Raw genomic sequence first — 110,879 nt, forward strand, 5'->3', positions numbered from 1 at the left:
TTTTTTTTTTTTTTTTGTAATGAGATCACTGTGAGGTCATCTAAAGGATATTACTTATAGTGACCTCCAGAGGGGCAGGATGCTTCTTCACTCTTGTGATACAGCAGCTTGTCAAAACCCATCATGGTGATCACTCAGCTTATGAGCACTTATTGATGCCCTGGTGACTGTCTGACACTTAAGTTGTAAAAATGAACTATTAAAGAATTCTAATTAAGGGGAAAATGCTGCTGGTTCTGTCACTACACGTATTCTAACATTTCTCTCTGTGCATACGCACTGAGAGAAAACTATTTACTGACTTACTGGGAAAGAAAAAGATAATCTAACAGCAGTGAACATAACAGGCTTGATTTCCCATTCCTGATTGCTGTGGCAGCTTACTCCACTCCACCTTCCCCAACAGCAATGCAGCTTTTAATGAGACTGCAAATTGATTCCCATATTTATTCTGTGCTTTAAGCTCATCATTCTGTGCAATAAAACTGTCAGTGAACCAAAATGAACAGCGAAGCAGACAAAGACAAGACACTGCTATATAATCCTGAGGATTTATTACCACATAAACATATTACCATGTAGAAAGCCACAACCACAACATTATTGCTGTTAAAGGGATCTCAGCAAAATACCTCTCCAGTATTTTCCTACAAGCAGCAGTGGAACTCCTCAGGATATACTATTTAGTGCAGACACTAAAATGCCAGCTCTACAGAGTCTATGCTATTTGTAGGGAGACCAACGTACCTTCTCTTTGGAGATGGTGACCGGGACTTTGATCGGCTGTCAAAACAGAACATTGTTAATGCAGGTTAAATGTCAAATGCAGCTTTTATATTAAAAAAAAAATCCTATCAGAAAGCAATGGAATTATAGGAATTGAGCCAGAAGGTCTTTGCAATTATAAGTTTTCATTTCAACTTTTACTCTGACAGGGATTCTCCATTCCTTTAACATGGAGATGAATTTTAAGCAACCTTTTCAGCAAACAGAAGAACAAGGGGTGGTACTGAGAGAGGTGAGGCTTTGAGGAAAGCAACATCACCAGATTCCTGCTGTTTTATGAAAAGCATTAACAAAGCTCAAGCTCTTTTATGTGATGGCTAGAAATATTTAACAGAACTGAGCACAAAGGCACAAAAAATTAGTACTATGTTGGAAACTACAAGGAGTTAATGAAAACAATCAGACAGGTAAGGAACACATTCCAAAGAGCTGCAGAGGAAATGTCATAATTTCTGTCACATCACAGATTGGCTGGGGATCCACGTTTGGGGATATTTTTCTAAAGGACCAGGCTCTGTTAATCACACAAATCTAAATCTACTGCAGGCTTTATGTGTGTGTGCTCACCTCTTAGCCGGCGAGCCAGACTTTGATCTGCCATGAGACCTAGACCTGCAACAAGAAAAAACAGCTCAAGCAGGGAAACTGAGAGCCAGCAGGTTCCCACATTTGGGACTGCAGGATTCACTCTCAGTAGATGAGAGCTGTGATGCTGAATACACAGAACCCTGCAAGCTTCCAGGGCTGTGCTGGTTAAGTTTCAAAAGAGATCTTTTTAACTGGATGCTGCACATCCTGCTCTGCACTTTGGTCCCTGGCTGATGACCAGTGTTTGCTGATGCAGGTGGCATGAACACAAGAACAACCCAGATCCTGACCAGTATTTTTACAGAGCTAATAACCTTGCAGGTTTTACTAGGCTTCAGTGACACCTGCCACTACAGCAGCAGACAGCAGACTCCTACAAGTATTTTCTCTGCGAAGTTCATCATAAATATCTCTACTCGCTTGAAGTATTTTTTTTAATGTTTGAACTTCATCCTTATGAAAAAGATGTGAATAGTGTCAGTCGTTGTGAGACTGCTACACCAAAACAACACTAACACTGCCTGAAAGCCTCACTGAAATTTTCAGGTCCCCCAAGGAAGTGTTCTACATTCCACATCCAAGGCTTTCCACAACAACTTCCAGATGCGTGTTGTGACACTGTCAGACCAGCAAATATTACACAGTCTTTATTCAGTCTGTATTCCTCATGAATCCAGAGCCTGTCTCTGGCTGCAATGCATTTCTTGGACTTTTCTGTTAAGATACCATCTTCCAATTGCTTAAGCACTGTTATTTTGCCATTTCTGTCTAGTTGTACATCTTTTAACTTCTACGTCTCAGTCAATCCCAATTTACATTGGAAAGTGTCACACAATAGTCTAGAAATTTCACTGCAAGTATCCTTTACCCCTCAGAAAACCACCCAAATACTAAAAAGAGAAAACAATGGTGGGAAAATCAAAATGTTTTTCTCTTTAAGTCTGCTGACTGTAGCTGTTTCCTGCCCATCACTGACAGTGAGCAGTGATCAGCCACGATTAAGTCATGTTGGAACAACCAGCACCAAGAATCAATGTGGTTTAACCACATATAGGGAAGTGTACCCAGTCAGTGAAAGCCACTGCTCTACTGCCTTGGGGAACCTGCTTCTCTCTTTACTAGCTTCTGGACAATTTGTGTTAGTTTCTGTTCTTGTCTTCATTGCTCCTTTCCTTAAAATTCCCATCACTGCTTGCTGTTCCATCCTCAGCAAACGCCACCTGCGGCTGTGGCTTTTCCACCTGCTCCCTTCAGCTAAAGCTACCCTGTGTTTCTGTTTCTTCACAGCTGTTATGTTACTTGTTTCAAAGAAAAGCCATTAAAACCAGCACAGCAGGCACAGGGCCATAAGCAGCTCCACTTCCAGAGCAGAACTTCATTTACTCTTGTTCTTACCAGGACATCCAGTCAGCCCTGCTGCCAGGACAATGAATTAGACAGGCTCAAAGAACCACAGGCTGCACTTACTATCAAATAAAGTTTAAGACAACAAAGGACATCCTGTGTTCCTTTAAAATTTGATTATTACTCTTGTGACACATTTATAGGCACAAAATAATTCTGACAGGTGTTTATCTCAAATTAAAATCAGTTCCTGCAGACTGATGCTGATATTCAACAGAGCTGGAATTGCAGCTGTAATGCTCAGAGAACCAGCAAGCCCTTCAGGACCCGTCTGGCTGCAGACATTGAGGCATTAAAACCACTGGAAGGGCATCCTGCTTTCACTGTGGGAAGGATCCACAATCGTGTGTGTGCTACACAAAGAAAATGGAACTCTTCAGATTAATTCTACATTTGCTAGCTGTTAACACAACCTGATCAGACCAGGATTTCTGATGACTACAGGGACCCAGATGTTAGTGGTGTGCAAAAGAATAAAAAGAGGAAGAACAATCTTCTGCACTGCTTTTTAAAACTACAGGCCCCTAAGTAAGTGGACAAAAAACCACATTTTTCTGAAAAAAAAAAAAAAAAAACAAACCATTTACGGTTGCTAGAGAGCCTAGAAAGACTTTAAAGCAATTTTTACCAGCTATCTACATACCTGCTTCTGGGCCATGTAACAGATCTGGATCTAGATCTGGATCTTGATCTAGACCTAAAATTAAAAAATTAAGATAAATTAAACTGAAGTCAACTCAAGCAGCAGTGATGACAATTACAACACTATATGAATTAATGTCTAAATGCTCACTTAAAACCTACATAGTTATTAGACATTTTAGAAAGAAATTAATCACAGGAAATGCCACTRTCTCAAAGTAATGTCTCAAAATTCATGCCTGTGAATTTAACTAAGATTATCAAAAACTTTTTAAACCATACTGAGTTTTAAAGAATTGCACCACTTAAAGTCTGCTATCCAATACCTTTTGGAATTTCCTAATTAAAACAAGAAAAAAAACAATAAAAAAAAAGCAAACAGCCTTTTAAAAATTAGTATTAATTACCTCGATCTCTTCAAGGAACCCGACCGGGACCGGCGGGGAGACACGGACCTAGACCTACGAGGAGACACGGACCTGGACCTACGATAGGAAGCTGACCTGGATCTGCAAAGAAATCAATTCAAGAGTTGTTCAACTGAAGCTTTTACTGAACACAAGAAGCCAACAAAGATAAAAAGCAAACTTAAACACACCTCCTACCACGGCTGCGACTGCGTGAKCGGGAATACCTTCTTCCTCGGGACCTCGAGCGGGATCTAGACCGGGACCTGGGTTTAGGTTAGAGAAAACAGGTATCAGCACACTGCTGCAGCAACCAGCGCGTCTGAGGCCCTGCTGAAGTCAAAACTTTTTTCAGACAACTAAAGAACTAGCATCTGTCAGTTGGAAAAATGTCTGGGCCTACTTGTCTTGAGCATTTTTACTACCTAGAAAAATGTTAAAAGCTGAATTACATTGCAGAATTACATTAGAATAGAAAACACTGTAATGCGTATTTAAAATAAACCTTGCAAGTTTGCAGGTCGACCCTCTTTGGCCCAAGGTCTAGCAGATCTAGACGATCTAGAAGTATCTATAGGCGAGCGCTGCATCTAGGTAGGTGTTCTCTTCAATCTAACGACGATCAAACTGACAGCCCAATGAGCCAGGGTGAGGCTTGATTGACGCAAGAAGATTTTTCTAGGTGGGAATGTGGTCAATCTGGTGTTCCTCTTTCTAAACCGGAGGGGGGCCCCAATTGAAAGCCAAATTTACTGTTACGGCGGTCACCGTCTCAAATTTTCTGCCCTTAAAGAATAAGGTGAAGCTACGTGTAGATGGCTCGAGGGGATCTGGCCTCTTATGCTGATCACCTCAAGGTCTAGGAGGATCTTAAGTGTCGGATTTGCAAGGCGCCTCAGCATGAAATCTTAAGGCTCGTGACATTCTGAATCAAGGCGACTGACTCAAACGAAGAAACCTGAAAGGTTTTGACCAGGTTGATTATTAAGATATTAACATTTTATATGTATTAGCAAAAAAAAAAAAACTTGTGATATACACCTGTTGACTTACGACATTAAGAGTTAAAACTGGTGTAACATTCTGTTCTTTGCTAACAAGAACTACACAAAAGCGAGCTGGCGGAGCAACGCGGCCGCCCCGGCCCCGCACGTACCTGCTCCTCCTTCGGCGGCTATAGCGGTGACAGTCATAGGCATAGTGGCCTTTCTCACCACACTCGTAGCATCTGTCGTTGGGGTCGAAAGGGCGCCGGGCAGGGGGCCGGTCATAGCGGGAGCGGCGCGGCATCCCTGTGGATACTTCCACTCTGACCCTGGAGCCGCAGATCACCCTGCAACAAGTGCATGAAACTCTGTGTTAAACCTTACAGTCTATGTCAGAACTACAGAAACACAAGAACGAAAGAGAAACTCCCGATTCTCTCTCAGCAGCCTCAGCGAACACGAGAAATGAGTACGTACTTCCCGTCAAGTCCACGGACGGCATCTTCAGCATCCCGGGGGTCTTCGAACTCCACGAAGGCGAACCCCGGCGGGTTCCTGGCGATCCACACGGTTCTCAGCGGTCCGTAGTAGCTGAAGGCTCTCTCGAGCTCGCCTTTGCCGGCGCCCGTGCCCAGGTTCCCCACGTACACCTTGGTCTCTGMGGCGGGAGCGGAGCGGGTATCAGCACCGGGCCGGGAGCGGGGTCGGGCTCAGCCTCAKCCTCATCCCCCGCCCCGCCCTCCGCTGGCTGCCGCCATCTTGTCCGCGCGGGCCCTTCCCGCCTTCACCGCGAGCGCCGCGCGCCCGGCCGCGCGCCCTCCCCCACGGCCGCTGACGCAAAATGGCGGCGGCGGCAACGGCAGCGACCGCGGCCGCATCGCCTTCCCGCGTTTTTCCCTTCCCGACCGGCTCCCGCCGGCCGCCCAGCACCCCGCGGCAATCGCCTCTCTCCCAGACCCGCCTGGGCTCCCACCCCGCGCAGCCGCCCCGCCGCCCGCGGCCCCCGGGAGCTCTCACCGCCTCCATAGCGGCCGTAACGCGACATCCCGACGGCTCCGCCGCCCGCGCGCACGCGCCGCCGCACGCGCCTGCCCCCTGCCCCGCGCCCCCGCCTCCCCCGCGCCTCGCGGAGGCGCGCATGCGCACGGGGCGGTGGCGCGCGCCGGGGGGCGGGGCGGGGCGGGAGCGCTCCTGAAGGGGAATTGGGGCCTGGAGAGGAATTGAAGGGCTGAGCGCATCGGGAGAACCTTTCCTTGAGAAAGCGAACCTCTAGGCTGACTGCTCGTGCTGCAAGTGGTCACCTGTGCAATGGAAATAAAGCCAGTAAGGCCTTTCTGTCCTGGCACCTCTTTTGTGGGAGCAATCCTTGGACGCRTCCAGTATTGGAGGTGAGGYCCCYATCAGCTTGTGTGAAGGCTGGCACAGGCCAGTGCTTGTTCTTAGAGTGAAAACAATTAGATTTGCATYCCCTCTTTTCTAATAATAAAACTATAACTAAAAGAAAACATGTAAGACATTCCTACTGAATCCCTGTAGTGCTGTAGAGACTGAAYTGAAACTTCCAAGAAGAAAAAAAGGAGAACACCTCTTTAAGCCTGCAAAACCTTGATTTCATAYCCTTTYTAATTCTTCTGTTAAAACTCACAAAATCATTGCATGCTGGCTTTCACAGATTATTGACAAAACACTGAATTAACGACTAGCAGCTTGTTTGGTTCATCCATAGGAAGTTTTCCATGAGTACTGCTGAAATAGAGCAGTTTGGGGCGGAGGGGTGGTGTTGGAATCAAGTTTCTCGCCTTCACTGCGGCACAAGAAAGCTTGTTAAAAGCAACCGGGGAGCAAAAATGTTTTATTTTTATGTACCAGGTGCACAGAGCATGCATGTAGCCCTGTTAATGCCCACGGATGAGGCACGGCTTGGCATGTGGAAGCTGCAGTCAGTGTCCCAGCAGCAAATCCAGCGCCAGAGGGGCAGAAGGCAGCGGGGTTGAAGTGCCACACGCCCTGGCCTCATCCGTGTAAACCTCTATGTCAATTTATTTGTAMCCCCATAGCTGTAAAACTCCGTAAAGGAGCTTTTAGTGCTTTACCCGTGCCGGGGGAAGGCGCTCAGAGCGGCTCCAGGAAGCGGCGCTGCCGCCCGGGGGCAGCTCCCAGGGGCGCTCGGCGGGAACGCGAACGGGAACCGGGGCCGGTGAGAGGGAAAGCGGGATGGGGACCGGGACCGGGACCGGGAGGGGCTCCTGCCCCCGCTGAGCCGGGCTGTGCAGGCTATCCCTGCCGGGAAGGCATTCCCGGAGAGCCTGCGGGGAACAAAGCGGCCTCCAGCCGTTTGTGCTGTGACCGGACCGCGCTGCATCCATCGCTCCGCGGCCCCGCTCGCGGTGAAAAGAATGGAACAGCGATTGCTGCTGCTCCACCGGAGGGGAGGAGAGCCGGGAGCTGCGTGGATAAAGCTTGTCCGCAGGCGGTGGGATGGTTCGGGCACCAGTGATGCGCCAGTGCGCCAAAGAAGGCGGTGAACTTTTACCTCCAAGGTTTTGTAAGAAGGCAGAGCAATAGATGGAGTGTTGATTGCCACGGGAAAGCGTAATGCTATCACAACAGTGGGTTTTGAGGCTTTGCTGTGTGCCTTTGAAAACAAGCGAGTTCTGTGGGGAATTGCAGAACTGCAGCTCTATGCAAACCACTTGTGTGAATGTCTGCTTGGAAAGAAAAGGCAAATTTTGGTTAAGACAAATCTTTACCTGGAGGCAAACCCAGTTCTGATGTGAAGAGCAGAGGAAAAAGATGGATTGCATTTGCTGATTGCTCTGGTTGTTTTCTAGGTCCTGGATAYAGGAAATATGAATGACTGGCAGAAGAAAAGCCCTCTAGACTGGGAAACGTATGTGAACAAATTGGTGAAAGTCATCGCAGTTGAGAAACTTCAATATGAAGGATGGGTTTTAACAGTTGACCCAGTTTCTGCCAGGTAAGTACCAAAGCTTTTACTTCTAATAGAATAAAACTAATAGAAATAAGATTTTTAGGAGGAGAAAATATCCCAAGGCTGAAACAAACTTATTTGGAGCAAAAATGGCATGTTATCTTGTCAAATTGCAGCTTCTGCTGATGGCTGCAGCCTCCTTATCTTCTGGTTTGTACTTCCTGTGCACCTCATCGCTGGCTGAGTYTGTGAAATGAAAAAGTCCTTGATTTAGAGYAAGCACTGCTTAGCAACAACCAAAATAYCACTGTGCTATCAGTGTGTTATTCTTAYAATAAATTCCACACTCAGCACTGTRCCAGCWTCTAGGAAAATTGCTAAGAAAACCAAYTCTATTGCAGCTGAATATCTTCAAGGTAAAAGTTCACAGCTTGCAGCCAAGGCTTCAGCAAATRATATTCCAAACCTTGCTTTACAAAGAACAGGAATGCAGGGGTGTTTTTAATGCTTTAGGTATTGAAATCCTTTACCCTCTGTCCAGAGTTCTTTCCATGATGCCCTGCTTTCCACTCCAGCCAGACATCTGTGAAGGTGTAAAGSCTTCTTTGGAGAGCAAGCAGGTAAAATCAGGCATTGGACACAAAGTGGTAGCACACATCTCTGGTATCTTGAAAATAGGGTTTGAAAGGCAGAATGCACCAGGCAATGGGCAGAAATTTGTCTCCTTGCTGCCAGARCTCTTTGACATCTTTTTGGTTGCAAGCTTGTCCCACATGAACACAGGATGGAGGCTGAAAATTAAAACATTCCAGAAAGCCATGACTTGCAATAATGGTGGCAAATAATAGATTAGTGAAGTGCTGGCATTGAGTTCGGGAATTTTGCTTCCCACAAGAACATGRAAATGGTTTCTGATGCTCTTTGTTCATATATGAGGGAGAGATCCTAGAAATAAAACAATCTGCCTTCCTGCATTTTAGGACTTCTGGGATGCAAGTGCCCTTGGGAAAAGACCAGCAGGGCCTGAACCTGCTGTAGTGTGTTCCTGTTGTATTTTCATTTCAYAAASTGGCAACAGTAATTTTTAAWWWTWTTTTTTTAGCAAKGATCAATAAATAYTAATATKTTTTCATTARAAGGTTTTGGTGTTGTTAGCTGCCTTCAACGTTCAAGGTGCTGAATGTATGAAGGTATCACTGTTCCTGAATATTCAAAGACCTAGATTCTTTAGCAGTGTTGGGAAAGCTGCACAAAAATATTTAGGTTCCCAGCCTCAACTTTATTATGAACACTTTGTTTTTTTTAAACTAGCCTTATGCTTTATAGTATCTAGAGTAGTTTCAAATTCAATACCAGCAGTTGCCTGCAAAGCCCCACGTTTTTAGTATTTTAAGGCATTGCAGAATGCTTTTCAGAGCAAAATGCTGGGTACTCGATATTGCCTGAGTGCCTGGGTTCAGCTAATGCTAATGAACTCTCATCTCCAAAATCTTGCAGACTGCTTCTCAGTCTTCTGCTAAGAACAGGAACTTACACAATCTTCTTTCCTTGACAGCATTGTCCTTGCAACATTCCCAGAGAACGAAAAGGCATCTATATCGTTCATCATGGGCCACGCTGTCCAAGAGGTGGAAATCCTGCRAGAAGGGGACAGCCACATGAAGCAGCGCCTCGCTCGCATCTTCGCGCCCGAGGAAAGCCAAGCCTACAGCTCAGAGGAGCTGGACAAGAGGAAGAACGCCTTGAAGACCTGGCTGGAGACAAACCACATCCCCGTGGCCGAGCAGGGGGAGCTGGGCAGGACGCTGTGCGTGGCSGGGGTGCTGACCATCGACCCCCCGTACGGGCCCGAGCAGTGCAGCAGCTCCAACGAGATCATCCTGGCCCGCGTGCAGGGCTTGCTGCAGGGCTACCTGGAGAAACAGCACTGAGTCCTGCTGCTAAAAGCCTTTGGCTCTAGGAACTCACCTGTTTTTGGAGCTCTCACAGGTATCAATAGTCACTATTTGCAGAAATAGGTACTTTTATCTGATATTTTGTAKGTCAGGGAAGGGATAAAACACAAAGTATAAACTGAAAGCACAAGCATTTTCAATGCACTGTTTTTATTAAAGCAGTCTGTTGGATAACGCTGAATTATTAAACTGATTTATCAGTTTAATTTGTCAGTTTAGTATTTTTGTACTTTCACAGTGTTGTGAAACATGATATATGATAAATTTAAGCTGTTTCCCTCTACCTTTAAAATTAGCTTACCTTGTGCTGAAGATGTGTTTATTTGAACTGCTTACCAGATTATTTTTCCTTTTTTTTTTTTAGAAAGAGAATTATTACTTGGACTTCCCAAACCAAATTAAAAATCTGTTTAGAAAGGTGTTTGTTTTGTTGATTTCGTGGTTGGTTGGTTGTTGGCTTGTTTTCCCCATAACTGYTCTCTGGTTTAGAACATGAATTACGTTACAGTGTATGTCCAAGTTTATAAAATTATTAGGGAAGGTTAGCAAATAGGTTTTAAAAACATTCTCTCTCTCTCTATTTGTTATTTTAGAGCAGCAGTGTTTGGCAAAYCAGTGTTCTGTAAAAGGAAAATTTGTTGCAATTCTGTAAGTTTTGTGTTTCTTAATGCTTTGTTTCTAGTTTATGCCAACAAACACTAGAGGAATCATGTGATTATTCCTGAGATTATTAATGCAGTGAGGAACATTTAGAGCCCTCATTTATCTCAGTGTATTTGTTCTGCCTTATTAGGAGATAAGAACCAAAACACATTGGTGTGCTGAAATGTAGCTGGAAAGTCTGGCTAGCCCTTTTTGTAAAAGGTGCTCCTCATTCCTTCTGGGACTTATTAAAATTACTTCAAATCTGTCAGGTTTGTGCTGATTTTTCTTTAAAAACGTCTACTGCACATCCACTTCTGTGTGTGTCYCCCTGAAAAGGCTGGGAGATGGAAAGATGCAAAAGCTCTTGCTGTGTTGTCAGAGTTGAGGGAATAAACCAGTGCCTGAGCTCTGAAGGTTGGTTGGGATGTATCCGAGGTGAGCCAGCACAAGAGATTTGGAGCAGTTTGGGAATTCCTTGTTCCAAGGAATAAGAAGCACGGTCTCAGCTGCTCCACCCTCAGTGCGGGCAGAAGCCGCCATGGGTCACGCTTGAGGGGTGCAAAACGGAACAAGTGGCTCCCTTCTCTTTTCCGACAGGGGGGAAAAGAGTTGGGGGCGAGGCTGTGTCCCGGAGGAGCCCGAGGGCGGCCCGTGCCTCACATCCCCACACGGCTCCGGGACATCCCCACACGGCTCCGGGGCCGCTGGGCCGCCATGGCCGCCTCCCGCCCGAGCGCCGCGCGGGAAGCAGATCTCGCGAGAGCCGCGCGCGCCGGAGGCGTCCGGCCCCGCCCCCCGCGCGGCGCGCAGGCGCAGCGGCTGCTCCTCTATATAAGGGTCGCGCCTGCCCGCGCTCGCGCTGCCGTCGGGAGGATGTCGCGATACGGGCGATATGGTACGGTCGGCGGGGAGCTCGGGGCGCTGAGAACAGCGTGTGGGCTTCTAATGGGGGCAGGGAGGCGAGGGGAATGGGGATGGAACAGCGGCGTTCGTGCCGCTGTGGCTGTGGGAGAATATGGCCGTTCCCTCAGGCGGCCGCTGAGGGGGACGGCGGCGGCGGGAAGAGGGGCGCTAGGGATCCCCGCCGTGGCCGCGGGGTCTGTGGAGGGCGGGCGGGGCCCGGCGGGAGCGCTCTAAAATGGACGCGGTGTCAAAGATGGCGGCGGGGAGGGGGAGGGGAGGCCGGGCCGCGTGCGGCTCTGACATGGCGGCCGCGTGTCCCCGCAGAGACCAAGGTGTACGTGGGGAACCTGGGCACGGGCGCCGGCAAAGGCGAGCTCGAGAGAGCCTTCAGCTACTACGGACCGCTGAGAACCGTGTGGATCGCCAGGAAYCCGCCGGGGTTCGCCTTCGTGGAGTTCGAAGACCCCCGGGATGCTGAAGATGCAGTGCTTGGCCTCGATGGGAAGTACGTGCATGCAGGGAATTTCCTGAGCGCCGCAGTCCCCGATCTCCCCACCCCACCCCAGTCATGGATTTCTCGTGTTCGTTGCTTGAGCAGATCAAAGAATACTCCTTTGGCTACTATCTGSTGTGTCTTTCAGGATTATATGCGGCTCCAGGGTCAGAGTGGAAGTATCCACAGGGATGCCGCGCCGCTCCCGCTATGACCGGCCCCCTGCCCGGCGCCCTTTCGACCCCAACGACAGATGCTACGAGTGTGGTGAGAAAGGCCACTATGCCTATGACTGTCACCGCTATAGCCGCCGAAGGAGGAGCAGGTACGTGCGGGGCCGGGGCGGCCGCGTTGCTTCGCCAGCTCGCTTTTGTGTAGTTCTTGTTAGCAAAGAACAGAATGTTACACCAGTTTTAACTCTTAATGTCGTAAGTCAACAGGTGTATATCACAAGTTTTTTTTTTTTTTGCTAATACATATAAAATGTTAATATCTTAATAATCAACCTGGTCAAAACCTTTCAGGTTTCTTCGTTTGAGTCAGTCGCCTTGATTCAGAATGTCACGAGCCTTAAGATTTCATGCTGAGGCGCCTTGCAAATCCGACACTTAAGATCCTCCTAGACCTTGAGGTGATCAGCATAAGAGGCCAGATCCCCTCGAGCCATCTACACGTAGCTTCACCTTATTCTTTAAGGGCAGAAAATTTGAGACGGTGACCGCCGTAACAGTAAATTTGGCTTTCAATTGGGGCCCCCCTCCGGTTTAGAAAGAGGAACACCAGATTGACCACATTCCCACCTAGAAAAATCTTCTTGCGTCAATCAAGCCTCACCCTGGCTCATTGGGCTGTCAGTTTGATCGTCGTTAGATTGAAGAGAACACCTACCTAGATGCAGCGCTCGCCTATAGATACTTCTAGATCGTCTAGATCTGCTAGACCTTGGGCCAAAGAGGGTCGACCTGCAAACTTGCAAGGTTTATTTTAAATACGCATTACAGTGTTTTCTATTCTAATGTAATTCTGCAATGTAATTCAGCTTTTAACATTTTTCTAGGTAGTAAAAATGCTCAAGACAAGTAGGCCCAGACATTTTTCCAACTGACAGATGCTAGTGGTGTGTTTTTGTTGTTTTGTTTGGTTTGATTTTTTGGTTTTTCTTTTTTTTTTTGTTTTATTTTTAAATTCTCTTTTTAGTTGTCTGAAAAAAGTTTTGACTTCAGCAGGGCCTCACACGTGCTGGTTGCTGCAGCAGTGTGCTGATACCTGTTTTCTCTAACCTAAACCCAGGTCCCGGTCTAGATCCCGCTCGAGGTCCCGAGGAAGAAGGTATTCCCGGTCACGCAGTCGCAGCCGTGGTAGGAGGTGAGGCTCTGCCTTCCGTATTTTTATTATTTTTCTTACTCCTCCCTCTGGGTCCCCTGCCCCTTCTTTTATTGTAGTTGCTGTTAGAAGTTCCTTGTAGTGAATGGGTTGTTTTTCACTTTGTTTTGCAGATCCAGGTCAGCTTCCTACCGTAGGTCCAGGTCGATCTCGCCTCGTAGATACAGATCATTCTCACCCCGCAGGTCCCGCTCTGGTTCTCTAAGAAGGTCAAGGTATGTGTTTGCTGTTCAACCCACAGCATTGTTGAAGGGCACARAACTTGAAATATCAAGTACCTATATATGGCATATATAATGTAAACAATAATTTTATGTTTTGTAACCCATGTGTTTGTGCTGTTACATGCCTAGGAGCTACTCTGAATGCTTTCTTGATATTAAAAATCTAAGCATATAATTTTATATGCTGTTCCTAAGTTTTCTTTTCCCCCTAACATTGTGCCAAAGTTTATGGCCCWGCTGTGTGGTTAAAATTTCTAAATTCAGCTTCAAGTGTACGGGGTGTAATTTCTTAGTCATATAAGACACTGGGATTTTTTTTATATGCATGGCAGTACTGACCAATGGTGTTACAGCCTTTTACTAATAAAAGTTACTTCTGCAAAATTAACAGTCCAACAAAATTCTTAGTCTTCTGGGACATGTACAATGATTTCTATCTCAGTTGTATAAAGCTTGTGATAGTAGAGCTTTAATTGCTTTTTCCTAGATCTAGATCCAGATCACGCTCCAGGTCTCGATCTGTTGTATGGCCTCGAAGCAGGTGAGACATTTGTTTTAACATTTGTTTTAATTCAAAGTAGTAATAGTTTTTGTGTGATGTTTGATTGTGGGTTTTGTTTYGTTGGTTTGTTTGGTTTTTTGGTTGTGTGGTGTTTGTTTTTTTGGGGTGTTTTTTTTTTTGAGGTCTTTTTTGTTGGTTTGGTTGGTTTGATTTTTTGTTCTTTTCTGGGGAATTTGTCTGGAAGGATTTAGAAGGCTGTCCTGCATAGCAGTATTTGCACTTWATAATTTATGCCTTTTCACAGACAAAAGTAGTGATTTACAATTTAAGGTTTGTAGAGAGCGTTCTTAAAAACAAAGTTAATTCTTAGGTATAATAAATTGAGGATGGTCTTGTGTGCTGCCCTTTATTTAGCCATGGTATAAAGCACCAGTTCTGGGTGGTTGTGAGCAATCCCATCTTCTGTAACTGAGATCCAGTAAAAAGTTACTTGTTTTGGGGAGGAACTGGGACAGGCAGTGGCTCAGGATAGTGACCAGAAAGGTTTCAAAGTAGTGGCACATAACATTTTGTTTAACATGTGCCAACAGTGGCCATGTAGTATTTCCCTGAGTTAATAGGCYGGGTAAAGGTGAATCTTGATTACCCTTCACAAATAGTTCTGAGCAGAAATAGAGCAATAGTATCTCACTTTTTTTGGCAAAGTTTATTGAACTGAGTATTCTGATGTTGAGTGATAGCCTGAAATCTAACACTCTGAGAAGACAAATATTTRTTAAGTAACAGCAAATACTAGATTTGGTAAAGTAACATAATAAATGTAGGAGGAAAGTGTCACTGTTTAGGTAGATTTTAATTTCTAAGATAAACTGGCAATGGTTTACTCATAAGCAGCCAGGTACTGATACAAAGTCTTTATTATACTTGAATAAAATTGGCATTAGGAACCTGAGCTGAAGAAGGCACCAGCTCTTCAGCACAAATGATTACTTGTGGCTGATTCCAGGCTCTTAATGTGCTGTTAAAATACTTTCTAAGATGACACTTGAAACTATTTTTCCCTTTAGAGAAGGGATACTTGCAGGTAGGAAGTGTGGGGATCTGGTCTGGTGTTTTGTGAAACTGGTAGCTGAAGCTTTGCTGGGGAGCTTCCTTGTGCTTGCAYTCGTGTCTTCCAATAAGTGGGGTCTGTGCAATAAGAGCTGAAGGATTCTCTGGAAATGTCTTAAGGAAAGCCTGCAGCACCGGAGCCTTCCCTCTGTGGTTGGTACTGCTGCTTGGTGTGAATTTGCTGTTGCTGGTGTAGCTAACTCTCATTGTATTTGCATGCCCACTGGCTGCTTTGCTGAGCTTTATTTTTCTCCTGTTGTAGGTCTGAGTCTCATGGTAGATCTAAATCTGGCTTACCTGCTAAAAGGTGAGCGTTCAAATACAARTACCACTCAGTTGGATTTTGTTTTGGTTGGTGGGGCTTTTTTGTGGGATTCTTTGATTTTTTCCTCAGGACTCAAAATCTCTTTGGACCAGTATTTCAGTTGCATGTGGTGGAAGGTTTTCTGTTGCGGGATTTTTTTTTTTTTTTTTTTTTTTTTTTTTTTTTTTTTATTTGTTTTGGGAAACATTTTTCATACATTATGGATTTTTTTTAACAGCTGATTTTTTTTGTGAGACAGTAGGCAGTTCATCCAGGATTTTGTATACATGTTTTTCACTCATCACARAAATGTTTTTGACAGGATTTGGGACACATTTTTTCCTACCTTTGTTCTCAAATGTCTGTAGGTCTCCCTCTCCCTAACTCTGCTTGATTCACTGCTCCTGCTTTGCAGGGTTACTGTGATTTACAGCAGCTTCGAAGCTGTGTGTTGCTCTTTTTCCCAAGGGCTCCAGCTCCCAGCATTTTTCCTTCTCACCTGCAGCTTCTTGCTTTAAAGTAACTGGGTACCCTTGCTACCAGTAGTGTTAAAGCATTTAACAGCATCAGATTGTTCTGGTTTTATAAATGGTCAGAAGTGGCTTCTGAGTGTACCAACCACATTGATTGTTTTGTTTTTTGAACAGCCGCTCAAAGTCCAGATCACCATCTCCAAAGAGAAGGTAGGAATGCCTTAAGACTGCAGTCTGTCCTATGGTTAAACAGCATTAGAGCTGGAGCTGTTCCTATAGAAGTTAACTTGGGCAAGGATAAAGCTCAGGTTTTTTACTCTGAATTACAAAAAGAGGAGTAAATCTCTGAATTACAAAAAGAGGAGTTGTTGGTGGGCATTTCCTGCTGCTGGTAGTCAGAATGTTATGATAATAACTCAAGGAAACCTACTTTAATGAAGTGTTCCTCAGGAATTTAGAATCTGGGGAAGAAGTGAGTAATGWGAGGCGTGGAGCAGACCATGAGTATGTTGGAGGATTAAATTCCTGCTGGTGACTCCCGCAGGCTCAGGAGTTGCACAGCTGCCAGGCTGCGCTAGGCACCATGAACCATGAAGGTTTCCTATGTTAGCAGAGAAGTACATGCTGGAATTGAGATTTCTGAGCAGGCCTGATGTCTCAGCTCAGCTTTCTGTCTTCAGCTTTCACACTTAAAGTAGTTTTTAACTTTATAAAGTACAAAATATGACACTTCTTTCATTATTTGAGACCTGTAAATGAAAAGGGGGGTGGTACTCCTGAGCACAGGAAGACYAGGGTAGAATTCAGTTTCTGTTGGTATTGCTGTAGGGAGTTGTTCTTAATGTTTTGTTTTTTGGTTTTTTTTTTCCCTTTCAGTCACTCACCATCAGGAAGCCCTTAAAGGAATGAAACTCCTAAAAGAATGCGTTCAAATTTAAGAAGTTTAGTAAAAAAATATTTTGTTTACATTATAAGGGATTTTGTGATGTAAGGGCTTAGTCCAACAAGGCTGTTTSTATTGACTATATTGACTAGCAATTGGCATGAATCTCTATCTTCTAAAAGTCTTWCTAGCAGACTAATACAAAACTCTTCTGTTGTGTTCATGTACTGTGATCTGAAGATGTTGGGCTTTTTTTTTTTATTGGTGCATTGAAATAAACTGCATTTCTAACTAAGWAGTAAATTGTGATAACCCTGCTGTTCATATTTGGGAAGGTGAGGCAGCCATGTGTGTCTTCAGGCCTACACAGCACCAGTTAGAGAGAAAAGGTACCAGTGCCAAGTGTCATTYGGGCTGGAATGTTACAGTGATCGATGCCTTGTGTTACTCTTTCCTGTTTAAAGCATGGGGAGGCAGAAAACCTCTCTGCAGGTCCTGGTACACCCAGTGTTTGACTTTCAAAAATGTCTACAATGAACATAAACTGTTTTTTCAAATATATGTGTGAGCGCTGTCCTGTTATGACCATTAAAGGACCAGGGAGCTTCTCATCTGAAGGTATTGGAATTACTTCTGGAATGTAAACTATTGAAGTAAATGTTTTTAGAAATCTTGTTTTATATCATGGTTGTCCAAATACTATTTGTGATACTCAGATAAAAGTGGCAGTTCTGGTGCAAAAGGTAATATATTTGCATGCTATTTTTAGGAGATTTGAGGGGTTTTGTGGAGATGACAGGTCCTAAGCACAACCTGCAGATCATGTTTAAGGAGCAGGATCARTGGGGAAGTGAGAACTCAAGTTCCTCTCCTGTCTGACCCAGTCTGCCTGGTCCCATCTTACCAGTGGAGTGTACTCTGGGGAAGGCCTTGCTGTGGTTGTCATCATCTGTGGTTGCTTTGGGAAATCAGACTGGCCCCATCTCRTCATGGACAGGTTATCAAAAGATTTAATAAAATACTGCAGGATAATTGGCATTTTGATTTATCTTTGCAGCTGATAATGGCTGTTACAGAGTAGAAAGTCAATGGGAGTGCCAGATAATTTTGACTTAAAAGACTTCTGCCTTCTGCAGTTGTGCTGGTTGTGTCTGGGACAACCAAGTTCTTTTTCTTCACAGCAGCTAACAGAAGGCTTGGTGCCTGAAATTGGGTACTTCAGGGCTGTTTTCATTGCTGAGCAGTACTCATACAGTCAAGGCCATTCTGCTGCTCAAGCCATGTGCCAGARAGGAGGCTGAGGGTGCACAAGGAGCTGGGAGGGAACASAGCTGGGAAAGCTGATCCCAGTGGACCAAAGGACATCATGATCAGCATCTACAGCTGGGGCAAAGGGTGGGGCACAGTAAGGGAGAGAGTGCTTGTCTTCCCAAGTSATGAAKTTCCTGGAGTGGCTGGACACCTGCCTGCCCTTGAGCACTTGTAGAATGCTTTCTTTGCTGTGCCTGTGTGCACGACTTCTGCTTTTTTTTATTAAACTGGCTCTATCTCAGCCCCTGCATTTTCTCACATCCCAGGTCGTGGACGTGGGATGGAGGAGGGGGTGATGCTTAGGAGGCAGYTGGGGCTAATCCATCCCAGCAGAGCTGCGGAGCCCATTTGATGCACAGGGATGGTGGTCTTGGTAGTCCCCTCATCTTCCTCACATGAGGTATGAAACTCCTACAAACATTCATGTGTATTTTTTTTTTTAAAGTCCCTTCGTCCACTCATTCCTGAGGCTGAAGGGTGCTAGATCAGACTGGGGCTAAAGCCAATGTTCAGTCTGGTTTAACTATGAAAGGTGACAGCCCGGTCCTGCCCCTTAAGGCACTTGATGTTAATGGAGCACCTTGGCTGCAGCAGTGCTCAGCACTGCAATTAAGCAATGCCAAAGGGAGGAAATAGTAAGTCATTGCTACAGCATTTTGCCACACTGGAGCAATCCAGTCCCCAGAGGAGGAGTTTGGCTAAAAGTTTCCRGAAGTGGGACTTGATTCCAGCTGTGCAGGGTGACAGGAGGATTATCCCATACCAGAGCAGGTTAACAACTAGCAATGCCAATAACTCATTTTTAATGTACTGCAGCAGTCCTGTTTTAGCTGTTTTACTTCTGCTCCGTGGAGGAAGGGCTGGAACAGCCTCTCTTTCAGGGAAAATGTCCACACCCTCCTGCAGTTTGACCCTGTCACCAAAAGAACCTGCACTGATCCAACACTGCACTGTCATTGATACAGGACAGTCTCCTCACCCCAGGACAGTCTCTGAATTTCAGAACCTCTTGACACACATCAAAAAGGTGCCCACTTAGATAATGGCTTTGGGTTGAGTTGTAAGCAAAGCATCTCTGGTCAGCCAAACCTGACTGCCTCAGTAAAGGCTTGGTCAAAATGTAGGAGTGAGTTTAAACCAATTTGAGAGCAGATCCCTATGTCACATGCTGCCTCCAGACAAGAAACAGCTGGCTAGCACATACTTGTGTGCCCAGAAAACATTACTGTCAGGTTACAGTCCCATGGAAAAACACTTACTTGAAGGTTTCTATTCTTTCTGGAAGCTTTGCTGTTTTCCCATTTCCCAGAGTGCACTGTAAGACACCTTTCTACAAGCGAGCATACAAAAAAAAAAAAAAAAACCAAAACTGTAAACAGTACAGTTGCCAACTTGTTCTTCCAGCGGTCAGTGCCATGTTTTAGATAAATAAATACATCAAGACACTGATGTCAGCTGGTCTGTCAGGCAGTGGCGCTGACTGAATCTTTACAGAAAGCTGTTCTGATGTCACTGTGTGGTCACAAGCTTGACAATCATCCCGATGATCCGAGATCCACGGGGRCACATGCATAAATCCATGCTGGGATTCTTGATTTTATCCTGAAGCAGCTGGTCCAGCTCACAGCGCAGCTCCTTCACCAGCTCAGCCACCTAACACACGTGGTAAAACACAGGGGGAATCATAAGGCTGGGCTCCAGCCCAGCTCTGCAGCTCTCCCAGGATGATCCCTTCTCCTCACCTGGTGAGAGGCAGCCACAAAGCGTATCCAGCCGTCATCCAGGGAGATGACAAAGTCACCCTTGAGCAGCTGCATGTGCACCTGGCCACCCCCGAGCAGCACCAGCGGGTACACGGACACCATGCTGCAGTCACGGATGAACACGCGGCTCGTCTTGATCTTCTCGTGGTACACCAGGTACGGGCTCTCAAAGTGCCTGATCTGTGACAGGAACACAACAGAGTTAGAGTGACACAGCTCTTCCTGCTCCTCTGCCTCTCCTACAGCTGCAACAAGCAGCAAATATACCTGAAGGGCACCTGCATCACTAACATCTTTGACCCTAAGAGCTGCCAACAGCTTTGCCAGTTATGCCTTGGTCCTTCCCACCTTGCCATGTGAGAAATCAGCTAATTCACCAGTGCCAACTCAAACAAACCAGAGTAAGTCCCTGAATTATCTGCCAATAGATAATCATTACTGAGAGAAACCAGGGGAGCATTACAACTGAAACTTWACTTTGCAGGAGTAGCTTAAGAAAACACAAAAGTAGGGGTTATTGAACCCACAAGTTCCATTCCAGGCTGGAGTTTTAACTCTGACCATGTGGACATTCCTAACTCAGGAATGCACCATTATTTACAATCCTAACACAGAACTGTTCATTAATATTTTTTATTTTAAACATCAACAGGAACCCTTACTGCAATATTAAATACTCAAGCAAAGGTGATTCCTYTCATTAAAAAAGTGCATGCTTTGCAGAAAAAAAGAATCCTCACCTGATAATTCACAGATGAAGGATGAATATGAACATAACCATCATTTTTAGTCACAAACTTCAGCTCTTCTGCTTTTGGTTGCATTTTGACTGCTCCTGTACTGGTCTTCTGGTATTTACCCTCTGGCTTTTTCACCTGCAATGGTAAGAAAAAAGGTTATAAAAGTCTGCTGCACCAGAAAATCTTTTAACCTTATGTCTTAAATTTTTCAAAAATGGGAATTCTGTTCTAGTAACAGGTCATTAGAGACAGGTATTACACTCCAKCTGCTGACCAACCCTGACCTCATTTGTCACCTCAGCCCTCTAAAAAGCTGTAATTTAAAGCAGTTTCTCAGCATTTGCTGCTGGCTTTGGTGTGACACTGCCATCAGGCTGCAGGAGCAGCAGCAGTCTCAAGCAATACAAACTGGAGCTCTGCTCCAGTGTCTGACACAAAAACAGCAAACTYTGGCAACCTAAGCCAGGCTCAAGTCTGCCACACAACCCAAATCAATGCAGGCAGTGTGGATATGCTGAAGAAGGGAAAATAAAAAAGCATTCTTTTACCTGGACAACATTGGGATACAGTGCAGCACACAACATGGCTGAGATCAGCTTGATGTTATCTGCATTTGAATTTGCCTGTGAAATCAATAGGAGACAATTAAGGATCCTACAGTTTGGTGTGTAAAGGTGAAGTCCTGCCCCAGGAATTACAGAATTTCTGAAACTGGTTCACTCTTATAGCTGCTCTCCTGTGCTTTATGGAGGAGAACAAATCACCATTCCYGAGGCCTGAGGCTGGACCTGGGCTGTGTTCCCCCCACTATCAATGAAGCAAATCAGCCACCACTGTCCCAGTGCAGTTAGTGCCCAGCTGAATTGTTCTCTGACGTGGCTACCAAGTGGCTTGCACCTGACAGAAAGCAAGCACAAGTTGTCCCAATGCACAGGAAGATCCTACAACTACAAACCCTGATCATGATGTAGCCACAGGAGATCTCTGGCCCCAGTATTTCTGCATCATTTTGAAGCACTGAAATGCTGTGAATTACCTCCTCTCCTGTGGCATCCAACACGCCATCACCTCCGTGGGACCACTTCTTCTCGATATCCCTGGCTTTCAATCCCTCCTTCACAAAGCCAATGTCAGAAAGCAGCTCTGCAAAYTGCCTCTTCAGACTGGCAATTTCCTGCAAACAGACAGAGGGTGGTGGTGATGGCTGCTATGCCCAGTAGGTAGAGTTTGTCCTCATTTCTGTGACTGTACAAGGCCATGAACACTCTTACCTGAAGAACTCTTCCTGACAGGAAGTTCTCCCTGCAGTAGTTGTAACTTGCTTGAGAGCCCTCTTGGATACTTAAACGCCATCCCTAATTGAGAGGATGRGAGGAAGATTTTCAAATGAAATATTTCCATCTGAATTTCAAACACATCACAAAACCCTGGGAGAGGCTACTGAGTTTTAACTCACCTTATAGGCCTGGAGAAGAGCCAGGTAGTCACTCTTCCCTACTGCAAACTCCAGCTTCTTTTTGTTTGCTTCTTCCCTTTTATCCCATGGTGACACCTAGACAGGYAGTAACAGGTTAGTGCGTTCTTCCCCTCACCACTCTAGAGTCATATTGCACATTATTTTTGGTGTTTTCACAGCAGCTCACAGATCAGAATGCACATTTTCCCTATGGATAACAGAAGATGTGACGCATTCGAAAAGCACATGATGCAAAAAGCCAGGGTGACACTGAAGACAGCAACTGAGATCCAAACTGAACTCTGCATTTACTCGCAGAGTAAATTACTACAGCTTGCACCTGTCAGTTCCATCATTATCMCTGTTTCTCAATTTATATTAACATTAATTTTCACACCAAATTCAGACAAAATGTCTGCACTACTTAGCTAAACACTGAAAATAATATTCACTGTTTCACAGTTTATATTACCACTAATTTTCACACCATATTCAGACAAAACGTCTGCACTTCTTAGCTAAAAATTGAAAATATTCACTGTTTCTACTGTATATAAATACCATTACTGCTGCTGCCACATGGTTTTGAGCTTCTGCTTAGAACTGRACTGTCTTAACAAGCACTGTATTAACACATAAATATTGTAGGCTAAAAGTAAGCATTAAAATACAAAAGTGTAGGATGCTGCAAGTCACAGCAGCATTTTGCTGCTGCACAAAAACAGCCCTCGGGTTTAAGAATACTCACAAAAGGTGACTTAAAGGCCAGGCTGGCTGCTATGGTCAGTGCAGGGTCCAGGCAGCGGAAAATGGTGCCAAACAGCATGAGTTTGCCAATCCTGACATCCACAGGCAGCGAAGCCAAGTGGTAYCCCAGAGGGGTGAGCTTTTCATCCGGAGTCAACGCTCCCAGGTCTCGCAGTCGCACCTTCGATGCCTGCAAAGACTCAGTCCTGGGGGGCTCGATCAGTCGTGATARGACAGAGTGAAGACTCTGCTCAGAAAACATCTCCAGGATCTTAATCCTTAAGGAGGGGGAGGAAAAGTTAAAAAAGAARGAAAAAAAAGCAGCTTAGTTCCATATACAGGATGATAAAAAAACAAGCTTTTGTAAAAACAGAATGAAAAAAACCCAACAGAAAATAATGCTTTGAAGAGATCACTCCCTAGAATAGGGCCTGTAATGCAAAGTTGAAGTCAGGCAGCAATGTGGAATATTGAGTGTGTAAGAACAGGTTTCTATTCATCACACTAARGTTTGAAAKGAAGTTTTTACTACRAAAATARTTGTGCTGCTTTGTTTCCTGTTAGYACAAAGGGGTGYACRRTGYRCAGCAGGGRKAGGAAGGCCTCTTCCTTTAACATTTGCATGATGATGGTGCTTGATGTGGGCTGTGGCAGGTGCACCCTGCAGCAAAGGAAGGACRTCCTGCACACTCATCTTCTTCAAGAAACACAAGAGCTCACCTCAGACAAAGCTGCTCCAAGGGCACTCTCTGTATTTCTGGCAGCTGCTGTTTCACAAGCTGGTGGTTGTAGTGGTGGCTGCTGAAGAGATGGAAGCAGACACCCGAGGCCACMCGTCCTGCCCGCCCTTTCCTTTGCAGAGCATTAGCCTTGGACACAAAGGTGTCCTCCAGACTTTCCATTCCTTTGCTTGGGTCATATCTACAGGAGAGCAAGAGACAGGCTCATATTCACAGAACCATGGAATGTTTTGGGTTGGCAGGGACCYYAAAGATGATCCAATTCCAMYGTRCTCCCACCATGTGCAGTGACAGTTTCCACTAGACCAGGCTGCTCAGAGCCCTGTCCAACATGGCCTTCAACACTTCCAGGGATGGGGCAGCCACAACATCTCTGGACAACTTGATCCAGTGCCTTATCATAGTAAAGAATTTCTTCCTCAATCTAAACCTGCCCTCTTTSAGTCTGAAGCCATTTCACCCCTTGTCCTATCACCTGTCCTTGTARAAAGTGAATATTCATGAGTGCACAGAGAACAGGCTGGAGGCTGAGCAGGCAGATGCTGCCAACTTCTCTATGGATACAATTCACACCYCTGCACTTGGATCTGAGTTTAGACWGGACTTCTCCACCTCWTAGCAGCTTTCTACAGAYSAAGTTTCCTTCCAGTTTTTCCCAGCTYTTTGGAAAACTCAAGGCACAAAATAGTTCCCCAGCCTACAAAACCCCAGGAATGAATCCCAGTACCTTTTCTCTTTCATTTTTCCAGAGTCAATCACATAGACCACGTCATCAATGGTGACAGATGTCTCTGCAATGTTGGTAGAGATGATGATTTTGGTCACTCCAGCAGGAGGCCTGAGGAACACAGACTGCTGTTCTTCACTGGACAGTGAGGAATGGAGTGGATAAACCACACACCTGCAAGGACAATAGGACAACATCCTTAGGGCATCTCCAACCTTTTTCCTCTTGGGAACAATCTGCCTGCACACACTTTTGCCTCACTAGACACTGGCCAGAGTGTTACTTTTTGTAACAATCCAAGGCCAAACACAACCACAACTGAATATAACTCAGCAAATATTCTGATACARCTCAAGGGCTGAGATGAAGTTTCAGCAGCCTGGATCATGCAGAGCACAAAATGAAAAGCACTGCTCACTAGGGTCTCCAAGAACTTCAACCACTGACCTTCCTGAGCTGAGGAGGAGCAACGAAAGGAGCAAGCCAACAAGATAGTAGAAAAGGAATTACCTCACACATCTAATAACCTTTATTTATCCTGGGATAAAGACAGGCTTTGTGCAGGAAATAGCTCTTTATTTATGGGTAAAGACTAACAGTTTTGGAGCTTTTCTGCCTTACCTCTTGCTGTGCCTGTTATTAAAAAGAGCATTAGTCTGAAGCTGCTCATAAAGCATCTTGATTTCTGCTAGGCCAGGCAAAAATATCAACACAGCACCTACATAGGTAGATAAAAGAAAAAAATCAGAAAGGACAGCATGAGATTTTATTCATGTGCAATTACTGTACAAAAAAAAGAGCAAACAGGCTGTAACAATTCTTCACTAAAGACTCTCCAAAGCAGACAGACAAATTTCTCACTTTCTGCCTCCCATGTATATCATGAGCTTTGTAACTTAACAAGAAATTTATTAAAAAAAATAATCAGTAGGTACAGGAACTCTACATGCAAATCATTAGCTTTAGGCTGTCTAAGATGCATCCAAGAATCTTTTTTTGTTTATCTCCCCATGACAATGAAATTACCTGGGGGGTATGAATGTCTGCCAGCAACTATCCATTCCAGCAAGGCTTCAATTAATTCCAGATTAACTTTGTCCAAGTCCATGACAGACATTGTTTTCAGCACTGCCTTGCTAACMCCTGAGAAAAAAGAAATGAAACACACAGTAAAGCCATGTCTTGTAAAAAACATCTGTGGATGCATGGAACCAATGTGGCTACACAGTCACAGCTTAAAGGGCACCTGGCTTAGACCTGAGGAGAGGGCAGATCCAATCTGTGCCTCAAGCAAAGCTACTTCAGCAAGAGCAGATACAGAAAGTGGAACTAACAAGGCATCTGAAAAGGGACCGAAAGTAGCTGAAAATTGTCCATTTTCAGATGCCAAAAACTGGTTTCAGCCAAGATCCTTGCTGTAGTTTAAGAGAACAATGGGTTCTCTTTTACTTTTTTCATTGCAGGAAGTTCCTTATCTAGAACTTCACAAGTGCAAAACTCTGAATTMGAGACAAGCATTCAGCTTACAGTAGTATGTGCTAATATCCCTCATTGTCTGTGTGCCAATTTATTAATTTCAAGAAGGAGCTCACCTTTATATCGTGTAAGGAGCTGCTTCAGAGTTAATTTCTGGTCTGGGTCTGAATCTCTGACCACAGTRTCAGTGGTTTCCAGAAGGCCAGCACGTCTCAAGTCCTCCTCTACTTCTTCAAATGCAGTTCTTTTGTGTCTCGCATTCTGTTCTTGCTTTACCTTCCTCCTGTAGGGACTGCTGTCCTCTAAAACATACCTGGACAGCAGAAAAAACATTTGGTGATGTGGAAAGCAGCCTAACAGTCTCCTCCTAATAATCAACTAAACAGATAAGGTATCAAAAACAKTTTTTTATAAGTCTGAGAGGAAGTTTGTATAAGCAGGTTGGAAACCCATAGATAATATAAGATCTATGTGCTTTAGCAGAGCTCCAAGGGTGCAGATGATGGGGGAGATCTGAAAGGATTTACTTCTAAAAAAATATGCACAGAGCTACTGCAGTCKCAAGGTCAAAAGTGCAACCTCAACCTCACCACCCAAACACATCTGAGAATGTGTGAATTTCACACCTTGTCATGGCTATCACATCTTCCAGAAAAAACTGGTCCACAGGAAACGTTCGACCTGAAAGGAAACACGAGAATAAATCTATCTGCACAAACCACACAATGCGTAGAAATGAGGAAAAAGACCAAARATTATTGTGATTTTATACAGGTTATTATGACACAGCTGGCTTCACAGCTCTCATCYACACTGCACTCTTCAACACAAACAGGACAAACAGTGGGTGTCTTCCAAGCACAGAGTATTCAAGGTCAGGCTGGATGGGGCTTTGAGCAACCTGGTCTAGTAACAGGGCATCCCTGCCCATAGCAGGGGGTGAAACCAGATGGYMTTTAGGGTCCCTTCCATCCCAAACCAATCTAGGATTCTACAGCAACATGCACAATGCATTTATGGAAACACATCCATGTTCCTCTCATGCTCCATATCAAAACTCAGCAATTTGAATGGCACATTTGGCTAAATGTGTACATCCAGCTGGATCCTCTCCCTGATCCTTTTTYCACAAGGATACAGAAGAGTCTTCAGCTGTGGTGGAACTAATCCAGGGAACCATGTCATGCACAGCATATAATCCTTGCCTTCTGAGGAGGGAAATTCTGCTGGTATACACACAGCAYAAAAATGTCAACATTTCCAAGTCCTTTCTCTCCTAACTCTCATCAGTCCTTCCCTCTAAGCCCTTGGAATTGTGTTTCTTGTATGCATCCTCATCTTGAATGRAGAAACACTTTGCAAGAAGAAATACTGAAAACAAATCTCTAAAACAATGGATGATGATAAAAATAAATGTTTTTCACCTGGTATGCTAATGATTGGACAGGAGTGAAAGTACTGAGAGAAAAGCTCTGCATTCAGAGTGGCACTCATCAGTATAATGCGAAGGTCTGGCCTCTGAACCATTATATCCTTCAAAACCAGCAGCAGGAAGTCACTGAAGAAAACAAGCAAAAGAACATTTGAATTTCTTCAGTGTTAACTTTCACAGCCTCTGTTTTTCTTCCCATTCTGATGTCTCCAACAGCACAGCAACACCATCACAGAAGCACGAGCTTCTCAGAATGGCCTAGTGGAAGGCAATCTGCAAATCTGACCTTTTTTTGGTTGTCCCTTACTGGAAGACCAGGATTAYTTAGCAAAACCATTTAAACAACAAAAAGCTTTATAAATTACTTACATTAATGACAACACAAGAATATTAGATAATTAAAGTAACAGATGAGTCCTTTTGGCTCCTCTTCTTCACTGGAAGAGTTATTCAAACCTACCCACTCTTCCCTGCTCACTATATTCTTCCCTATATATTTATAGCTTTTGTGCCATGACTAGAAGACCGGCTTGAAGTGATTTTAAATGAGAAGGAAGAGGAATCATYGAGAGACACAAGCTCTTTTAAAAGGCTAGAGTACCACCTGAGCTGCAGAAAAACAGGTAACAGATAAGGCGTCTTGGAAACGCACTGCACTGCAGTGTTTGACAAAGAAAACAAAGCAAAGGATGCTTGCCACTTAATTTGCAGAGATACTGACAGACATTCTCCTTTGCCCATCATGCATCAGGAGAAATTCCCCAAAAGGCATGTGAGGAATTATGGTATTTGATACAAGTTGCAACAAGGGAAGTTCTAAGAAACACACAGCTCTGGTTAAAGTGTTACTTAATGCTCCAGCCCCATSCAAAACCTCTTTGCAATACACTGCAGCATGGGGGCACACTGGAGGCACAGCAATTTATGAGAGATGTGTCTTCTCACAAGCTGCTGCAACACAATTTCCTACTGCCCAAAGACAAGAATCTAAACCCAGACTCCTTCCACCATCCCACATTACTGCCACAGGACCTTAATGTTTCTGGCTACATTTTTTTCATTCTGCTTACAGGATAAGAGATGATTTACCTTTCTTCTGTTCTTTCGTGAACTTCATCCACAATAACRTGTGTGACTCCCTGCAAAGTCAGATCTCCTTCCAGCCTTCTCAGCAGCACACCAGTAGTGCAGTACAAGAGCCTGGTAGCTGAGGACTTGAAGGGTAAGACAAAGYATTCAGACTCTGGGCAAATTAGCACACTGCAAAGAGAATATGTGTTGCTGTAAAGCATTTGGTTTCAGCTCAGGTTTTACAGAGAGGGAACAAGCACTCCCTGCTGGARATGGGCTGTTGGATTTTAATTTCATTGCTGAAAATGAAAACACCTGATTCTTCCCAAGGGGCATTGCTAACTATCAAAAAATCTGAACTGCTTTCCCTGTGGATATTGTTTTCTGACAAACAACTCAGATCTCTCTTCCTAGAAAGTGTTGCTTTTTTTAGCTTCTTGGAAAAAGCACATCAGCTGCAACCCAGCCAAAACTTCACTTCCAAGACAAGTTTGGATTCAAGCCCCCATTTCTGGCTGACTGTAGCTGTACCCTTCAGTCTCCACTTGGGAGACACAYAGGAATGGCAACAGGCAGAAAAGAAGCCAGCAGCTTTCCAAAGGACAGCAGGACTGCTCACACTCTCAAACCCCTTCACCTCACCCAACAGAAAGCAAACCCACAAGACATGGCACCACACTCTCATTCTGCAACTTGAGATGAAATAAAATACAGAATATAGTTCATAGTATTTTATAAAATATAGATGATACAAACTTGCTTATCTCACTGTAGGCAGGTATGAGCAGGGACTAGAGAAGCACTAAACATGTTTTAATAGGAGGAAATAAAAACCAGCAAGCAAAACAAAYGTACCTTTACACTTTCCAGACGGATCTGATATCCAACAGTGAGTCCAATCCTTTCTGTTCTTTCCTTGGCTACACGTTCAGCCACAGAGATGGCAGARATCCTGCGAGGCTGAGTGCAGATGATGTTTGCAACTTTGCTTGGAGATCCTTGCAACGAAGCGTCCAAGATAAACTGAGGAATCTGAGTGGTTTTCCCACATCTGCATGACAAAATCAGGAATTAAAAAACATCACCAATCCAACAACTTCTATCCATGCAAACTGAGATGACTGCATTCCACTTGAAATTTGCTTTGCTTCATTTTCATTCACTTAGGACTGCTGTCACCAGTCACAGATAAGCCACCACCCCAACCTTTCCAGAACATGGATCATATTTCATGTCCTTCTGTGTGTACTTCGATACATAAAGTCTGTATGGACAATCACACTCTTACCCTGTCATGCCACTCACAACAAGAACTTGGTGTCTCTCAAGCAAACCCAGAATGTTTTCTCTCTCTTGCCATGCAGGRAGCTTCTGTCTTTCATACAGCATGGACTGGAAGTGCCTGGAAGACTGATGCACAAAAAGAGACAGCACAGCAGTAAGAACACCCCTGGGATGGAACAGAATCATCTGAAACAACAGCTTGTCTCTTAAATATTTACTTCTCTAAAGTAAGCAAGAAAAAAGGTACCGTGTTGTGCACACTGTACCTTTCTCTGCCGAAATTTTGCGCAGATTTTAACGTTTTCATTATACAGAGATTTGGCCTGCACATCGTACTTCTTGGAAAGCTTCTTCTTCAAGTTCACATAACTTTCATTCTCCACAACAACTTGCTCAGGCTCTTCTTCCTCCTCCTCCTCTTCTGCCACCACYTCTTGGTCCTGAGGCTCTGATACAGTTGAGGCTTGAGACAGAGAGTGTACAATTAAATACTGTTATTACTAAGGAAGGGAACCTCAGCAGAAATGCAGAGAGGAGACACATGTTCCAGCAGCATTCCCAACAAAGAACCTTGTTAGACTGGACCTGAGGGTCTGCAGGACTGTTTCTCACATGCACTTAGTTCAACACTACCAGCAAACCTCCCCTCACCTCATCAAACCTGCCACAACTTTTATAGCATAAGGAATATTTTGTAGCTAAAGAAAATCATTTGGCATCTCAGTTTCTGGAACAGAGCTGTCTTTATGCAGAGCTGTTAAAAAAAATTGAATACTTTGTCTTACAAAACACAGTCACTATTTCAGTGCTCTACAACTTGATGCAGCTGCTTTTGAAAACTGTTTTGAAGAAAGCTTCCCTTAGATAAAAGTGGAACTGAGAGCTTGAAAATCACCCATGCCACGGAGTTGTTGCCACCCTGCCACAAGTGGCACAGCTTAAACTCTCACCCTGTGAAATCAACCTACKTGCACTAGCATAAATAAAAAGGGATGATACCTTGAACAACATTCTCTAACCACTTGCAACATTTGCTTAGCCTTAAATCCACCTTTGTGAGTTAATTTTGAGGAGATGCTGGTAATTTTAAGTMATCTAAAAAAAGAGGTTTATGAATTGATGAGTAGCAGATGGAGAAAAGCTTGCAAAGAACCTTCCCCATTCCCTTCCAAGCAACTTCTGTGGTCCATTTTGGTGARCTCACACCCTATCTCTCAGTGCTTTCCATGGACTGTGTGTGAATGGGCATCACTCACTCTGCCAAACCAAACTCTGTGCTCCTTTAACTCAGTTCTGGCCAGCCCAAAACCACTCTGCTCCAGCTTGATTTCAGAAGGAGCTTGCTGAGGCACAGACGGATCACAGATCTGGCTCACCACATGACTTTAACCTCCAGAAATAGATTTGGAACAGATGGCTGAACTCAGGGCTCTGCCTTGTCTCTCTATTTCTTTTAAATCTTTCTGACTGTTCGTATCCCAGAAMCCATGAAGGAGATTTGGTGTACCTTCAGCCAGTTGATGTGAAGCAGGTGCAGTCTCTGTCTGTGGCTTTACAGGAGGTGCTGGCAGCAGGGACACAGGAGGAGCACTGAACTTGTGCTGAGTGTTGCTCAGTAACTCACTGATCTCGTGTTCATCTTCTAAGCAAGTCACCAAGGCGTACACCACCGGCTCGTGAGACTCTGCAGCTGCCAAGGCCTTTCCAAAGAGGAACTCAGCAATGTGCAGACGACAAGCAAGAGGCAGATTCTCGTCAGTGGAGTAAAATGCCACAAGAGGTGCCTGAAGAGGGTATTTGTTTTCATCAGGAAATCTTACTTCAAGTTCATATATGGGACCATCGCTWTGTCTGAGATGAGAATCATCTACARAGTTCTTRGATGGGTGTAGTGGATGGTTTGGAGGAAATTCATGTCCAAATCTGCATTTTGAACCAAACCTGCAACCTCCTTGGAGGTAAAATTTACATATTTCCTTTGGAGCCTGTTTTGCTGTGTCCCTTGTACCCTTTTGTTTTGATTTGCTGARCCTGTTTGCTAGGTAGTCCAATTCCAAACTAAAAGTCCAAACACGATTTTTAATTCTTTCTACAAATTTTTCTCCGTAGATTGACCGGAGGGCAAAAGCTTCTTCYTGTCTCTGCTCTAAACATTCCTCTTGACTGGCTTCAGCAGCTGCTGCAGAAACCWGCAYCTTCTCTCCATACCTTTCAGAGAAGCACTGCAATAGCAAATACTCCAATGATGCCCCAATATTTCCATTGCAGGATCTCAGTACCGCCCTGCAACGCTCACAGTCAAAACCATACCTGCACCAAAACACAGAAAACAGGGCAATGAGTGGGTGAGAGGCTCATATGAAGCAAAATAAYCACAAATCTGCTTGATTAGGCTTAAAGTAAGGGAGCATGTATGCATGAGACACCAGTACTGGAGGAAAGAAATCCCACAGCAAAATATTTCTATTTTATATAATATAAATATTATGTCACTCTTTTAAGTGACAGTGGCAGACAGCCACTTGGTGTCTGTGAATGCTGCTCTGTGAATGTGGTCTCTAAGACAATAAATTAGTTTATTTATCACACACCTCAGAATGYAGCATGTAATAGTTACAGCATTAGTTTTCCCATTTCAACTACAGAAATTGAACTCTTCAGAAAAATCTCACATATAAAATACTACCCAATAAAGCAAAAGYATTTAATAAATAATAATGTCTGAGCAAAATGGATGAAGAACACTTACAAGGTTTTGAAGCATTACCTACTTGGGAGAAACATGCATACAGCAGTAACACTCCCTGAGCTTTCCTAATATCTGTTTCATTGCCTTGGAAAAAGRCTGAAAAGCCTCACTGGAAAAGGCTGGAGAGATTTCTTTTCATAAAAATGTTATTTTAAAATTGAACATTAAATTTGTAGAAAATACAAACTCATCAGTTCTGAACACAGAACCTCCCCTGGGTCAAGAGGAAGTCTAGGCCCTGAGGGCCTACAGAGTATTAAGACCAGATTTGTATCTTCAGGATACAAATTATTCACTAAAAAAGCATCACCTGGAGAGTTTGTGCACAGCAAATGGAGACACTTCGTTATCCACAATTCTGTGCTCAGCTGGCTCAGCAGACAACCTTGGCATTGCATCAGAAGCTTCCTGCTCTGTTGACCAGCACTGTTCATCATCAAGGTAATCAGGCTCATCATCATCATCTTCTCCAGCTACACTGATAAAAAGAGTTATCAAGTTAAAATGAAGCAAAATTAAACCATTGAGTAGACACAAAACTCTGCACTTTTAAGTCCTTCATTTAAATGGAAGTTTGGCTAYCCCTTTCCCAGAGTTAATATGGTAGGAGAAAAAAAGCAGAGTCAAAACCACAGTATTTGAGATAAAATTAAAATTTAAGGAAAAAAGTACTGTTTCCATTTCTGGAAAGACAGTGTGCCTGCTAAAGCATGCTCATCTAAAAGAGCTGGAAGCAGTGCCTCCATTTAAACTAACTCTGGTTCAGGAGCCAGCTCCTGCCCTTGCAGCTCTTGTAGAAGTTCTTTCACTCTTCTCTGATTCTCTGATGTCATGTGTATGGTCTGCAGGGGCATTCTTGCTTCAGGTCTCTGTTTCACTTGCCCTCCTCTTCTGGCAGGGGCACTCGATCTAAAAATTAAAATAGGACAWAACCAAGAGTTATTTGCCTGGCTCAAATGTTCTTGTCTGAATTGGGATGTTAGGGCCCAAACTTGTAATTCAAAACAGGAAAATCAAAGTAAGATGAGCCCATCACCTCAGGACTATTCAGCTGGGTTCACTCTTRTATGACCAGGATTTGTGTGCCTTTATCTGCACACACACATATGTATTGTACCCTCTGTCAAATCCAGAGTGATTTACTAAACACTTTGCTAGGTAAAGCTGTTCTCAGACTACAACACAACCACATATTTCTAAGCTGGATTGGTCAAAACACACACAGGATACTAAATTAATTCTAAACGGCTCATTTCCATGGCCCAGCTTCAGTTTTGTAATATATGAAAATTAATATCCTGTGTTTATTAGTGTGTTCTGACCAAAAAGGAAAATCAGAAGATCTAATCTTTTAGAAGTAAAACACTTTCCTATGTATAATATTCATAAAATGTTAGTGAAAAAAGAMATGTAAAAACTGCTTCATACTGAAACACCTTCATCACTCTTTCACTCTTCTCTATATTCAAACAKGTCCAAAAACCAGCCCCAAATATCTGTGTATGTCAGCATAAAAAAAGAATCCCAAATGCCCCAAAATATCCCAGATAACCCTATGCCAATTCCCCCCCAAATTAACAGAAATACCTGGATTCTAGCCTTGGTTCCTCAAAGAGACAAAAATCATCTCCATCGTCCCAAATTTTGGCTGAACATTTCCTGTTTGCACCATGTTGAGGCTTGTTTGAATGGCCACTGCTGCCTCCTCGTCTTCCACCGCCTCCTCTCCCTCTTCCTCCTCCTCTGTTGGCCTTTCCTTTTTTCCTCACTGCCCAACTCATGTTCTCTTGCTGAAGAAGGGGAAAAAAACAGCCCTCAGTTATGATTAAGGTGATTAAGCACATTGTGTACATCTGAGGTGATTAAKCACATTGTGTACATCTGAGCACAGGTTGGTTGTTTTTCTCTGTGACAAGAGAAGATGCCCTCTCAAACTGCAGCTGGTTATTTGTATATTGGTGTGTATGTACACACCCAGAGCTAAGAGTATTCCACAACACTGTTTAGTATATTCTGTGGCTTTAGAAAATCAAAGTAATACTGCTCAGCCACAAACAGCAAATTTGGCAAAAATCTGTGGCAAAAGGATGAGGCTATTAGCAGTGCTGACAACCATGAGAGCAGAGCCCGCCAGGAGCTCATCCCTGGATCTCTGCCTGTGACCGTGCACAAATAATAGCCCCAACGAGGGCTCGGAAAGAAATTCCCCTTTTTTTTTTTTGTGATTGTTCTCCTCCCTGGAGCTCCATTGGGGCTGGACAGGCGCTCCCAGCCAGGCTGACCCCGCTCGGGGCTGTCCGGCAGCAGAGCGGGCGGGAGGAGGGCGAGCACGGCTGTCACACGGGCTCCTGTCCCCTTCCTCTCAGCTCAGAGCACAGAGCCCCGGGCACGGAGCAGCTCCGGGTTCCTCCCGCAATTCCCCACCACCCTCCACGGGTGTCTGCACACCCTCAGCCCCGTCCCAACCCCGCGTTCCCCGGACCCCACACCCTGCCCGCCTCCTCCCCTCAGCGCCCCTCACAGAGCTCCGGCACCCCCTTCCTCTCCACCCGCGCTCTCCGCCGAACCGCCACGCCCTCGGGAATCCAGCACYGCTTTTCCCCAGCGTTCCTACCTCTCTGCCGGCACCTCCCGGGCTCCTCGGTCCGGAACAGCGGCGTTTTCCTTCCGGGCCACGGCAGCTCTGCCCGCCCGATCCGGCCCGCCCCGCTCCCCTCACGGAGCGCTGAGGGTTCCGAGCTGTTGTGCGTTCCAATATCTGTTTGTGCCACGGTGTGGCTGTAACCGTGACACCGGCTTGTTTCTCAACAGGCACGCTGGTTTTTAAAGTATCTCTCGTATTCTCGAATARAAACAGGGATGCTGGTTGAAAATCTTGGTAGGCGCTCGCTGCGCCCACCTACGAGTTACTGATAATGCCCGAAAAGGCTGAAATAAAACCCCATAGAGCGGTGTCTACAGAGCAGGGATTTGTTTAGTGTAGCGCTGCAGGTGAGGGGGATTTCTCCTCCTAACCCACCTGCCTTCCCTTAGAATTGGCAGGTATTTATACAGTAAGCGTGGTGTAACATTACCGTCGTCACTATGCCCACCATCATGTATGGGTACAGAAATACACGATATCAGTTTTTCAAGTATGCATTTGTCATCCTCAATTCGGTGGTCGTGGGTGTCTCCCTCTAATGAGAGACCATCATCTTCATCACGGTGGACTTTTAACCTTTGTCTTCAGGGCATGCTCAGTTGTGATGTTCATGGTTTTTTTTCCAGTCCTCAAGGTCTTTGTATTTCATTTTTCAGCTAATTGTCTTGTGCATCTGCTAAGTTCTCATTAGTGCTCTCTTTCTATAGCATCTACCCATCTACTTCTACAAACTTTTTTGATTTATGCTTCTTGGTGATCCTATTTGTCCAGGCACTAATCCAGCTGGTTGGATTTCATCCAGCTGGTACACTCTATGTTGCTAACACCCTATATAAAAACTTATAACAGTATACAAAAAGGCTGTTATTGATAATATATTGAAAGCTATGACATTGTATATTGATAATATGTAAAAAAGGTTATATAAAGTTTCCAATCAATAGGCCTCAGAAGCATCTTGTAACTGGAGRTCTTTCCTAACCTACACTACAAAACTGTGCATGGGATTAAGAGAAGAAGGCTATACTAGTTTTAAAGTGAGGGTGACAATGATGCCTAAGCTTTTTTTATATATTTTTCATATGTTTGTAGCTTTGTCAATTTCTAATACATRGCTCTAGCTCCCAGTACTTTTCCTGCCCCTTTTCTCCTACATTTTAGAACAATAAGCTAACCTTCTAACATGTTATGCTACATTCCTGAAACRTTATTTAGTCTTGCTTTGTTAGCCAAGGATGTCTTTATTTTCTTTTATCATGTAGCCTTGACATAATAAATAAATACGGGGCTAGAAACTCAGGCGGGGGGTGCTCCAAATGGAGCAGAACTAAAAGGGGGGATTACTTAACTAACTGCTCTTCTAATTGGACACTCTTGTTAAATATGCTAATTTGTTAAACTTATAGAAGTCATGTCTTATGTGGATTCTGCCATATTTGCACCTGGAGGGTGCAAATTAAAGATGTGCTTTTATATTGTTTCCTATATTGTCTCAAAAATGTGTTGTTTTGTTTCTAGATTTTGAAGGCATCAGTTCYTGGTGACCCAGATGGGATGTCAAGGACCCTGCAGTCTCTCTGCAGCATCAACAWAAGTGACAAAAAACCCAAAGCTGTGTCACTGAGGTGAGGAGGCCCCTCTGCAGATCCCTGCACACACAGGGTCACCCATGACAGCTGCCCTGCAGCACATCCTGTTGAGTCTTGATTCCATGGATGGAGACTCCACAACCCCTCCAGGCAACCTGTGCCTGGCTGGAGTTTAAAGCAAAAAAATTTACCATAAGAAAATTTAAAAAAAAAAGAAAAAAAAAACCCCACAAAACAAAATCAAACCCACAAAAGTAAATTTTGTACACTGGTTTGACTATATAAGAACCAACACAGCTCCCAGCCCAGACAGACAACAGCTGCTATGGGGGTGTTTCCTGAAGGTTTTCCTGCAGATGGCCACAGTCACCACCCTGAGGGTCCATTTGGGTCTGCTCTGCCCCATAAAGGCTCCCCACCATCCTCACAAGGGGAAGAATGGTCCATAGGAATGCTGCTGGCTCACACTCTGTGTCACCCAGAAGTGAGGAAAGAGGAAATGCATTGTGTGATATCATGGGGTTTTGCCTCTCAGATGCTTTCTTGCCTCGAAGTAAGAATATTTGTCTTGCACTATTCTCATTTTCTAGAGGGGGACTGCAAATGGACACCTGAGTTTGTGCTTGAGGGCAACAGTCTATTTTGTTCAATTTTCTTGTGTTTTGCTTCTGAAATACCAGCTCAAAAAAAAAAAAAATGGTGTCCTTTGTCCCTAGTCCTTGACTTCAGAAGTAGCAGCATCTTCCAGAGASCTTCTGTTAATTTAGGAGCCTGTCCTTTCAGTTCCTTTGCTAGGGCTCCACATTTATCTGTGCTGCACAGCAATTATACTGATTTAGGCTGTGCAGTTTCACATTTTGGGTTTTCTGCCTGAAGGGTATCTTTGAAGCAGATCTTTGTCTTTCAGGGAGAAATTAGWCTGCCTTTTGTTACTGCACCTCCTTTATGTCTCCCTGCTCTTATGCTCTAGGGTAACTCAGTGGACTGGCTGGTGCCCTGACACCCCTGGCCTTGGGTTATTTGCATTCTCCACACGCTTTCTTGATGCCCTTTGGAGCAAAGAGCCCTCCAGTGAAGGGCTGATCCTCCTTAGGGGAAGAAATGGAGCAGCTGTGGAAGGCTGCTGCTTCCCACCCTCAAAGCCCTTATTTATTTCTACTCAAAATTTTTCATCATCTGACAAGGAACAGAAAACACTCAAGTGCCAGCGGTTGCTGCTCCCCTGCCCTGGCTACTCTGGCAACCTTGCCCTTGGCCCCTGTGCCCTCTTGGCCCTGGCTTCCCAAGCAAAGCCAGGGTGTCAGAAACAGGGAGGAGCATCTGGAGACTGTCTGGCCTGGGTGCCACAAGAGGCACTTTAAGATCMTCTGAGCCTGCCAGAGCAGCACGGCCACACCAGCACATGGCCCCACATGGCCCCCTCTGCCATCAATCCCAGCGCTCCTCGCCCTCCCTCCCTCCCGAGCCCTGTGCGATGCTAATTAAAAAGTCAGAAAGTCTGCATCGCCTTCTTCCGAGTGCACAGTCCTGGTTTTCGCGTGGGCACGCGAGGATGTGACCCGAAGATTATATAATTAGAAGGCATTTGTTATGCTGGCGTTTCAAATCAGTGATTAGCGTGTGACAGTCCCATCCTGGGAAACGTCATGCCACCATTGCTCTSCTCCRTCTCTCCCTCCCTCCCTCCTTTCTTGCACACTGCTAATTCCCAACTCTAGCAACTGCCAGTGCCGAAGGATCTTCAACCAGCCTGGGGTAAGTTTAAAATGTACTCGGCTTGGGATGAGGAGTGGGGTTAATTATGCCATTTTTCATATTATTGGAAAAAGCTGGAGCCGTGACTAATTCATGTTGTGTGTGCAGTACATGAAATTATATTTAGTGTATCTTGCATCTTCAGTGCCCACAGTTATTTTCAACTGATTTCTTCTAAGACTCTGAATGGAGATYGAACTTCTTAGTGTGCTGGACAATCTTGCATTTACAGTGGAGTCTCTAAATAGTTCAGGTTTTTAAAAAAAGTTTTAAAAAGACCTTTTTTTTGCTCTCACCATTTAAGAGAAAAAATGAAGTATCGTTGACATAGTGATATGACAACTGAATTGACATATTTGGATGACAACTGAATTAAAGTTAATTGGAGACAAAGTGCAAGCATGATGAGAGTAAATGACAGACTTTTTGTTCTCTTTAGAGCACTGGGGGTTGTTCTCCARGTGGGATATTTAAAACAGCCAGCAATCTCAGCCAGCAGGATTGAGACAGTCACTAGGAAGATCCCAAGCATTTATTTAGGAAAACTGTGGATGCTTAACTACTGAAGCAGCAAAAGTGCCCATGGATTCCCCTGCACTGTTCCCCATGCCATGGCGTGATTTCAGAAGCAGAATGGGACAGGAAGCCAGACAAATAGTAACTGCTGTGCACCAAGGCTAGGCTGTAAATGCTTCACTGAACTTTGCCTGTTTGCATGCTGATGCTTGGTGCAGTCTGTCCGTCTTTCTGGTCTGTGACCCTCTGCAAAGCTGATTCTCTCCCAGTTGTGCCATTCCATGTGGARGGAATGCTGAAAGGGGGAGCATGGTCAACAGAAGCAGTGCAGGCTGCAGGAGCTGCCTCCTGTCTCTCCACATGCACAGCTTTGTGCAGGAGCCCCCCTCCTGTGCTGCCTCAGGGGCACAACTCACTGGGACCTCTCCATCCATCCATCCATCCATCCATCCATCCATCCATCCATCCATCCATCCATCCATCCCTCCATCCMTCCATCCCTCCATCCCTCCATCCCTCCATCCATCCATCCATCCATCCATCCATCCATCCATCCACCCATCCACCCATCCACCCATCCATCCATCCCTTCTCCCTCGGGGATCTCATGGGATGTAGGTGCTGGCCCAGGCTCTGTTCACAGCTTGGCTGCAGTGCCTGCTGCTTGTGCAAGGCACCAAGACAGGATTCTTTGCTGGTCAGCAGTGCCCAGCAGCGTGGCAATCACTAACAGCAGAGGTGGCTTTGGTTCCTAAGCTTAGAAGATTTGGATGATGGAGGGAAAATAGAAACAAAAGGGGAAAATACATCGTTTTGCCATGATGGAGGAATCTGGTGGCTTTAACACCTTCAAACTTCTGTGGGCTTTGCTCTGGAGATGCTATTCTGACTAGATGAGAGCTGCAGGAGTGTAAATGAGTTTTAGTGCTCACCTCTGAAGAAACAAACATGTCTTTGCCATTATTTGTCCCTAAGCAGAGGTGCCTGGCCTTRACTGGCAGGGCCACACAGCCTGGGAATGGCTCCATGTGACTYGGGTGCTGAGCCTGTCCAGTGGGGAGCTTGCAGAGGAACAATAACATCTCCTTGTTGAGGAGGGAACTACCCAGTGGTGGGCTGGCATGTCAGGCAAACCTCAGATTTGCCACAGGTGGAGGCCTGGAAGTGGTTTAGGAAAGGAGCTTCATGGAGGGCTTGCACTTGCTGCTGGTGTGCACATGGATTYGTGTATGTGCATACAGGGTGTGGGACTTGCTCAGGACTGAGACAAAAACATGGAGGGGGCAGTCCTCTGCAGCTCTGAACTGCCTCAAGGGGGTTGTAAAGGAGATGGAGTCCAGAATCTTCCCAGAGGAGCACAGTGGAAGGCAACAGGTAGAAGCTGCAGCTAAGGGAAACCTTGACTGGATGTAAGGAAAAATATTCTTCTTCAGGGTACTGGAGGCTCCAGAGTGAAGACTCCCAAGTGGGAAATATCCTGACTTGAGCTGGACAGAGYCCTGAGGCAGTTGATCTGGGTTGACATTAGTCTTGATTTGAGCAGAAACTGGAGCCATACAAGGGCTYGGCTCACCTGGACTCTGCTGTGAGCTCAGGAATTGTCCACTGCCAGCAGGGTTGGGATTTCACCAAGCAGCCCCCATCCAGGGTTTGAGGGCCAAATACCAGTCCTATTTTCCAATCCCTTTTTGCACCCTTTTAGGTACAAGCCAGACACCATTCTGCCAGCTCAGGTTGACCAAAATCCCAGTCTCTGGTGAAGACAGAATTAACAGCTCCCCCACCCCCATTCCAGGGGAACAGAGGACAAACCTTCACTCCAAACCAGGGCAAGGGTCGTGTTCTGTTCCAGTGATCAGGAAATACTGATGAGTTYTGCTCCTTAAATTCAGCAGTTCAGAAGAACCAGAGAGAGAAAGGCAATGTTAAACATTCATGATGAACAGCAGCGAGCCCTAAATGCTGAAAAGTAGCCAAKGTTCATGCAATTATTTAATGTAACAAAGAACCAAGGGGTAACTCAGGAAACTGCAGGCTGCAGATAGAGGACACACAAAGACAGTTACTCTGGTAAAACAGGTAAGATTTTCTGGACCCACTTAACCAAGGTCAACCTACTTTGCAGTGCAGGCAGATAGCAAAACTCCYGGTTTGCCTGGAGCAGGAGGGGATGGCGGCATCCCCGCTGTCCCAGTTTCACTCCTGAGCTCTGCAGAGGACACAGACTGTGCTTAAATATGTCCTTAATAGAATGGGAAAAAAATATGCTAAAAAGAAATTAATTTCCAGCAAAAACCTGTTTTCAGTGAAAACAGAGGAGGTTCAGATTTCTTCCATATCTGTTTTGTCTTTCCTATTTGTTCCTCTTCCCCAAGCATTGCAAAAGCAATTCTGAGTTTTAAATTCTTAATTTTAAAACCAGTTCTCTGTTGAGCTACACTAGTCCTAGTTCAAYAGCCCAATAACAAACACCTCAGGAATTTTCAATGGTGCTGACTAGTTTAAACTGGCAGCAAAGCTTTAACAACTTTGCTACTGAAGTTGAATTTGTAAGCCTGTTTTGCTCAGAGATACACACTTAGGTACCTTCTCCTTAAAACTACTAGAGAGGAGATTTTGCTACTTTAAAAACATCTAACATTCTTGTCGTTCTCTAGAATATCTAATATCAGAGAAAGAAGTAGGGTTTTTTTCTCTGCTGAAAAGGGCTAGAGTACAGAACATAGAGGGAAAGGCTGAGCAAATTTGGTTTAGCCACCTGCAACTGCTTAAAAGGGATTGTAGTCCAGACAGTCATGCTTTTCTCACAGACACAATGAAAGGAAAAATGGCCATGGGCACAAACTCCAACAAAAGAAACCTTGATTGGCAATAATGAAAAAATCTTCCTCATAGGAGCAGTGTAACCCTGGAATGCAGGTGCAGAAAGGTTGAGAATTCTCTAGCCTGGGACACGCTTAGACCTTGATTAGGTTTGACCCTGACTAACTTGATCTAGCTTTGAGGTTAGCCCTGCTTTGAGTCAGGTAACTCCAGAGGTCCCTGCCCATTTAAACACTGTAATGACTCTTAAGAGTCCCCAGAACAAAAAAAAATAACTGTTATACTATCAGTTGATTAAAAAGAGATGTAACAAACTCTAAGCTTTATCTCACTGTAACCAGGCATTCACCTGGAAGCTTTCCCAGCCTATTTGTACAAAGCCCAMTTGAAAGGTCCCTCCAGCTTTGCTCAGGTTTTCCACATGCCTCACCAAGGGATCCTCTGTCCTGAGAAGTCAGCGGATCTTCTTAGCAAGTGATCTTATAAACAGCTCTCTTACAAATAAGTTTATCCTTTCATTAACCCTCCATCTTAAGAAGATGCTTAGCCCCAAATCCCTCCAGCACTGTGCTGGAAACCTTTCAGTCCCCACTGTACCCTCAGCAAGAGGCCAGCCGGGTGTTCTGTGGCATTCATAGTGTCCCCACCCTCCTCCCCCGGGAATTCCACGCTCAAAAGCTCTCAGGTTTAAAGTGCAGGGTCTGAAACTACTCTGCTGACTGCACCTGCTCTGCCCTCGTTTCCAGTAGCCACCCAGGGCTCTTGCATATTTTGCAGTTCTCCTGTTTCATGCTAYCTGCCTTTCTCTGTGCCTACTTCCATGAAAACATCACCCCTGACTTCTCTGAGSCACCAGAGCCCTCTTGGCAGAGCTGTGCCAGCAGAGCTCTGTGCCATAATTACACCACTCCAGTCCTGTTAGCAAAGCTAAGGATGACTCACATCAGCCTTTGGCATAGCTGTGTCCAGTAGGCAGGAGGTTATTCCAGAGTCCTAAATCACATCTGCTCTGAAGCACATTTTGGGTGACTGGTTGCAYAGCAAAAGGCTGGCTCTTCAGTGCAGAACACCCGTGCAGGATGTTCACATGCTGCTCAAACTACAGCAATTTTGGATTCAGTGTTCATACAAGAAGTACCTTGCTGAGAAAATAGTCTCTGGGATTACACAGTACCTTTTAGTCACCTGTCCATGWAAGCACAGATGGCCTCGGGCTGGGAGGGAAGTGTTTGTACCAGCACACGCTCTGTGGAGGCACTGTGAACCCAAACAGATCTTTAGGATGCTTCGTTCCCTCTCAGATCCCTTCTCCTCCCTCTGTTGTCTGAATTTCGAGCAGCCTTGCTCAATAAACCCTTTCTGCATCTTTCTGCACTCAGGGTTGAGATGAGCTGACCCAGCCCAGGGCTCACATGTGGGCAGCTCTAAGCCATGGGATGTTCCCAGTGACCAGCCAGAGCCCTCCAGAGTGAGGACAGGAGTCCCTGCGAGGACGCTCACCCCATAGCAGCCATGGACTCAAACAAACACGAAGGTAAAGCATCCTCTTATTTCACTTCTTGCTAGTACGAGACAGCAAGGGAGGAATGTGCTCTCACAGGATCTGTCTGCACTGTCTGCACTATCTGCACCAGTCCCAGTCTTGCAAGCACCAAGATGTATCCATGCAATCAGTCCTTGCTAAGGTTGGCTGCACTTCCAGAAAGCCTGCAAAGCTCAAATTCAGGGGTTTAGTGGTTACTGACTTCTTTCAGAGGAATTTGGTTCTTTTTTCCAYCCCAAACCCCTTGTGCTCTGCCTTGCCACCTCAGAGGCACTGTGTCCATATGCAGAGGAACTTTTCAAACTGTGAGCAGGGAGAGCAGCTTTAGGAGTGCCCACAGCTGTCAGCTCAGGAGAGAGACTGRACCACCTCTTTCCCTTTTAAAAGATGCTTAATAATGCCAGTATTCATGGCATAGTTAACAGAAAAGGTAATTTCTCTATTAATATTAWTATTGTTATCCTAATTTGAAATTAGGTCTGTGTTCCCAGGCCCTTCCACTACAGCAGGCTGAAAAGGAAATTAACTCAGGGATTTTTTCCAATTAATTGGTGTGCCCTCACAGGCTGCAGATGTTCACTGCAGAAACTGAGAGAGAACCACAAAGAAGTCCCTTGTTTCCCACAGTGTGACTGTGAGGAGCCTCCTCTGCTCCAGCTCTTAGCAGTGACTTTGTAGAAATGATCTGGGTTTTGACTGGGTCCATCCAGAGGTGGGAGGTSAAGTCACAGSAGCAGTGATCCTCTCCCCAGCTCTGGTCTTGCTCAGGAGCAGTTCCTTGCTTTGASGGTATCCAAGGATGTAACAGACTGATCCACAATCAAATCCACATGGAAGATCCCTACAGACTCCTGCAGGGCTTGGGTCAGGCCCTTGTGTTATAGAKCAGATTGAAAGACACCCAAAGAAAATGTGGGGAGGCTCTTCCTTCCTGTGCTGTGTTTCTGCCTCCAGTCCTTCAGTCCTTCACACAGCTCAGCATTCAATGCTCTCTCCCATTTTGTAAAAACAACATCTCCCTGTCCTCCCAGCATCGGATTTGTGTTGTACCATTAATTCAGAAACACGTCCTCTTGCTCTTTTTGGGTCAATCCTTACTATCCCACAGCAAAGGCCCAACAGAACAGGCATGGGCCTCAGTTTCCATGATTCATGAGGATCACTGTACACACAGGCTGTCTTCTCAAGCCTCAGCTCCAGGCATCATGAGAAAGCTTCAGGCCAAAGGCTGGTTTCTAGCTCATGTGGTTGCAGAGAAAATCTGGAAAAAAAAAGACACAGAAAGGCTAAAGCTGAAAATGAAAACAAGCTGTTATTTAAAGTTGAAATGTGAGACTTGGTGCAGGTTGAGCCCTGACCCCAAACAGCTGGCAGTCTGGAGTCACAGTTACTTCTCCCCATCAGCCTGCTGCCTCTTGTTTTCCCTAGGAGGATGCAGGAGAGGATATTCCCCAGAGGGTCAGTGTCTGACCCAGCTACCCAACCCCACAGCTGAGAGAGCCACCAGCACAGGCAGGAAGTGGCACATGGGCAGAGAGGAGCCTCTGTGCCTCTCCCTTCTGAGATTCACTGGGGAATTTGCTCAAGTTCCTCTGAATCAGGACAAATCCTAGAGACCAGAACAGGGCCATTTCATAGGTGTCCTTGGTGGTAACCCACATTCCCCCTCAGGGGTAAAGAAATCAGAATGGAGCAATGCCTTGTATAGCTCTGACTCCCAGGCTTCAACTTTCCACTGGCTGATTGGGCAGAGTCCTCCCTGCATGCTTTTCCAGCCTCTGCAGGACTGAATTTCCATGGTCTTAAAGGCCCAGGCTGGAAAAGCACCAAGAATCTGCATGGAAAGAAGGAGCTTGGCTTCCCTTGGAGTTTGGCACGGGGTCACTGGTCATGTCTGTGACTTAACAGCAGTGATGGGTGAAGCAAATCCTTGGAGGCAAGAGAAAACCCATTTCAGGGAGGGCATTCCCAAGKGGAGGCAATCCAGATGAGGAACAAAGTATTTTCTGGAAGTAAGGGCCAGCAGGGACCCTGATGGAGGGAATAACACGATGACCATTGGACTAAAATTCCCTTAAAGTGCCATGGCAGCACCACCACCAATCCTTCCTGCTGGACAACTGAAGGATTCTGCACCTTAAAAAGGTCCTTTTCAGCTCAAATGATTCCATGATTCTATGATTAATGTCTAGAGACAATGTCTCTCTGCAGTGTCCAAAATATTTCTGCAAAATAGTTATAATCTCCTCCTTGAGCTAAGTCTGTTTCAGAAATGTTAAGCTGTTCAAGATCAAGTGGGATCACCACGCCACAACTGCCCAGGAATGATGAAACCAATTAAAAGGTGTAATTTTTTTTGGTGTTAGAAAAGACATGATTACTGTTTGGAATGTATTGTGACAAATTATAAATTAGGGTTTATAATATACAGATAAGGTCAGCCTTTTGTGGAGATAATAGAAATATGTACAGATATAGTAGAGAATAAAATTTACTGTTTCAGAAGAGAAACAGATCAGTAATGCTTTAGGACAAAAAACCAGTCACCTAAGGCTGGTACACTTCACAGGGAGCAAATTAGTCCTAATTGCACCTCCCAGCTTTCTCACTTCCTTGCATGGATCATGTCTGGCCAGACATAGGACAGCAAATAAGGTGAATTTAACATCTGAATTTAGGTGAGTCATTCCTATTTTATAATTGCAGCTTATTTTACAAAAGATACAGTGTTCAGACCTCCTAAAGTAAGACTTGAGTCCTTTAAAACTGATTCCTCAAGTTCCTCAAGAGGGACTTCAAACCCTCTGTTCCAGTTATTTATAGTAACCATTATAAGTCATTTTAATTGACTGAAGTTCTTTATTCCCACAGGAGGGACTGAAAGTGTGCCTGTGAGTACCCCTGCAACACAGATTTCCCAGGTAAAGATGAGCAAAATGCCCTAAATAACTCCAAGAGTTTAAAGAGTTACTAATATATAAACAGTAGTAAAAAAGCTAAATTAAGTTGAAGGAAAAATGTAGGCATTTACAAGAAACAYGGCAAACAAAATGTTCACACTGCATGAACAAATACCACACGTCTTGGGCCTCATCTTAAAAGACCTTTCAGTAAAATTTCTCTGCTCACAACCAGTTTTTTTTAGACAGGTGATTTGTGAGCTTAGCTAATTAAGCAACTGACATCATTAACACCAATGAGAGAATGTCAATCCACGGGGCTGGAGGGAGATGTCATGACTGAGCTTTGATGAGCTTTCAGCAAACCCGATGAACTGTCCCAGCAGCAAGGATCTGTGGRCTGACATGGGGCAGGGGTGTCTTCTGCAGCAGGGACCCAAGTTTTCTGTGGGGCTTTGTGTTATCCTGGCAGCCTCYCAGCTCCTCAGACCAGGGGGTGCTCTCTCCTGATAATCCAGACAGAAATGTGTTGAGTCTTTCTGCATGTCTCTGCCTGGCCTTCCAGCCAGAAGCTTGGAAACCCTGTCTTTGAGCCCACGTTGGCTAAAGGTGACAGCTCCTCCTGAGCTCTGTGGCCTCTGCTCAGGCTGACATTCTTGCTGCAATTGGCACCACGGATGCAGTAAATCTGTCTGTACCCCAGCCCAGGGAGTACCCATCCTATACGGTTCAATTCCAGCCTTTCCACAGTGATGTTTCCCATGCATTTCCAGCCTGCAGGAAATGTGACAGAGTTTCAAGCACTTTAATCCCTGCTCTGGTTCAATATGGAACCATAATCTGAAAGAGGAAACACAGCCCTGAAGTGGAAATCCAGACTGTTTGAGACCTCCCTTGTCACCATTGCAGCACTAATGTCTGTAATTGCTTGGAAGTGCACCATGGCAAGTGGAGAAGGCACTGCTTTCCATGAACCACCCAGCTTCTCTCATCTCATCCCCTTTTTCTCATCCAGACAGCTCTGAGCAGGACCTGTGGCTGGGCTGCTGCAGGACCCAGCACCGTGGATCCAGCACACATGCTGGAAGCACCACACACAGATGCTTTCCTGCTGCCACGTGGGTACCTTAAGGAATCCTTGCATGTCTCYCCTCCTGCTCCAGCAAAGGCCCTATGGACAATGCAGTTACCAAAAGGGATGCACAGATGTGGAATGAGGATGATGAGCACTTGCAGCSCCCTTTAAGTACCTCCATTGTTCTCTTCTGTGCTTACCCTGCTGCTCTGGCTGTATTCCTACCATCCTTGCCTAGGAATGTATATGCTGGATATACTCTGAGGAGCAGGTTCTTTATCACTGTAAATCACTGTAGCTCTACTGCTTTCCTGCTATGAGGCACTGCAAGCCTTCCTAATGCTTGGCTGCAGAAGTGTTGCCCTTAAACACAGGWGTTAGTAGCTGTTCTAAAAATGAGTTGTTTCCTGGTAAAAGCATGCATCATGCAACTCAGAAAAATGAGATCCCTGGCTTGTGGCAAATGCTGGACTTTGTCCCAGATTGGTTTCAAGCAGTGACCTCAGGTAGCTCTCTCTTCAGTGACACAATGTCTATTTACTTCTTCAGACCAGCCYCAAAAGATGTGCAAAGTAGTGAACAGTAGATAAGCTGGGGGAAGTAACACAGACAGCACTCCTTCACAGCCACAGGAGGTTTTGTTCTTTTCAAGGGTGTATCTATAATAGGAAATTGTTCTGTGCAGTATCCATTCATCATGAGCCTGGTTTTGAGAGGCTTCAGCTCAAGGTCCCAGACAGCAGGGACTGTTCAAGTGTAAGGACTTAGGCAGTGCCAAGGGTGGCAGAAGCAAATGGCCATCCCTATGGAGACAGAGGCCTGGACAGCCTGGCCAGTGCTGGGGGAAACCTGGGGGGACACAGCTACTCAGAGAAGCAAGGGCTCCCTCTCATCTTTTTAGAGCAGGGACCCAGCTCACCAAGGCTCTGCTGCCCTCTTTCCATCCCATTCCTTCCTTCCATAAGCCATCCCCACCTGCTGGCCACAGCCCACTTCCCTGGGCTGCCTCAAAGCCTGAACAAAGCTTTAGGCAGCAAGGACAGTCATTATCTTTCACAAATATCTCACATTGCTGACACCCACCAAGAGAGAAGGRGGAGACTCCTCAAAACTCTCAGYTTTGCTGCCTGTGGTCTGGGRAGCAGCATCATTCCTGCCCACCCTTTGTGAACAGCATGGTTTTTCCACACAGAGCTGACAAACATCAGGACAGCAGGTGAAATGGGAGTCATGGGGCCCAAGACAGACACAACCTACTACAGACATGTGGCTCTGGATGCCTCATGCTCTGCTTTGTCAGGTTTGAGGGCCACACTCCAAAGGCAGATGGGCRCTGAAATCTGAATCTGGTACTAAATTATTTAGATGCCTGAATGCTTTTTTTGAACAGTTCTTGGGCAGGGTCTAAGGACTCCATATGACTCTGCAGATTCATTTATCCTCTAGGCATTAGTTCAACTTAAGTTGTTAAGTTGCTCCTTAAACTCCACAACTTAATGTTAAGGTGTTGTTTTCATTCCCATGAATGAGCGAGCCAGGGTAACACATTATAATTTAACTGTATTATAATATCTGTCTTTTTTGGTTAAGTGTTGCACTTAGAAACTTTAGAAACACACTGTTGTCTTGACTTTCCAGAGGGCTACAAACCTGTGAAATACMTCTCTGGTCCTGTAGTGATAACCACTTGGGCAACACAGGGGCAGGGGCTGATACTTCAATGGCTTCCAYCAGTTTAAACAGCTTTTGGGATTTAAAGGATGCTTTTCTACAGCTTGCTTTTAGAAAYGAGCTCAAACTAAAATTCATAGCTACACCATGCTTGGCAAGGGATTAAAGATAACATGCTGTTCCTGTACCACCACTTCACTCGATTTTGGCTCAACTCTGCATCCAATGCCACAAGACTGYATTTCCTTTCTGTGCTCTGAGCTGGGAGTTCTCAGGGTTTCAGCAYTTCATGTTCACTTGCACAAGTCCTGTGGCTGGCTGGTGTTCATTCTGGCTGCATTCATCCATCAAGCAGCAACACAAGGATGCARTTCAGTGCCTGAAATAGCCACTGCAAGCTGCACAGGGCTGAGGAAGGATGTGTGGGGCAGGACAGGCTCAGGCTGGGGTCTGGAGCACTGAGATGGACACAYGAAGAAACTAAGCTAGCACTGCAAAAGCAAAGCAAAAGCAGAGATTGGCCAGCTGCAAATCCCAAAACACAGGTCACTGTCTGCTCTTAGCTGCAGAGGATATTTTGTCCAGCCCCTAATCCAAATCTTTCYTTTTGTTGGCAAACTCTGCTTTCATAGTGTTTCAGTGCACATGAACACCAAGGTCTCTGAAGTGCTCCATTTTTGCTGACTTTTGCTGATGTCTTGCAGTTGCAGTTTTTTACTCTGAAACCTCAAGATCAGCTATGATTACCATCCCTATACCCTTCAAAGGATCTGTGTAGTTTACCCCTTTCTGGAAGCATCTGAGGAGGAGAAGGGCAGAAACATTTCATTTTGGGCTGATTCTCCCCAGATAATTTTATTTCAAGGGCCAGCCCCAGGACTGCTCCACTGCTAGCAAGACTTGGGGCTGTGATATTTCCATCCTGAAGCAGATCTCTATAGCGGATAGCACAGGATAGAGTGGAATAACATATTCCAGTTGGAAGGGACAGATCTGAGGAATCAACCCTTTTGACTCAGAGGGCAGTGTGGGATGCAGACTGGCACACAGACTGTGCCTTGGCCATGCTCAGGGGGGAATTGTGTCAAGCACCTCTGAGCAGGGATGGGAATATTAACATTTTGCACAGCTGCAGTGCTTTACAACCCTCCCTCCCCCATCTCCAGGCACACACATTGTTAGGATGGCTGATGATGCCACGACCATCTGGGCTGAGATATCAGAAGCAGTGTGGTCACTGTCTGCCCTAAGCTGCCCCTCCAACCCTTCAGTCTACACTCACAGGTCACAGGGTGCCACTGTGGACAAGAGGGTGGGGGAAGGGGTTGAGCCAAGGGGTCTGGAGCTCCAGTTGGCTTGGGGACTCAGGGTTTCCCTCCCATCATGAGGAGGGAAGATGTCCTCAGGCTCCTGCTCCCCTCTGCCCTGTCCCAGTGCCTGTGTGGCTCCTGCCAGTCCCACTCCTCCTCGCAGGCACTCAGAAATGTGTGTGCAGCCAGATCAGCCAGGGGGCAGYGGGGTGAGCGCTGGGGTAGGAGCGGGGATGGCAGGTAGGCATCCTCTGTAAAGACACCGCCAGTCTTGACCAGAGGAGGCTGCTGCGTGCCATTGCCCCGAGGTCTCGGAAGCCATCTCTGCTCCATTTGCAGGACTCAAGCGCCTGAGTTCCCGGGGTGGCTCTCCGCTTACCACCAGTGCTCCCGTTTTGGACTCAGTTTATAACCAGATGTTAGGCCGAATTTCTGTTGTAAAGGTAAAAACCTCTGTACTGAAGCGCCCGGGGCCGCGACCTCGCTGCGGGCTTTGTGCAGGCAGGACGAGCGCCTCGCCCAGTTCAGGGGGCACAGTTGAGGGGCACTGGCCCGAGCTGCTCCCACAGGGTGTTCCCTGCTCAGCCCTCACCAGCCTCCCCTCACTGCCCACCTCCACACTCGCCTTGTCTGCTTGCTCTGCCAGCCTGGCTTGCCCCAGTCCATCTCCTGCTTCACCTGGCTGTCACTGGCTGCCTCCGGCTTAGGTGAGGAGCTCTTCCAGCAGCATCAGGGACAGAAAACAGAGAGAGTGGGCACAGTGTTGCTAGATGCCAGGGGAAAACCTCCAGTTCCCTCCCCAGCACAGGTTAGAGCTGCCTAYTCCATGGAAAGGACAAAGGACAGAGCTCCTCCACAGCCCTTGGGGTTAAATTTGTGTGGGGAGAGTACCGGCCCCACGTGTGGGAGGAGGACTTGCTCARAACCAGACACATTCCTGATTATTCAGCTGCTTTGGAGATTCATAATCTGGCTGTTATTATTGCAAACCTTCTTGGCATGTTTCAGGCTGTCCTCTCCTTCTGCAGGCTGACAGGCTGCAAACTGCCAGGGAACCTGGAAAAACTCAAAAAATTGAAAAAAAAAAATAGCCTAAAAAAGAGGCACATTGATTGCCCAAGACAAAGACCTCCTACTCTGTACTGAGGCTGCAGCAGGGGCCAAACCTCTCCCCATGTTTCCCAGCCATGAAAGGAGGAGGAGAAAGAGGACAGCACCTTACAGGATGGGTTATTACACCCAGCCTTTGTGCCAGCAGAGTGACCCTCAGGGACACCAACAGCCGAGCMTGGGAGGAGGGACTGACCCCAGCACGTTTGTGGTTGCTGTAGTTGCAGGCTCTGGCCTCTGAGCTGAAGGCAGGTTTCACAGAAGCCATGCAGGAGCTGTCACGGATCCAGCATGGGGARTATGCCCTGGAGGAGAAGGTCAAGAGCTGCCGCTGTGCCATGGAAGAGAAGGTGGCGGAGATGAAGAATTCCCTCAACACCTTCAAGGTAGGACTGGGACCTTGGGGAGGCTGCACACATTCTACATTCCTCGTGTGGCAGAGGGAAGCACTGCCCTGCCTCCATCAATGCTTCCTGTTGGCAAAGAAAAGGAGTGGSCATTGTTTTGGATACACCTGGGGTACTTCCTTTGGCTTTGGGTCTCCCCYGACTGCTCCAACCCAAAAGTGACCCATACTCTGGCCTATTTATCCTTCTTGAGTGGCCATGAGGCAGTGTGGGAGTTACCTGGGCACAGGCAATCCTAGCTCTGGGCTCCACATGCCCATAAACCAAAGGGTTTATGGCCTTTCACAGGCTACTGCTGTCACTGTCCTGCACCTCTCCCTGGTCAGGTCTCCTCCATTTCCTGCAGGAACCAAAGCCACTGGAGAGCAGCAAATTAACACAAAACCCTACAGCCTTTTGAAGTGGCATTTCCACATGGCTGGGAGGAAGTGCTGTCTGATTTGATCTGGCCCAAGAGGATAAAGACAAAGGGCTGGAGAGACAGCCKAGCAAGAAAGTTTGGTGTACATTTACACCAGCCAGTGTCTCCATGCAGAAACTGGATGACTGCCTGTGAGGAGGCARGCAGAGGAACTCTTTTATTGTTTTTATTGCAAATTTTCCCCATGGGGTTTTGCTGAGTCAATAATACCTTSTGAAGTTAAAGAGGGCTGCTTACTGGAAAAGCCCAAACCCTGTGACAGGGAGAGAGATGGCACCAGGCAGAGGGAGCCCCTGGTGCCAGACCAGCAAGGGAGACAACAAAAAGGGTAAGGGCAGGTGGGAGAGGTCTCAGAGCAACCAGACACAGGGTTATCCWGGACATTGTTATAGGGGAAAAGGGGATTTAAAATCCAGATACAAGGAATTATGCCAGCAATATAAGGGACAAAGGCTGCCTTCTGTCTGCCTCATGCCCATGTTGACTGTTCAAATGCTGAGCTCCCACTGAAGCCACCTCCTTCCTCGGGGCAAGTCCTTTGGTTTACATGAAAMTCTCGAGTGTTTCTCCTCCATCCTGCTGCTCACATTCATGAAACCTGCAGGAACTTCATGCATCAGAGCTCTACATGTGASTGAGGCTTGGCTGAAGCTGCCTGAGGGAGGATGGACAGGGAGGATATGGAGGGCCTCATTTCCTTAGGAAACCAGGCTTAAAGGGCAGATCCAATGCCTGACTGGCAAAASCTGACACATGTGAGTGCTCACACTGGGATGTGACCCAAGTGCAACATGTGAATATAAATGCTGGAAAACTGCAGAGGGAAACGTGCTTCCTAAGGTCCCCCTCCAAATGCCATTAAGGGTAGGAGTCCACCCAGTGCTTTCAGCCCTGAGCCTCCATCTCCCACCAGTGCCCTGGTTTGGGTGAGTTTCCTGTAGAGTTAAAGATCCCCACGTTGTGTCACACCATGCATGGCACGTGTGACACATCCTGGACCTGCAAAGGAAGAGGGTGTAATCACAGAGCTCCCTGAAGCACCCTGGGAATGCTGTGCTTTTGCCTGTTTCTCAGGAGGAGCTCAGCGATGCAAAGTCAATGATTGAAGAAATCAGTGCCAAGCAGGAGGAAATGCAACAGAAAATTGAGCAGCTGCAGCAAGAGAAACGGCGGGAATCACGGAAAATGAAAGCCAAGTAAGGGCCCAAACTCCAGGGTGCTGAAAATGCTAATTAGCAGTGGTGTCCATTTTGTTCATTTCTGTATAGCTTAATTATTTTTTTTCCCCTGGCTGGACCTGTGTATCAACCCTGATTATRACCAGAAACGCTTCAGTTCACCCCAGGCTTTTAGACACACACCCAACAGGGAAAACAGAGCAGAAAAATGCTACCACTTCCCTGTGATTCCAACAGCAAAACAGCCCCAGCAGCTCTCTGGAGAACCAGGGTCTGGTGGAACACACAGACCCACTAAAGACATGCTGGGGCAGTGACACTGCTGCAAGTCAGAAGCCTCCAGCATTAGGAGGTGTTGCTAAGTCACTCCCATTAAGACAACAGCACTGCAGTTTCCCCTTTGCCCTTGCAGGACCTGGCGGGCTCCTGCTGGTGCAGTCATGCTCTGCTTTCCTGTCAGCAGCCTTTTCTCCTCTGAGCAGAGTCAGAGCATCTTTGCACACTGATGCTGTGATGGGGCAGATGSCTGTCCAGCCTGATTCTAATTAGCCTCTTTCTGAAAACAGTTTTGATCATGAGTCTATACAGTTGCCTTGGTGCAAACCCTTTGCAAATCTAGGCTAGGCCCTTAGCTAATTAAGCTATTTAATTAGATGAAATACGCTTGCAAAAGAATAGATCTGAAATAACCTTCTCCTATAGCCAGTGGAAGTTATTTCCAGAACATTGTTCTTGAACTGCCAATTCCATCCAAGACAGCTCCTTTCCTGATATCTGCTAGAGCTGCCCTATTTCTGACAGTGTTGGCCACAAATGCAGTGTAGAAGCTTCACCTGTAGCATTCAGACTTTGCAACCCCCTCTTTCTTTGTGTTTGTACAGGAGAGCACAGAAGGATGACCACGGATCACAGACAGTGCCAACACCTCTCCAGGGCAGCCCATTTCGATCCATCAACCTCCCAGAACCTGTGCTGATTAACGAAGATTTTACAAGTCTTTTGCACAACGTGACTTATGAAAAAGGTAGGAAATAGAAYAGGTAAATGCAGTGGCTTCCTTAGGAAAAAAAATCAGAAAAAGGTCACTGAGGTAACTGGGTTCAGGAAGTATTTGCTTCTGGAGCACTGTCTCAAAAAGCCATTTCTTGCCTCCTCCCAGGAAAGGGATGCAGGCTGGATCTTCATTCCTGTAGTGCTAGTGGCACAGACACAGAACCAAACAGGGACTCTTGATAAAAATCCYGGGTTTGTTTCTGTGTAATGGAGCAAGGCACAGGAAGGAGGATCACACCTTGAGGAGGAAAACACTGCTGAACACTTGGAAGCTGGAATCAAAGAAAAGGTGATGGACCAGAGCCTTTCATTCTATAATTAAGTTTGGGCATCTAAGCTGGTCTATCACTCTTTTGCTGTTCAGACAGGAAGATAATTTTAAAAATATACATTTTAAACGTTGACAAGGGCAGAGATTAGATGAAAACCGTGTGCTGTTTTCTACTCTGCTTTGCTCAGAACCTGCCAGTCACAGCCTTCCTCTGCCTGACACTCTGAGGTGACACATTAGCCCTCAAATTCCTCTTGCACAGCCACATTTTCCTTCTCCCACTGCTCCTTTCCTTCCAGTCTCATCCCTCTGCTCTTCAGTAAGTTCCTTTGCACTCCAAATGGCAGCCCTGTCTGTGTCAGGCCTCCATCCTCTGGCTCTGTATGGAATACTTTCTACCCAACAGACCAGGAGAAGCCAAAACTGCTCACATTCCTCTGCAGTCACACAGCACTGAGCACAACAGGGACCCCACATTCCGTGCCTGAACAGACTGTGACAAGAGCACAGCAGTCAAAATCCTCCTTACAGAGAGTCCAAAAGGGGTGTTTTCATAGCAAAACTGTGAAAGACTGGAGGATTTGACCTTACTGACAGGGCCTGGCAAGAGGAAGCCTGCTCTACAGTTGTCTTCTCTTGTTGAAATTCCCTTTGTTCTTCAACAGTGTCTGACACCAGGATTATGCCAATGGGAGAAGGAGCTGTGAAAGTCATAGCAGGCCCAGGTAAGAAAATACCAAACATCAAAAGAGAGCAGGACAATGATTCGATTGGAGTGCTTGCTTTACTGACCTGAAGAAATGCTTTCAGGGAAGGCATTTCACAGGGATGTCTTTCACTCTGCCATCTACCTCCATTTYCATCCTTGCAGTTGAGATACAAGGGAAAATGTCACTAAGTGTGCAATACCTGATGGTCARTGCCAAGGATTTGGCAGAGAAAGCCCTTCTGCTGTTGCTTTCTCAGATTCTAAGTGCTTTTGCAGAAGGGAATAATTGAGACTTCCTGATGTGATAAAAAATAATGAGAGCATCATTTTGTCATTTGGAAAGAGATGGTCTTTTTTCTTCTCTAACATCTGTCTAGTTTTTGATTTTTGGCCTGAAAATGCTGGAAGAGCTCACCAACTGCACTTTGTTTGTGAATTAATTCCACAAGGCTACAGCCCTTGTGAAGCACAAAGGATGCTCCAAACTCCCCATCCAGTGCTTCAAATGGATGGAAACACAGCTTAGCTGCCTGCTGTCAGGTGAGATGTCCCAGTACACAGACCTTTTGTCATTGCAGGAGCAGCCATGGAGACAGAGGACAGCCTCAAGCCTCCCCTGCCAACAGAGGGGCAGTCYAAAATGCATCTGCCATCAACAGTGTGGAAGCAGCCCAAGGACACCAAGGACTGGGGAGATGAATACATTTCCAAAGAGCAGCCAGAGAGAGGGAAAGACATGGGCCAGAGCAGATACAGCTCAGCAGACAACATCATATGTGAACCCTCTTTGGCTGGTAAGGAGCAGAAAACTCTGGCTGGAGAGGCTCAAAGCTGTGTCTGTGTCTGGTGTGAGCTGGCTGCTGATCAGCATCCATGCAGGGAGACACACAGGCCAGTTTTCCTGCTAGGGGGGAATTTCTCAGGGCCTCATGCTCCAAGACCYCTGGTCTGTGTTGGGCTGTGTGACTGACAGAATCACTCTGCAGCCATCCTCCTTTACAAGACATGTCAGGCTCAGAGTACCAATGGGATTGCAGCAGTGTAGCTGCTAAAGTGGGTGAAAAATACAACTTCTCATTCTGCAGGAGTTCTTTAGGATGGGAAACCCTGCTATTAGTTGTTTTGCCTTTGGTTGCTTGTTTTATTCTTAGAAAAATTTGGTATTCATAGGGGAAAGCACATTTGCTCTGGAGCTTTTTTAGCAAACTGAGGCTGTAGTCATGTCTGGGGCATGCTGCAGCATCAGGCTGGAGTTTTACATTTTGGGCAAAGAGGACACAAAAAGACAAGACATTGATACCGCTTCTAAACACGTTTCTCCTTTCCTGAATCAACATCAGCTCACCAGTCTAATATGAAGCTGTCCCTGAGGTCAGTATTTTCTTATTTTTAAACTTAACTTTTATCTTCTGAAAGCCAAAAGGCAGAACATCGCTTTGGAGCTGCTGGAGTCAGAAAGGAAGTATGTCATCAACCTTTCCCTCATCCTGAAGATCAAGGCCACACTGCAAGGGCCAGATGTGAAAAGAAGCACCAAAGAGAGAAGGTATTTGATGTMATGTGCTCTCTTTCTTTTGGGGAGTTTTCTTCAGTCATTATTCTTTCTGCATCACCCTCTCACACACTTTTTTTCATCCACACAGAGATCCTTGAACACTTAGTTTATTTCTACTTGAAAAGTGGAGGCATTGGGGGATTTGTAGTCACTACAGACTTTCCCATCTGTCTCTTGCATCTTGCCCACCATCTCCCTTCTGATTTAGGATAAAATCAGTAGCATATTTTGACCAGCTCTGTATCAATGGGTTGTCTCATTAAAGGGCCTGACAAATGACACAACACACAAAGCTGGGAGCTCTCCTCCAAGCTCTCAGTGAGACAGCTCAGGACTATGGTCCTGCATCATCAGCCACAGCAACATTGCCTTTTTAGTGCTGCTAACTCTGGGCAGCTACACCATGCATTGCAAAGCCAGCCTAAAAAGCCTTCAAAACACTTTTTCAATAGCCAGCTGGAGAGAGCACTTGCATGTACATCTCAGCCAAAACAAGACCCCTGATGCAGGCAGGACTGCAGCCAAATGARTTAATAACATCCATGCTACAGCAGCAATGACACATGTGGTTAATAATACATGTGCAAGGCTGTTCTGACCACACATKCATGCCCACTTCAGCAGTGTTCATTTACCAGGGACAAGGTTTTGCTCCATGTAACCRGTGTGATTTGGTCTCCCTTCAGTTTTTTCCCCAACTCTTTGCGGTTCCTGGTCCAGCAGCACGTGGATTTACTGCACGCTCTCCAGGAGCGAGTCCTGAGCTGGCCACGRCAAGGGATCCTAGGAGACATCTTCCTGAAGCTGACAAATGATGAGGTATGYTAAACACTCTCTAGAAACTTCTGTCATCATTCATGATGTTTTGTTGAGGCACAGGTGAGCTGAGACACCTTGCAGCAGAGGGGCTGTGCTGTGCAGCTGTGGCTGAAGGGTTTTCCTTTCAGCAARGCCCCTTGGAGCAGAGTCCTGGGGCATGGCAGCTCCTTTGTTGTTCAGGGATTCCACRTGCCAGACCCACCTGTGGGCAAGCAGCCTCACAGCACAGCTCTGTAACCAGAAAATGACAGCCAGATTCACCTGCAGGAGCCACAAAGGAATCTTGACAGCTGCAATAGCTGCATTTCCAGGGAGGGTGTGAAAAGAGTGTTTCTCATGCTCCTCTGCCCCAATACACCTTGCTCAGAGCTCTGACAAGCAGGTGGACAGGTCTCTTATCCCAGATGGTTTGTTGTGGCACTTCTACTGCCCTGGTGAGCAGTGGGACCTCTCCTGCAAGGATGTGTAAAAGCTCATCTGATATTTTATGAATTTYAAGATCTTAGATAAGAAAAGCTTCTGGCTGCCCAGCCTCTCTACCTCTCCCCCACCTGCTGTAAAGCTTCACACACTGTGCTCAAAAGCTGAACATTTTTTATAAAGCAGATTTTGCTGAGAAATTCCAAACCCTGCAGCTCTGCTGCACYRRTGACCTTCCAGCAGTGGTGGTGGGRAATCAGCACTTTGGCTGGCTCTGYGACCACAAATCTCTGTTTCTTTGTTCTTTTCTCTTTCCCTTTTGGAAGAATAATTTTCTGGACTACTATGTTGCTTACCTGAGGGACCTGCCAGAGTGCATCTCTCTGATCCACGTGGTGATCCTGAAGGAGGTAAMTCCCTGCCTGCTTCCCAGACATGTGATGGCAATGAGCAAATCTGGATCTCCTCCTGTTATGCCTGCCCATGACAGGACTGTCCTGCCAATCCTTGTTCTGCTGCCAAATCCACTTTCCTGGAGGCTGCCATGGCTGACAGGCACCTACAAAATGCAGTTTTTAAGGTGTTCATCACTGTGTGTAACCAAAGCTGTGCCATRAAACAATGCCTCAGATGAAACCTCCCAAAATCTTGCCCAGGCACGTGCTATCCACACCTTTTCCAGGCAAGTGTCGCCTGGAAAACGGAGGACTCATCCAAACAGATCAAGAGTGAGCTGTAAGTGCTTTATAGAGGAAAAAGTCCTCATTTTCAGCTTCAGGTATTTGGTTTCACACCCTTCACTCTTGGTTTAAACAATGAAAGTTAAATATGAAGGGAGTTTAAACTGCAATAACTAAACCACAGTTGTCTGCTTCCAAGATGTTTTAATTTAGAAGTCAATCTCATTTCGTTCAATTCATTTCACCCTAAACCAAGAACTTAATTTTGAACAACAGTGCCTTCTTGGGGCTTCACTGAAACTTTACTAGTGCACTTTCAATATGCACTAAATTAATTATTGATTAATTAATCAATATGCACCCCTACTTAATTAATTAGGCTGAGTGCCCCTAGTAGATAATCCCCAGCCTGAATAAACTGTTGTAACTCGTTACAGAATAACTGCTCATTAAACCACAGAACCATCTGGAAGCAGACATGTTTTATGGGTGGAAAAGGCTCTTAAGTCGCTTTCTCTATTTCAGGTAGAAGAAGAAATCAAGTCTGACCTCTACATTCTGTTCTTTCACATAGTCCAGCGAATCCCTGAATACCTTATCCATCTCCAGGTAGGGCCCCAGGGTGGAAACTGTCTYGTTGAACTCTTATCACATCAGGTGACTCTTAACTCAGAGCTGGTACTTGGGTCTGTACACTTACAGGGCCTCTGGCAGATGTAGTGGGCTTTTTGGGAAAAAAAAATTGAAAGGGAAAGCTGGCTAACAATAGCTCACTTATATTTGCCAGCTTCTCCATATGACCTGGCACAAACAGCTTTTATCCCATGGGAAGCCAAAGGCTCTRCTGCCTGCTGCTCTGGGAAAACAGGAGGCCAGAGATGTGACAYATCTGAGAGGGCTCCTAAGGCTCAACAACCTGTCCTACACAGAGATGGCTGATAAAATGAGTTCTGGTTCACAGAAGGCTGATCTGAATKGTACTGAAACATTTCAGACAAGGCAAATACTCAGAAAGCAAGCCCTATAAAATCAGAACATTGGTTTCTTTATCCAAAACTAAACCCTACAAGTGCATCACCCACACATCCCATGATTACACTCACAGAGGTTTTTTGTGCATTTGCACTGGACTAGTGGGAGGCAGGCCCCATCCAAATCCCTCAGAAACTTGTGCTGCCTGGAAAAGCTCTACAGGGCAGTGCCATGAGCACTCCAGAGCCCTAATCCATGGCTCCAACAGCACCTTCTCCCCAGCAAGGGTCAGGACAGCCTCCAAACAGCCTGCTCTCCTCTGTGCCTCAGAATGTCCTGAAGTTCACGGAGCAAGAGCACCCTGACTATTACCTGCTGCTGGTGTGTGTGCAGCGCCTGCGCGTTTTCATCTCACACTACAGCCTGCTCTTCCAGTGCAATGAAGACCTGCTGATACAGAAGAGGAAAAAGCTGAAGAAGTAAGTACAGCATCAGTTCATTATCACCAGGGARGGGAGGTGTGGGGGAAGCTTGGAAAACAGGGGGTTTAGGTCCAGGCAAGATCAACAGGCACTGAGGTCATATTTGAGGTGGACCCTTCAGTCTAACTCTGAGAGTGCAAGAAAAATCACTTCCAAATCCTTCTAAACACAGCAGCCACATGTTTCATGGGATCATTTGATTCCTTAAGCTGGTGGCAAACTCACTYCCCAGTGGAAATTTAGCTCTGGCAGCTCCAGGCCCACAAGGTGAGGTGAAGACAGTTTCCTTTATGCGCCAAGGCTCCAAAAGAATGCTATTACCTTATTTTACTGGGGGAGAAAGTGGGAGAAACKAAAGCCTCCCATAACCTGTTTGAGATGAACTATGACAGAAATTACCCTGAATGCAGATTCTCAAGTGGCASTTCAAAACAATTCCTTGAAATCAAGGCCTACAACTAAAATAGAATCTGGTTGYCTTTGCCCCTTGAGATGATTTACCTGGGAAGTAGGACAAGATCCAATTTCAAGGAAAGCTTCCAAGTATGGAGGGTGGTAAAGAGCTGGAGCAGGCTGCTGGGGAGGGACTGCTATCAGGAGAGGTATTAAGAATAAGACAGAAAGCGSGATGCCCTGCTGACTGGAACAGATGAGGTGGAACAGGCTCTTCCTTGGGGTGGGCAGAGGTGAACAGGGGGAATATTAAGGTCCCTCCCAGCCCTGTTTCCTGTGATTCTACCTGCTGGTGCTCATTCCCTGCCTTATTTCTTAGCCCGACGATGGATTTCTCGTCCCTCAGGTCATCCCTGGTGAAGCTGTACAAAGGCCTCACCTCCCAGTGCACAAGCCAGGAGGTTTCTCCAACACCCAGCGCGGCATCAATGCGGGACAGCGGGATCCACACGGAAGAGGCAATGCAGTCCTTCCCAGCAGCACCTTCCTCTGGCACAACCACCCCGTAAGCCTGTTGTCCTCGTGGGCAGCTTTCAAAGTAGKCTGGACACTCTTTTCTTGGCCACACCATGCCAGTGACACCAGGCAGCTCCAGGCTGTCATTTCCAAAACCCCTCCATGAACATGGATAGAGATGAAGGGCTGGCTCCATCCTGCTATCTCCTGCCACAGAGTTTACAAGCAGGGAACATTTCAGAGCTCTACCCAGGGCTTTTTTAACAGTGTGTTAGGGAGGACACGAATTTGTGTAGGCCTGGCAGTGGTGTGCACACAGTAACACTCTGCATTATTCACTGGCAGCAGTACAGGAACTCAAAAACAGGACCAAGGTCTTAGACAAGGAAAAAAATCCTTTTCCACACTGCACATAATGGAATGATGTGATTCAAAATCACAAGATATAAGTGCAAAAGGGGTTCCAAATGACTAATTAAAGACAGGGCTACTGTTCTTTCTAACCAGCCAGCCAATTTCTGTACGTGACACCTCTGTTACTGTTCTCCAAGGCTGGAGAATACCTTTTGGCCATAAAATCAACACAATAGGGCTGGGGGAGGGAAGGGATGGGGGAACTCCTCATGCTGTCTCTACCATCCTTTAGTATTCCACTTCCTTGTTTGTTTTGTTTTGTTTTGTTTCTTCTTAAGGCATTTGATGCCGCAGATGAAGAAACCGCAGCCAAGCGTGATGGAGAACATCCAGGCTGTAAAGCCCCCTGACTGGGAGATGGAGAGCAGAAAACACGAGAGGCCAGAGAACATCCTGGCCTCCTCTCAGCTGACAGAGCAGGAACTCAARGCCTTGACAGCCCCCTTGCAATCCATCCCTGAAATGGAGTACGAAGCACCCCCGGCTGACGCGGTGGGGAACCCCGAGAGAGCCATCAGAACCTCTGTGGAGCTGCTGCAGGACGCCAGGAACTTTGCCCCGAGCTACGAAGAGTTTGAYTACCCCGGGGAGGTCTTCACCATGCCAGGCCCCTACGAGGACGACACCTTCCAAAACCTYGCTCTCTTTGAGAACTGCTCCCCGGCCTCTTCCGAGTCCAGCTTGGATATTTGCTTCCTTAGRCCCGTGAACTTCACCTCAGAGCCRGAGAGGACAGACCACGCCTTGCAGCCGCTGCCTAAGAGCTGCACTCCCGTGAGCAGCAGCACCTACAAGCGTGAGATGTTCCACAGCAAAGGGAAGCAGCTGAGCAGGTCCCTGAAGGAGCTGCCGCGGAGCGCGGAGGGCGTGAGCACCAGACTCTACAGCACGAGGAGCAGCAGCGGGAGCCGTCTGCAGCAGAAGCAGGACAGGAATGTTCAGCCTCACATGATCTCAGCCTCATCTCGAAGCTCCCAAAGGAGCTACTTCCCCCCACAGAGAGGAGCGGGTGAAAAACCGAGCTTTTTGGAAGTAAGGAGGATTAAATAGGAGGAGGAAAAAAAAAAAATGGCACGTGGTGGTGCAGCAGCAGCAGCAGCAGGAGAAAGATCTGAGATACAGTTAGAGTAGAACACGCCAAAAAGCTTTCCAGCCCACACATTCCAAGTCCTCAACTGCATGTACATGCCCAAGGGAGGGACGAGACAGCTCCTTTTCACACACATCTTRCCCAGGGGTTGAGGTGCACAGCTGSCTGAGCTAGAACACCCTTGAGATGAGGTAGCCTCTGGTGAGTCTCCACCTGTCACCGAGCTTGGTCATGTTCTGAGCAGGTCACAAAGTTTACACAAAGCTGGTCAGAATTYGTGCTGTGGTTGGCACCCAGGTGCACAGGTGCCTTTCCACCTGCTGTGAGGAGTGCTGGGTAAGTGCTGGGGAAGTCATGCCACTGTAAACCAGCATGGCTTGGCCAAACTCAGCCCATTCACACCAGCAAGGATCTGCTCCGTAGGTTTTGTTCCACCTGTGTTTGTTGCCTGGATTGTACAGACCCAYGACAGTCTCTGTGAGAACAGAACCCAGCAACTCTGTCACTCACATGGGACATGGCAAACAGCCCTCAAAGCCTTCAGGTCCTGCAGGAGCAAGGTTTCTGTAGTTTGCAGGGTATGTTCAGAGTCAGCTTTGGGCTGTCACAGCCAAGGAAGTAGAGGCCAAGGATGCTGTGAGGTGCTTAAACAGGAGCTGTAGATGCAGATGATGATGGGAGGTAGGTTCCAACAGCCTGACAGAAAAGGCAGCAAGGAAACTTCAAAAGAAAATTTTAATAAGCCCAGCAAGTAAGGAAGGTGTTGGATGGCTGACCAGGGGAGAGGAGGCAGAGGAAGAAGAGCCATGGGGATACAGCCACCCCGGAGAAAGGGGTCTCTGAGCTCTTTGACACTCCCTGCACAGAGCTATGGCCCACAGCAGGGTGCAGATGTGGAGCTTGCCCAGAACTGCAGGACAAGTTCTCCCCCATGGAGCAAAGGAAATCACCGTGGCAGTGGTGGGCAGAATTGGAGAAAAGGGTCTTGTCCAGAGTCTTGCTGACAGGAGCTTGGCACTCTGCTGAAAGAGGGAAAGACCTTTTTGTAGCACATTTAGCAGAAGGTGTGCTGATGGAGATGTAAAACGATGCAGCAGCAGAGCCAGCAGAAGAGTTTTTCACACCTTCAGAAGCCTGAYCCCTCCCTGCCCTAGGGGAGAAAGGAGAGGGTGGGAAGTTCTTCCAACTGCCCGAGCTGGCAAAAGGAGCTGGTGAGCTGCCCTTAAACAAAAAGCTTAGCAAGAAAGGCTCCAGATCCCTCTAACAAAGCTTATCCTCCTATTCCTCTGCCACTGCCTCAGCCTTAGAGCCAGCAACAAGCTCTCTGCAGAGGCACCAGTGTTGTTTCCCAGCCTTGTCAGTACCTCCTCACCCACCAGGTCCCTCCTAGCACAGAGAGAGAAAATAGAAAAGAGAGAGAAGGAAACAAGAATGTGAGGTTGCAAATGCTGGTTAAATTGTCTTTTCCCTTTTAGGAGCTCCATGCAGAAGACAACACCAGGTTCTGCCAGAAGGATGACAATGAGCAAACATCCTTCAGCGACCACAACCCGCGGCACGAGCCCAAGGGGGGGTTCCGGAGCTCCTTCCGCAAGCTCTTCAAAAAGAAATAATGCCCGAGAAAGGCAGGCCACAGCCAAAGCACAGCAGTGCTTCCCCAGGTCCCCRAGGGTGGAGACAGACAGCCAAGGCCCCAGGATCCCCCTGACTAACACAGAGGGTGGAGGGTGGGGGAGAGGAGACTCTCACAACTGCCTTACAAACGCATCCTGCTCTTTCTAGCACAGGGCAGGGCCAGGCTTTGGGTTGCAGTGGAGCTCAACCAGCAGGTCCAATAAGCACAGGAACTTGCTAGCTTTCATCCCTACCTGACTGAACTTCCCTCGGGTTTGGAAAGCTTTGGCCAAATCCCGCTATCTCCTCYTCCCCCTCATCCCCACAACTGCTTGATTTGCCATACATCTCTGCTCTTCCAAATTCAAGGCAGGTGTTGTTTGGGCTCACCCACAACAGAAAGGTTACAAAGAAACTTTGCAGCCCTGGCATGCTGGCCAGAAGTCTAAAATTCCCTTCTTTCCTCTACTTTCCAAATAAACCACCATCAAAGATGTCTCCCAGGAGGCCAGCTCGCATCACCCAGGTGGTTTGAGGAGATCTGAGAAGCATCAGCTGAAGCATCCAAGCATTGCACTGCTTAATCAGCAACATCCTTTCTTTGGGACTTCCATCACTCCCCAAAATCCTATTTCACCTTTTATGTGAAYGCTGTTCCCTGAATGGCCTCCTGCTGTAGGAATCACTGCTTCTGCTCTCAGAATTGTCTGTGTCTCCAGGCAGGTGACGCAGGCTGGGCCCCCACAACACAGACTCAGCCCCACTGTGGATCAGTGCAAACACTGGGAGTGCCAAACAGTGTCCTGGCTCCTGGTCTGGAACACACCTGGAACACACTTTGCTCMCTCTTTGGCCTCACAAACCCCATCACGTGCAGCTTTGGAATGGTTCTTCCAGAAGCATCAGGGCAGGAAAGGTGATGGTGCACCACACCAAGAGTCATAGGCCCTCCTTCTCGTGCAAGGACAGATCAGAAGGCYACACACAGGCCACCCTCCTCACACAGGGACACGACAAACCCTCAGTAACTCTGACCTGTGCAGAAGACAGAGAGAAGCTCTGCTGTGATCCCCATGACACCCCTGGCACGGCAGCATTAGCAGTGCAGCACTGGTGTCACCTGAAGCTGGGATGTTCTGAGGCCATTTCCAACATCAGCTGTGGGTTCATCACTTGTTTTGGCAAGCCTGGGACGCTGCTCTGTCTAAAGGACAGCCTCACCTCAAGAAGTTGGGAACTGTCTCCATGGGGGCAATGCTTTGGGGGAAACACTGTGAGACTGGGGGCTCAGGACTGCCAGCATCAGTGAAAGGGTGGTGAATTTGGGGCCAAGAGAAGAGCACCCACTCTCCTGGCCATGGCAGCAGGGCAGGGGAGGCCCAGAGCAGCTGTCCTTGCATGCAGTGGCCAATATTTGCTGTAGATGAGGGCCCAGAGCTCTCCAGGGTTGACCAACCTGCATCTACCACCTGCTTTTCCTCCTSTGCTGGAGGCGAAGAGGTGTGTGTGAAAAGGGCTATCCAGACASACAAAACTCATCCTTTACTGCAGCCAAGGTTTTCCTATTCCCTTTCAGTGAAACCCCAGAGATTAAAATGTTTTAGCTGATGCCTCTCCCATAGATTTTAATGAAACAAAAAAAATCACTTCTCCTTACAAAAAGGAAAGTTGTATTTTCCTCCCCTAGCTTTTGGAAACTATTGTGGGAAGATTTTTTCTTAATGTAAGGCTTTTAATGGCCAAAAAACACCCCAAAAAGCTTCCATCTCCTTCCAATTCCCTATCATCCTCATAAAATTACAAATTCCCTGGCCTTTTCCAGTCAGGACTGCTCCATGCTGACCAGCCACTGAATCAYAAAGACAATTCCTAGGACTTGGCAGCTTTCAGTCAGACTGTGCAGGGCCAGGATAGAAATTATGTAGGAAGAGCCAGATAGCTGTAATTGAAGCATCAGCAAAGCCTGCACAGGAGTCAGCCACAGACAGAACAATTTGTTTGTCCATGGAGTCAGAGTTGTGTCATTATGGACACTGTAATGCACTAATGCTGTCAAGGGCTCTGATTGTGAGTTTGGTCTTAATTTATGAAAATGACACTTTTATCCTTCATTAGAACAAACCTGCTTTTCATATTTGCCAGGCAGATGCCAGGACAGAAACAGGACAAAGGATGAAACCTACCTGCTAACATCTCCTGGGTGAGGAAATCATTCCAAAGTGGCAGACCCTTGCTTGTAAAAYGCATGTGGATTTCAGCTTCTATTTTAGTGATTTAAGGCACAGTCAGAACTGATGGTTATTTCTTTCTGATTCTCTATGAGTTCTCACTYCCAGGCCTGTACTGATCACTTGAGATGTCCTTGTACCTGCTCAGAATCTGCAAATGTAAATAATATGAATGAATGATGCTCAGCAGCACACACACATACACACACACCCCACTTGTTGCAGGATCCATTTCAAATCCATCTTTGATGTATATGTGTGCTCTGGATTATTTTTCTTCCTGTGCCAAATAAATGTTGCCTTTAAATAATGCTGTTGCCTCTTGCACTGAAATCAGCCAAAAAAACCCCACCTTATTCCAAAATAGATTCAACAGGTTTGTCCAAAGCAATTCCAATAACATCTGCCCCTGATCACCCATCTTTGCTTATCTTCTTTTAAAAACTATTACAGATGTCCTACACATTTGGCAGCTAAATTGCCATGCATCTGGCAAAAGTGATTTGATTTGATTTTATTTTTCCCTTTCAACTTTTCAGACACCCAGTACAGGATTTCATATTTGCTGACTAGAGTGTACRAAAAACAAAACCAACTTACTCTTTACCTTGTTTCCATTACAATGTACTATTTTCCACTGAACCAAAGGTAAATTTGCTCTCAGTTGACACAAAAATGCATTTAAGGGTGGTTTGGTTGTTTAATGGAAAATAAGGAATGGRATTTACAAAGAAAGTTAAAAGCACTTTTGTTTTCACACCTATACTGGGCCACAGTTTTCTCTCCCAAAAAAAACCCCTTCACCTATGCACTGCCTGGGTTTAGAAATGGCATTTCAACAATCTTTTCCATGAGGCACAATGATCTACTCTGTTCAACTCCATGGCACCTCCAGTGATATCACTGAGAAAATCTAATTCAAAATGAACACACAAGAAAAATAATTAAATATCCCACAATGTCACTYTAAAACTTGAAGGATCTAAATCCAGTGTATTTGCAGGCTCTTACTGACACAGACCTCTCCCTTCCCTGATTTAAGAGACCACCTCTCTGGACAACCTGTTCCAGTGGTTTATCACACTCACTGCAAAAAACTCTTCCTTATATTTTGTCTAAATCTACCCTCTTTTAGTTTAAAGCTGTTACTCTCTGTCCTGTTGCAGGAGGCCCTGCTAAAGAGGTTGTTCCCACCTTTCTTACAGAACTATTAAATTCTGATGCATAACCCTGCCTACAGAGTTTGCAGTGGTTTTGGCTGACTTTAGTCACATTATCAGCTCTCTGSAGTAACACAGCAACTCTCCAGCCCTTCACCACGGACATTTCATTGTTCAGATCACAGCATCACCCCAGGCCACACCAGACTGACCAGAGTCATTTTACCCAGCAGATGGAGTGCACCATTACAATGATTTCATTTCTTATGTGAAAACTGTTGTCGCTAATGCAAACATGATCCAAATAAGAAGCCATTCCAGATCAAAAATTAACACAAAGCTGTTGTGACACAAACCAGTGTCTTAGCAGTTGTAKTCAAATCCTAAATATTACAGGTTTGATCCTCACCCTGTCCTTCCTGTTGACTCCAGCTGAGTCAACACCATGATCTGTTCACTGTGACTGAACCATGGGCTCCAAGGAATATTTCCTTTAGGTTCTTGCATGGTGACTATTGTCATCTGCTGCCCAAGTACCTCACCAGCAAAGCATTTTTATCCTCAACCACAAAGAGGGAACAGCATTCCCCATTTCACAAAGGAAAGCACAGACCTACTGACATTTAAGAAATTTGATTARCAGGAGCCAYGTGAGGTCTCTCCTGACTGAGCAAYCTGGCCACTGGGTCATTCCTCAGGCCTGCTCTGCCCTGGCTGCACAACTGCACAGACAAGAGTGTGCTGAGGAAGAAATTCAGATCTGAAAGCCTCAATTCATGGAGTTTTCCTGAGGAGCTCATAATTTAGATAACACTGCAAACAGCATGTTCACCATGGTGGTTTTATATAAAGAACTCATAACCTAAACTACACTTCCTGTGGCTTGAGAGTTTTTACAAAGCTCCCAGATCATATTCTCTTGTSAAACCAAGGTTTTGAGATCTTCACTTTGTTTTCCTTTTGCCAGAAAAAATGTTTCAAAACAACACTGGTAAAGACATCAAAGAAGGAATATACAACTGACAGTTTCAAGATCTGACTGCAGTGAGAATTGCCATTCTTGCAGATGAAATGTTTTCCAAAATGTAATGACCCCACTAAAGGATCAAAGGGCCCTGATCAAAGGCATTGCTGAAAGCATTAAAAAGGTGATTTCTGCCATCATTCAACTGACACCATCTTCAACCAACACAGCTTTCCAAGGTGCTGAAATRTGTTCTTCTTCCAAAGAGGAAATGTGAGGGAATTTTATTAGCCCCATATGCCAAATTAACTGAAGATGAGACACTTTATGCTTCACATACCTGCTGTAGAGGAGATTTCAGAGCTTCTTTTCTTCATCCATCSCTGTCCCAGTCTGGTCTGGAGTTGAAGAGCAGCACACAGGTTTATGGATTAACCATGTCAGAATACTTACAACATGTGTTTTGTCATGGGTATTTTGGACAGAGGAAGCTACTGTAAAGATTAATGTAAGTTTGATTTTTTCTAACATGTGTTGTACAGGATGTGTGAAACATTTTATAACATATAATAATTCACTTTGGGAGTAACCAAGCTTCTTAATTATCACTGAATTCTTATTTTGTAACACACCAAAAACAACATCTCTTCAGTCTCTTATTACTAAAATACATACAATAAACTAGGAAATGCACCACAAGATGGGCTTTCATCCCCTTCACTGCTTAACTGAAAAACTAAATTGAACATTTGTCCACGTAATAATTTAACATATGTCAGCCAAACATATCTTTATCTTTATTTCAATTAAATTAAAAACAATCTGCAAGTATATTTATGCAACATTCACTATATACACACGATTTATGCAACTGCAAGGCAATTCTATGTATGCTGATTAATCTATTGTTAGTAAAACATGACAATAGCTATGGAAGTTGACAAGTGACTGTTTTCATGGCATGACTGAAAAAGAATAGCTACTAGCCATGAAATGGATTATCAGTAAACCTTAAAAAGAACATGACATAACCTAGCAGAGATTAACAGTCTTCTAAATGTAGTATATTTGCTTCAGATGATAGTGCTGCTTTAAAAAAAAAAWTCACTGTCACCCTTAATGATGGTAAGACTTTCATCAGCTCTATCTAAAGAAAGCAATAATTAGACATTATGCTTCCTGGCAAAAATTTATTTTTGAACTGGCACCACAGTATTTCAGAAAATAATAATAAAGTACCTCTTTGGTGAAGCCTAGGTACCCCCTACTACTCATTGTAACAACTTGTAAACAGGACYGCAATACAGTGCTTTGCCTTAATTCTAGCTCGGTTAGGTACCACAGATCTTCCTCACAGTCCTTCTCATAATTTTAGGAAGGTATTTTAAAGCAGGGAGTAAGTAAAGCAAAGGAAAATTAAGAAGGATATAAAGTTCCCTGTTTGAGATTTAAAAAAAGTGCATAATGTTTTCATTCCAAAAACTGTGCCACTGTATGGAACTGATGGATACAAGACTGTTTTTCCTTCCTGTACTGGACATTATTGATCATTACACAAACACAGTCTCTGCTCATCGGCCAAAGAAGTCTCTCCAGACTGTTTTCTGGTACAATCAGCTGTCCAATTACTTTAGAACAATGTCCTGCATACTAAAACAAGAACAGCGAGTTAACCGGCTTTTCCACTAGAAAGTCTTGCTTTTTTTTTTTTTCGCAATTCCATTTCTGTACACGACGTTTCCAACGCGTTGGAGAGTTCTTAGTGTTTGGCATACACGTCCCTACTCCTTGACACCACCAGGTTCAGTGCATCCATTGCCAGCAACAGACATAGCACCAGGAAAACGCCACTCCCAGCGCACCGAGGGACAGTTCAGGAGGAGGGGGCGTTCTCCAGCAAGGGCGGCCCATCCCGATGCATCGACGGGTGCGTGTGCTCCCTTTTGTAAGTTTTTGGAGGAAGCTTTGGGATATGTTGAGAAGTGCTTTGCCTCGGAGGAACGGGCGGTCCGGCCACGGGAGGGAGGTCCACGTCCTGCGGTATCAAAGGCGGCGACGGCAGATGCCTCCGTGCTACATGTGGAGAAGGCGTCTGGGGGGGAGGAGGGGTGAACGGGGAGGGGCTGTTTGGGAAGAAGGTGTTACCCAGTTCGCTTTTTCTCCCCAGGGGTGGAGGCTGGAGGTGTAGTGGTGAGCTAGAGAAAACGTCTGGAGTTCGCACGGGCTCCCGTGGCGGTAACTCGGGAGGGTTTGCAGTGCTAACACACGAGTCAGAGATGCAGGTCCGATCAGGCACCGAGTACCTTGGAGAATACACTTTAGAGGTTGGTTGCCTAGGAGGGATTGCTGGTGGGTTGTCCAGGTGTGCAGAAGTAATCTGAGGTACACAAATATTGCATTCAGTAAAATTCCAGAGTGGCAGCAAAAGCACAGGAGCCTGCTGTGGAACAGAAGCTGTGCCCCCACACTGCAGATTGCTCTGAGCTCAGCATGTGAGTGAACAGCCAAGGATGGAAGGAATAAAGATGCACAGGGAGGGACAAGGGCAAGRCAAAGAATGGTCAAAGCAACAATTTCCATGCTAGTTCCAGGTCTGCTTGCTGGGGAGATTTGGATATCTTCCACCACCTCCCCAGTAACAAGCACTCGGTGTGGTTAAACATACACCAGGTATTTCTTCAAGAATATGAGGAAAAGGGAGAGGCCCATGATGCTGAACAAGGTAAAAATGAAYTTTGCTCAGAAGATGGAGTTAAGTAGTCAGAATTATGGTAATGAACAGTTCCTAAGCTGCAGGCCACAGTCACAGGGTAACTGATCTCCAACACCCTATCACATAYACAGTGTTTTCAAATACATTTTGGTAGGATTTCAAATATATATTGGTGACATGTTAAATTCTGCTGACTGACAGCACAGATGCCTGTARCCTGAAAACAACTTGCTGAAGAGCCACTTAAAAGGCCTCCTCAAAGATATATTCATTCTGAAATAATTTTGAGCGGGATTTTCAAATCTGAAGTCACAAACGAGCTTCCCCTGAAATCAGGTGAAATTTGACACTGTCTGGAACAAAGGTTGGATYAGATCCCAATTGCCAGACAAATGCAAAATGAAAATGTAGCAATGGCTKMAGCAGGCAGGCAGACAGGATGGGYTAGCAAGAGGGGAAAGCAAGCACTTGAGCACCACAGCATCAGGGTCGAATATTCTGGTGAAACTTTCCAGAGGACTGAATTTGCACAGCACTTTCCATCATTACTGCTCATCAGCTCTTTCCCCCCCGTTCATACTTCCTAACATGATACTTTGGAATAATTATCCCAGATGGAAACATCTGCATGAAGCCTCGGGCTCTCACAGGCAATGCAAGGGCCTGAGCACAGCCCAGCAGCAGATGAGACATTTCTAACCCTAAATTTTGGTTTCCATTTGTTTGAGATAAAGACATAGTGAGGCAGAGCTGTGAAGGCTTGAAATACAYGGCTGCTTATTTCACTCACAGTTCTTCAAAAAATAAATGTACTGTTTTTAAGAGTTACTTTTCTAGCATATCCTGCTCCTCTTCTCCCAGAAAAACAAATGACCCTTTTTCTCCTTCCTTACCTTTGATGGGGAGGATTCAGCTGGGGCAGATTCTGGTCTTCTTCGTGGAGGAACAGGAGGAGGGACAGGAGCGTCATCAGAAGTTTTGGTAAAGTTTATGGATGACACAGAAGCAGATCCTAGCAGACATTAAAAACAATGTTGATAATGATGAAATTGAGCTCAATATTGCTGCCAATAAATCATTAAGCAATTGCTGGTAAAAAGCATCACAAATCAAGAAGGTGTTAAATTAAGGTAACAAACAAGMCTCTAACTTGCAGGTTCCAGACAAACTGCTTTTCTGAGCTGCAWAGATCTCTGTGGCCATCAGTTCCTGCACTCTCTTAAGTAATCCTCAAGACCAAAATCACACCACAAACTTGTTCTTAAGCCACAACAGCACTAACACAATATCCTGAACCTGCAGTCGATGGACCCAACAACAAACAAATCCTTTCTTCCCCAGAGGCTTCCCAAAGACCCGGCTGGAACACTCAGCAATGGCACTGCTCTGCTRAGCAACTTCTGCCTTTAGGAAGCCATTTCACCTCCTTGTGGCAACCAGCTGAACCCAGGAGTAACCTCTAAAAGCCTTCATATGTGAAAGGAGCCTACATCCATTGGTAATTACTGAGAGCACACCATAAAATATGAGCTTCCTKGTATATTGGGGAAGACAGAAGAAAAACAGCTTTGGATAGGTCCAGATGGATTTAAAGCACAGAAATACTGATTTTAAGTTCTGAAGAAACAACATCTATGTACACTGAAATAAATTCTGAATTGCAGGCAGCAGAATAAGATACCCACAAAAGATTAATTTTTTTATTCTCTGTTGACCATCAGACACTTATCAAATACAGGCACCACATGGCAGCAAATCCCATAAATTTGTTTGGAACATACAGGGAGCCTAGAGATTACCTCTGCCTTCTGTTTTGACAGCTCCTCCAAAGACTTGCARCAGTCTCTACATATAAAAGACTTAATCCCTACATATCAAACCKAATTCTGTTCAGTTTTTCCTTTATAATAAAAAAAAGGGAATAAGAAATACCAAAAGTTTTTGCTGCTGCATGAAGACAAAAGCAACCATTTCTACAGCCACTTTAGAATGTTAAAGATGTCTAATGGCACAAAATGTGAGTGGCACGTGGCTGGAATGAGCACCTACTTGTATGGAAAGGACTGGAGGGGTCCGAGTCGAAGACGCTGCAGGCGTCGGTGGTGCTGGAGGTGGCAGAAGCAGGGGGAGGGGTCAGAGGGGTCCGGGGGGARTTTGGGGCAGATGCTGTGGTTTCTGTCTCACTCTCTGGGATGCGGCTGTAGCTGATTTTCCTTGGCTCCTGCTGCAGGGGGGTGGGATGTCTCATGGTACCTGGCCTTGGATTAGAGGGACGAACACCCGGGGATTTCAGAGGGTAGCTGTATTTCTTGGGCTGAAATGATAGAAAACAAAATATTAAACTAAATCAAAAGGATATGGGATCACCTAAAAGCACCTTTGAAGCCAGAGATCTAAAATAAATTCTGCTTTCTACAAAAGACAAATGTAAGCACTTCTTGGAAAAAAAAAATTACAAATAATTGAATACTAACAAATCTTGGAGGAGGTTTGACATTTCGTGGCTCTATCTCCAACGACTTGTTGAACAGATAATCTGTAAATTCTGTCTCCACRCTGTTTCCCATTGGATTCAGGTTTTCAAAAAATCTCTGAAACACAAAGAAGGGAGACAACTTGTCAGCTAARATGCTTCTTAATACTGCTTGTTTCTACTGGACAAATGATCCCAGCTGTTCAAGAGAAGAGAGAAAATGCTGGAGTCAGAGGTAATGACAGACTTTTAAGTTATTAAATCTGTTTGTCACCAGCCYTTTTCAGGGCATTGCTACTGCTATGCTTGGCCTGAAAACCAGCTGTGCAARTACCCTAAATGCTTTCTACAGTCACAATCAGAGCAGGTTAGCTCAAACACTTCCTCCAAACAGTCCATCTTTACACTGATGCAGGGAAGATTGCTCCCTCAATGCATTCTGCCAAAGACTGAGGAGAACAAATAAAAAAAAAACTTGCAGAATCTCTTAAGATAACCTGTCCTGTGACTCTCTGAAAGTATATAGCTCAAAAGATGGTCAGAAAAGGGAAAAAAGGAGGAAAGGAAAGCAAGCAGAAAGGGCACTGCTTAGGCAACACCTCAGACCAAGGAGAAAAAACACCAGGAGAAAGAAAAATGTGAGTATCACCATCATTAACACATGATATAAACACAGGACTATCAGGTAAACCTGGAAACATAAAGGCAGTGTAAAAAAGACTGGGCTCACTGTACAAATWACTRCAGCTGAGTGAAGGACAGTGAGAAKCTGCYASTTTCAGTTCCTGTTTAACACTGATCAATAAGAAGATCTAGCAGTGCCCCAACAGCTGAGAAAAAAAATTAAACAAAGTCAAGAAATTGCAAGTATTGAGCTTTCTGCCCTTTCTTACAGTGAAACCCAAGAGAGATTTTATGACAGCTGTTCTGCTCATCTCTGGTTCAGTCAGACTGAATGGATGTGAATTCAGTCTGTCCTGATGGTCTGACTGACAGAACCACCACAGGACACTTACCCTGATGTCAAATTCCACTCTTAAACAATATGGCTGGTTCTGGTACTGCTGGATCTCCCCTGTAATCTCAGCTACCTTTCTTCTCTTGCTGAAGTTTATAAGGTCCTTCCCATGTCGCTTGAGAAATTCAGGATTGCCTTCTTCTGTTTTCAAAATGTTGGTTAAGTAAATCCCTAAAGGGCACACAGAAAAGGTGCTCAACAGAGTACAAAACAAGGAAAAAGTCACAACTGGAATATAAGGCATTCTTACAGAATTTAATTTGTGCACTRCAATTATTTTGAAAACTTCTCTGTTATGGTCAATAAGAGAATTGCATCTCACTTTCCAATAAAGGCAACAATTTAAATATTTTAACATACCTTTTCCAGAAAGCTGCCTTTTTCCATCAAAGTCCCAAGGCCTGTGCATCTCTTTATGGTTTAGGAAACTCACACAACTGAACACTAAAAGAGGACACTGAACAGAAGTGTTTTCCCCTGACTCCTCTACTCCATCAGACACCCCAGCTAAACTCCAAAAAATATTTTCAGGCTTCCTGGCTTCCTAATTACATCAAATCTTCTGAAGATTAGAAAGGAAAACGTGCTCTCCACTCCACAGATCGTGTGTCTGGAATTGCCATTATGATTTGACAGAAATAACTGAAGCTATTCACATGTGATCCTGCTAACCTCTACTCATCTCTGAAAAGGACAGAAGGTTTCTTATTGATCTTATCTCTCTTGGCAGAGCTCTGAAGTATATTTTTCTCCAATCTGTAAATGGCCAAAAAAGTAYCAACACTATTTTCTTTCAGTTTTGGCCTGAAGCCTACATTGGACAAGTGCAATGTCCAGACTTGGAGCTGATCTGCACCAAACATTTAAGTGCCTTGCTTAAGAACAGGAATGACGTGTGTTTAATGTCACATTTTGCTAAATGGCAGCAATCTACTTCAAAAAAGAACTGTCCAYTCTGGTGATAAAGAGGAGGCTTTCTTCCCAAACACAGTTTTTACAGAAATAAGATTTTTTAATAGAAATAGGACTCTGTTTCTTGGAACTCTTGACGAGGAAGAGGGTCCTTCTTTCTCTATTACTCAATAATATTTCTAATGTGATCACCTTCTATTGAGAGTATTTCTGKTTGTAACAGCTCAAACCACATCAGYRAATATGGAAATAAGACATTGCAGACATACTTACTTTTACTGCAAATAACATCTCCCATGAACAGTCACTTTAGCTTGTTTTTTTTCCCCACATATATGCAATTCATGTCTGGGTACCTGAAATGCCAACCCATCTGTCCTGTTCAAACTGATTTCTCATTATTGTTCATACTCTGTTTAGTACCTTGGCTCAAYACTTCCCAAATGTTAACGTGTGGCACAGTTTATCCAAACCAAACGTACTCACCAAAAAAAGGCACACAAGGAGGATTAATGGACCTGAGTTTTGCCAAGTATTTCTTGTAATGGTCCTCACTTAGCTCATAAGCTTCTTCTAAGATCTTCTTCTGGCGACTTGGAATTTGCTTTAAAGAGAGATCAAACAGGTTGTTTGGAAGGAGAAGGTAAAGGCAGAGCCCAGCTACAATAYTGAGAGCAATGGTCTCCCACTGGTATTTGAATCAGGGACCACAAGGACAGTGCCCCACCATCCTAAGATGCTTTCTTTAAGGGAGGGTGGATTTTTTTATTCTGAAACCAAGGAAAATTCCTCTCTCTCACAYCCTGATTGATTCATTTCTGGGGGATTTACTTTTCCTTGCTCCTTCTTTGAAGCACATGCTCACTGCCAAGACAGGCTGTCAGTGGAGCTAAGGCACCCTGCATTGCACGACCACAGCAAAAGTGGAAAACATTTCACTGTACCTCAAATGTGTGATCCARCCTATAAACTGCTGCAGAGTTCATAGCACTGACAATCTCAAGGACACCATTAAAGTTGTTTAGCTCTTGAAAAACTTGCAGGATCTCAATTATCCGGCTCACCACAATCACTCTTTCCTCTAGGTTTTCTGTTTCTACAATGCATCTAAACACACAAGAACATTGGGRTTCACATTAAAGTGCTGATGAGGATTCCAAAATCAGATATTCAGTTTTAACACAAACAAGCATCATTTTATCAAATTACTTGACAGCTTTAGAAGTGTTTTAGACATTTGAAAATATTCTAAGAATAAGAAGCTTGAGACCTTTATGATAAAATTCTCAAGGGACCAGTTTTAGCATCTAAACACCAAAACAGGAATTCTCCCAGAACAGAATTTTTCACAGTATATTGTAAATGGACTGTAAATGTCCAGATATGGAGTACATGCAGATTCAGGAAAGTCACTTACTTTTCAAACCACAGAGTTAGGTTAGTTGTATGCCTTATCATTTTGAGAAGGTTGGGWGAATTAATTTCTTTATCTTCCTTCGTCCACACACTTCCAACTAGTTCAGATGGCTGCACAGCTCTAGAAAAGTAGATGCATTATCARAAAAWGTAATTAAAAGCAGGAAAGAAAATRTTTTTCCAAACCCTCTTGATTTTCACTGAATTTGGAATTCATATTTAGAAATAAATTTTTAAGGTATCACTTCTATAATATTAGGCTCCTCTCATGACTAAATACCTGATATTTCTATGCTTCTTTTTTAGACTGTAAATATTTCTTAATCTATGTGACTTTTAACCACCTCTGTTCATCTTAATGAAGAATGAAATCTCCATCTGATTTAACATGTGAATAAATAATAATAAATAAAATGTGAGCTTCCAACGCCTGAACAATTTCTCACAGACAGCTGATGAGATCTGACACGGTCCTTAATTTGCYTCACAAACCAGGATGTGAATAAACCAATTCAATAATTGTTCATACTTCTCAAAGGTTGGTCTACTCAGAAAATATCAAGCACAATACAAGTAACAGAATGCAACACATACTGCACGTTAACTTGGGGAGGATAAAACAAATAATGTATTTTATAATGTATTATCAGAATTTTTTTCTGCAAAAACAGTAATTAATACACACCACTGGTAAATTCCCTAGACTTCTCTGGGCCTTCACATCAGAATCCCTCAGAAACAATTTCCTGCTGGAGAATATTTTGATTTGTGCCATGTATTTCCCAGTGGATGAAAGTTACCTGTAAAAATCTGACTCCAGCAAAGTGAGCTGCCGAGCAATTTCTATGGGATGCAAAGTGAGCAAATCAAAAGTCTCTGTGTTGCCTGGTTTGCTTATGTGCCACTCAATTGCTGGAGGGGGACTCTCAAAAGTGATGTTGTGGCTCGGCCCAATGGCTTGGGCYTGCTTTTTCCTGTTGATTATCTTTGTGATGGATTCAACCCACTTCTTCATGGCTTTGCCTGGCACACAGAGAAAATTACTATTTAGTTAATGCWGTTTTTCCTGAGACATCAGTGTAATTCAGAAATCCATGGATTTAACCCCTAAACACACTAAATTAAAGCAAACTCATATTCTTTAAGATTGCTGTTCTCACACAAGTCTGGAAGTATTCAAAGATACAAAGAATTCCTCAACAGCCAATGCTGAGCACGACTTTGCCCAAACACAGATTAGAACACCCAAATTAGACTCCTGCTCTGATTTAGCTGCTTTTCTTTCTTTTCTGAATTTACAGTGAGTTTATGGGAAGAAACCTTCTTTTGCCCAAAATGCACTTCTGCAAACACCCTGCCCTTCATGCCTTGGGCAAGAGCCCATGATTACCTCAGATAACCTAGAAAGTCAAAATAACCAACAGGGAGAAGCTTCTTCCTGTATTGCATTTACCATCAAAGCTCAGAATAAAACTGAAAGGCCAAATGCCTTTTTAGCTCTGCACCATAAGAATTTCATGCACAAATCCAYTGAAAATTTACCAGTAACACCCACTGAATTAGCTGGCTCATTCTCCCCTCTTTTTAATGGCTAAATAACTATTAAATACTTCTCTGACATAGTATTTTCCTACAAACTGCTCCCATGTCTGTCTYGGTTTTATTTAAAAGGAAACAGGAAAAGTCTGTACAATCACAACTGCAAGGTGTCCTACGGCTCTAATGTGCACTGTGAAGTGGCTGGAAACTCTTCTTTTAAAGAAATAGTGGTTTACACCATCAAGCTTTTACCAAAATGAACCCTGTGTGAAGTTTAAAATTACAATCAAAGCAATTATTGTGCCCTGATCATCATTCAGTTCTTATTATTTTGCATTATTTCAGTCCATTTAAAACAAAAGCCGTAATTGATRTAAACAATCATTATTCTGAACAGGAGCCAAATTTTGAATAATAGTGTGTGGGGGGTGGGGTAATGAAGGTTTATTTTATGCTCTTTATGAAGTATTTAATAAGCTGTTTTTCCTCAAAGAAAAATTGATCACATTCCATTTCTCTGAAAAAGGGGTGCTTTAGGATAAATGTCAACACTGAAGAAACTGCAAATACCTCTTACTGTCCCAATGAACTCCTCCAAACGTTTCAGCAGATCAGCATCTCTTTCAAAGTCATAGAAGTGGTGCTCTACCCAGTGTCGACACACATTCAATACTCTGCAGAGGCAAAGGACAAATGAACACTCCACACCTCAGCCCATCCTTCCCACCAAAGCAGCTCAGGAGGAGCCAAAGGTGGCACTGCAAAGGACTCAGAGGAATTCAGAGTGGCTCAGGGTGATGAACACTCACCGCAGCTGCACAGGTTGAATGTACTCTTTCCTGAATCTTTTCAGCTCTGCACTCAGAGGTTGGTCTCCATTCTCCATGGCCATGCGGTCTGCTTCTGTTGGCTCAGGCTCTGGAATTTCAAATCTAGCACAGAGGATGGGGATAAGCACTAGGCCAATGTTAAACTAGCCTTGGGCACAAGCTTCTGGATATAAACATGTACATTTTACTGGCAATCCTTGAATGTGAMAACTTTTTAAAAGGTGTTTGAAGTGAATCAAAACCAACTGGAAAGCCAGAATCTTACACAGTCCAAGTAAAAATTWAAAAAAAGCACTTCATAAGAACAGTATTTTTAACAGTGGCATACCTTTCTATTAGCAAACTCAGCAACTCTTGAGGTCTACAGAAGGATCTATATGTTGTGAGAAAAGTCCGAACAAAGTTGGGATCTAAGACAAAGAATAATTTTACACTTATGTCAGCAATTACCTGATGGTTTCTTTCCTTTACAATAATTTCAATTATCCTTTAAAATTAAGGATGTCACCCTATCAATTTACAAAGATGATGTAAACCAAAATGGCTTTGGCAACATTCAAAACCTTCTAAAATAGCAATACAAAACAGAATTTAAAAACAGTTTTCATTCAGTTTTCACTTCGCAACAATTACTTTTTCTCCCCTTCAGTCATTAAAAGACAGGATTTTTTTCCAATGACTTTGAAATTACTCATAAATAAAATCATCTATTCACTAAACAACTTTGGTTTTGACAATGATAGGGGCATGAGAAGTCAAGAAACACACTAAGTAACTTCATTGGGTGGAAACAGCCTCTCCCAGGGAAGAATGTTTCCCCTAAATTGGCACAACTGATAACCAGTCATGGTTACAGCAGCCTAGATATTTTTTCAGCTGACTATGTTTGAGATTGTATTTATTTCACTTCAAGCAAATAAACTGATTTCATTGAAATTAACTGACTATCAGTTCATTTAAAAAAAATATGTGTTTTAAAAACAATCAAGTGTTCAGCACAGAAAACCAAAGTGTCTCCCATAATTACAAAAGCAAACCCATTTGTTTTCAAATATGAGGAAATGCAGTGACAGCTCMCTGGCACTGCACAGAGCTGAGTAGAAACACAGTTAACACTGTTATCACTGAACAGAATTRATGAGCAGATTGCAATAGCTTTGCATATTACATCCATATCCACWTTTTAAAACCAAACCTGATAATTGTCCTAACACAGAGTGGCTGAAGAGGAGCTCACAGCACTTGAAGCAAGAATTCCTGAAGGCTCTAACATGTAGGAAAAAAAGGCCACTTTATTTGACCTAAAGCTCTATTGGACTTGTTTCCCGGAATACGGATTTTTAGGAGCTGTTTTAAAATCCTCCTTAACTCTTTACCAGCATCTTGTCCATTTGAATGAACATTCTTTCTACCTTTCTTAGATCCCACTGAGTTGTTATATTTGGGCAACAGTTTGCTGTGATGTGTTGCACACCTTAACTGTACCACGTAAAGCAGCATTTCCTTGCAATTCTGTTGCATGATAATTCTCATTTCTTAAATAATTGGCTGTTCTGCTTCACCCACGTCCTCCATTACTCCATTTTCCTAATCATAACCACTCTCCCACCAGTCTGTGAAATTGCAGAGCCCAAAATTATTTTCAAAGGCAGAACTCTAATACTTTTTGAACAAAGAAGTTCATCCCTGTTCACATCATCTTCATCATGAAAATACACAATTTCTGTTGTGCTAAAAGAGCACAGTAACTCATGCTTTCACAGTTTGCAATCTGTACACAACATCTACCCTAAACAGATTTTGTCTACATGAAAAAGAAAGCTTTCARAGCAATTAACATTTTCAGATCACTGCAAGCTCTGAGTCATAGCTATTGTTATTTACAGGTAAGGTCAGCATAWAAAGCCACAATACATATTGAATTTCAAACGAAGCAGATCAGAAAATCAAATCTAACTTTGTTATCTTACTAGCAATGACTGTGACTCAAAATAATGTACAATATATGAGTAAGTGTTAAAAAAATACAGACAACACTRGTTAGCCAGGATGTCTGCTCATGTGATAATTCTCTCTTCAATGCAGCCAATTTGAAAGCTAAAAAAGAACAATAACTGTTCTACGAGGATTTATAAATAATCACCCTTGAATTCCTTAAGAAAGGAAACGGACACTACAATGACGCACAAGCACTCTTAACATATCAAAGCTTTAAAAATAGAAGAGAGCTGCCCTATAGATAAAAAAAAAAAATGCCATGACTTTAAAATCTTGGTACCACCTAACCCAGCTGCTCTGTAACAAGAATCGGGCAAGATGAGATAATGAATGCAGAAACACATTAAACCAAGGAAAAGCCACCAGAATATGCAAATAGGGTCAGAATCTGAACTTCTAATTGAAGGGYTGTTTCTCTCAAGTGAAAATACATTGAAAGCTGCTTTTGCAGAGGATATCTCTCCCTGTTTTGCTGCTCCACCACAGGACAATTTGGACAGTCTCACCTTGTGACCAGGGGGCCATCAGGGCAGTCTCCCTGTCTGAGCTGCTGCAGTGTTTGGATGTTTCCCACCCCCAGCAGCATTGTTTCCTTASAGCTGTCCCTGTTCCACAGCATTGTAAAGAAATTTTGGCTGATAAAATGGTTTGTGCACTGTCAGGGGGGTGAGGGATGAAAAACAAAAGGTCCAACACCCGTATCTACAAATGAGATTGATCGTGTGGATCTTCACATATGACAAAAAGTTGAGACCTGATTTGACTACAGCAATTAATTAAATTGCTCTTCAGCTTCCTTCAACAAATTCATATCACCTCTGCAAGTCTATCTGTAATTATTGACCTACAAAGATAAAAACCTACAGAAAAGTCACAGCTACAGTAAGTACTGTCTTTAGACTGTCAGATCAAGGGCTGATAATAGTCATACTGCATTTGAGAAAAACTGCCCCAGAAAAGTAAAGGCTTGCTGTTCTGGCATATGAATATAAAGCCAATGAGGTCTTTTAAGGTTACCATCACATACACACAATCCTGTGTGAGGCAAGAAAAGCATTTCTGCACTCTGTAGCTGTTTGTAGGGGTTACACATCATCCCAGCCCTTCCCATCATCTTTCCAGAGCCCCAAGCAAAGGAGAACCCTTGGACTCAGCCCATACAAATGGGAAAGAGCTAACCTGTTACTGTGGAGAGCTGCTGTCCTACTCACTGCATCTCATCATGCAACAAAACCCTGAATGATTTACATCACAAATGGACCGTGTTTCCTGTACAACAGGGCATTTTTGGTTGAGTCACTCTATCTCTTGTTTCTTTGCTGCCCTGGAAAAGACTGCTTGGAATGGTGAGAACAATGAAGTTTTTCCTCACAGATAACCAATTATAAAACAGAAGATATAGAAGATAAGAGTGTTCAGAAATTATGCACAATGTAGCAATTCAGCATCAGGTCCACTAAGACCTTTCAAGCTACAAAGACAGGCTAAACACTTTACAGGATAACCCTTTTATCCTTTTGGTCCAAGTCTTTCAGGCCATCTCATGATACCCACATTCTCAATTTTCTCATAAAATTGTTCCTGCTAAATCTTTGGCAAAGGCAATGAAACCTTAAAAAATCATAATAGAAAATGTCTTCCTTTCTCTAAGACTGACTTGTTTTATTTTAGCTTTCAAGATCATAGAATTCTGCCATAAAATCATGACTATAAAATCCAAAGCCAAGAGCTAGAAGTTTATAAAGCTACAAGAAAATGAAGACAGGTACAAAACTGCTCAGATAAAAACTGCCAGCAAAATATTGCATTTGGCTTTCTAGTAAACAGGAAAAATCAAGGAAATCAAAAGAAGAGCAAGAAAAGTAATGGAGCAAAGAGATGTCACTACAAGTATTTAAAAAAGCAAACAAGAGTACTAAACTACAAAATGATATTCTGCTTACTCCTCACTTCTTTAAAATAATTATTCCTSATCTATGCAGGGTATCTAGGACTGAGCTGCAGAAGAACAATCTACAATTATCAAGAGTAAAAAGGGAGGAATAAAAGTAACTGTTGAATATGAAAAGCACTAATACCAAGATGCATGAAGCTTCAGAATAACTGACATACAGATAGAATCAGGAAACAAAAACCCCAAACACAAGCCCATGCTTMGCAGCACAGCTTATGAAAATCCTGGGCTGCCATCAAGAAGAACCTCACACACTGAGGTTAGCCTGGATAACCACATAAATGTCTTTAATGTGTCTTCAACACAAACAGAAACCCTAAGTCAAAAGTCCTTAAATCAAATCCTCACTGAAGTTCTGATTAAGGCAAAGTTCTGAGGTCAAATTATGCCAAGTGATTGCTTCTATAGAGTTGATATTGGTCTTTCCATCACACAGCAGCATGGACACAGGTAAGAGCTGACCCTTAACTGAAAACACTGAGTCCATAATTCTCTCCCACCAAGTTGTGTCAATCAGCTTTAGAAGTCTGGAGAGAAGGCAGTTTTTGTAGCCTGAGGCACAAAGGAAAAAGTATTGTCTGGAGCTCAATTGCTGCAGGCCCCCACCTCCCACCCCCTGCATGAGAACAACCTTCTGGACAYGCAATATCCCACGAGCACTGCCAAGCATGTTCACTTTTGACTCACTCTGTGTGTTTTGTGTATTTAACACAGGAAGAGAAGCATGCACCAGTTACCACCTTGAGTTTTGGCTCACACAAACCAAATGTCTCACCTGCGTACATGTGGTAAGTCAGCCTCTCGATGAGCTTCACAACAGTTCCTGCCTTGATGATGGGGATTCCAGATTTGGGCTGCATGTTTTCTTCAAACACAATATTCTCTTCAGAGTCCGGTTCTGCGAATCTATAAAGCTCAGGATTTGGAAATCTCATCTGCTCCTCTTTTTCTTCCTGCAACATTGTTACATCCAACATCCTTTCCAGCGTGCTTCTATATTGCAAAGATATCAACGCTGCCATCCAGTTGTTTTTCTCTTCAGCTGACTTAGCAGCAAAAATAACACTGTTCTCATCTTTTAAGATGATTTCAAAAGCRTGTCTATACTCGTTAGTGTCATCTTTATCATTGATTTGTACCTTTCTCATGAAGAACTTCTCCTTGAGTCGATATTCTGCATTGCTAGCACCAGGAAGTCTTGGCTGGCCATGATTTGAYTTACAGCAAATCATCAAGCCATCAAACAGGAATATGTGTCTCTCGTGCTTTGCTCCTACACGTGTGAGTGTTCCTTCCATGATGAACTCATTACAGCACTGTCCAATGTCTTTACCCTCCCAACCATCAATGTTTTTCTGGATTTCATTCATTTTCTTAATTGCTAGCTGCTTCCCYTTCATCTGCTGAGTATAGAACCGGCATGCGGATTCACTTCAGGGGAGGATGGGAGAAAGGCAGCCCATTAGTACACATGCACTTAAAAAAAATAACCACTACTGACACAAAAACATCAGATCATCACTCTGAGAAGTGGGGATTCCACTGAGAATGCAATTTCATCACTCAATATCAGAACTATTGTAAAGGCTTCACTAATGATTCTCATGAGTATCTAATCTGATGAATTTTTTACCTATATTCAGCTATAGATGATTAAGCTAAACACATGCACCCAGAGGCAGGCAAGCTGTTGGTGCTTCTTAGCCAACAAACCACTCACTTCCATGACCAACAAAACAACTACATTCAGAAGAAAATAAGCTGTTAAATGCATTCATGTTCAAACCTATAGATTACCCTTGGCAGCACAAAACTTGACTGGCAAAGGAAATACTGAAACAATTTTAAGAATCATTTCAAAGTCAAGAACATTCCCTTCTAACCACACAGAAAGGTACTTTTACAACATTTTTAGGTGAAAGTTATTTATAATATTTATTATCTGAGCACAAATAACCCACAAATACTAACTTTCTACTTACCAGTGAATTCTCACAACGTCTCAACTACCAGTTTGCAAGGACACATAGAAATTAGAACTGTTTTAAAACAATAACAAATTATCTTGGCTTTGATGTCACTTCCTCTGAAAAAGCAGGCTTGTCACAAACTATTTTGTTCATTGTTTACTAAAAGAGGAAACCGGGAGCCCTGGATTTATAGCAAAGCATTAAGAGCAGAGAGCAGAAAAACCGGAAACGTTTACCTAAGCCTTCGTTTTGCAAGGCTTTTGGAGCATATCCGTTCCATACTGCTTTGAAGATTTAGCAGGGCAGTTATTGCTTGCTTCAAGCACTCCTTATCCTCTTCATCCTCACTTTTTTCTTCCAATTGCTGTGAATATTGAAAGTCAAAGACAGGAAGYGTTACATGCATTATGGTATGTGCAAATCCAGAAGTTTGACCCAGGAAGAAGAAATCTAACCATCTGCTGATTTTCCATGCTCCTGCTTGTTAYAAAAGTTAATGGTAATAACCAGGTGTTATTTTTATAATTATTTTCATTAATTTTATAATTACTGGCACAGGTGAGAGAGACAACTCTCTGCTAAGAGCTTCATCTCAGTAAAATATAGCACATTATRTAGCATGTGTATCATCGTATCTAAGACCCCCCAACACAAACACACTCAGACATGCATTATTTATCTCAAACTGGTTTGATTTACTTTACAACCCCTTAAAGGAACCCATTTCAGGTGTAAAATCTTAAGAACAAGCAAGGAAAGAGATCTCCATCCACACCATACTACAGAACAAGATCAAATGAGTCTGTGTGCTTGTAACATGTATAAACACCCTGGAACAGGCAAGCTGGACCCAAAGCTAAGCAAAACTCCTTCATCACATTCACAAACAAAAGATTGCAAGGGCTCTCTTCTCACTGATAACAGCCTAATCAATGAATCAGGTAGAAGGGGACCTTGGAGATTATCCCAGCCAAACTCCAGCTCAACTGCAGAGCCAACACAGATCAAGTCGCCCAGAACCACCGTGAGTTTTTAATTCTAAAAACTAAACTAAAACTGGATGAGAAGGGTTAAAACTAATATTTTGTGTGTAGCTATTGTTACAATGGGTAAATTTCATAAAACAAGATCTGCCATGTTTAAAATTGCTTCAATTTAAGATTTTCATCTCAAATCTTCATTTAAGCATTAAAATGYTTCAAATGAGTGAAAAAATTGCTGACTACACCTGTGGTTTAGATGCAATAGTGAAATAATACACGCAGAATTATTAACAGACAAGCATTTTAGACTATCACACACCAATAATTAGCTCTACACAATTCAAAGATTTGTTTTGGTGGTAGAACTGAAGCAAAGGCTGGCACAAACCAGAATGAGACACCCTTGGAAAAAGTACAACTGTGCTGTTTGATTCCAGTGTGAAATACCAGTACTGTCCTCCAAAACCCAACTGAGTACAACACAGKCATRTYTAATATTYGAATGGGTCAGAGAACAGCATTTTKTTCCCTTAGCAGAGTTAATCATTCAGTGCAWTAGATGTCAATGCCAAAGTCTACTTTTTTATGTTTTCAGCTTTAAGGACAACCACAAAGTTTATTCTAGGCAGCTTTGGTTCAGGCAGTGTCATCTGTCATATTCTCAACCTAAGCAGCATTAGGTGCAAGTGCCTACTCGTGTAACAACCACTGGAACAGGTCTGAGAACAGCAGAAAAAAGCWTAATTTCCTAAAAGATCTTGGTGAGAACACATCACTCCAAGAAGGAACAGAGTACCCTCTCCATATTCTTCTGTTCTCTAGATTTACTAAAGGTATCATCTTCCCTTTGCTTCGGTTTTGTAGATCGGGGTTTAGAGAGGGTTTTGGGCAAATGAGGCAGGTACAGCAACACTGGCAGAAGTCCTGAAAGAAAGCTTTGAAAAACCTGTAACTGCCTCTAAGATTTTGCATGTTTCCCACACAAGCATTCAGAGAAGTCTCTGTGCCTTGTGTGCTGCCTTTTTACAAACTTCCATCAAAATAGTCTGGCTGGATTTCCTATAATTTCTGGGTTTCTACACTTCAACAGCMGAAGAGATTGTTTTAGCCTAGTTTCCTTGAAAATAAGCCTTACTAGGTCCTACAATATTCTGCACATTCTCTTCAGAAACAAACTAGCAGAGATTAACATTYATTACTGCAAAGCATTCTGCTCCTATGTTGGTTTTTACAGTAATCTCTCTCTCCAGTTGCAAAAATGTTGGCATTGATCACAGAAGAAGTCCATGTCCCTAAAGCAAAATACATATTTGCATATAGTGGGGGAGAGAAAGCAGCTAACATTTCCCCATCAGGATCCATTGGGAGTAACTCTATTTCCAGTGGTAAATAGAAATTTAAAATTGAATGAATGCAATTATGCTCCAGGTTTAACATTTAGAAAGTAAGGTATGGAAATATGTGTCTTATGTGTAACACCAACACAAATTGCAGATCAGGCAGTGCTCTGAACTATTATGAAGACACTTCTCTAGACACAGAAATTTGGAAGTTTATATTCCAGCATGATACTGTATAATTACCAAAAACAAATTAAAGTCAGAACTCAGTGTAAATTACAACAATGATTTCATCTTACACTACCCCTAGACAATTTGGAAGAGGTGGAAAGTAAAATGGCATCACTGAAAAGCACCCAGAAAGTTTCTCTGCAAATCCCACTGATTCTTCTACAGCCGTGCAGTGCCCCCTAATGAACAAACAAGGGAGATGCTAAGTGGTAATAKGTTTTTTGTTTGATTTTTGGTTTCGGGATGGTTGGTTATTTTGGGGTTTATTTGTCTTTTTTTTTTACAGAAAGTACATCGTGAAGAGTACTATAATATTATGTGAAGGAAGTGCAGACTTATGATTATCAGCAGTATCACAGACATGGTGGGTTTTAATAATCTTATTAGAAAATACTGGCTTAGGGTTCATGTGATTCACAATACTACAGGCACAGGAAAACAAACTTGGAAAACAGAGTCCTAGGGAAGTCTCTAATAAAATGGAAGTGCTCCACATTCTAGGCCACAAGTTTCAAAGAGAAGTGGAAGACAAGGTATTTGGTTCTACCTGTTGCACAACACACAGATTAGACATTTATAAATTCCAAAGAGATAGAAAAAAATCCTTCTCACACTCTGCAGAATTAGACAATGGTATTCAACCTCTTACACTGTCAGAAGCATCTCTCTGGAAATACAATGATAGAAAATACACAGGAGAACACGCAGACCTAACCATACCAGTAGGTGTCACAATAAATACAAAATCTTACACTTCAAGGTTTGCATCACAACCCAAACTTCTGTCTTCCCAGAAGATTATTCTGAGTATAACCACCGAAATTTGTAAACTGCAAGTTCCCCAATTCCTCTGGGAATCAAGACCACAGCTTCAAYACACAGAAGACAGAGCTATTTTGTAATCAAGAATAAAAAGCCACAGGGTTTCTTCTCTGACAAAGGCAGGCAGGTCTGCTGGCATAAAACAATCCCAGAAGGTGGCTCAGTAGCATAGAGACACCTGAGAGCACTCTCTGACTTTTCATAATTCCTACAAATAATAAAAACACTCAGCTCAATGCAGCAATATCCTGGGAACAAAAGGAAGTGTTCTCACAACTAGAAAATTTAATTTTTAGAAAGCATCGGGAAATCATCTGGGACAGTAAATGGGAAAAACTGCAGGGAACACGTGCACTTCTGGAAAATGCTGGCAGACTAAAATACACCTCATACTTGAACCTTGTAGGAAACCCCACATGCCACATTCCTGAACATACATACACACACAGCTTCATTGCACTGAAATTTGAAAAGTCATTTTGTTTTCATATAAACTCAGGCAAACCTGAGCATAGGGCAGTAAAAACATTCATACAGTTATCTGTTTATTTAGATTTCCATTACAGCATGAGTGTCAGTTGCATTGACAGTGGAATATAATTTAATATCATACTGAAGTAATGATAAAGAATTTTTCTCCACTCAAAGTTTATCTATGCCTTCTCAGTTTCATTTTTAAAAGTTACATAAAATTGCACATGTCAAATAGCAAACCCCAGATATCAGATAATTAGTTACAAAAAACCTTCAGCATTCTCTTGGAAGCATGTTTTAAAAGATACAGAAGCTAAAAATCCCTCATCTTTTATTTCACATTAAGTTTTAACTCACAATATAAAATATGAGCAACCCACGGGAAAGCATACTGCACAAGAAACACAGAGAGAAACAAGAAGCACTTCCACTTTTAGTACAAGATTCCCTCTTCTTTCACATCTTTACTAAAAGCCTTAAATCTTAAATATATGTTGAAAATTTAAGTACAACAAATGTCATATGAACCCAGGCAAGTTGAAACATTTGGGCTAAAGAAACGTGAATTTAAGGAATTGCTACTTTAATTACTCAATGTAAATGTTCTTGTTTGGAAAGGGGTGTGTGTGTGTGTGTGTGAAATAAAAATAAATCTGCTCCAGATTAAATTACACTACTCTGAAGCAAGTGCCATTTTGCAAATCAAGATGAACACTGAGGAAAAATCAGGAAGACCCATTCAGAAACATAAACTACACAAGTCTGTCAGCTGATGTTCCACCAATTCAGCAGTTCAAAGTKCTCTGTAACAGGTTTCTCATGTAACCATTTTGCCATTGGCATTCCCATAAAGGGGTACAGCCTGTCAGGAGAACATCCCAGATCAGGTTTGCTCAAGAGCTACTGCACCCTGCTAAGAGCTTCACCTGGTGTCTGCTCAGCAGGAAGAGGAGCAATTTTGCTCTCAGTTTCTGCAATTTTGCTCAGTTTCTGCAATTTTGCTCTCAGTTTCTGCAGCTGGGAAGGGATTCATGCATGAGATCACACTAAGCCATCTCCTTCACCAAGGAAGGGATAGAAAAGCAAAACCTTTTTCCCAAATAACTTCTCTGACGTTCTCACAAAACTATTTCCTAAATATTCAGGCTACTAGCAGCCATTTATGCATTTTATAATCCATTACTGGGAATAGCTACTTTGCCACAGGAGACCCTGACTTCTCCAAGTACACAAAACCCATTTGCTCTGCATTTTTCAGAAATACAGAGTTTGGGTTTTTTTTTCATATGCTGATGTCTCCTCCACAGCAGCATCATTACCTTTCTGTAACAAATGTACAAGTTCACACAGATCCTTCCAGAGCCTTCATGCTCTGAAACTCTCTTCTTTCTTACTGTCACTTTGGTTTGTCTCATCACTATTAGCAGACCTGCAGAATACATTAGAAATTTAAAACTCATGATTTGGTTCATAGCATTTAGTTAGATCAGTATTTGAAATATCACAGAATATTTACCTATGTGCTTCCACACTTGTAACTGAGGTCTTCCATTTTCTTCCCCCAAATTTGCCATCACAGAAAAGACAATGCAATCTGAAAATATCTTCCCTTTCTCTTTTGYAATTCCAAAGTGGATTAAAATCCACTTTTCCTGCTTTGACACAATTCAAGTCTGATCTTTGCCAGAAAATTTTGCAAGGCTGTAAGCAAAACTGGATGACACCTCTGTGTTTGGATAGAAATGAATTCTTGAACAGAAATGTATGAATGCTAGAATTCTATGTAAGATGAATTCACAGTTTCAGAGATCATTCTGGGAAGCGAGGGTAGAATCCTGCTGATTTTAAGAGGAACCCTGATGATTAAGTAAAAAACAGCAAGTGAAATGAAACAGCAAGTGACAAGAAGAAACCATGAAGAGAATTTGTTGTTCCATTTGTGTTTGTTATTTCTTTTGCATTTCCGTCAGTTTTGACTGAATATCTCAAAGTATTGACAGAAAACATACACCTCCACTGTTACAAGAGAAACAGAAAAAGCTGTTAATGGAACTAAATCCACAGCTTCTCATCCAGAAGTTTTTCCACTGAAGAAATCAAGCAGATGGAARTCTCAACCATAGCACTACTTCTCTCCAAGGATCTGCCTTTTGTACAGAGAGGACAGAGAAATAAACTACTGTTTTGAAAAGATGATGTAGCAATAAAAGTGTATCAGGGACTACATCATGACTGCCACAGTCACAAAAATGAGGAGTTGAAAATCCCAACTAAAATAAGCTTCTTAACACTCAATCCTTGATGAATTGTGTCAAAACTTTTATTTATCAGGGGAAAAAAGGATCAAAATTTGTGCAAATTCCTGTAACACCCATTCATTTTCATGACAGCTGGGCCTTGGGGGTTCAACAAGTTCAGAAACTGCTGCCAGGGAAGCTGAAGAGCTCTCTACCATCACGGACAGCAGCCACTGAAAATTGGGAACAGAACAATTAAAATAAAGCTCTTCTAACTTCCACAGGACTATGGAGCATTTCCCATGCAGGTGTTTTTAGAAAATTGATTGGAAAACAGGACTTTGGAACCCAATGAAACAGTTAAAYACGTAAGTGAAGTCCTAAGTCTTGAGTTCAGGTTGTGCTTCATTTGACTTCCCAAAGAAGTCTGGTCCTGTGACATCCTACTCCTCCTCCAGGGATCAGAGTACAGCATTTGCTGTTACAGGTCCAGCTCAAGAGTCACTGAGGAATGTCAGGCAAAGTGTCACAAGGAATATTTTATTCTCACTTTTGTTACATTTTATCCAGTTTTTGCAGAAAAGCAAATTTAGAGRGCCAWTAGAAATAATATTCTCAGAGGTACSTATTTAGAAARGAAAGGAAGTTATGAGAAATTATTAGAAAATTTCTGGAAAGAGACATCTGCTTCTCAAAAGCCCAGATATATCCTGTGTATGAGGAAAAAAAACCTATAAAGCAAAACAGGCAGCCCCATTACAACTCCMCACAGATGACACAAACTACTGACAAATGAAGTGATGCACATGTGCATAGATTTATCTGATACAAACACACAGAAATACATCAATGAGTGCCACAGTTATAAAGAAAATTAAGGACTGATTAGTTCGATTAATGATAACCAAGTTTCTGGGAAAAGTGCACACACACATGTGGGACAAAGTTTTATTTTCCCCTATCAACTTCTCCCTTTTGGCTGATGAACACASAACTGACTTAAGGCATAAACCCATGAGCATTTAAGCAGGAAAGAAATATAAATATTGTCAGTGAAACCCTGCAAGCAAAAATAAATACAAAACTTCATTTAACCTGGCTGTAGCAACACCAGCTTCTACCATTTGACACAGTTTCTGTACCTATACAACTTTCCAGTTCTAATACGAGTCTTCTTAGCTTAACAATACAAAGTTTCTTAAATTTTTCACCTCCTGTCATATTCTAGGAAACTTCTTCTTAGATTTCAGACCAAATTTTACATCACCCCAGCTTTTTCTCCCTAAAACACTCAAACACTTGAACACATTTTTAGTCCTTATCACACACTAGCAACAATTTGGGCAACATACAGACCTTCAACACACAGACTTTCATCTGTCACAGAGACCTAAAATTGACCATTAAATCAGTGGATTTTATAAGTTATCCACATCTGCAGTTACATATACGAAGATGTAAACCAGTGACACTTCTGCTTTTAATTTTATTTCAGAACTATGTTGTGCATACAAGCTACTGCATTTGGAAAGTAGCACTGAAGAAAAAGTGATTTCGGAAAGTAAAATCTTTTGCTGATATTAAGTGAATACTTTCTTAAAATAATTTACAGCCAGTTCAAATCTGTGATTTACTGGTTTTAGCAGCAATTAAAGGATACTTTGAGAGTTGACTAAAGCAACAGAACCTTTCAATCACAGTGCTTGTACTGAAGACAAACAGTCCAGACAGTGCTGTGAGACAATGATCTRTAATTGCAGATATTGTAAAAGCTTTGCAGACTGACAAAGTTCAACTAATTAAAGCTTTGATTCTCCACCCTGGGCTGGGTTACATCAYTTACAGATGGGATTGCAAACCCAACTCACTCAATTAGTTACACTCTGSAACATGGCACTGTGAAACAAGGCTGAGAATCAAAATTAAATCAAAGCCCAAAATAGTTTGGGATGTACTGCCCAATACAACACACAGCAAAAACTTCAGAGATCAAGCTCAAGATACTTCAGTCCTACACTATTTTAAACTAACATTTTACTGCCTTGTGCCCTCTTCAGTAAAATACAACAAATTTAATACCATCAGGTTGGGAAAAGGAGCGTTTATCATCTTGAAAGACCTTGTCAAACCAGAATTATTATGTTTTACCATTAGCACTGTTTCACCGTTAGCATGGTGAAAGAAGATGACAAAACATTTTAACTGAGGAGTATTTCCACTTGAGCTGAACTGCCAGTCAGGAAAGCCTGAAAAATTACTTATCATCTAAGAACAAAGTTTGAAAAAAAAAACCAACCCAAAACACACTTTATGCTGCTGTGAGATGAAAGCATTCTGAGATTTTTAGAACATCATAGGTAGAATTCCAACTAAAATATATTAGCAAAGAGACAACAAGTTACCATTCATAAGCCATGGAACTCAAGTTTGCACTTGTCTTAAAAAAAAACCCAACCAAACAAAAACCCTACCAAGTTCTCTTGTTTCTCAGAGAACCAAGTTTCTCTTGTTTCTTGTTTTATCTAAGCAAAGTTGATATATGATTTGAAGCATTTCTGYTTGGAAAAAATAGAATTTTAAAGTAATCCATTTACCCAGTGAAAGAGCATCATACACACATACAAATGTACAGCACTTGAAACAGTGYCCAATTCAATTCAAAGGTCTTGTGAACCTCTTTCTTCAATTACTCAAGGTCATAGTCATGATTCTKTGATTTAGAAAAGCTCATTTATTATCTGAACATCTACAGAAAAGTCAAGTTTCACACAAAGCTACTATTTTATATCATTTCTGTATAAAAGTTTGGGGACTTTCAGGTTGGTTGAAGGAARACACAGCTCTTAGTCCTATGCTGATTTCCCAACAATGTAGCAGCAAGAAACTTCAGCTAAAAATAGAATATGCATTTGTGGTGCCTTGTTCAACTTCAGGAGGGCTTTAGTTTCTAAACAGGATAGCCTTTAGTGAATAGATATTTACTTTTTTTTCTGTAATCTGCACAGTTACGAGGTAACTGAAATGCATTTTAAATAGRTAACTTCAAAATACACAACATTGTACTAAACAGCTCAAAAATAAATGCTAACCTCTCTATAAAGTATATCTATATTCAAGTATATATACTCTTAAGTATATCTATATTCAAGAGAAAGCAAATGTTTTTCCATATGCTACTTTGCCAACATTTTGTCTCTTCATCACCACAGATCCCTTTCCATAGCATTTAAAACKTGATTATTCACAGATATGTCTGCAATCACTAAATCATGCCTCTCACCACACAAGAGAATTCAGTACAATCTTGTATCAGTGGGACTGTCAGGATGATATGGCTAAATAATTGTACCAAAATCCTTCTGTATCAGATAAAATCAAGCTGGAATCTGTTTCAAGATTCCAGACATAAAGAAGAAAATGTTACTGGTAGCAAAGAYTACTTGAGGCAGGGATTCACATGCTGAGTGCACACTGACAGCTCAAGATGCTGCTGTGAGAAATAATATCTCTCTCTTCATGTGTGTCTATTATCCACCACTGCCTGTTTTGTGTCATAATGTGTGTGTGCTGACCAACCACAGTGACAGGTGTCTCACTAAATGTGACATCAGCAACATGGTGGGAAGAAAACCTGGGAGGATTTCATCACATACAGAATAAAATCCAGCCCAACAATACCAGACTGACACAGGGTAGAGGGGCTCTGTGTGTGGGGGCAGAGAATGAATGTGAAAAGACAAGAATTTTTTATAAAGCACAAGTCATGGGTTGCAAAAAGATTGATAAACTCCTGGAGAGGGGCTTAGCTTAGACTCAAATTTACCCTAAAAAAGGCAAACACGAGCTGCTCCCCATTCCATAGGCACACATGCCCTCCTTTCCCCCCTAAATTTGCCAATGGCAATAAGCAAAGCAGAATGCCTGTGTGTCAAACATTAATCCTTCATTTGTCCATTAGGTAAGACAATGCCATGTTCAACCAGAAGTATGCAAAGCCTTCAGTACTCCATTCAGAGACTGTGATAAAAGCAGGAGCAGAGGAACCTTGTGTTTGTGCAAGTCTTTCCCATACAAATGCAAACAAGCTGTATCAAACCCCCCTCCCAATGGACTGTCAAAATGCTCAATATTTCAAAGATATCTGAAGTCAGACCAAACCCATGAATGAGAAAAACAAACAAAGCACACACATCCCAAAATCTTTCAAAAAGCGTGTTATACGAGTTACATKCCAAATGTGAACATGTAGATCTAAACCAATAAAAATGGAATTACAACTGTAGACACTTAGCTCAAAGACAAGCYAACTACTGGCTTACCCAAAGAAAACCAATCAAACATTCAACATACAGAGGTTTCTTTAAAATTGTTTTGGTTTTTGGTTTGTTTTGTTTTTAACTTCTGATCCAAATTTCTGTAAGTAGCTGTTTGGAACACTGCATGCCTTATGAATTTCCATTAAGGACAAAAGCAGATTCTACTGGAAAGTTTTCTCAAAATGCTTTACACCCCTTAAAGATCACTATTCAATACTGATAMGTGCCCCAGAAAAACATTCTGTTCATATGTGTATGTTACTGTTGCCCTATCAAGGCAAGGTCTARTTAGAAATAGCCCAAGTGTAAATATTAACCAAACCTTCTCTTTGAAGGAAAGATACCACCTTTACAACCCCATGTGATGTGCACTGCAAGAACACTGAAGCTTTCATAAAAATAAAATTAATCTGAAGGGGAAATCTTACTGTGATTTCAGATTTACAAAGTAACATCTTGAGAAAGGCTTGGACATTTTCTGCAATACAGCCAAGTGCCATCATCTCCTAACACTGATGAAAACAACCATTCCAGGAATGTGAGTGTGTAGATCATTATTGCTTTCTAGACTGATAGATTGCTCAACAGAAGTCATTAGCAGCTGATATTCAGTTAATTATAGCATGAACCTGCTGAACTCATAACCTACTTTTCTCTCAACATTGCAGTTTTATCATTCACATTYTAGCAGAAGATTTTACACTTAACTGAGCACCCATAGCGCTGGTACCTAACACTGAGAACCACGAAAAAAACCCAAACCAAAACTAAACACATCAGATTGCACAATATTCTTACTTTTAGCAGTTCAAAATAATGAAGACAGTGGTAAACAGGGGCAAGGAGCAGCCGGGGTAGAACATACTGAACAGCTTCTTTAAAGCCTTCACCTATTGACTAAAAACAAAATAAGTTTCAGTCTTAAAACAATACATGTATTGAAGCAACAATATAATGAAATTAAAATAGTAATATCAACAATATGTCTTATTTAGAGGCAAATTACCTGTAAATAAAATGCTGCTCCTGGCTTTGATAATTGGCTTAGAAAATGATCATGAAACCCAGGTCGCAGAATATCTTGTGCATATGATTCATATGGATCAAATGCTAGCTCCTAAGAAAAGAGAGAAAATAATTTTACAACCACAAAATCACAGAATGGCTTGGGTTAGAAGGGACCTTAAAGGATCATCCAGCTCCAACCCTCCTGCCATGGGCAGGGACACCATCAGTTTACAAAACAGTTAAACTTCTGCATTTCTTAAAGAAAATAAATATCCTACATAGGAGAGATTTTTCTCCAYACTTTTTCTAAAGCATCTATAGAATCAATACTTTTACGTGCACAGACTCACAGATTAAATCAGTCTAAAAGAGATCTCTGGGAGTCAAGTGGACTTATTTCTTGCTCAAAGCAGTGCCCACCTCAGGGCCAAAGATAGGTCCATCAAAACAGGCTGAGGATGCTCAGAGTCTCATCATCAGTGTTGTTTTTTCACCTCTGCTCTCTCAACTTTGAACAGTTTTAAACTCTAAAAGCCAATATTTTGGGACTAAAAAGAGCACTCTCAAAAATGGACTATCTCTTTATCATGGTGGGATTGGAAGAAGAGATCTTGAGGTGAACAAAGGCAGAACAGAGATCCAATTGCAAGTATTAAAATACATCTGAATAGCAAAAAAGCCTCCCAAAAACCCAACCAAGTATTGTCTTACCTCTGCCATATCTTCAAAACAGCTGCCTACTAGTGGGTGAGGACTGCCTTCATCTGTCATTTCAACAGTGTCCTCTATATGACCCAGTAACTTCACACTAAGTTCATGAATGTCTGATATACGACTAAATATATTTTCCACATCCTGCAAAGATKCAACAAAAGTCAAATGTGCAAAGCTACTCTGTGAAAGTCAAGAACTTCCTTATATAGAACAAGATTTTACAATTATTTTATAATGCACATTTTCTGTGATTTATGTAAGATCATTAAATGTATTTTAAAAATAATGAAATATATAAAAAAAATACAATTACTCAAATATGGCAAAAAAAAACAGTGATAAATTTTAAAATTACAGGCCTGTAGGTGAATGTAAGTAAATGGGAAGGTTTCTTCCACAGTCCTACAAAACCTGCAAGTGTTGTTTTACTATTCTCATTTCAGAACTCAAGGAAAGTGTTTTCTCTACTACTAATATATTAAACTCAACAACAGTTAAGTTCCAGAAGTATCAATTTCTATTYGTATTTATTATACTAGGTGCATTTTCTGTGTGTGATTTGTACAATACTTACATGAGATGAAAACAGTTTGGAGTTGGAGGCATATGGCTCTCTAAAAACTCTGATAATGAGATTCARTTCCCTTATATATTGTCGGACTTCTGCCATAAATGACTTCACTAGGTCATAATAGGTTTGCTCCCCTGAGGTGGAGGGTTCTTCATCAGATAAAGTTAGTGCACTTAAATCTTCTACATCTTGATGGAACATATCCATTAATACCTGGGCAGCAAAGAGAGGGAATCCACAAAGTGAGAACTGCTTTTCAWGATTCACCAGTGTTTTACCAATAAAGAAAATCTACARTTYCCATGAAATCAGACTGATCAGCAGTAAAATCTATGTATTATCATTCTGTAACCAGATGGGCATTACAAAAGCAGTATCCATTGCTATGAATTTGCAAGTCATTATTTGCAGTGGCAATTTCTGAAGACTCCCAGTCACTTAGACCAATCCAGGCATCTCTCCAGGAATGTGGTCCKAAAAATCAATTACAATTTTGAAAGGTGAAGTACACCAAAACAATTAGCATTTAGCTCTGTATTCTATTGCTCTGAATCAGCAGTGCACAATCTAAGTTTCTCAAGATAAACAYTTCTTCCAAGTGTGGTTTGTGAGCMAGGAGTCATTACAATGACTCTCTAAAAGCAGAACAATGCAGGRCACAGTGCATTAAGCCTGACTTGTGAAGCTCTAAGAACAGAAGGTGATTCATGTTTCAAAGTCAMTGACTGTACACAGAACTCAGGTTAAAATGAGAACCCTAACAAATTCTGGGGAATGGGACATTACAGCATCACTACTGTAGGAATTACATGGAATAATCTAAATATTCAAAGAGGCCTCATCATTTCTAATTTTCCTTCACAGGCACAGCTCTAGCACACTGCTAGGAGATTCCAGGCTGTATTCACCAKGCCCATGTCTCAGTACTAAGAAGAATTAGGCTGAGATGCAAAGGAGATGGGSTTTTTATTTTAATCATTGAAACATTAATTTTGATATGCAATAGTCTTAAATTAGTGGTGCTTCACAGTAATTTTTAATGTAKTCACACATTGCTGAGATTAGGCAAGTGCAATCAAGAAGAAGAGAGACTTAACTATTAATAGGCCCAAGCAAGAGCTCTGTAAGYTCAGTTAGCTTTCTGGTAGTTTTGTTCTATCACTGGAACCATATTTTATAACACTAATTTTTATTWTGAAAGGTACAACATTCCATGTAARTTYTGTCCTCTCAAAATTTAACTACAGCTTTAGTTGTTTTGTTAACATGACAAACCARAGTTAGGCTTACCTTATCAGCACACATTGCTACTTTAATATCTTGTTTTGTAATCTCATAATGTCTTATATTCCGCACATAATTCCCAACCAATTTTAAGATGTCTGCAGAAATGTATTCTAATACTGCTACTATGTAAACAGACACTTGGTGGTCAATTTTGTAGCCTAGAACTTCCTGAAAGGGAAAAAAAAAGGAAAAAAAAAGAGCATTCCACTGTTACTCAGTTGATGAAACAGACACCACAGTTTACAAYTCAAACTAGTAAGATTAAGTAAAACCCTGCTCAATAAAGATTCGTCACATATCCACAGCTTATTTTAAGAATAAAAACACTGGAATGTGTAGACCTGCAGAAGAAACAGTGCCATTGGAAATGCTGCTCTATTAAATGTGGAAGTACCAAGAGCCAACTAACAGCCCAAAAAACCTCAATTAAACATTTAGGGCTATTTCTATGAGTTTCTTGAGTGTTTTCTTAGTACTGTAAAATTAAACATGAACAATCAAACTTGTAACAAATGGGTTCTTGGCCTTGTTTGTCCAAAATAGAATTGACTGATTCGTAACTGAAAAATAAATACATTCCATTAACTGGAACACTCACAACTAYGTAACAAACAYRKATAYTSCTWATYCTTTTAGTTTACAATTCAGGGAGCACACAAATTTTACATGAAACAAARGGGCTGACMTSTAAYTRGATTCTGAAAGGAAGATTCCATCTCTGCTTACCTTTAACAAGGGATGGATTTTTTCTACTGGAAGAGATAACGGATTCCTTCGTTTCCTCTTCTCAATAGCAGACTGGGCATCAGCTATTGCCCACTTATCAATAGGATGGGGAAAACTTTTTTGAACACGATCCTTAAGGAAAAAAAAACCATGACCAAGGGGTGAATGAATCATCTGAATGATCTCAGCTATGTAACTGTGTTATCAAATTGCTTTCTATTACTTAACAAAAAAATGATTGTTAATACCTGTATTTCAATATTGTACAAAAGCTTATACAAAACGTGTAAATGTTATCATTTTGGTACATGTTGCTCACTACATCCAGAAGGTTGTTTCAGAGTATYATTATCAGAGAATTATCTCGTGCAAAATTTAAGAAATGGCAGAAATAAGCAGCCATTGAAGGCACAGTTTGCTCCTCTTGTGCACATGCCTGGTAACTCACCAATAAATACCTGACAACATTTTCTCCTAGCACTTTATTCCCTGTACAGGATGGTCCCTGAAGGAAATTGTAACAAGCTTTTTTACCTTTTCTGGTCCAGTCTGTACACATGCAAACTGCTCTGATGATAACAATGAAYATAAAAGGAAAAGAAAATGTCCAACAGCACACACATATCCTAAAACAGTTTCAGTCTACAGGTGGACCAGACGTGCCCCCATTTTTTTATTCCTTCCAGTAGTCAGAGTGCCAGACTTTTTTTTCTGTAGCCCATTCAACAGATGTCAGAAATTTATTTTCTCAGATAACTTCACATTTTATTTTTTTCAGACCACACTTCCCACTGACTGTTTCAGTTGCAAGTGCTCACTTACGTAAATATGGCTCCTGTTTGAGTAACCATGAAATGAGGAAGATGAAGTTAATGACCACTTACAAAGAGATGGTACAGGAAAAAGTACACAAACAAAAACTTTCTAACAAAAAAAAAAAGTGACAGAATAGTACTCTATAAAAGCAAAACCCAACCTTCCAAAGTGCACCTGGGGTTTTTTTTTCCCCTCATAAAGGGGCAAAAGGAAAGCAGAGGTCCTACCAAAAAAAAACCAAAAAGTCTGATTCACTAATACCAATTCACATCCCTACCATGGTTCAGTCTGTTCACTGAATGGTGAAGGTGTGCTGAGGAAAAAGGAATGTGTTTGACCATATAATTAAAGACAGCATCATTGTGCATGAACACCAAGGGGGTAAATGGTTGTTGCTTGATCATCTCTAATTCTGGCACTTCTTCTGTCTTCACAGTGTAAAGACTCAAAATACAGCACTTCGTGTCAAGTTTTTTGTCAGTGCTGTTTAAAAYAGCATTAAACAACCTTCCACAAACCTCCTGTCTCTTGAGCTGCCAGACCAGAATGATGTTGCAAAAATGGCCAGCCATTAAAGAGGACACTGGAACACCACTGGAGATGTCAGTGTTCAAAAGGGAAGAGGAAGGATGAAATTCATGACTCTTGATCTCTAACACAGCCATATTTTTAAGGGTTTTTCATCAAAAAAAGGTTTTATTTGCCATTAGTCCACTTTTTTCAGAACGTGAGGAAGTGACCTGGCCCAGGCCTTGGCCCCAAGCATTGGAAAGCAAAAGCACAGAGCACAGAGTCTGTAGCTTGGCACCAAAGTTTTCAAATCACAGTTAAGCAAAAAGTGCTAYCAAGGTATTCATGGTCCTACAAGCTTAAGTGAAACAGCCTAACTAATATGGTTCCTCAGATTAAAAAAACCTCCAGACCAACCTCTCTTCTTAAACATTTGTGCTGAGCAGCAGAGGTTGTAGATCTTTGAAAATGCAATGGTAAGAGATGAGGTCTCTGTATAGAGGAAAGAAGTGTTCCTAAACTCATTCTGAAAAAGTGACTGAACTATTTTTGTTCGAATTTCTGGGACAGCAGGGAGTATATCAGCCTAAATTACCATGCTGAGAAAACAGCACAGAGCCTCAGACTAAGCAGCTGGAGTTTGCATACAGTATCAGTGAAGAAAGAGGGTCTTTTGAAAGAAACCAGTCAGCTTCACGTACAAAATTTACACACACCATCTATTAAATAGCAATACAGCTCACAGATAGTTTTGGTGTGCACTGAACAACAAACTCAATTGATAGGAAAATGAGCTATTAGGGAACTCAGCAGGCTTTATGCAGAAGGCTCTGCTGCATAAAGATACATAATTACTGCTTTCTTTTTTGCATTGTGAAATTATTCATAGAGTAGCTTTCATGTAATAGTTCAAATTATTTGTAATAAGATTTGTAATAAGTGTTCTCTATACCTCTACATCCAGAAAACTTCTTGGTTGAGCTTGACACAACATATTTAACAACTGAAGAATTAACTCCTCCACATACTGCAACGCATCTTCAGTAGAGGAAAGTTTGGGATGGACTTGCACCTGAACCTGTAGGAAAGAGAAGAATTCAAGCTTTGAGTTTTTCTCTTCCCCAAACCACATGCTTTACTTGCAAGAAAAAGATGACAAAACCCAAGCCAAACAGCCCAGAAAAACCCAATCCAAAATGTAGCTCTGTTAACCCATCAGACAAACGCGAGTGAAACACTCACACTTGACAGAAACATAAATCTCAAATGCTTTATGTACTCAAATCCTTATAAATTATGTTTAATGTCAAGAAAATGCTTAATTAATAACTGTGCTTAGCAGTGAAATTAGGAAAACTTTTAAAGCCCTTGCATACAGTTGCTCTTAACCACTGTTTTTACAGGATATTTCAGAGGTGGGGGTTTTCCCCATTTGACAAGTCATTGTTCATGACAATCTATAATAATGAAATACAGAACATTTTTAACAGAGGCACCACGCTTTCAACAGCATTCAGCCCTCAAATYATTTAATCCATTCTCAGTTAGCACTCATTAAGATTGGCTTACAAGTTTGTTTCCATAGTGTTGTTTTTTTTTAAATATGTCAGCCTCTATAGTAAAAAAAACTTCAAAAAAGGCCACAGTGTTGTCCTGGCATTAAGTGGCAGCTGAGGGGTTTTGAAAATTTGGTCCCCATATGTTTACTTGTATGTYGTAAATGTGTCTAATTTCTTGCTGGTGCAGATTCCACAAGGAACAATCTTCCTTGCTCATCCCATTTTTTTCCCCAGTCACTTAACTTCTGAAACCTCWAGTATATACTTTTCCTTGGCACTTCTGTAGTTCACAAAACAGCAGAGTTTTCACCATCCTAAATTTCAGGTACACAAAGCTCAGTGCTTCAGAGCTTAATCTCAATCCTATACAGACAGCAAATATTATGCCAGAGCAAGCTGACTTTCGCAATGCAGCTGTCAAGCCCCAATTTCATCATTTTACTGTTCCCCTGCACACAACCCAAAATGCCTTCAGTTCTGTTGATCACCAACACAATAACCTAACACCTCTGAAGCAAACCCCAACAATCTGCCTCATCCAAATGTTAACCCCRTGTCTATACTCCAATAATGCTGCCATAAATTTCACACCTGAGTCTTAATTYGTGTTTGCAGTTATAGCAAGAATTAAATGTTATGAAGTTCAAACACAAAACAGCCTCAAACAGAAATCCACCTGCCTGCTAGGGCACTCATTAGTCTGAAAGCTTCATGTCTGGGCATAGTCCTGGTGCTCACTTAACTGCTGTTGAGATTCAAATACGCTGGATCACGCGTTTGGCTTCTTGCAGATTGCACACCCTTTATTCAGCAGGTCTAAAAAAACACCTCCAGAAGTTACTGCTTTTTAAAGTTAAAAGCAGTCTGACAAAAATAGAACAGAAGAACTTCTCTCCATTTGACTAGCTAACACGACTATTTTGATTATGCCAACAGTTTCACTTTTCCTAAGAACTTCACTATGCACAGCTACAGAGTGTGTTTGTGGAGGTACACGAATGACAGCATGCCAGGCAGTCCCAAACATTATTTACAATTCAAACACTGACATCTGAAACACTGTTCCAGCTTGGAATACCTTAACTCCAGAAATTACAGACTTGCMGAAGTGTTCTCTTAAAGAGCAGAGCTGATCTGAGCCGTCTGGAAGATGCTGCCTTTAATGTTTGTTTTTTTAAAGCAGAACTGAACAAATTTGTATTACAATCTCCCTATACTATACTCCAGCATTTTGTATTTCAAGAAGCGTTAAATTGCCAAGTCAATTCAACAGYAAAAATCCAGACCATGATGAACTGGAGTGATGAAGAGCAGCTCCATTTTCTCCTTTACTTAGAAAACAGACCAGACTTTAAAAACCTCATTATGACTCTTTTGGTCTGTAACACAGAGCCTATAGGAATAAGAACAAACAAACAAAAATACCACATCAGGCCATAACCTGAAACATTATCCACAGTCAGCCAAAACARAGTCAACAATGATAACCTACTCTGAGTTCAGGAGATAAAAGTTTCAGACATTTTCYCCTAAGCATTTCTGTTTGGGGGCAGTGACATATTATTCTCAAAGGCCACTGCYGAGCTCTGCTTTAACAGAACATCCACCTTGGCAGAAGAAAACATCATGAGTTGCCATTGGCTTGCCAGCACAGCTTATCTATRTAAGGTGGATGGTAAATAACCTTCATTGCTACGTGACACTTAGTATCAGTTRGGGTTCAAAGTCATACAAGTGAACAAAAGAAAACAGCCAGACTAACAAGGAAAAGTGCAGCATAGTTTGGTGCACAATTATCACAGAAATGTGTAATTTCAGTATCTGCACTACTGCAGCACCCAAAGGCTCAGACTGAGAATGACAGTGTTWTCTGAGTATATTCAGTGCAAGTCCCAAGCCCATTACCTAAGACATGATGCAAGGCTGGGTAAGATGCAAGATTTAGTAAGAGAAGACAAGAAATGGGAACATCTGTTAGCATAAACCATCACGTGATTTGTTTCAGAAAAAAAAAAGAGAAGATCGAATTACCAGGGGCTTTCCATCTTTCTCATAAAGTCATCTCAGATTTTAAATCAAAAAACCTGGGCCACCCAGCCTTACCACCCTTGAAAAGGGAGAGTATGGCTTGAATCCCACCAGATCCTTCAGTCCTAATTAGGAATACACATATAAAAACAGACTAACAACTTCTAAAGTGTTGTGATGTTTAGATCAGATTCTTATCTAAACATTTAACCTCTCCCTTAAATAATGACAGAACTATTCCCTTCCCTCCTACACACACAATAAAATGTCTATCTTGTGATAAGGGAAATCACTAAAAAAGCAGTTTAAAAACTTTTAAAGGAAACTTCAATTGTTCAAAACACCCCAACAAATTCCAATGGGCAAATGCAATCTACATTAGCTACAAATCCCTGCCACCATGGCTGTTTTCACTCAACTCATGTATTCACTTTTTCAATAGCCAATCTTCTCAATCTTTCCTAATTCTCARAAGAGAAATGACCAGGGTTCTTTTTATTTAAAAAATATAAGCAGAGYCAGCTTGAACTTTCTTGAACAGCTTTTCAGGATCTGCTTAAGAACATGAGTTCTTAACAATATCTGCTCAAAAAAAATTGTAACACTTAAAGAAAATCTTACAATATGAACATTCAGCTTTTTTTTTTTTCCCTGCCTTTTTTGTCTTCTTCCCTTTAAATCCACAAAAACAAMGAATTTCTATCAGGAACAGCAAGAGCCTAAAAATTAGGCAGCCATCAATCTAAACTGGCAAAAAAAAAAGTCAATGAAACCAACAACAAAGAAGGAAGTGCATAATGTATAATACAWATATAGCTGATCTTACTTTATAACCCATAGCAACTTATTTTATATAGTCTTCTCAATTTTTTTTTCAAATTCTACATAACAAATTAGAATTTAAACATTCCCACAAGCCTCATGGGAAGCATGAGGAACATAGACCAAACCCTGAGAAACGTTTCATTTAAAGGACTGCAGATCAAACAGCTTCAGGTTACACAGAGGCTTGGTCTCCAACAGGTCCAACACAACAACTGACCCAAACCTCAGTCTAGACTGACACTCAGCAGCTTGTTCTGCATTAGAAAGAGGTGTTTGATAATAGATAAGGAAGGAATACACACTGAATTTAACAATCTGATGGACTCCAAACCACACATCCTCAGCAACAGTTGTCAGTTACCTCTTCCTCAGTGGCCACTGAAAAAAACCTAACTAACAGCCTGCTTGTAAGCTGAAAAATTTCAATTCAGGATGAGAAAACCTGGCTCCAGAGACTTCTTRAAGCAACTTCACATAAACACCAGCTTAATGCTCCTAAATCATCATTAACAATCAACACAATCAGGTTCACAGTTGGTAAGCATCAGACAAATCCTGAGGCTTTGGTGAGAACAATACCTGACCTGAGTCTCATCAGGAGCAGCAGAAGCTCCAGCAGCTTCAGAAAACAGCATAACAAAAGGAAACAATTCTAAAGGAATTCTAAAGGAAACAATTCTAAAGCTACATAACAAACTGAAATAAAAACGAAGMATTAACTGCTAGTTATAGATAAATTTTTCATAACTGGGCAAAAGTACCCTTGTACTGGATTATGGCAAGAAGTCAACGTATGAACCAAAAAACAACCTCTGCTAAAGAGCAACTGTGCTTCACTGCTGAGCATAGGCTATGCTGCCAGTCTGTCCTGGTGGCAGCTGAAGGGCTTGTAAAAAAAGGGTCTAATGGGAAAAAAGCATCGTATTGAACATGGAAGGAGTTTTGTAAAGAGACAACACGCCAAGTCACCCTCCAAAACATTATCAGAGAGGATAAAACTTTACTGACTATAAGTAGTTTYCTAAACTGAAAATTTTCTAAACCTCTGCAGTTTATTTAATGGATTATTAGCAGAAATTACTTGGCAACAGAGGAGATTCTTTTGGCGAGAATGTTCTTCAATTCAGTACCTTCAAAACTCTTTGCTAATGTTATTAGTGAACTCTTCTTTTTATTCAATACATCTATTCTTTATTTTCCCTCAATGACTTAAAAAAACACTGACAAGCTTACCACTAAAACACTCCAGGACAAAGTGCTTTATATACACCTTGTATAGATAAGTGTTTTTGTAGAGTCAGCACTCCTTAAAAAGCTTTTCCTTCTATTCTTATACATCTCTGATGATATTTGGTAACCCTGACCATGTTTTGTTACCTTGATCATTTAAAAATACAGTACATTAAATCAAATACAAATGTCTTGGATGCACACTTCAGCAAMAATTCACAAGGACGCAGGACTCAGATTTTTGTTAACATTCTGTTGATGAGCAGGTGAAAAAAATCACACAGTAAAGACCTGAACTGTAGGAGGTTCTTAACTTTATMCTCCATAACCATCAGAAGAACAGAGGTCCCAGAGCAATCAGAAATTARGAATGTTCTACATTTTGTGTGAAGCAAAAGAATAAGAGTAAGAAGTGACATTCTTAGTAGCAAGTGGCATAAATTCAAAAGCCAGGTAATTAAAAATCAGGTAGGAGTATCTTTGCCAGGAACGAATTCCTGAGAACTCTGTAGTGATTGAAGCAGCTTTTCCCACATCTTTTGCTCCATGAAAGGTCCAGATGACTGAYTGGAAYACCTGGAAGCASAGTGTCTGGAACARACTCCTTAAGCGAGGAAGCAATTTMCTTCAGTTGTCAAACCACATCAGTCCAATCACTTTGACCACAACAAATTCCAACAGTACCCCTGGTTAATTGCACAACTGGTTCAAAACAACTCGAGGGATGCAAACAGCAAAACATTCTTCTGTTTTTCTTCATCGTCAAATGGCTAAAGGTATCCATCAGTAAGSATGACATGTTTCCTACTGCAAAAACCAATGGATCAGGGAATAAGTGCATCATAACATGCAGAGACATTCTGACTCCATGAACAAATTATACCAACAAGATGAAGCCACATGGAATGATGTTTAAGAAAAACTGTCCAAAAGGTCGTGACCAGAATAAAGTGCAGAAATGCAATAGCAGAGGAACACCAGTGCTGGAAGAGGCATCACTTGGCAGGTGTCCCTTCTGAGTCTGTTGTACAAGSTGCATTAAAAGCTGTGGATCTCCATCTCCAGGTACCCAAGAGCTCTGGTGTTTCACATGTCTTGAATATTTCATCTTCATTCCCAGCATCTYACCTTCTGTCCATCCTTGCAACTACCATTTCAGACACCTGCTGTTATTCTTTCTTTTCTTTCTATTCTTTTCTTGTACCTCACCACCATGATTACTGCCTTCTGMCAGCAAACAAAGATCTCTGCAACACTCCTCTTTTGCAGCTTCAAAATAACTGTGACCAGGCACAGAAGAATCTCAGTTGACATCATTTTCTTCCTAATTGAGTGCACTGGAGTCTATCTTGACAGCATCTGAAGAAGAATCAGAAGAAAAGGGATTACATTATGATCTCAGTGGTACAAGAACTACTTTTTGCAAATGTTCAAAGTAAATACAGCTCTCCTGCTAAGRGTCATGTCTAATAAAACACAAGGCATGGTCTCCTAAGAATTGCTTGATGTAGGAAGGGATTTATTCTTACTCTATATTCTTGGGTTTGCTACTTGATGAAAAATAGAATCAAAACAACTCACTGAGAAAAAGAAAGCCATTTGCAATGATTCAACACCTATTTTTAAAGAAAGCAATCCCGAGGCTGTAGTTTGAGCTCTGCATCAGAAGTCAACTCACAGTAACAAAAGGGCAATGGCATTTTAATGATTCAGTTCATGCGTGGCAGTTTTCCCCAAAAGCTGCAAAMGCTCCMTCMTGGTATATGTGCTTTTACAATGTCMATTTAAATGCCACTCTCCTCACAGGAMCTGTTAATTCAACGGAGGTCTCCATCAAGTCTGATTTCCACCTGTGCAGGAAATCATCACAATTCTGTCTCTATATCTATTTGGTTTCAGGTGGAGTTCAGCTGCTGTCACTATCTGAGAATGAGTGCCAGCATCAGGTCAGTGGAGAAGTGAAGGAAAGGTTCCCCTCTAGTAACAAAYGGATGTGTGTCAGCTTCCAAAACTCTGACTCCTACAGAGACAGCAATGCTCTGGCAATTCAGCACAAGGCAGCAGTTTCCCTCCAGGACAGTCCTGCCCTTTGACCCCACCGGGATATGCTGCCACCCACCCTATTTCACCAGTCCCACGTGCTGGCCTGTGGGTAAAGCTCAGGTCTCTGGTGAGCTACCCAAGGGGTCACTGACTGCACTGCTGCAGTATTGCACCTGTCCTGTGAATCATGACAGAACACAAGTGCACTGTGATGTTCATGGGTTTACCCTCCACCTGGGATGGGTTCATTGCTTTAGGGGGCCTTTATCAGAGCAACACATCCTACTCAAAGCTATCTGTACCTCCATTAAGGCAGGAAAATGCATTTCTCCATTAATGAAGAAGCTAACAAGGTAATAATTTAGAAACTTTATCTAGTTTTCCTGTCACTCAAGTATTTGACTCCTCAAAAAAAAAAAGACTGGTGACAACGTGGACAGATTTCCATCTTTAAGAGCAGTGGCACTAAGCAGCAACAGCCCGGGAGAAGGTAAGAAACAGGGGGTGATCTCATGAAGAGCTGAGGTCAAGAGGGTCAACACCTGCTAGACAGTTACAAGTTTCASTGTGAAGCCTTCAGAACTAACTCCCCTTGACTCCCGTCACCCCTCTGCCCCACAATGAGGACAACAAAACCAAGAAACCATACCTTGCAGGGCCAGTTCCTCATCCTTGGTAGCTTGCCCTCGTTGGCCTTCTCTGTTGACCTCAGATTACAGAATTTCTTTTCCCACTGCAGAATTCACCCAACTCCTTCAGGATGCATCTTTAATGCAGGGTTATATCATGAATGGCTTGTCCACCGGGAAGAAATCTTGCACTTCAGATGTCACAAGTTACTCCAAAGTTTCAATGCTTTGAATCCTCACTCTGTGTACTCCAGTCGTCAGCACTGAGACTCCATCCAACTTTGCCAAACATTTGCTCCACCATGGAATAAACCATCCTCCAAAGGAACCAGGCTCTCTGTGGTTGAGACCTTGAGCAGCTCCATTTTCCAAGCAGGGTTTCAGATAGATTGATGTCCAARTGCTTACAAGCACCACAAGTGAATCGTGTGGTTGGTGCTGAAGTTCCAAAGAAGCAATCTTATCCAGGGATAAGATATTAACAGCACGTGCCACAGATGAGACAAGCAAAAACACTTCCAAGAACTGCACAAAGCCACACGGTGCTGAAGACCTCAAAGAGCATGCCCAGAGAAGAGGCAATACATTGCAGGAGGAAATTAGGAAGAAATACTGCATGTGTACAACCGCAGCACCTGAGACCTCTCAAYCGGCCCTAGGAAGGAGCCTTTCTCGCAAAAGTTGCAGTTAATCACAGTAACTAGACAGTAACTCTGAAAGTGTTGCTGTGCACGACTAAACCGCGTGAAGTTCTGCAATCTGAAGCCAGTTCAAGTAACAGTATGGGTAAACTTGTTTCTTAATCCTACCACTATCTGGTCTCAGGCTGCAAAAGTGGAAGAGGAGCCCTCACCATTTTTTCCTCTCTTCCAAATAAATTCTTTCCATGCCACAGGCACAAGCCTCACCATCCTGAGGGAGCAAGACTTGCTAGTTTGTCCTGATTAAGCCTTCTCAGCAAAAAGGTATTTAAACTACAAGAGAAGGTTAACTAAAAGCCATTAGACACGAACACTAATTAACCAAAATTCTCTCAGGAGCTGCTCATAACAATCCCCCCCAACTCCCAGCCGTGTCACTAAGGAAGMCCAGCAGAAACCCGCAGCGGCAGCGCCACTCGCTTCCCTCCGGGCCAAGCAAGGACAGGACCCGCACGTCCATCACACAGTTTTTATCTACACGGCTCCGTCTGTCAGAGCATCGCCCCAGCGCGGCTGCCGGGCCCCTCCGCGCCGGGGAACCCGCCGAGACAGCCGCCCGCCCCGCAGGACGGCGCCGACCGACCCCGGGCAGCCCCGGAGCCGCTTCC

General features: G+C 43.2%; 6 protein-coding genes across 8 annotated transcripts; 3 read left to right on the plus strand and 3 right to left on the minus strand.

The window, feature by feature from the left end:
- Nucleotides 1-439: 439 nt before the first annotated feature.
- On the minus strand, nucleotides 440-5,910 carry LOC130584906 (serine/arginine-rich splicing factor 7-like). The gene is made up of 8 exons (XM_057385163.1): nucleotides 5,831-5,910; nucleotides 5,291-5,471; nucleotides 4,984-5,160; nucleotides 4,019-4,093; nucleotides 3,828-3,929; nucleotides 3,422-3,475; nucleotides 1,354-1,398; nucleotides 440-783 (listed from the first exon to the last, which is right to left on the minus strand). Exons 1-8 carry the CDS (start codon nucleotides 5,856-5,858, stop codon nucleotides 696-698), a joined length of 750 nt encoding a protein of 249 aa, XP_057241146.1. The 5' UTR covers nucleotides 5,859-5,910; the 3' UTR covers nucleotides 440-695.
- A 137-nt stretch (nucleotides 5,911-6,047) lies between these two features.
- On the plus strand, nucleotides 6,048-10,846 carry GEMIN6 (gem nuclear organelle associated protein 6). Of its 2 annotated transcripts, none has more exons than XM_057385165.1 (3): nucleotides 6,048-6,201; nucleotides 7,645-7,790; nucleotides 9,301-10,844. In XM_057385165.1, exons 2-3 carry the CDS (start codon nucleotides 7,663-7,665, stop codon nucleotides 9,674-9,676), a joined length of 504 nt encoding a protein of 167 aa, XP_057241148.1. In that variant the 5' UTR covers nucleotides 6,048-6,201; nucleotides 7,645-7,662; the 3' UTR covers nucleotides 9,677-10,844. The 2 variants fall into 2 exon arrangements, with proteins under 2 accessions (XP_057241148.1, XP_057241147.1); XM_057385164.1 differs by lacking the exon at nucleotides 6,048-6,201 and adding an exon at nucleotides 6,782-7,010 and having other exon boundaries at nucleotides 9,301-10,846.
- Nucleotides 10,847-11,146: 300 nt separating this feature from the next.
- Nucleotides 11,147-17,302, plus strand: LOC130584908 (serine/arginine-rich splicing factor 7). 2 transcript variants are annotated; one of them, XM_057385167.1, is made up of 9 exons: nucleotides 11,147-11,240; nucleotides 11,573-11,753; nucleotides 11,890-12,066; nucleotides 13,032-13,106; nucleotides 13,238-13,339; nucleotides 13,836-13,889; nucleotides 15,223-15,267; nucleotides 15,912-15,947; nucleotides 16,614-17,302. In XM_057385167.1, the coding sequence occupies exons 1-9, from the start codon at nucleotides 11,219-11,221 to the stop codon at nucleotides 16,636-16,638; spliced, it is 717 nt and encodes a 238-aa protein (XP_057241150.1). In that variant the 5' UTR covers nucleotides 11,147-11,218; the 3' UTR covers nucleotides 16,639-17,302. The 2 variants fall into 2 exon arrangements, with proteins under 2 accessions (XP_057241150.1, XP_057241151.1); XM_057385168.1 differs by lacking the exon at nucleotides 15,223-15,267 and having other exon boundaries at nucleotides 11,149-11,240.
- A 26-nt stretch (nucleotides 17,303-17,328) lies between these two features.
- Nucleotides 17,329-34,103, minus strand: DHX57 (DExH-box helicase 57). The gene is made up of 23 exons (XM_057385169.1): nucleotides 33,704-34,103; nucleotides 32,873-33,025; nucleotides 32,427-32,594; nucleotides 30,875-31,677; nucleotides 29,634-29,830; nucleotides 29,372-29,493; nucleotides 28,939-29,134; nucleotides 28,102-28,226; nucleotides 27,005-27,138; nucleotides 26,207-26,261; nucleotides 25,697-25,893; nucleotides 25,131-25,247; nucleotides 24,726-24,822; nucleotides 24,105-24,278; nucleotides 23,358-23,558; nucleotides 22,639-22,915; nucleotides 21,891-21,986; nucleotides 21,706-21,789; nucleotides 21,471-21,608; nucleotides 20,983-21,057; nucleotides 20,435-20,569; nucleotides 19,674-19,874; nucleotides 17,329-19,584 (listed from the first exon to the last, which is right to left on the minus strand). The coding sequence occupies exons 1-23, from the start codon at nucleotides 33,967-33,969 to the stop codon at nucleotides 19,441-19,443; spliced, it is 4,155 nt and encodes a 1,384-aa protein (XP_057241152.1). The 5' UTR covers nucleotides 33,970-34,103; the 3' UTR covers nucleotides 17,329-19,440.
- A 3,797-nt stretch (nucleotides 34,104-37,900) lies between these two features.
- Nucleotides 37,901-66,278, plus strand: ARHGEF33 (Rho guanine nucleotide exchange factor 33). The gene is made up of 16 exons (XM_057385171.1): nucleotides 37,901-38,104; nucleotides 42,823-42,977; nucleotides 45,858-45,907; nucleotides 51,274-51,438; nucleotides 52,955-53,076; nucleotides 53,940-54,082; nucleotides 55,048-55,107; nucleotides 55,670-55,885; nucleotides 56,508-56,637; nucleotides 57,333-57,465; nucleotides 58,212-58,295; nucleotides 59,091-59,174; nucleotides 59,868-60,016; nucleotides 60,819-60,977; nucleotides 61,621-62,374; nucleotides 63,908-66,278. Exons 2-16 carry the CDS (start codon nucleotides 42,956-42,958, stop codon nucleotides 64,043-64,045), a joined length of 2,409 nt encoding a protein of 802 aa, XP_057241154.1. The 5' UTR covers nucleotides 37,901-38,104; nucleotides 42,823-42,955; the 3' UTR covers nucleotides 64,046-66,278.
- A 3,296-nt stretch (nucleotides 66,279-69,574) lies between these two features.
- On the minus strand, nucleotides 69,575-102,333 carry SOS1 (SOS Ras/Rac guanine nucleotide exchange factor 1). Its single transcript, XM_057385170.1, has 21 exons — nucleotides 102,209-102,333; nucleotides 99,931-100,062; nucleotides 99,208-99,372; nucleotides 97,921-98,130; nucleotides 97,344-97,487; nucleotides 96,631-96,741; nucleotides 96,423-96,521; nucleotides 85,458-85,585; nucleotides 84,027-84,682; nucleotides 79,628-79,709; nucleotides 79,279-79,401; nucleotides 79,040-79,143; nucleotides 77,731-77,953; nucleotides 76,932-77,051; nucleotides 76,459-76,621; nucleotides 76,001-76,118; nucleotides 74,601-74,773; nucleotides 73,586-73,702; nucleotides 73,161-73,425; nucleotides 72,005-72,123; nucleotides 69,575-70,775 (listed from the first exon to the last, which is right to left on the minus strand). The coding sequence occupies exons 1-21, from the start codon at nucleotides 102,248-102,250 to the stop codon at nucleotides 70,272-70,274; spliced, it is 3,798 nt and encodes a 1,265-aa protein (XP_057241153.1). The 5' UTR covers nucleotides 102,251-102,333; the 3' UTR covers nucleotides 69,575-70,271.
- Nucleotides 102,334-110,879: the final 8,546 nt, after the last annotated feature.

Source organism: Malurus melanocephalus, unplaced genomic scaffold (assembly GCF_030028575.1).
Source record: "Malurus melanocephalus ecotype Western Australia unplaced genomic scaffold, MMel_1.1 scaffold_796, whole genome shotgun sequence".
NCBI classification, from domain to species: domain Eukaryota; kingdom Metazoa; phylum Chordata; class Aves; order Passeriformes; family Maluridae; genus Malurus; species Malurus melanocephalus.